The 144179-nt window shown below is 45.5% G+C and overlaps 3 protein-coding genes across 7 annotated transcripts in view; 2 read left to right on the forward strand and 1 right to left on the reverse strand.

Annotated features, from left to right (window-relative positions):
• The window catches only part of LOC132830409 (homeobox protein SEBOX-like), an 11929-nt gene extending 8502 nt beyond the window's left edge, over positions 1-3427 (forward strand). Inside the window, exons 2-3 of the mRNA XM_060848082.1 lie at positions 984-1147; positions 2295-3427. Of these exons, the coding sequence (XP_060704065.1) occupies positions 984-1147; positions 2295-2807 (677 nt within the window). The 3' untranslated portion in view covers positions 2808-3427. The remainder of the gene's footprint in view (positions 1-983; positions 1148-2294) is intronic.
• Positions 3428-7036: 3609 nt separating this feature from the next.
• On the reverse strand, positions 7037-31193 carry tmem199 (transmembrane protein 199). 2 transcript variants are annotated; one of them, XM_060848072.1, is made up of 7 exons: positions 30585-31193; positions 29959-30192; positions 18743-18816; positions 17518-17607; positions 10863-10905; positions 9856-9968; positions 7037-7904 (listed from the first exon to the last, which is right to left on the reverse strand). In XM_060848072.1, exons 1-7 carry the CDS (start codon positions 30787-30789, stop codon positions 7809-7811), a joined length of 855 nt encoding a protein of 284 aa, XP_060704055.1. In that variant the 5' UTR covers positions 30790-31193; the 3' UTR covers positions 7037-7808. The 2 variants fall into 2 exon arrangements, with proteins under 2 accessions (XP_060704055.1, XP_060704056.1); XM_060848073.1 differs by lacking the exon at positions 30585-31193 and adding an exon at positions 30467-30541.
• poldip2 (polymerase (DNA-directed), delta interacting protein 2) lies at positions 30655-95425 on the forward strand. 4 transcript variants are annotated; one of them, XM_060848067.1, is made up of 11 exons: positions 30655-30993; positions 42818-42899; positions 44434-44531; positions 45896-45995; positions 47448-47523; positions 48496-48603; positions 50871-51010; positions 52765-52791; positions 53569-53694; positions 70714-70793; positions 82128-82498. In XM_060848067.1, the coding sequence occupies exons 1-11, from the start codon at positions 30857-30859 to the stop codon at positions 82255-82257; spliced, it is 1104 nt and encodes a 367-aa protein (XP_060704050.1). In that variant the 5' UTR covers positions 30655-30856; the 3' UTR covers positions 82258-82498. The 4 variants fall into 4 exon arrangements, with proteins under 4 accessions (XP_060704050.1, XP_060704051.1, XP_060704052.1 ...); XM_060848068.1 differs by having other exon boundaries at positions 50874-51010; XM_060848069.1 differs by lacking the exon at positions 82128-82498 and adding an exon at positions 94681-95425 and having other exon boundaries at positions 30656-30993.
• Positions 95426-144179: the final 48754 nt, after the last annotated feature.

The raw sequence follows: 144179 nt of genomic DNA on the forward strand, positions 1-144179 counted from the left end.
GGATTATAACTCGGTGTTGCGTGATTTTTAACTTTGTCCATCCCAATCCAACACCGGCATCTCCAAACCATCCCGAAATATGCACAGTAACTGCTATTTTACACTGTTCCCCACTGCACACGGTGAGTATAATTCCTTGCGGAACACGGACAGACTGTCACTCCCTGTGATATACAAAAGGGCTGTTATTTTGTCTCGTACACACGGGCAATCTCACTCCCTGGAATATACATTAGGATTGCTTTATGTATATTACACACAGGGAGAGCTATTCTCCTGAATACACACAGGATTACCGTTCTCTAAAATCCACTGAGAGCTGTCAGTGGCAGTAACGAGCAGTTTGGATCAGGGACATTAGTTGCTCTATGTCCCGGGCTGAAAGCGAGCACGACCCTGGAGCCCCGCTGCCCCGTGGAGGGAGACCCGAGCACGGCTTGGTCCGGCCGGCGGGGTGTCAGGGTGAGGACGGATCAGCACCTTGTGGGAGCCGGATATTTTGGGAGAGGGGATATTTTGGGGTCTGGTATTTTAGGAGGGGGATGTTTTGAGGGGTGGGTATTTTGGGAGGGGGATTTTAGGGGTTGGTATTTTGAGGATGGGGTATTTTGGGAGCGAGAGTATTTTGAGGAGGGGGTATTTTGGAGAAGGCGTATTTTGGGGAGGGGGTATTTTGGGAGTGGGGGTATTTTGGGGAGTGTGCATTTTGGGAGAGGGTATCTTGGGGAATGGGTATTTTCAGAGGGGGGTATTTTGGGGAGTGTGCATTTTGGGAGAGGGTATCTTGGGGAATGGGTATTTTCAGAGGGGGGTATTTTGGGGGGGGAGGGGGTATTTTGGGAGGGGGTATTTTGGGGAGGGGGTATTTTGAGAGCGGAGGTATTTTGGGGAGTGGGTATTTTGGGAGGGGGGTATTTTGGGAGAGGGGGAGTATGCTGGGGGCAGTTGAATTTGCGGGTGTCGCTGATGTGTGCCCTTGGCAGGTGTCCGCTCCCTGACCGAGGGACAGCGCAGGAGGAAGAGGACAGTGTTTACCAGGCAGCAGCTTGCAGAGCTGGAACAGGCATTTGTGCTGAGCCCTTACCCTGACATCCACAGGAGGGAAACTTTAGCTGCAATCACTGGGCTCCCAGAACCTAAGATCCAGGTCAGTGCTTGTCCAACACACCCCCTGGCAGCTTCTAGTAAACTATCTTTACTTCTGTTCTGGAATATAGTTCCAGCATAAAAATAATTCTAATAACAAACCTTGGCCCTGCATTTGTTTCAAGGATGGTTAGGTGTGTGACAAAGTCAGACATCACCAGGTTATATCCAACAGGTTTATTTGAAATCACAAGCTTTCAGAGTGTTGCCCCTTGGTCAGATGATGATGAGGCAGTAATCCCACATCTTGTGATTTCAAATAAAGCCTTTGGTCAATAATCTAGTGATGCCTGGTTTCTGACCTTGTTAACCCCCGGGCACCTCCTCATCAGTGTAAGAAAGAGACAGAGTGCTGAGCGATTCACTCCAGACTGAAGGGTCAGACAGAGAGCGGTGGACAATGTCAGAATTACACCCTGGTCCTCTCAGATTCCTCATCAGTGCTTTTCTTATTCCAAAATTATCCCAACACATTCCTGGTGAAGTGCCCACTCTCTACAAACCTCAGGGTCTCCCAGACTCTCCGGCTGAAGCCAAATGCTGGCAATGGGAAACGGGGAATGCTGCAGGAACTCAGTTAGCCTGTCAGCGTCTGGGGACAGGTTCAGACCAGAACTGAACCGGTCAGTGTTTTCTCTCTGTCCAGACCACACTGTGCTCCTCCCGCTCCCTCCCTGGACTGCCTCCTAGTGAAGCTTTCTCAGGATGTTTAAATTCTCCCCCTGGTTACCCCCAGCCTCAAGCCTGCTATCTCTCAGCCATTCCTGACTTTAATTGCTGTTTGCAGCTGCTGAGTCCGGACTCAGGGTGGGACAGACACCCTCTGGGCGACGGGGGAAATAAATCACTCAACATGGAGCTGGGGGACTGGGGAGGGAAGGGGAGGGTGGAGAAGGGGAGAGTAGGGGGAGAGAAGGATAAAGGGAGGGGAAGAACGGGTAGGGGAGAAAGGGAAGGGGGAGGGAGTGGAAGTGGGGACGGGAGAGTGGGAAAGGGTTGGGAATAGGAGAGCGCGGTGTGGAGGGTGGGCAGGGAGGGTGAGCAGGATGGAGGAAGGGGTGAGAGAGGAGGAAGTACAGTGTGCCTGAATTAAACCTTGCCCAAACATGTACAAATGGTTTGCTAACATTTTGCTGCTTTTTCTCCAGGTCTGGTTTCAGAACCGTCGAGCTCGATGCACCAAACAGTGGAAGGTGGTGAGGAACTGCCAACAGTCAGACCCTTGTCTGCAGACAGACGGTCAGTTTAGAGTTGCTGTCCCTGCTAGAGGAGCTCCCCCAAATCTAACTGCCCTTTGCACCAACCCCACTCTGGGGAGATCCAGCAGACAAAGCTCCCCAGCCACAGTCTCCCCCAGCTCCTTGGATCAGTGTCTGTGGGCGACTAGCTCAGATTTCACTGCTCTGCATCAGCCACCAGGCTGCCACATCTCCAGAAACAATGCCAGTCAGTTCCCCAGCAGTCTTAGTTTTTGGGTTGAAGGGGACACTGTAACTCCTTCTCGAAACTACACTGCTGATTTCACCCAGTTCTCAGTATCTGACCAAGTGATGCCGATGCTAACGCCAGGGCCTGGACAGCAAGGGGATGCAGAGATACACACCTCCCTCCACTTGACTTCTGACCTCATCTACAATGCTGCAATCATCACCAACGTGTAACCTCCATCAGCCAAACCCGAGGGAACCAGACAGCAACTTTCAATAGCCCAAGAACTGCATATTACACACTGCAACACACCCAAACTCTTGAGGCAGACACGCTGTGATGGAACAAGACCACAGGCTTGAAGAATCCCTCACTGCCTTTCCAGACATCCTGACCAATGTCCTGGAAGAGGGACTCTGGCTTATTTCTCATCAGCATGTTCCTAACTCAACTCCCTCCATTGCACATCAGCAGCTCAGGGGGTCATGTGTGTAGTTCTCCAGCCCCAGAATGTCTGACAGTGCACTCAACACGAGGTCCTGTAACTCCTTCACTGTCACCGTGCTCACAGTTGTGCTCTGGAAATGAATGGGTTAGGAAACCATTCACCAGTTGAAGTGGGGAAACTGGTCCTGATCCTATCCACATCTGGCACTCACTTTCAACAGGGGTCCGTGGAGGGTGGTCCGAGAGTGAGGCGAGGGATAGTGAGTGGGGGAACCATGGAAGGACTGAGAGACAATGGTCAATGGGCAAGCAGCTGATTCCCAAAGTTGTAATGAGCCTTCATGGATGGGCTTTTCTGATTCCTCATGTGAACAGTGATGGGATAATTATTGTAATTTTTCTGCTGCACATACGAGCTAGCCATCGTAACCCAATAAAAACGGGAACCATTATTAAGGGTTTATAAGAGACAGAGTTATTTATATACAGAAATATCCTGAGTGTTGTTACATGGAATGTTTCTGTGGAGATTAAGCACAATGTATTATTCTGCTGCTGATGAAGAAACACTGGTTCCTTGCCAGTGAGGACAGTGTGGATTACTCTGGGATAAGTCATACATTCCAGTTGAGATACCGGTTAAATATCTGAATACCTTCTGAACTCAGTTGTACAATAAAGTGTGACACCTGCTGGATGGAGATTGCCCAGTTATACAGATCATCACTTAAAGCCAGCAGCTCAGTTAGCCTCAATCCCAAAAATGGCGAAGAGGCAGTCCTGGGAGTGGGGGTGGGGTGGGGCTGGGTGTGGGGGTGGGGGGGTGTGGGGGTGGGGTGGGTGTGGGGGTGGGGGTGGGTGTGGGTGTGGGGGTGGGGGTGGGTGTGGGGTGGGGGGTGTGGGTGTGTGTCTGGGGTGGGGGTTGGGTGTGGGGGTGGGTGGGTGGGGGGGGGGGGGTGTGTGTGTGGGGGGGGGGGTGTGTGGGGGGTTGGGTGTGGGGGTGGGGGTGGGGGGGGGGGGGGGGGGTGGGGCTGGGTGTGGAGTGGGGGTGGGGCTGGGCGTGGGGCTGGGTGTGGAGTTGGGGGTGGGGGTGGGGCTGGGGGTGGGTGTGGGGGTGGGGCTGGGTGTGGAGTTGGGGGTGGGGGTGGGGCTGGGTGTGGGGGTGGGTGTGGGGCTGGGGGTGGGTGTGGGGGTTGGGTGTGGGGGGTGGGGGTGGGGCTGGGTGTGGGGCTGGGGGTGGGGGTGAGGGTGGGGTGGGGGTGGGTGTGGGGCTGGGTGTGGGTGTGGGGTGAGTGTGGGTGTGGGGCTGGGGGTGGGGCTGGGGGTGGGTGTGGGGCTGGGGGTGGGGGTGAGGGTGGGTGTGGGGCTGGGTGTGGGTGTGGGGGTGAGTGTGGGTGTGGGGCTGGGTGTGGAGTGGGGGTGGGGGTGGGGCTGGGGGTGGGGCTGGGTGTGGGGGTGGGTGTGGGCTGGGGGTGGGGCTGGGTGTGGGGGTGGGGCTGGATGTGGGTGTGGGGGTGGGTGTGGGGCTGGGGCTGGGGGTGGGGGTGAGGGTGGGGCTGGGTGTGGGTGTGGGGCTGGGTGTGGGTGTGGGGGTGAGTGTGGGTGTGGGGGTGGGGCTGGGTGGGGTGTGGGGGTGAGTGTGGGTGTGGGGCTGGGTGTACAAGGAGCAGGTTCCATCCTTCACTGGTCAAACTGTTAATGTTTACGGTCTCGCCTGAAGATTAACCCCTTGGGCTTGTGGAATAGTAAAAGCACTCGCCATCAGCACAGAACAGGAAAAAATTGGAAGATTTTAAAGGAATTTCTTATTCCAATCTTATCCTCATGTTATCCTAATATTTAAAAAATATAGACACCGTTTTCTGTGTTGTGATTGTGTTTGATTCCATCGTACCAGATGTGTGCAAAGTTTCCCTTTCTCTCTCCCACTCTGCAGCTGTTAAATCTGTAAATGAAATGAAGATTCCCCTAATCTTTGGCTTATGAACATTGATTACAAACAATTCTGATCATATTTCTAATCCAGACTGAACCAGCCTCATTTAAAGACAATGTAATTATAACTTGTTTAATTTCATACCAAAAACCTTTTTAGTTTATAACAATCAGATCAGACTTTAGTGGTGGAGATCACAGCCAATCCTTCTAATTACAGTGGGATTTTTCAATATCCAACTATCATAAGCTATTGTTCTGCAGCAAAGACTGTTCATCCTTATCATCCTGGTCTCCAACGGACTCCCCACTCGAGAGCAGTGACAGGTTATTGGGGGCCTGAGTAACTCAAATAATCTCAAGCAATCCCTTAATCCTGCTCAGAATCAAACTGAGTGCTAAGAGAAGCACAGTGACTAGACGGAGTCCCACACTCGGGTCAGTTATGAAACCATGTACTTATTGATGAGAATTATTTTTTTCGTATTAATATGGGAATTTAGACGGTTTAATAGACATTGTAGTTTAATCAATGTGTCCGATGGGAATGGGCTGGAGTGCGGTTTGGCTGCACTTTAAACTAATCGCTCTCTTCCTGCAGCCAAACCATAGGCAGCTGTGGAGGACTCAACACAACTCAGAGCAGACAGCTACTGCCATCGCCACACACATTCCACATCCTCTACCCGATGGAATTTCTTAAATTAAGAGAACATAATCAAAAGGAGGTGACATTAAAGCTTCATAGTTTGGGAGAAGATTTGTAGCTCGGGTGCTCGTTGTTGTGGTTCTGTTCGCCGAGCTGGGAATTTGTGTTGCAAACGTTTTGTCCCCTGTCTAGGTGACATCCTCAGCGCTTGGGAGCCTCCTGTGAAGTGCTTCTGTGATGTTTCCTCCGGCATTTGTAGTGGTTTGAATCTGCCGCTTCCAGTTGTCAGTTCCAGCTGTCTGTTGCAGTGGTCGGTATATTGGGTCCAGGTCGATGTGCTTATTGATTGAATCTGTGGATGAGTGCCATGCCTCTAGGAATTCCCTGGCTGTTCTCTGTTTGGCTTGTCCTATAATAGTAGTGTTGTCCCAGTCGAATTCATGTTGCTTGTCATCTGAGTGTATGGCTACTAAGGATAGCTGGTTGTGTCGTTTCATTGCTAGTTGGTGTTCATGGATGCGGATCGTTAGCTGTCTTCCTGTTTGTCCTATGTAGTGTTTTGTGCAGTCCTTGCATGGGATTTTATACACTACATTGGTTTTGCTCATGCTGGGTATCAGGTCCTTCGTCCTGGTGTTGTTGTTGTCTGAGAGTGGTTGTTGGACCAGCCTCAGTAAACATTTAGATCCTAGTTAAGAGTATTGTGTCCACTTCTGAACACCACAGGCATCAGGGTCTCAGAGAAGGTGACAGTGCAGAGGACATTCGGCCATGCTGTCTGCACCAGTTCTATCCCCTAGGGAAAATATCCTGCCTTTTCCCCATATCCCTGCTCACATTTCTGTCCAAATAATCATCCAATGTTTCAATGGAACCTGCTTTATCACATTTCCAGACCTTCACTACCCGCTGTGAGAGAAAGTTTTCTCACTCCATCCTTGCTGTGTGTGTGCACCGGGTGCAGGGGGATTGGCTGGCACTGTATTTCAAACAAAGGCTGCCATAGTCCCATACTGAGAAACGTGGGCGCGGGGCTGGTGGAACTGTTTTGGGCTCAGCAACACATTGAAGAACGTCGGTACACGTTGTGCTTCAATTCTGTACTACTTTCTGTAAACTCATAGGGAGGGAACAGTAGCCTCATCTCGCAAAGATACAGATTTGAAACAGAGTAAAACTATTTCTACTCTTTTAAACTGACAGCAAAGCTCCTTCGACACTGTCCCCATCAAATACTTCAATACAGGAACAGCATGGGATTAGATATGGAGCAAAGTTCCCTTGACTCTGACCCATCAAACACTCCTGAGGGCAGTTCATGCTGGATAACTGGAAACAATTGTAGGGGTGTTTTTCAGCTTTTTGTTGAATGGTTGATTTAGTTTTGGATTTCCATATTTCACACGCTCAGGTCATCATGAGACACATCAGAAAATTGCAAAATGGACTTTAATAAACACTGGTCATTTGGTTTACATTGTTTAAAATTTCCAGACACTAACAGCAGACCTGGTACACAGGGAGATTGGAGGTGTCCTTGGAAAAGTGAGGGTTGGGTTTGTTTAAGGTTTTCACATTTACCACAAATCATGGACAAAGTAGGCAGAAGGAATGGGAACCAGAGGAGAGAGGTAATTATAAGGTAGTTGGCAAAAGAACCAACGCAACATTTGGAGAAACATCAAACATAGCAAGGCAGTAGGACCTGGAATCTCCTGCAGCAGAGTGTGGAGGAGGCAGCTTCAGTCATGGCTCCAATAGACACCTTAACCACGAATGAAGAGAAACCCTTTTTTCAGAGAAGGCCAGGTGACTGCAAGAACCAGGTAAAGGGTCTCACAGTGACCGAGTGGGAGCTCGAATCAGGTATGGGCGGAACTCACCTTTTCTCTCTCATCTCCTTTGGCTGCCAACTCTGACATCTTGATGGTCATCCCGTTCTGGCCTCGGGAGCCTCCATGGTTTCGACTGTTCCCACATGGGGGCTGTGCTTTCAGCTGCTTCCTTTCAGCCACCCCATAGAATCTACTTCTTTGTCTAAGTGTTTGGTCACCTGTCCTACTCTCCTACATCCAGTGTTAAACATTTACTTTGATAATGCTACTGTGAAATGTCTTGAGATGTTTTACCATGATGAAGGTGCTATATAAATGTAAGTTACAAGAGCCTCTGATTGGTTTTAATAAAGTGTTCCGGCAGTGTGCTACATCTCTCCCAGCTCTCCTTCCATTGTCCGGACCAGTACGTACAGCTCTGCCAGACCCACGACAGATGATACAATCAAAGCAGAAAGCACCCGCTGAAAGAGAGAGACAGAGAGGTTACACAGCAAATAGAGGTGTCGCTCAATCCCATTCAATGCTGCTTCTCAGGACAAGGTTCACCTTATTGTGTACATCAGAGTTCTACTTGATAGAATAGAGGACTGGGCCCATAACGAACCAATCACATTCTGTATAGTTATCAACAAATAAACAGGGTAACTCGAGGCTGATGAGCCAAGCGCCTATTGTTGGAAATGTACTGAAATTAATTATTAAGGAAATAACAACAGTACATATGAAAGATCATAATCTGATCAAGCAGAGATCCCAACCCACTGAGACCCCACCCCACTGAAACCTCACCCCCGAGATTGCACCCCCACCTCTAAGACCTCCCAGAGACCTGCCCCACTCTTAGACCACTGAGACCCCTTCCATTACCACTAAACCCCGAGACCTCTGCTCCATTAACATGCCAGTGAGCCCCATCTCTGTGGTGCATTAACCCTCCCACCACAGCATTTAGAACATGGCACACAGAACAGTAAAGCACAGCCGACCAGGTCAGTGCCAACCATGGTGCGATACTGAACCAACCCCACCTGCCTGCACACGGCTCTCTATTCCCTGCCTGCATGTGTCTGTCTAAATGCCTCTGTAATATTGTAATATTAAATATTGTACCTGCCTCCACCACCTTCCCTGGCAGCACGTTCCAGGCACCTCCCATTATCTGCACAAAAGCTTTCCCTCACACCTTTTAGCTATGCCCCCTGTATTTGACATTTCCACCCTGGGAAAAGACTATCTATTCACCCAACCATGCCTCTCGTAATTTTATGTTCTTCAGCCCCACCACCATTTCACAAAAACAATCCAAGTTTGTCTAACCATCCTGGAGACTTGCTTGGGGCCAGAGAAATGCCTATCTGTGCCCCTGACTGAAGTATCCTGAATCACCACCACTTACCTACACTCTGACCCCTCCCACCCCGCTCCGTTCCCCCCCCCCAAACCGATCCCCCCCCCCCCCGGCTCCGACCCCCCCCCCCCCCCCCGGCTCCGATTCCCCTAACCCCAACTGGCACCACCCCCCCCACTGCCCTGATTGATACTTCCTACCCCCCCCCCCCCTCAGGTATTTATCCAGGAGCTGCTGCTGCTGCTGCTGTGTGTTGTGCTGCCACTGTCTGACTCACTCTGTGGTATTTACACAAGTCCACACATACACACAGCACGGTCAGCTTCCCCTTGACCAGGTGTGTCAGCACCAGCTTTTTGAAAGAATTATTCAGTTTAATCCAACAGCCCAGATCCCACTCCCCTGCAAATGAGCTCTTTGATTGTCCAACTGAGTTTTGAACGTTCCTTGGGGATCTAGCTTTACTTCAGGTACGGAGTTCCACATTAGAACAATATTCAGTATGGAAGCTACTTGTATTTCCCAGAAATGTTTCACCAATTATTTTGAATCCATGAATTCTGTATATTGACCTACACACTAAACAAAACAGCTTTTGTTTATCTGATTTATGACAGTACTTTCTTAACTTTCTCCAATTTACTAATTAGATTACTTACAGTGTGGAAACAGGCCCTTCGGCCCATCAAGTCCACACCGACCCGCCGAAGTGTAACCCACCCAGACCCATTCCCCTACATTTACCCCTTACCTAATACTATGGGACAATTTAGCATGGCCAATTCACCTGACCCGCACATCTTTGGACTGTGGGAGGAAACCGGAGCACCCGGAGGAAACCCACGCAGACACGGGGAGAACGTGCAAACTCCACACAGAGAGTCACCTGAGGCGGGAACTGAACCCAGGTCTCTGGCGCTGTGAGGCAGCAGTGCTAACCACTGTGCCACCCCCCAATGTTCCTCCTTAACCTTTTCCCAGAGCTTATCCCCTTGACACTATGATTAGTAGTGCTCCTCTCTCCTTTACCTATATGAGGTATAATAACTGCTGTCAACACTTACCGCTGCTGTGTCCGTGAAGATGTACTGACTGCCAAGGTATGTGCAGGCAAATGCAGCTCCCACTGTCACTAGGAAGTTAAAGATGGTAACCACCACAGCCTTCACCGATCGCACTGCACCAAAAACAGCAGTTTAGGAGAATTGAGGGACAATTGGCAGCGCAGCTCCACTTCAGTAACCATGGCAACAGTGTCATTAGAGCACAATTCAACACAGCAAACAGTTCCTCACAACAAAGACCTCTCCAACTGGCAGCAGAGGGTTTTAAGACCCCACAGACAGATTCTTTAAACAGAAGCATCTCCAAGCAAACCTTCCCATGTCATCACAAGCTGAAGGGTTGTGTCCCAACCAGACACAATGCGAGGTTACCTTCAATTCAATCCTCAATAATAATGCATGAAGCAAATGTGACACCTGATCAGCACTTGCCCTACTCCACCATGATCCAAGGTAGAGGTTGCATTGATAGTCCATTTCATTTGATTCAATTTTGACATTTCCACCCTGGGAAAAGACTATTCATTCACCCAACCATGCCTCTCATAATTTTATATTCTTCTTTCAGCTCCCCCTTCAGCCCTATCACAACTTAACAAAAACAATCCAAGTTTATTCAACCATCTAGAGTCTTGCTTGGGGCCATGGAAATGCCTATCTGTGCCCCTGACTCAAGTATTTATCCAAACGAAGAATGTTAGAGTCTAGGAGATAGAACACTTCCATTTTCACCACATGGTATCAGTAAAAAGCCCTCAGAACAAGCACAGCATAGGATAAACATCGAGTAAAATGCCTTTTTTTCTGTCCATGCAATACTGCAGGCTGAAGTATAGAGAATGTCGGAGCATTAGCAAAGGTCCCATCACTGTCCTCTGTGTGAGTTTTATCTATTCTGCAGTGTGAAATCTAGAGAGTATAATGGTCTGTTTGGTGCTGAGTTACAGGTTCACAGTTAAAAGTGACAAATCTGGAATCAGTGTTTTTAATGAGAGTCAGTCACTCACCTTGTCTTCCCAAATCTCCCAGAGTGCCGTACCGGTTAATCCGCTGCAAAAACAGCAAGAAAGGGAGGTTAGGAGAAGAATGGAACTCCAGTCCCAGGTGGGATGGTCCTTTTGCTACAGGTTAGCTTTGGGAACGGAACGGTGGTAAAGTCATGGGACTAATCATTTCTGAGTTCCAGACTAATGTTCTGGAAGCAGGAGTTGAATCCTGCTCTGGCAGATTTCCATCTAGAATTCTGGTCAATTCAAATTTCAATTTGAATTGACCAGAATTCTAGATGGAAATCTTCTCTCGTGATGATCACATCATTAACAATAGGGACAGAGCAGTAAATAGTGTCTCCATGAAGTTTAGCAAAGCCTTTGACAAAGTTCTGCGTACTAGACTAATTGGTAAAGTTAGATCACATGGGATTCAGGTAGAACTTGCCAATTGGATACAAAATTGGCTTAACGGTAAGAGACAGAGTGTAATGGTGGGGGTTAGTTCTTGGACTGGAGGCCAGTGACCAGCAGTATTCCACAGGGATCGATGCTGGGTGCACTTTTATTTGTAAATTATGGAAATGATTTGAATGAGAATTTAGGAGGCATGGTTAGTAAGTTTGTGGACCGTACGGTGGTATGGTTGATGTGAAGGTTATTGAAGAATATAAAGTGATTTTGATCAATTGGGCCAATGAGCTGAGGAGTGGCACTAGGAGTATATTTTGGATAAATGTGAGGTATTGTATTTTGGTAAAACATACAAGGACAGGACTCATACTGTTAATGGTAGGAACCTGGATGTTGTTGTCAAACTGAAAGACCAAGGGGGTTCAGGGACATAGATGTTTGAAAGTTGCATCCAGGCAGACAGGCATTTCGCATGTTTCCCTTTATCACTCAGGCCATTGAGAATAGGAGCCAGGATGTCATGTTAAGGTTGTATTGGACCTTTGTGAGGTGAGTTTTGGAGTATTGTGTTGCAGTGATGCTGCTCCTTTAATAAGGTTATGCTGTCCTTGGCTTTCTTTTCAGAGAGGTCATAAAAGCGGCGAATCCTTAACGTCCGGCCTGGATCGGGTTTAAGGCCAGTTTGATTATAGCTAACAGATACTGCCTTGAAGCAAAAGGCTTCCAAGTAAAAAATGCTTGTACAATGAAAGGGGAGTGCCCAGGTCTCCCAGCTCAGCTTTTCTTTGGTTTGGTTTGGGTTTTACTTTTGCAGTCTGGCTGTTTATTGAAAGAAATCAGACCGTGTGAGGCTGCTGGTCCAAGATACAGCTCCATGGAAGAAGGTGTTTGACGCTGATCCCCTCTGCCATCTCTCTCTCCTGTAAGACCCTGTATTTGATTTTACCATTTGTGCCAAGGGGTATTTATGGGAATTGTTGCAAGTATGTGGAACAGCATCATTACATTGGGATAATCTGTTGGGTTTTCGGGTAGGTTATGTTATTTGGTATTCGTTTGTGTTTCATTCGGTAATCTTGTAAATGAATTCTGTTTTGTTTACAACTAAGTGGGTTGGCCAGCTGCATCTCTCCTGGAATATCCACTTTACACCTGCTTAAAACAACCTGCACAGTTAGGCTCTGGGCTACTTTCTTGAAATGTTTTTTTCTGTCCGGGAGCAGCGAGAGACAGGGGTGACGTTGGAGACCAGAAGGTTGCCAGGAAGGTAAGGACTTAGTATACGTTTGGGCAGTGGCTAAACCCAAGATACGACATGCATAGTATCTCCCTCCTGGCCCTCCTTCCTCTAACCAGAAGAAAAGGACTCGATAAGGTAAGGCTTTTATTTAAGTGCATTGTTTGGTTTTAGTTAGTTGATGTAAAGCTAAGGCTTACAATGCAGGGAACCTCAGACCCCGTGGCATGTGCCTCTTGCTTGATGTGGGAGCTCAGGGATGTGGCTGATGTCCCTGACTCTTATATTTGCAGGAAGTGTTACCAGCTCCAGCTCTTGTTAGACCGCATGACGGCTCTGGAGCTGTGGATGGACTCACTGTGGAGCATCTGCGATGCTGAGGAGGTCATGGATAGCATGTTTAGTGTATCAGTCACACCGCAGGTTAGAATTGCTGAGGGAGACAGTGAATGGGTGACCAAAAGGCAGAGAAAGAGTAGGAAGGCAGTGCAGGTGTCCCCTGTGGTCATCTCCCTCCAAAACAGACGATCGACTTGACACTGACATTTTTTTACAAACCCACCGACTCCCACAGCTACCTGGATTACACCTCTTCCCACCCTACCTCTTGCAAAAATGCCATCCCGTATTCCCAATTCCTCCGCCTCTGCCATATCTGCTCCCAGGAGGACCAGTTCCACCACAGAACACACCAGATGGCCTCCTTCTTTAGAGACCGCAATTTCCGTTCTAAAGATGCCCTCAAACACATCTCGTCCACATCCTGCACCATCGCCCTAAGAACCCACCCCTCCAACAAGGACAGAAGCCCCCTGGTGCTCACCTTCCACCCTACCAACCTGCGCATAAACCACATCATCTGCCACATTTCCGCCACCTCCAAACGGACCCCACCACCAGGGATATATTTCCCTTCCCACCCATTTCCACTTTCTGCAAAGACCATTCCCTCAGTGACTACCTGGTCAGGTCCACGCTCCCCAACAACCCACCCTCCTGTCCTGGCACTTTCCCCTGCCACCGCAGGAACTGTAAAACCTGTGCCCACACCTCCTCCCTCACCTCTATCCAAGGCCCCAAAGGAGCCTTCCACATCCATTAAAATTTTACCTGCACATCCACTAATATCATTTATTGTATCCGTTGCTCCCGATGCGGTCTCCTCTACATTGGGGAGATTGGACTCGCAGAGCGCTTTAGGGAACATCTCCAGGACACCCGCATCAATCAACCACACCGCCCCGTGGCCCAACATTTCAACTCCCCCTCCCACTCTGCCGAGGACATGGAGGTCCTGGGCCTCCTCCACCGTCGCTCCCTCACCACCCGACACCTTGAGGAAGAATACCTCATCTTCCGCCTTGGAACACTTCAACCCCAGGGCATCAATGTGGATTTCACCAGTTTCCTCGTTTCCCCTTCCCCCACCTCACCCCAGCTCCAACCTTCCAGCTCAGCACTGTCCCCATGACCTGTCCTACCTGCCTATCTTCCTTTCCACCTATCCACTCCACCCTCCTCTCTGACCTAGCACCTCCATCCCCACCCCCATTCACCCATTGTACTCTTTGCTACTTTCTCATTTATCTCTCCACTCTGCAGGCACTCTGCCTGTATTCCTGATGAAGGGCTTTTGCCCGAAACGTCGAATTTGCTGCTCCTCAGATGCTGCCTGATCTGCTGTGCTTTTCCAGCACCACTCTGATCCATACTGTTTTGGATACTGTTAGGGGAGATGGCTCACCAGGGGAGGGTAGCAGTTGCCAAGATCATGGCACCATGGGCAGGCACTGATGTTCAGAAGGGTGGGAAAAAGAACTCGTAGGGTCATAGTCATCGGGGATTCTATTGTAAGGGGAGTAGATAGGTGGTTCTGTGGCCGAAAACGAGACTCCTGGATGGTATGTTGCCTCCCAGGTGCTCGGGTCAGGGATGTCACTGATCGGCTGCACAGCATTCTGAAAGGGGAGGGTGAACAGCCAGTTATCGTGGTGCATATAGACACCAATGATATAAGTAAAACATGAGATGAGGTGCTGAAAGCAGAATTCAGGGAGCTAGGAGAGAAGTTAAAGAAGAGAACCTCAAAGGTATTGATCTTAGGATTGCTCCCAGTGCCACGTGCTCACCTGGGTACAAATGAAAGAAAAGGCAGGATGAAAGTATGGCTTGAGGGACGGTGTAGGAGGGAGAGGTTCCGATGTGTGGGACATTGGGACCGGTTCGAGGGAATGTGGGACTATTACTAATTGGATGGTCTGCACCTGAACCAGATTGGAACAAATGTCTTTGGGGGAGTTTTCCTTCTGCTGTTGGGGAGGTTTTAAACTGATGTCGCAGGGGGCTGGGAACCAGAAGAGAAGACTAGTAGACAGTGAGGTGGAAACTAGACTGTAAGGATCATGAAATTAGAATTACCAAGAGAAGAGTAGGCAGAGAGCAGATGAACGCAAGAGAACTGGTGGCCTAAAGTGAATATACTTTAATGCAAAGAGTATAGTGGGTAAGGCAGATAAACTTAGGGCTTGGATTGATGCCTGGGAGAATGACGTTATTGCGATCACAGAGACCTGGTTGAAGGAAAGGCATGGTTGATGTTCCAAGATATAGACACTTCAGACAGGACAGGGAGGGAAGAACAAGGGGGGAGGAGTTCCATTGCTGGTCAGGGATGATATCATGGTTGTGCTAATGGGGGACACAATGGAGGGCTTGAACAGTTGAGGCATTATGGGTAGAGCTGAGAAATAAGAAGGATGAGTTACATTGGGGCTGTGGTGGGAAAGTTGCTGGAGAAGGTACTGAGGGATAAAATCTATTTATATTTGGAAAAGAATGGGTTTATCAGGGATAGGCAACATGGTTCTGTTAAAATCGTACAAGACATTGGTTCGGACACATTTAGAATACTGTGTACAGTTCTGGTCACCACATTACCAAAAGGATGTGGGCGCTTTGGAGAGGGTGCAGAGAAGGTCTACGATGATGTTGCCTGGTATGGAAGGTGCTAGCTATGAAGGGAGGTTGAGTAGATTAGGTTTGTTTTCATTAGATAAAAGGAGATTGAGGAGGGACCTGATTGAGGTCTACAAAATCATGAAGGATATAGAAAAGATGGATAGAGACAAGCTTTTTCCCAGGGTGAGGTAATGTGTTCAAGGTGAGAGGCGAAAAGTTTAAGGGGGATACATGTGGAAAGTGGTGGGTGCCTGGAACGCATTGCCAGCAGAGGTGGTAGAGGCAGGTCCGGTAAATTCATTTAAGGTGCATCTGGACAGATGCATGAGTAGGTGGGGAGGAGAGGGATACAGATCCTTAGGAATTGGGCGATAGATTTAGAAAGAGTGGATTTGGATCAGGTCAGGCTTGGAGGGCTGAAGGGCCTGTTCCTGGGCTGTAAATGTTCTTTGTTTTGAGGGGTCCAGTTCTGGTCACCCTGCTATAGGAAGGATGGTATTAAATTGGAGAGAGTTCAGAAAAGATTTACCAGAATGTTGCCGGGACTGCAGAGTTCAAGGATAGGCTGAGACTTTTTTTCACTGCAGCACAGGAGATTAAGGGGTGACCATATAGAGCTTTATAAAATCATGAGGGGTTTAGATAGAGTCAGAGTTCTACAGCACAGGGACAGGCCCTTCGACTCAAACTGGTCCATGCTGACCAAGCTGGCCATCCACACTCACCCCATTTCCCTGCACTTGGCCCATATCTTTCCAAACCTTTCCTATCCATGTATTTGTCCAAATGCTTTGTAACTGTTGTTAATGTACCTGCCTCAACCACTTCCACTGGCAGCTTATTTCATATGAATACCTCCTCTGTGTAGAAATGTTGCCCCTCAGGTTCCCAATTATTCTTTTTCCTCTAACCTTAAACTGTTGCCCTCTAGTCCTCGATTCCCCAACCCGGGGAAAATGACTGAATACATTCACCCTATCCATGCCTCTCATGACCTTATACACTTTTATAAAGATCCCCCGTTAGTCTCCTATATGCAACAGAAGAACATCCTAGTTTGTCCAATCTCCTAGTATAACTCAGTGCTGGCAGCATCCTTGTAAATTACTTCTGCACTCTTTCCAGTTTAATAACATCCTTCCGAAAGGGTAAAGTGAAGACTGGAGGTCAGAGTCGAGAGTGTGGTGCTGGAAAAGCACAGCTGGTCAGGCATCCGAGGAGCAGGACAGTCAACATTTCAGGCCTAAGCCCTTCATCAGGAATCCTTCTGAAAGCCAGGTGACCAAAACTGAATACAATACTCCATGTGTGGCCTCACTAACATCCTGTACAAACACAACATAACTCCCCAACCTCTATACTCAATGCTTTGACAGAAGACGGCCAGTGTGCCAAAGCCTTCTTCATTGCTCTGTCTACCTGTGACTCCACTTTCAGAGAACAGTGAACCTGAACTCCAAGATCTCTCTGTTCCACTACACTCCTGAAGGCCCTACCATTCAACAGGAAACTTCTACAGGGATTTGACTTTCCAAAATGCAACTTCTCCCACTTATCTATATTAAGGTCCATTTGCCATTTCTTGGCCCACTTCCTCAGCTGATCAAGGTCCTGCTGCAATTTCTGATAAACTTTCTCATTATCCATGATACCATCTATTTTAGTGTCATCTGCAAACTTACTAATCATGCCTTGTACATTCTCATCCAACTCATTGGTAAAGATAACAAACAGTCGAAGGGTCAGTTTCTGTGCTGTATGACTCTATGACATCACAATTACCAATTTTCATTCATATCCACCCACTAATGTCCTTAAGCGAAGGGATCTCCCATCCATACTCAATCAGGCCTACATGTGACTCCTGCCTCTCAGCAACATGGCTGACTTTTAACTGCCCCCTGAAATGGTCAAGCCATCACTCAGTTCAGAAGCAAGTATGAATGGGGAATAAATGTTGTCTTAGCCAGCGATATCCACATCCACGAAGGAATAAAACCAAGAATAAAAAGATCCGGTAAATGTGAAAGAGAAAATTAGAAATATTGAAGTAAGTGGTAACACCTGGCAGTTGACATTTTTGGTAATGCGTCTATACTCTTCGTTTGCAAGGTTAGCTCTGATCTTTTCCAATCGGGCTATCAACTCTGGGTTCTGAAAGAGACAACCATGTGACATGAGAAGAGGATATTTTAACATTTCAGAACTTGCTTAATATTCAAAAAGATAAGACTCCCCATCCAGCTTCCCCACCTGCCCACTCCTCATTGGTCAAGGTTCCCAGAGTGTTGCCATTCACTCACACCTCAGCCAAGTAAGTGTTCTGTGGATGCCACTGGAGTCAGCAGGATGCAGACACAAGCATGCCTACTCTTGACCTCAGCATCCAGACACATGAACGTAGCAGTATGAAGTAATGGATAGTGGTCAGCACTTGGAGCATTGCAGGCATTTTGTTCAGGAATGTTCAGGTTGACATCCGTTAATTCAGCACAGACTGGGAAGAGATTTGGGGACTTTCTCATCAATAAGACAATGAGATATTGGGAATTGGATATCAGTTAAAAGCAACCTGACACCCTCGCTGCACTCTTGGAGTGGCCAAGAATTGATCAGTGATTGGAAGAGAGAATTTTTAAAAATCACAATTTTATGGCCACCATTGACACCCTTGCATTAAACCCCCAATGTCGACCCCAAGTCAGCTTCAGCCTAAAATTAAATTTTATATTCCTATCTTCACTCAGAACACATACCAGTCATACAGTGGGTTCTACTGAGGACTTTAGGGGCTCAATACTTTTAGTTCAGGGAATTTCAAATTATTTTTAAATGATTGAGAAATCCAGATGAAAATCCAAAGGCCAAAGGACAGGACTGCACAGATGAACCACAGTTGAATAAGGATAAAGTAAATTTAACACATGACACCAAACCTAGGTTTTAAAGGACAGAAACGTGAGGAATTCTACTCCTGGGCAAGAGTTATGAACTTGATAAGAGAGATGATCATGCATAGAGATCTAGAATTGCAGAAATTACCAAAGCAGCAACTGATTATAACAGCATTCCTCAAAGAAACATCCTATGACCCATATGACGACATCAGCTTATACAACTGATCAATACAACATGCTGCAGGTTAACAGTGTTGAGATTTCTGTTATATCTCAAAAACAAACCAACACAATGATTTTAGATGGGAGGAGGAGGAGGGGGGAGGGTATTTTGCTGCCCCTAAGGATAGCATCAGTCACATCCCTTTCAGTATTTAAGTGAGTATACCCACCCTCTCTGGCAGTTTTACTTCTGGTGTGAATATTTCTGCTCCTTCCACAAGTTCATGCAGATACACAGGGAACCCTGCAAGCAAAACAACATCTTGTATTTATATAGCATCCTAAATATGCTAAAAGTGCTTTAGTTTCATCTTTATCTATGGTTGAGATAATCCAAGGTGCTGCATGAGAGAACAGTATAACACAAACAATAACACTGAGCTACACGAGCAGGAATGATGAAAAATGACCAATTGCTTTGGTAAAGAGGTAAGTGCTAAAAGAGAAAAGCAAGGTAGTGAGGTAGAGAGTTTAAGATAGGAAGTCCAATGACTAGGGTTAAGCAACTGACAGCATAGCCACCAATGGGAGAGTAATTAAAAACAGGTATAGTCAAGGGGAGAGTATTAGATGAGTGCTAAGACCTCAGGAGGTTGTGGGGCTGATGTGATTACAGACATACAGAGGGAGGAGACCATGAAAGATTAAACAACAAGAGTGAGAATTTTAAAATCAAGATCTTTTAGCTGAGAATCAGGATAAGTTATTGATCAGAGACAATAAGAGAATGGAGCATGCTGAAAATTAAGACATGGGAAGTTAAGGAATGGAGTTCATGACTGGGAGTGAAGACAATGGCTTCTATCCTCCCAATACTTAATTGGAGGAAATGTTTCTCATCCTGTACTAGATGCCAATTAAGGAATCTAGTAATATTAAGACAGTAGATGGTTTAAACAGTATATCATATAGTACAAGTTATAGAACATAGGACATAGAACAATACAGCGCAGAATAGCTCCTTCAGCCCTCGATGTTGCGCTGACCTGTGAACTATTCTCAGCTCGTCCCCCCTACACTATCCCATCATCATCCATGTGCTTATCTAAGGATTGTTTAAATCTCCCTAATGTGGCTGAGATGACAACATTAGCAGGTAGGGCATTCCACGCCCTTACCACTCTCTGGGTAAAGAACCTGCCTCTGACATCGGTCTTAAATCTATCACCCCTCAGTTTGTAGTTATGTCCCCTCGTACAAGTTGACGTCATCATCCCAGGAAAAAGACTTTCACTGTCTACCCAATCTAATCCTCTGATCATCTGGGATGTCTCTGTCAAATCCCCTCTCAGCCTTCTTCTTTCCATTGAGAACAGACCCAAGTCTCTCAGCCTTTCCTCATAAGACCTTCCCTCCAGACCAAGCAACATCCTGGTAAAATATAGATGGATAAACAACACAGACATAAGGAGGCAGAACGGGTAGCGCAGTAGAGCCAAGTAATGTCGGGTTGCCTGTGAAGATTATCCATTGGTCGGTTGATTATTGTCTGGGATTTTTTTTGTTGTCCTTTTCTGGATTGGGGTGGCTATATCTGCAATTAAGATGCAAGGAGAAGCGGTGTGTGTGTGTGTGTGTGTGTGTGCGTCCGTCCGTCCGTGTGTGTGTCCATTGTTAACTCAGAATGTAAATAACATGTTTTCTTTATCAGTGAATTGCCTGGGACTGGGGCATGGCCTCAGCTGGAAGGTGCCAGGATGGTAGCGAGGATTGGGAGGATTGCCCCCTATGGGTAAGGGGTGGGTGCTCTCTAGTGAATTGGGGTTTATTTGGGTGTTTAAGTTAAATATAGTGGTTAGTTTTATAGTTATAGTAGTTTTCATATGAGTAGAATTTAGACTTTATAGAGTTAATGTTTTCCTCGTTTGCTGCACTTCAGATAAGCTTCCTCCTCTTGGGGAACCAAAGGCTGCCCTGGATGACCATGGCTAGTGCTTGGTTCAGGTGGTGAACCTAGAATGTAAAAGGGAGCCAATCCCCCCTTAAAAGAAAGAAGGTGCTGTCAAGCCTTAGGAAAGGGTGGACATTGCCCTGCTGCAGGAGACACATCTAACCAATAAGGAACATCTGAAACTGCCACGGCGGGGGGGTTATGAAGGGTATTAGTCTCCTCCTTTACCTCTAAATGTAGAGTGTTTATGCTGGTAAGAAGGAACCTCCCAATCCAGGTAACTGAGCAAATTAAGGACAAACATTGATGTTCATTCTTCTTAAAGCTCTAATACACGGAGAAGAATATGGCGTCCTGAATGCTTATTGTCCCCTGGTGCACCCTCTTAAATTACTAATTTAAGCAGTTGCTAAACTGATGAAACTTGGGGTGCGCTGTACGATCATAGGAGGGGATTTTAACCCCCTAATGGATCCCGGGTAGACAGGATGTCTAGGGGCCTGGCAGGTTCACCCGCGTAATCGAGACAGTTGGTGAACGTGTGAGGATTTGGGATTGGTGGATGTGTGGAGGCATCTCTACCCGAATGGAAGAGACTTTACTTTTATTGCAACCCACACGCAAATTCACATGTTCCTTATGTCGTTGGTCTGTTTGGACAGAACATTGCTTTGCAAAATTGGGAATATAACTACCTCGGACATTGCGTCAGTGTTTTTACCATGTTAAACCTAAGTGTGGTAGAATAGATGTACAGCACTGAAGCATGGCCCCATTCCTGTTAAGGGATAGCAAATTTGTTGAGTACATTACAAGGGAGCTCAGGGCCTTCTGGGATATCATCTCGGGTACAGCCAGTAATCCGGCAATACTTTGGGAGGCCACTAAGGCACATTTATGAGACGTGATAATTTCATTTTCAACAATGAGAAGGAGGCGGGAGGCAGGGGGCGGGTGGGAGGAGAGGCGGGGGGGGGGCGCAGCTGCGGATGTTGGAGGCCTGGCTGAAGGTAGCTGAAGAAGCATATTATAATGGGCCTTCATTGGTCAAGCTGCAGTGGGTCATGGCTCTCCGAGCTGCTGTCGACACACAGGTACCAAAACAAAAAGGGGTCTCCTTTGCTAAGCCAAGGTTGTTTGAATTTGGAGATAAGCCAGGTATATATCTAGCATATCCGGCTAGAAAGAACAATCCGTTATATCTATCAGAGAGAGGGCTAGAACAGTTACCTGTGAGTTTAAAAAGATCAGTGCTAGATTTAGGGAATAGTTTGCAGAGGTATACCGGTCAGAGGGCAGTGAAGACAGTGCAGTGAGAATGCAGTCCTTTTTTGAGAACCTGGACCTCCCCGGTACAAACGTGAAACAGTCCTCCCTGTTAAATGTGCCCAGGACCTGATCAGGTGTACCTGAGAACTCTGTAGGAAGCTAGAGAAGTGATTGCCGGGCCTCTTGTTGAGATATTTGTATCATCGATAGTCTCAGGTGAGGTGCCGGAAGACTGGAGGTTGGCAAACATGGTGCCATTGTTTAAGAAGGGTGGTAAAGACAAGCCAGGGAACTATAGACCAGTGAGCCTGACCTCAGTGGTGGGCAAGTTGTTGGAGGGAATCCTGAGGGACAGGATGTACATGTATTTGGAAAGGCAAGGACTGCTTAGGGATAGTCAACATGGCTTTGTGCGTGGGAAATCATGTCTCACAAGCTTGATTGAGTTTTTTGAAGAAGTAACAAAGAAGATTGATGAGGGCAGAGCAGTAGATGTGATCTATATGGACTTCAGTAAGGCGTTCGACAAGGTTCCCCATAGGAGACTGATTAGCAAGGTTAGATCTCATGGAATACAGGGAGAACTAGCCATTTGGATACAGAACTGCCTCAAAGGTAGAAGACAGAGGGTGGTGGTGAAGGGTTGTTTTTCAGACTGGAGGCCTGTGACCAGTGGAGTGCCATTAGGATCAGTGCTGGGCTCTCTACTTTTTGTCATTTGCATAAATGATTTGGATGCGAGCATAAGAGGTACAGTTAGTAAGTTTGCAGATGACACCAAAATTGGAGGTGTAGTGGACAGCGAAGAGGGTTACCTCAGATTACAACAGGATCTGGACCAGATGGGCCAATGGGCTGAGAAGTGGCAGATGGAGTTTAATTCAGATAAATGTGAGGTGCTGCATTTTGGGAAAGCAAATCTTAGCAGGACTTATACACTTAATGGTAAAGTCCTAGGGAGTGTTGCTGAACAAAGAGACCTTGGAGTGCAGGTTCATAACTCCTTGAAAGTGGAGTCGCAGGTAGATAGGATAGTGAAGAAGGCCACAGTGTTGAGTACAGGAGTTGGGAGGTCATGTTGCGGCTGTACAGGACATTGCTTAGGCCACTGTTGGAATATTGCATGCAATTCTGGTCTCCTTCCTATTGGAAAGATGTTGTGAAACTTGAAAGGGTTGAGAAAAGATTTACAAAGATGTTGCCAGGGTTGGAGGATCTGAGCTACAGGGAGGGGCTGAACAGGCTAGGGCTGTTTTCCCTGGAACATCGGAGGCTGAGGGGTGACCTTATAGAGGTTTACAAAATTATGAGGGGCATGGATAGGGTAAATAGGCAAAGTCTTTTCCCTGGGGTTGGGGAGTCCAGAACTAGAGGGCATAGGTTTAGGGATGAGAGGAAAAAGATATAAAAGAGACCTAAGGGGCAACTTTTTCATACAGAGGGTGATGCGTGTATGGAATGAACTGCCAGAGGATGTGGTGGAGGCTGGTACAATTGCAACATTTAAGAGGCATTTGGATGGGTATATGAATAGGAAGGGTTTGGAGGGATATGGGCCGGGTGCTGGCAGGTGGGACTAGATTGGGTTGGGATTTCTGGTCGGCATGGACGGGTTGGACCGAAGGGTCTGTTTCCGTGCTGTACATCTCTCTGACGATTCAAGACGTGCAGGAAGCAATAAAACATCTCCAGGGTGGCAAAGTACTGGGGCCAGATGGATTCCAGAGTGAGTTTTATAAGGAATTCATATGTGTGTTGGTAAAGCCACTATTGGGGATGTATAGCTATTCACACACAGAGGATTGTCTTCTGCCCTCTCAGGAAGGCTAACATCGCCCTTACATTCAAGCAGGGGAAAGACCCCAAGGATGTGCTTCATACAGACCAACTTTGTTGTTGAATATGGACTTTAAACTTTCGTCAAAGGTGCTGGCCCTGAGGTTGGAAAAGGTATTGGCCTATTGTGTAAAAGAAGAGCAGACGGGTTTTACCAAGGGCCGTAGCTCCTCCAACAATATCAGGAAGGTACTCTACATAGTGCAGGTATGCCGGCAAAAATTGATCCCAGGTTTGGTGATCTCCCTAGACACAGAAAAGGTGTTTATCTGGGGAGAATGGCCGTCCCTGTTTGGGGTGCTAGAAGCTTTGGTCTGGGAGGAGCCTTTGCTAGGTGGGTGGCGGTGTTGTATAATGATTCTAAGGCAGCAGTCATTACAAACGGTACAAGTTAGTATTGGGAGAGACAGCTGGCAGGGATGTCCTCTTTCACCACTGTTATTTATCTTGGCAATTGAGAAGTGGGGGGGGGGGGGTTAGGTGGTGGTGGTCGACCTTCTGGGCTTGAAGAGATATCAAACGAGCACCCTGTGAACATATGTGGGTACAGGGGGATTTGGGGTCAATTTAGCTTGAAGTTGAAGCCTTGCAGCCAAGATGTCCCCTAGTTAATCTATTATTCATTGATAAGATGAAATCTGTGACTGAGAAGTGTGAGAGCCCAATCATTTTGAATACGGTGAAAGCTTGGAGGATAATGAGGCAAGACCTCGCCATTTACCCCATTGGCGGGAGCTCCAGGATTTAAACCTGGGGCAATGGACTCCAGCTTTAGGAGAATAAAGGAATCTCTTGTTTGGGAGATTTATTCAAGGGGGCGGACTTGATGTCATTTAGCCAACTGGGTTAGAAATATGGATGCCTCCTCGCAGAGCACTTCAGGGAACATCTCCGGGACACCCGCACCAATCAACCTCGTCACCCCATGGCCCAACATTTCAACTCCCCCTCCCACTCTGCAGAGGACATGCAGGTCCTGGGCCTCCTTCACCGCCACTCCCTTACCACTCGACACCTAGAGGAAAACGCCTCATCTTCCGCTTCGGAACACTTCAACCCCAGGGAATCAATGTGGACTTCAACGGTTTCCTCATTTCCCCTTCCCCCACCTCACCCCAGTTCCAACCTTCCAGCTCAGCACTGTACTCATGACCTGTCCGACCTGCCCATCTCCCTTCCCACCTATCTACTTCACCCTCCCCTCTGACCTATCACCTCCATCCCCACCCCCATTCACCTATTGTACTCTTTGCTACCTTCTCCCCAACCCCACCACCCCCCATTTCTCTCTCCACCTTGGAGGCTTCCTGCTTTTATTCCTGATGAAGGGCTTTTGCCCGAAACATCGATTTTCCTGCTCCTCGGATGCTACCTGACCTGTTGTGCTTTTCCAGCGCCACTTTGATCTAAACTCTGGTTTCCAGCAGCTGCAGTCCTCACTTTTGCCTGGGAAAGCAGCAATAGCCAAATTTGTTGCATCACGATTGACTCAGCTGCAAAGGGGCCATTAAAAAGTGTGGGAATGCAACAGTGAAAGGGAATTTGATTGTAAGGGGAATATAAAGGTGTTTCTGTGTTCACAAACAAGAATAGTATGTTGCCTCGCTCATGCTAGGTGAAGGAAATCTAAGAGGAGCTACAGGCCATTCTGGAGGGGGAAGGTGAACAGCCAGTGGTGATGGCACACATTGGTACAAATGACATAGATTTTAAAAAGGAGGTACTAAAAGCAAACCTTAGAGAGTTAGGAAGTAAGTTTAAAGTAGAACCTCAAAGACAGCAATCTTAGGATTGGGATCCTTGGGGCTTTGGGACCGGATCTGAGGAAGGTTAAATAGTACAAATTGGACAGGTTACTCCTGAGCAGGGCTATCCCAGGGCAGCATTCAGTTGAGTGGTTGGGCTGGGTAATGGGAACCTATACTGGGAGTCAGAGGAAATGGAATCAAGGACAAGAACAAAAGACAGGAAAGGGAACAAGAAAAGTGATTGATAGACAGAGGAAGCAAGGGCCAGGATCAACAGGGACACAGTGAAAAATGAGAATGGGACAAGTAACATTAAAAAGATGAGGTGCAAGGCTTTGCTTCTTCATCCACAGAGCATTCACAATAACATGAATGAATGAATTACACAAATAGATAAAAACAGATATAATGTAGTTGGGTCTTGGAGACATAGCTGTTGGGTGACCAGGGATGGGAAGTGAATATCTGTCAGGAGGGAGTTACTCTGGGAGTCATACCTCGTGAAGCCTTGTGATTTCAGGTTAAACATAAGGAAACTTCCTGCTAATTACCACTTAACAACCTCTCCCCGCTGATGAATCAGTACTCCTCCATGTAGAACAACACTTAGAGGAAGCACTGAAGGTAGCAAGGATTCAAAATGTACTCTGGGTGGGGGATGTCAAAGTCCACCGCCAACAGTGGCTTGGCAGCAGTGCTACTGATCAAGCTGGTCAGGTCTAAAGGACAGAGCTACTCGGCTGGGTCTGCGGCTGGAATTGAGGGAACCAACAAGAGGGAAAAATATACTTGACCTCATTCTCATCGGTCTGCCAGCTGCAGATGCATTGGTTCATGACAGTATTGGTAAGAGCAACCACCACACAGTCCTTCACATTGAGAATAACCTCCATCGTATCATGTAGCACTATCACTGCGCTAAATGGGATAGACTTCAGACAGATCTAGCAACTTAACACTGGGCATCCATGTACTCCAACATAACCTGCAAACTCATGGCCTAACATATTCTCCACTCAACTATTAGCAACAAGCCAGGGGACCAACCCTGGTCCAATGGAGAATGCGGGAGGGCATGCCAGGAGCAACAGCAGGTATACCTAAAAATGAGGTGTCAACCTGATGAAGCTAAACAGAACAACTTATATATCAAACAGCATAGACAGCAAGTGATAAAAATGAGCTAAGCAATCCCACAACCAACAGTCAGGTCCAAGCTCTTCAATCCTGTCATATGCAATCTTGAATGGTGGTGGACAATTAAACAACTCACTACAGGAAGAGGCTCCACAAACATCCCCAACTCAATGATGGAAGGGACCAACAGATCAGTGCAATAGGTAAGGCTAAAGTATTCACAATAATCTTCAGCCAAAATGCCAAGTGGATGATTATCTTGGCCTCCCGGGGTCCCCAACATCATAGACACCAGTCTTTAGCCAAATCAATTCACTCTACATGATATCAAGAAACAGTTGGAGGCACTGGATGATGCAAAGGCTATGGGCCCTGACAACATTCCAGCAATAGTACTGAAGACTTGTGCTCCAGAACTTGTCACTGCCCGAGCCAAGCTGTTCCAGTACAGTTACAACACTGGCATCTACCTGTTAATGTGGAAAATGGCCCAGGTATCTCCTGCATGTAAAAAATGCATGGCCAAGTGCAATCCCATCAGTCTACTTTGCAATTTTCGAGAAGGTTTGTAGCTCAGGTTGAGGTTCTGGATGTAAGTTTGCTCGGTGAGCTGGAAGGTTTGTTTTCAGACATTTCGTTACCATACTAAGCAATATCATCTTCACCAGAGGCTCACTGATGATGTTACCTAGTATGGTGACAAAAGGTCTGAAAACAAACCTTCCAGCTCAGCAAGCAAACTTATAACCACCAGTCTACTCTTGATCAAGGGGTCCTCAACAGTGCTATCAAGCTGCATCTGCTCAGCTTGGGTTCCACCAGGGCCACTCAGGTCCAGACCTCATTACAGCCTTGGGTCAAACATGGACAAAAGAGCTGAATTCCAGAGGGAAGGGGAGAATGACAGCCCTTGATATCAAGGCTGCATTTGACAGAGTGTGGCGTCGAGGAGCTCTTGCAAAACTGGAATTAATGGACATCAGGGACATCTCCTTATTGGATGGGAGTCATATGTGGCACATAGGATGATGATTGTGGTTGTTCGGGGTTAGTCATCTCAGCTCCTGGACATCTCTGCACAGGTTCCTCAGGCTAGTGTCCAGGCCCAACCATCTTCAGCTGCTTCATTAATCACCTTCCCTCCATCATAAGGTCAGAAATGGAGATGTTCGCTGATGATTGCACAATGATCAGGACCATTTGTGACTCCTCAGATACTGGAGCAGGCTATGTTTAAATGCAATAAGATCTGGACAATATCCAGGTTCAGGCTAAAAAATGGAAAGTAACATTCATGCCACATAATTGCCTGGCAAATACCTGTTCCATTAAGAGATGATCTAACCACCATCGCAGTGGTAACACCATTGAATGGTGTTACCATCACTGAATCCACCCATATACAACATCCTGTGGTTTACTATTGACCAGAAACTCAACTAGACTTGCTACATAAACACAGTAGCTACAAGAGCAGGTCAGAGGCTAGAAATACATTGGTGAGTAACTCACACTCCTGACTCCCAAAGGCACCATCTACAAGGCACAAGTCAGGAGTGTGATGGAATACTCCCCATTGTCTGGACACCATTGGCACCACATCCACAAGCACCCACCCCTCCACCACTGATGCTCAGGAGCAGCAGTGTGTACTATCTGCAAGATGTACTGCAGAAATTCGCCCACAATCCTTAGCTCCTTCCAAATCTACTGACTAGAAGGACAAGGGCAGCAGATACACCATTACCTTCAAGTTCCCTTCCATGCATTCACTATTCTGACTTAAAAATAAATCACACTGAATCAACACCCAGGATTTCCCTCCCAAAGGCATTGTGGGTCAACCTGCAGTACATAACTGCACTGCTTCAGGAAGTATGGTCACTCCACCTTGTCAAGGGCAGTTAGGGACCAGCACAAATGCTGGCCAGCCAGTGACATCCATGTCCTGTGAGCAAACATTGCTTAAAGAGATGACAGTAGAAAAGCACACTAAGGGCACAAGTGAACTCCAAAAATTGTTCATTCCTGTCTCTTGCAAAATTGAAATGGGAAAGGATGCAAATCAAGAGTTGTTGGAGGGGAGCCAAAGGATATGGTTCATTAGAACTTTCAGAAGGCTTTCAACAAAGTCCCAGGTAAGAGATTAGTGTGTAAAATTCAAGTAACATGGGATTGGAGGTAGTGTGTTGAAATGGAAAGAAAACTGGTTGGCAGATAGGATACAAAGAGTAGGAATAAATGGGTCCTTTTTCCAAATTGCAGGCAGTGACTAGTGGGCTACCACATGGATTGATGCTTAGACCCCAGCTATTCACATACAGAAATGATTCAGGTGAGGGAACAAAATGTAATATCTCCAGATTTGCGGATGACATAAACGGGGGGCGGGGGGGGGGAGAAGAGTTGTAAGAAGATACGGAGATGCTTCTATGTGATTTGGACAAGCTGAGCGAGTGGGCAACTGCATGGCAGATGCAGTATATTGTGGATAAATGGGAGGTTGTCCACTTTGGGATTAAAAACAGGAAGGCAGATTATTATCAGAAACAAACAAAACAAAACATATTGGAGAAACTCAGCATCTGTGAGAGTTAAAACAGAGTTAATGTTTTGAGTCCAGTGACTCTTCTTCTGGCCTCTTACTTGCTGTTGCAACCACAGTATTTATATGACCCGTCCAATTCAGTTTCTGTTTAATGGTTACCGCCATGATGTTGACAGTGGGGGATTCAGTGATGGTTATGCAATTGAATATGAATGGCAATGGTTACATTCTCTCAGTGCCAGGCATCTGTGTGGTTTGAATGCTACTGGCCATGTATCAGCCCAAGCCCGGATATTGTCCAGGTCCTTTTGCACTGAACACAGACTGCTTCATTATCTGAGTTGTCACAAATGGTGCTGAACATTATGCAATCATCAATGAACGTCCCCACTTCTAACCTTAAGTGGCCCTAAGATTTGAGTGATATCATCATTCCTTCACTGTCACTAGTTCCAAATCCTACAATACCTTCGCTAATAGAACTGTGGGTGTTCCTACAACCAAAGGACTGCAACAGTTCAAGACAGTGGCTCACAGCTACCTTCTGTATGGCAATTTGGCATAGACAATAAATATTGGCCCAGCCAGGGCACCCACTGATTGTGAATGAACAAAACAAAAGACACAATAATTTAAACAGCTCTGGAAAACATGACTTTTATTGTAAGTAAAATCAAAATACTGGAAATACTCAGTAGGCCTTGCAGTATCTATAAATAAAGAGAAAGCTTTGGCAAAGTCAAAAACCTAAGTTTGAAAAGAGATCAAGCCTGAAAAAAGAGATAGTGCAATTAATAATACTGGCTAAAGGTTGATGAACTTCATCAGAACTGTGCAAGCCCTGGTTCAGCAGAACCATACCAAATTTGGACAGATAATAATGTTCTAGCTAAGATCTAATAAACAGCAGCCATTCTATTAACACAAAGATAACTATTCCAGAACTAGATTACTCACCTTTCTCTTGTAAGAATTTATGAAGTTTTCTCAGCAAGTCGAAGGAGACTGTGCAGGGGGAATGGGTACTGTTGAGGCAGGAGTGGAGTTCAGAATATAGATCCTCAGGGATAGAATGATCCTCTTTCAGGACAAGGTCGAGTTGCTGCTTGAAGCAATCTCTGACTCTCAGAGCACATGCCATTGTCCCCTGATCAACCAAGACTGGAACGGACAGGGTAGCAAGGAGACAACCTGTCAACAAGTTACACACAGACATTAAAAAGAAACAGGACAATTATTTGAAAAGAAAATTCAATGACAAGTAGTTTAAATGTCACACCTCCTAGAAATGTAACAATTTCATTTCAGCCACAGAAACTATTCTAAATAATTAATAATTATGAATATTTTATGTGGATTTGAAGAATGAGAACTTTATTTAGCACAATCGTTTACAAACAACGGTGAAGCTTACAACAAATAATAATTACTTAAATACAGGCTAATTGTACAAAGTCACGTTTACCGCTCAGTTTGTACATCTGAGTATTGAATTTTACAATATATTTCCAGCTAATGAATCAAACTACTCCCCCACCCCCCGCATTATTTTATCGGACACAAGCTGCACTGACGGCTCTGACCTTGACTCAGCGGCGCAGGCTTCAGGCCGCGATAGGCCCCGTCCCCATGGCAACCTGCCAGACCGCCGCCGCCATCTTTGTTCGGGGCAGACTCCCGGGATCGGGGCAGGAGAGACAGAGAGGCCGCCCGCAGCCCGGGGAGACACACACAGAGGGAGTGCGGTCCTAGCCTGCAGTGACGCCACAGGAGAGCGGACTCGGGCATTGCCGAACCCCAGGGCTAGGCCGGGCCGTGTGTCCGGGACTCGCTGACCGTCGGGCCCTCAGCATCAATGGCGGCCCCGGTTCTGAGCCGCTGCCTCTCGGCTTTGGCCGTAAACCCCGCGCTCCGGCTCCGGGCCCTGACCGCTTGCTCGGCCTGCGGTGTGGGCCAGCGCCAGCAGCAGCATGCCCGGCTCCTGTCGTCCAGGTAAGCGGGAGGCCAGGGGGACAGGCCCCGGGCCTGAGCCGGGGGTTGGGGTGTGGGGTTCCCCCTTAATCTAGATCCTCAATCCCTGTATCTCTCGGGAATTCCCTGGCAGATTCATCTGCCCCAACAATTAGTAGTTTATATAATCCACTGTGAACGATTCCGTGTTAAAAACTGGAACTTTAGCAAAGGGCACCTGTAATGTTGGCAGGTGACCCCCAAACATTGGAAATACCAGGCACGTGTGGGTGGGTTGAGGAGACAAGTGACGGGTTCAGTTTAATTCCATGAGTTGTTAGATGTTTGTTTGGGAGAACGTGGAGAGCCACTATAAACCAAAGCAAACAATTCTATAGGAAAGCAGGAACTGAGGGGCCTGGGGTATGGATCATTGAAGTTGACAAGACAGGTTGAGAAAGTGGGTAATGAAGCTTCTGGAATCTTGCCCCCAGGAACAATACACAGTAAACTGTGCTGGGAGAAGATCATAGAGTGGTGATTTTGGAGTGCGGGGAGGTGTAGGGGCACGAGGTAAGGCACCACACTCTGGTTAATGGATACGAAGCAAAGCTTGAAACTGGAGAGGGGATATGGATGGATCAGGACATGGGAGTGACTCTATACAAAAAGCAGTCCCAATTCCAAAACATGCTTCCATCCAAAAACTTTATAGCCATTAATAACATTTTGCAACAGGAAAGATGAGTAGGAAGTTTGGTCTCATACAAAGGATTACTTGGACCACATCTGGAATATTGTGATGAGTTTTGGATCCCTTATCTAAAGTATAGAGGGATTTTCTTAGTGGAGAGATTTGGTGGGCTTGTACTCATTGGAGTTTAGAAGAATGAGAGGCAACCTTATTGAAACATACCCTGTCAAATCCTCAAAGAATATTGTAATTGTGAAAAGGTTATTTCCATGTTTAGTAAAATCTAGGACAAGAGGACGCAGTCACAGAGAAAGGGTTCCATCTTTAAGTCACAATTGTGGACTTTTTTTTACCTTTGAGGATAACACCTACTGCAGAGGCTGAATTGTTAATTATATTCAAGGCTGAGTCAAATTTTTAATCCATAAGTGAATTAAGAGTTATGGGAAAGGCAACAAAATGGATTTAAGAATTATCAAATCAGCCATGATCTCATTGATTGGTGGAACAGACTTGATGAACGGAAGGGCCTACTTTAGCTCCTATACTTTATGATCTCAATATCCCTCAACCAACATCACAATTCGCTTCCTGAACCGTTCTCACATTGCTGATTGTAGGATCTTGCAGTATGTAAATTGGTTGTCATGTTTCTCCACATTACAGCAATGACTTCACTGTGAAAGTACTTCACTGAAGTTGTGTGTTTTGGGATGTCTCAAAGATGTAACAGGCACTGCAGAGTTGCAAGTATGCTTTTTCTTTTAAACCAAAACCAGCAGAAAAGCACGTAGGCCCTTGGATTAACTGCCCTGCTTAATTTAAATCAGCAACACAGAAAAAATTTATTCTGTGCAGTAATCTGTGAAAATTCAAGAGGCCAATAACTATTTAAAATAAAACTTAACAGCTTCATTTCTTAAAGTATAACAATTATTTACAACTCCTTCCTCTAACCTATCTTTTACTTTCCCTTCTATAATATTAGACCAATAAACTCCCGATTAAGATTTACCAAAAATTAAAATTTCAATTCCAGCTAGCTGTCGAATCTTCCCTGTGTATCTTCCTCTGTAGATTTGCTCTCCAGGTCGTTGTTGATGTTTTTTCTCTATGCAAACTCCTTCTCTAGACAGGTACCTCTCAGAGAGGTCTGACTAGTAGCCTATATCTGTTGGTCTTTGGCAATTCTTCCCCCAACTGTTCAATTCTGTTTTGGTTTTATACCCCAATTGCTTTTTATATAATATATTTTTATTAAGAAAAAATAGACTTTTAAATATTACAACAAATACAAAACAATGCAATTCAAAACAGTACAAAAATAGTACAAAACTAAACCCAAATAATAAAAAAAACTCCCCAACCCACCCTCCTGTACAATTGTATGAATATATATAGAAAAGTATAAAATTAAAAAAGAAATTTAAACTAGCTATTTAACTAACTAAATAAATACCTAACAACAAACAAATAAATAGTAATAACTCAGCCCAGCCAAACAAAACACTCATACATTCACAGTTCTTCCTCCCTGGATATTGGACTCATGAAACACAATCGTTACAACCATATAAAAGCTCTTGTTAGTGTGGCAGATAAATCTGTGTCCAGGTATTTCAAAAAGGGTTGCCATGTCTTGTAAAAATTCTCAGTTTTGTGGTGTACCATATTTGTGAGAAAATCCAGGGGAATATGCTCCATAACAATCCTCCGCCAACCCGACAGGCCTGGGGGGGTTTTCTGATATCCAAACTGGCAAGATATTCTTCCTTGCACAGAATGTAAGAATATTGAAAAGTTTTTTTTCTTATGCGTGTCTGCAGGAAATACAATGGGTAGGCCCAAAAGGAGCGAAATAGGGTCGTTCTCCATCCCTACACCTAAAATCCTCTCCATTGCACTCACCACAGCGCTCCAATATGTTTGAAGCCTGTCACAAGACCAAAGACAATGGGTAAGAGTACCCGTGCAGACCTTGCACTTGAGGCATGCTGAAGATACCCCTGGTTTAAATTTTGACAAACGGCCTGGGGCTAAGTGGACCCTGTGGAGAATCTTCAACTGTAAAGCATGGGTCCTATTGCAAATTGATATCTTCCTTGCATTCTCCCAAATATCCTCTCATGTCTCTGAAGAAACTTCAACACCCAGCTCTCTTTCCCACATCTTGCAGAGTGATCAGACTCATCTGAGGTGGCACCCCTCAATTGGTGATATAGAGTACTGCCAGAGAGTGTACTCTTAGCCCTTAGTACTCCTCTTTCTATGTCAGATTTGTAGAGATCAGTCAAAAGTGTGGTCCTTTTTTGAATAAAATCCCTAACTTGAAAAAAACGAAAGAGGTCTCTATGAGGTAACTCGTACTTCCGTACTAACTGATCGAAGGACACCATTACATCTCCCTCAAATAAATCACCCATGCAAGATATACCCCCAGCTGCCCAACGTTTAAATCCTGAATCTATCATAGCCGGTTGAAAACTCAGCATACCCACTAAAGTGTAAACAAAGATGTTTTGCCAATATTACCTTTCCTCTGCCGAATTGCCCTCCATGCTGTAACAGTATTGATGACTATTGGGTTATGGCAATATTCCCTAACTGTCCGCACCTTATCCAAAAACAGCAAACCTGTAAGGGGGCACCTTGCCTGGGAGACTTCGATATCTAGCCATATTGAAAGAGGGTCCCCACAAACCCAATCACTCACGTAGGTCAAAAGTGAGCTTAATTGGTCATTTTTAATGTCCAGAAGGTCTACTCCCACCAATCTGAGAGGCAACTGCAGTTTGGCTAATTTAACGAGGGGCCGTTTACAGTGCCAGATAAAGGAGCTGAACCAACCGTTCAGTCTCCTGAGTGTTTGTTTATTGAAAATCAGGGGGAGCATCCTTTTGGGTATAGCAAACGAGGGAGAATATTCATCTTAAATTGCACTATCCGACCCAACCATGAGGCTGGAAGTGCCTCCCATCTTTGGAGATCTTGTTTAATTTTTTCAAATAATTGAGTAAAATTGGCTTTGAACAGCCAATCCAGAACTGGAGTAATGAATATGCCCAAATACACAAAACCCCCCTGTGACCACCTAAATGGGAATCTATAGTCACTATCAAGAGCCAACTCTTTCGTAAGACCATCCATAGGCATAGCCTCTGATTTAGCAAAATTAATCTTATACCCTGAAAAAGCACCAAACGCATGAATGCATTGTATCAGGCAAGGCACTGAAACTGCTGGATTTGTCAAGAAAATTAGAACATCACCTGCATAAGCGAGATCTTATGTAATTTTGACCCCACTTCTGGAGCTGATATATTGAGATCCCCACGAATGGCCTCTGCCAACGGTTCAATCACCAACGTAAAAAGTAACGGTGAAAGGGGACAGCCCTGCCGGCTGCCCCTAGAAATATTAAAATTGCTTGATCGTACCCCATTGGTAATGACCGCAGCGAGAGGTACACTGTAGAGAACCTTTACCCATCTTATGAAAACTTCGCTCAGACCAAACCGGTCTAGAGTATAGAAAAGGTACGGTCACTCAACTCGGTCAAGTGCCTACGCCACATCTAAAGAAATCACCAATCCCTGTACTGACTGCTGTTGGCATGCTTGAATTACGTTAAGCAGCCTCCTAACGTTATTGGAGGATCTGCGACCCTTTATGAAGCCCGTCTGATCCTCTTTAATATTAGAGGGTAATACAATCTCAGTCTTAATGCAAGAGCCTTAGAGAGGATCTTAAAGTCCACATTTAAGAGTGAGATAGGCCTGTATGAAGCACAGTCTTTCGGATCGTTCCCTTTTTTAAGGATAAGTGAAATATTGGCCTCTCTCAGAGATGATGGGAGACAACCATGACTGTATGAATCATTAAACATATTCAGCATCGGGCCTGACAGTATACTTATAAATTCCTTGTAGAATTCACTGGGAAGTCCATCAGGACCGGGCGCCTTTCCACTCTGAAGTTGCCTCACAGCTTCCTGCACTTCTTGCTCTGATAATGGGGCATTGAGAAAGGACTGTTGTTCGGGAGTCACACCCGGGAGCTTCAGATCTCTAAAAAAGGATTCCATTTTGGCCTGCCCCTCCTCACAATTCTCGGACTGATGTAACTTAGAGTAGAATCTCTGGAATGCCACATTAATCTTTTTAGAATCACGTTAGGTTCCCAGACCCTTCCCTAATTGCTGTAATGGTGTGTGGGGCACTTCTCTTTCTGGCAAGGTATGCTCAGTATTTGCCTGGCTTGTCACCATGCTCATATAACCTTTGCTTTGCAAAATCCAGCTCCTTCTTTGCCGTCTGCGTGAGCACGGAATTTAGTGCAGACTGCAGTACCGTAATCCTCTGTAGTTTGACCAACGAGGGTCTGTCAAAATAGGCCTTCTCGGCTGCCTTCAACCATGCTTCAAGGAGACGTTGCTGCTCACCCTTCTGCCACTTCCTACTTGTGGAATATGAAATAACTAACCCTCTGGCATAAGCTTTGGCAGTTTCCCAGAGAACAGATGAGCTATCAACCGAGCCTATGTTGATGTCTAGGAATGCTCGAAATTCCCTAGAGAAATACTCCACAAACTTGCCGTCCATGAGAATAAAGGGGTCCATTCGCCAGTACCTTGAATCCACTGTAACATCCTTAATTTTAACCATGAGGTACACTGGAGCATGATCAGAGATGGCAATATTACCAATCGTACAGGATGCCACCAGATCCAGGGTTACCGCAGGGGTCAGAAAAAAAATCAATCCTCGTGTGACATCTGTGCGAATTGGAGAAAAACGTGAAATCCCTACCTGTAGGGTGGAGGCACCTCCAGATGTTCACCAACCCTAACCCCCACATAAACCCAATAACTGTTTAGTTTGTGTAGAGGGTGTTGAGGGACCTTTAGGCAACCTGTCTATTGTGGGGTCCATGAGGCAATTTAAATTTTCCCCCTATAATGATGTGCCGAGGCTTGAGACTTATCAGTTTAGAAGAGGATGAGCTGGGGGCAATAAACTTTTAAAATGCTATATTCTTCCCCATTTATCTAGGCTTTAAGAATTACAAACCTCCCGTATGTGTCTTTAACACATTCCAACAATTTAAATGAGAGATTTTTCCTAATCAGTATAGCTACTCCCCTACTTCTGGTATTAAATGATGAAAAATAAACTCGGTCAAAGCCATTCTGCTGTAATTTCAGATGCTCCTTGTCATCCAAATGTGTCTCCTATAACAAAGCATTATCTACCTTCTCCTTTCTAAGACTCAAGAGTACCTTCTTCCTCTTAATTGGTGAGTGACTTCCCTTGATATTCCAGGTATACCATTTAATCAAATCATTAGCCATAATCTTCTGCAATTATGTTTAAATTCCAGAGAGGAGGAACCGGAACCACAAATTGCTGAGCCTTACTGTCACATGATCCACCAAATATAAAAACTTCATAAACTAAAACCACTACATTTAACAAACATATAAAATTATTAAAAATAAAAACAACAAAAAACAGAAAATAAATCAACATATACAGCGCCAATAGCGCTCAGTAGGGGAACTCACCTCCTGCCCGGAGGGGACAACTACCCATCCCGAACTGCCCATAAATAGGTATCTAACCATCTCAACCATCTTCACTTCACCCAGCTAGAGCCGGATCGCAAGCACAAGCTAAAAAGAATAAACACCCCATAGAATATCAATATGAATAAAAAAACATTCTTTTATAAGAAAAAGGGAGAATAAATACCCCTCCCATCCTTTGGTATGTCCTAACTTAGAAATTTGAAATGTACATCTTAACCACCGCCAGACATCGTTTGAACCAAATTATTATCAATAGAAGAAAAAAAAGGATAAAAACAAAGCTCCAACTGGATTTCCTCCATTTCTTTTACAGAATGATAAACGCATACCCAAGCAACAATATTTATACATACTACAATTGTTTAAATTAGGTTAGTTTGTCCACAAAGTCTCTTGCCTTCTCTGATGTGTCAAAGAGATGCGTGGATCCATCTAAAGTTATCCGAAGCACTGCCGGATATCTCGGGGAGTACTGAATCCCAAGCTCCTTCAGTCTTCTCTTGACACCATCATACGATTTTCGTTTCTGGATCACCGCCGCTGAAAAGTCCTGAAAAAACATGATCTTAGACCCCTCATAAATTAGGCCTTTGGATCCTTCCCCAGGAGTCTGGAAGCCTCCATGACTCTCTCCTTAACCCGGAAATGACGGAACAGCACCAGGAAAGGATGAGGGCATTGGCCCAGCCCCGACCTCCGCGCTGCGACCCAGTGAGCCCTCTCTATCTTCAATCCTCACATGCCAGTCTCCAAATCAAGGAAGTTTGGAAGACAATCTTCAACAAATTCCGCAGGCCGCTCACCTTCCTTACCCTCAGGCAGACCGATGATCTGAATGTTTTTTCTCCTGCCCCTGTTTTCAAGATCACCCACTTGGTCACGCAAATTACGAACCTGCGTCTTCGGGGCTTTGATCTCTTCCTTGAATGAACTGGCTTCAGCTTCCACCACTGTGACCCTGTGCTCCACCTCATCCGTCCTCTTCTCCAGGTCTCCCAGCTGCTGCTCATGCTTCTGCAGCATGAGAGAGACTGGAGCCAGCTTCTCTTCAATCTGTTTCCCCAACATCTCGCGAGATTTCGAGAGCTGGTTCCCCAGGTCCTGGAGAGTAATCTGCTCTGAGGCTGCTGCAGGCTGAGCTGCAGATCCGGCCTCAGATGCTCCTCCTCCCTTTTTAGGCATTTCTGGACAGCTGAAAATACAGGTAAGCCAATTGTTAAATGTTTCTTGGGGCTCCACAATCTTTCCAACGCCCCAAGAAATCCTGATGGCCTGGGTTGGGTGGGTTAAAGGACCGTCCTGCTCCTGCTGTGATGCGAAGCTCTGCAGTGTGATCTTCTCAGATCACCGCCATCTTAGATCCCCCCACAATCGTTTTTTAATATTGTCATTATACTAAATTCAAACTTGATTGGAGTTTGAATTTTTTTGGTTATAATTTAAACTGATTGGCCTAATTCAAATTTGTTTTTGTCTCCAGGCAACCAGCTACATTAGCTGCTGGACCATAAGGTTAAATTGTATCTTGTAGAACACTTGGTGCTGTCAGGTAGTTCTGCTAGCTTTCAATTCTCTTAAAGGTACAGTGCACTTCTACACCTTTGTAACAGCAGCGAGACCACATGACCCACCTTGGAAGGAACAGTGTACCTTCTCTTTCAGTAGATCTTAAGTATTGATTCTATGTCTGGAATGAAGCTGGTTTGGTAAAAGTGTTATTGCTGACCCAGTGAGCTGATCGTACCTGACCAGGAGATCTGATACAGCTGGTCTGTGATTTTGTTGCAAAATCGGGATCTGACAAAGTCAACAAATTTCACTTTCTACCTATGAGAGTGGAGGAGGGCATACCTGGAGTAGCACCAGGCATACCTGAAAATGAGGTGTCAACCTGGTGAAGCTACAAATGGGACTGCTTGCATGCCAAACAGTATAAACAGTTGGTCCAACCCACCTCCTATACTTCAGCCCTCAACCCCTTTTTTTCCCTCCCACGAGTGACATGGTCCCCCTTGTCCTCACCCACCCACATCCACATTCAGAGGATTATTAGCCACAATTTCTGCCACCTCCAACAGGATACTACCAGCAGACATACATTTCCCTACCCTCTCTTATCAGCTTTCCACAAGGCCCGTTCCTTCCGGGTCACTGTGATTCATTCCCAATACCCCCAAACACAGCTACATGACACCTTCCCCCGCAATCACAGAAGGTGTAAGATCTGCCCATTTACTATTTCCCTCTTCAGTATCCAAGCGCCCAACCACACCATCCAGGTGAAACACCATTTTACCTACACTTCATTCAATCTAATCTATTGCACTCACTGCTCACAATGTGGCCTCCTCAGCACTGGAGAAGTGAAGTGTAGACTCCGTGACTGGTTCACAGAACACCTGTGTTCTGTCTGCAAAAAGACCCTGAACTCCCAGTTGCCCCTGCCACCTGAACATACCACGCTGTGCCCTAGCTAACATCTCTGTCTGGGCAAGCTGCAGTGCACCAGAGAAGCTCAGCACAAGCTGCAAAAACAGCACCTTGTTTTCCACTTGGGGAGTCTACAACCTGGGCTTGAGGCAGCTTTTCTCATGTCCTTAACCCAACTCCCACACACCAGGCCTTGTTACCACACAGTCTACTATTATACAGTACTATTGTTAGCTACCAATAATCCCCATTAATAGCCATTCACTCTCCTAGGCTGACCATTATCCACTCCTTTGTCTGTCCATTTGTTCTTCTCTCTCTCTTTGGGCCCAATCTCCACCTATCATTTACTCCTTGCTCTCTTTTCCCCAATCTTATCTTTTCATAAAAATCAACCTCTTCCAATTACCATCAGTTCCGAGGAGTGGTCACCGGATCTGAAATGTTAACTCTGGTTTCTCTCCACAGGTGCTGCCAGACTTGCTGAGATTTTCTATCAATTTGTGTTTTTACTTCTGATTTCCAGTGCCTGCAGTTCTTTTGTTTTTTTTATTTAGTATAAGCAGCAAGTGATCAATAGAGCTAAACGATTGCACAATTAACTCATCAGTTCTAAGTTATGCATTTTTGCCACATCAGTCATGGACGGTTGTGGACAACTCAACAACTCACTGAAGGATAGTCTACAGATATCCCCATCCTCAATGATGGAAAAGCCCAGCAAAAGATAAGGCTGAAACTTTCACAGCAATCCTCAGCCAGAAATGCTGAATGGATGATCCATCACGGCCTCCTCCAGTGGTCCCCAGCATTACAGATACTAGTCTTCAGCCTATTTGATTCATTCCACATTATATCAAGTAACAGTTGGAGACACTGGATACTGCAAAGGCTATGGGCCCTGACAACATTCCAACTATAGTAGTGAAGACTTGTGCTCCAGAACCTGCTGCTCACCTAGCCAAGCCTTTTCAGTACAGTTACAACACTGGCAGCTACCTGACAATGTGGAAAATTGTCCAGGTATGTCCCATACACAAAAAGCAGGACAAATCCAACACAACCAATTACTGCCCCATCAGTTCACTCTCAATCATCAGTAAAGTGATGGAAGGTGCTGTAAACAGTGCTATCCAGTAGCACCTACTCAGCAATAATGGGTCAGTGACACTCAGTTTGGGTTCTGCCAGGGCTCAGACGCTGACTTCAATACAGACTTGGTTCAAACATGGGACAGAAGAGCTGAATTTCAGAGGGAGGTGAGCGTGATGGCCCTTGACATCAAGGCTGCACGTGCCATCAAGGAGCCTTAGGAAACCTGAAATTAATGTTGGGGACAATTTCTCTGGATGGCACAAAGGAAAATGATTGTGGTTATTGGAGACCAGTCATCTCAACACCAGGATATTTCTGCAGGGGTTCCTCAAGGTAGTATCTTAGGTCAAACCAATGACCTTCTCTCCATCAGAATGCCAGAATTGAGGATTTTACTGATGATGGTGCAGTGTTTAACACCATTCACAACTCCTCAGATACTAAAGCAGTCAATGTTTAAATGCAATACGATCTGGACAATATCCAGGCTTAGACTGAAAAGTGGAAAGTAACACGATTGCCACACAATGACCTGCTGCAATAAGTATGTGAATAGGAAGGGTTTAGAGGGATTTGGGCCAAGTGCTGGCAAATGGGACGAGATTACGGTAGGATATCTGGTTGGAATTGACAAGTTGAATTGAAGGGTCTCTTTCCATGCTGTACCTCTCTATGGCTGTAAGAGACAATCTAACTACTGTCCCTTGACATTAAATAGTGTTACAATCACAGAATTCCCCACTATCAACATCCTAGAGGTTACTATTGACAAGAATCTCAATTGGACTAGCCAAATAAATACTGTAGTTACTAGGTTAGGAATACTGCAGCGAGGATCTCGCCTTCTAACTCCACAAAGCCCGTCTATCATCCACAAGGCACAAGTAAGGGGTGTGATGGCAGCCACACCAACAACTCTCAAGAAGTTTGACACCGCCCAGGAAAAAGCAATCCACTTAATTTACACCATATCCACAAATAGGCTAGGTGAAAGTAAGTACTGCAGATACTGGAGATTTGAGTCCAGAGTGTGGTGCTGGAAAAGCACAGCAGGTCAGGCAGCATTGGAGGAGCAGGAAAATTGACGTTTCGAGTAAAAGCCCTTCATCAGGAATGAAGCAGGGAGCCTCCAGGGTGGAGAGATAACTGGGAGGGGGATGGAGCTGGGGGGAGGTAGCTGCTTCAGGGCAGAGGAGACAACCTGGGGGTTGCAGTGAGAGAGACGCAGATCTTTGTAGAGAGAGGAGGAGAACTTCTTAGCACCACATTCTGGACCACATTTACAAATGTCCACTCTGTTCACCACAACACTCAGTAGCAGCAGTGTGTACCATCTACAAAATGCACTGCAGAAATTCATCAAAGATTCTCAGGTAGCACCTTCCAAATCCACAACCACTTCCACCTCAAAGGACAAGGGCCGCAGATACATGGGAACCTCTTCAACTGCAAGTTCCCCTGCAAGCCAATCACCATCCTGAGTTGGAAATATATCGCTGTTCCTTTACTGTCGCTGAGTCAAGATCTTTGGACTAGCTCTCTAATGGTATTGCCAATGTACCTACACTCCAAGGACTGCAAAGGTTCAGGAGAGTAGATCTGCACTACCATCTCCAGGGCAACTAGGGATGGGGACAATAAATGCTGACCAAGCCAGCAACTGCCATTTCACATGGCTGAATTTCCCTGAATTCCCAGCGTCTGACTTGCTGTGTAGCCCCAATATTTAGATGGCTAGTCTGGTTCAATTTCTGGTCAACAGTAAGGACTATGATGTTGATGGTGAGGATTCAGTGATGAGCGTGCCATTGAATGTTAAAGGGTGATGGTTAAACCCTCTATTGTTAAAGATAGTCATTACCTATCACTTAAATAGCACAAATGTCACTTGCCATTGAATAGCTGTAAATTGTACTAAACTTTCTTATATTTTGGGAATGGCAGTATCCTGTGCTGTGCAAAAATGTGGCTTGTAACTGTGAGTACATAGGCAGCCTACAGGTTGTCAGTATTGTCATTGAGGTCTCTTCTGAAATCCGGCTTTTTTTTTGTTATCCCAGGAATCGGCCTGAAGGCAAAGTTTTGGAGCCAGTTGGAGTATTTGAGGCTCTCAAGCAACAGGGAAAATATGAAACTGGGCAGGTAAGTGTTTGAGTGGGATTTTAAAGTGACTCTGACCCTGGGGGTGGAAGCTGGAAACAGACCTCTGGTGTTGGCTGGGCAGGGATAGGCGGGTGGTGGGTCGGAAGATCCACACCAAGCCCCAGTCCCTAGATGGAAGGGTGGGCATGGACTCTCTAAGACCAGAAGACATTGGGGTTGAAGTAAGGCCATTCAGCCCATCGAGTCCACTCTACCATTTAATCATGACTGATGGGCATTTCAACTCTACTTACCCAAACTCTCCCAGTAGTCCTGAATTCCTTGTGAGATCAAGAATTTGTCAATCTCTGTCTTGAAGCCATTTAACGTCCCGGCCTCCACTGTACTCCGTGACATTGAATTCCATAGGCCCACCACTTTGGCCTGAAGAAATGTCTCCTCACTTCTGTTTTAAATTGACCCCCTGTAATTCTAAGGTTGTGTCCATGGGTCCTACAGTCCCCGCCTAACGGAAACAATTTCCCAGCATCCACCCTTTCTAAGCCATAAAATGCAGCTTGGCTTGGCCGAGGCTGGAATTGAACCAGGGTCTCTGGCGCTGTAAGGCAGCAGTGCGAACTACTGAGCCACTGTCCCACCCTAAGACCCAGTCCCTTAGATGGTGAGTCCAACCCCCTCTCTGCTTCACTTTCTGGCAGACATTGGCTGCTTGTGTGGCTTTGTACTGAACGAGCTGTTCATGCTCTTTGCTTGATGTTTCGGAGAATGCGAGAAGAGTTTGTTCAAACAAAGCAGATTCTGAGAGTATTTGACAGCATGAATATTGGGATGGGTCTAGAATTACAGCTCACTGACCCAGGTTATGAAGTTCAGCCATTTTGGACTAAGATGAAAAATGTCTTGATTGTGAGAGTTGGGAACTTCTGGAATTCTGTTTGCTCAGAGCGCTAGAAATGTCCAGCCAGAGTATATTCAAGATTGATGTAGTTAGACACAGATGTTTGGAGGAAGTAAGAGTGTAATGTTCATGTTACTGAACCAGTCATCTACAATCCTGGGCTAATATTCAGGGGACAAGAATTAGAATCCTAGCAGAGCAGTTGTTGAAAATTAAATTCAAATTAAAAAATTGAGATTATAAAAGCTTTTCAAATGGCAACTGTGTAACCATTGTAGATAGTTGTAAATATCTATCTGGTTTACTAAAGTTAGGGAATCCTTATCCAGTCTGGCTTGTTTGTGACTCCAGACCCACTGCAATATGGTTGCCTCTTAACTGCCCTATGAAAAGGCCTGTTCAAGGGCAGTTGAGGATGAACAGTAAATGCTGGTCCAGCCAGCAGCACTGACATCCCCTCACACCTGGCAGGAGAGTTGAATTATAAGATTAACTTTGATCATATTGTACAGTAGAGCAGAGCAGAGTAGATTTGAGACCAAAATAGACTCGTCTTTTCATTTGCATTATTGTTGCTCTGGCCTGGATTGTGGCTCTCAGCACTGGCTGTAATGGTGTAGCTTTATTCTGAATTACTGCAGCAGCCTCTGACCTTTTTGTGTCCTCTTCCTATAGCTATTTCTGCACAGTGTGTTTGGTTACCGAGGGATAGTCCTGTTCCCCTGGCATGCCAGGTTATATGACCGAGATGTCGCATCTTGCAGCTCTGACAGGTAAGAGGCTAGGGTCCTCAAAACAGCTTGTTGATGGCAAATATTTTATCTTGCTGATCAATCTTGAGCATTAAAGCTAGTGAGTGGTTTGTCAAGATTCCAATATGATTTTGTGGCTTTCACTGATTCTATTTCTCAGATAAGTTGCCTTTAGTTTAATGTGCAAGAGTTTGGGGAGGGCAGAAAAGCAAGGGATTGGCAGTAGATAATGATGCTCTTTGATGAGCTGGTGTAGACATGATGGGCTGAATTGCCTCCTGCACCATTACATCTGTGATTTGACATTTTAATCATGTACAAAGAGCTAACTTAACTGCCAGGGTTACATTTTTGCGATTATTCAGTGTTTTGAGGAATAGCTCAGTGAGTTTATTTAATTGGCTCGTGCATTCTGGGTTTCAGTTCTGATCTGTATTTGCACAGCTGTTGTGAGCCCTGTTGATGGTAGGTACATCCTAAACAACTATGACATCCCAGATGGTGACTAGCTGTATCAGACCAGGAATATCCCATGTCTAACCATCTTCTGTGCTCAGTTAGTGGCAGGTGCATTGAATAATGCCTGTGTAGTTTCATCATTGCAATGAATATACACTTTCAGCAGGGAGGGAGATAGACAGTGGGGAGTGCATGCTTAAGAAGCTGAGTTAGCAGACAGGGTCCAGTCCACAACCTGTTGGGAAGGGCATGGTGGAGCCCAGTGTGCCCAGCACAAAGTCCAAATGCTGGGTTTGGGAACGGGACTGCCAAGGACTCTATTGAAGGTATGTCCAGTTTGATTGACAGAATAGGGCAGAGTTACTACAACCATTTACAAAGTGGAAACTGAAAGAAAAACCAAAGGTTCTGAGGAAGGGTCACTCGATCAGAAATGTTAACTCTGATTTCTTTTTCACAGATGCTGCCAGACCTGCTGAGCTTTTCCAGCAATTTCTGTTTTTGTTTCTCATTTACATAATGTGAATGGAATGAAGCGGAGTAATTTGTTTTAAAGTTCAAGCTAAATGTTTGCACCAGAAATTTCTCCAATTTGATCATAGTGACTTTCACACAAATCTGGTGAATCCCAAGTGGGATACATAAACAGGATTACTGTTGTTTGAGAGAGTCTATTAGTGATGTCCGAAATCCTGTAAATGAAATTGCATGAATTCTTATCTAAGTTACTTTCATGATGCTTCTCGTTCTTTTGTAATGTTTTCCAATGTTACCCTGACAATTTTCTGCCCTGTTTGCTCAAATCAGTGCTTTAAAGGTATATCCAGGTAACCCCTTGCTGTTTGAAGTGGGAACATGCCGTGTTTTATGCTTATTATTCTCCAGCTTCATGCTGCAAATTAACCTATTGTGTGTCTCTCTCGCAGCAAAACAGAAAACTCAGGAACTCAAGGTTCCAAAGAGGTCAAGGGCAAAACGCACACCTACTACCAGGTGTTGATCGATACCAGGGACTGTCCTCATATAGTAAGTGTGAGCATTGCACACCAGCAATCAGGGAGTGGATGGCTTCATCAGGACGATGCAGTCAGAGATTTTTGTGTGGGAACGTATGCTCTAAAAATGCTGTCAAGCAGGTTTGTGACTCTTTGGGGAACCCCTGAAGGATGGAGAGTTTCCAGAATGTTTTCAGCTGTTTAAAAAAAAATGTCATGATGTGTGGGCTCTAAGTGGAAATGTAGTGTGAGACAGAAGGAAAGGAACAGTTATGAGTATTTTCCTGACATGGTATGTTGTATTTATGTACAAATTACTCCATCATTCTTGAAGTCTCAGCACAGGGAAAGCTACTGATCAGTGGTGCTGAGCCTTACAGAATAGAGTCCGGATTAGTTTACTATCAGCCAATGCTCTGAATGTTTTACACTGTTCTGTATGTCCTCACAAGGACTAGCATAGACCAGTTAAGACTTGAGCCTAGCTCTCTATCTACATGGACTATCTGTTCATGTACCCACTCTGTCTTTAAACAGAGAGACTGATGGTTTGAACAAAATACTGGAAAACAACCAGCATCTCAGGAACTGTAACCTGGGCTGCTTTACAGAAGAGTTTGGGTTGGAGTAGAAGGTCCATATGACTAAGGAGCAGAACTGGACCACTCAGTCCATTGAGGCTACCATTTAGTGAGATCATGATCTTATAATCCTCGACTCTACCTTCCAGCCTTTTCCCATAACCCTTACTGATTAAAAATATGTCACCCTCAGCCTTGTGTATATTTCACAACAGCTCAACAGCCCTCTTTGGAAATGAATTCCACAGCTTCACTACTCTCTGAAAGAAGAAATTCCTCTGCATCTTTGTGTTAAATGAGCGAACCCTTTATTCTGAGATTGTGCTGTCAGGTCTCCACATTGTGCTCTCCACATCTACCCTGCTGAGTCCCCTAAGAATCTTCTAGGTTTCACAAAGGTTGCTTCTCATTCCTCTATACTCTAAAGAACACAGGCCCAACCTACTTAACCTCTCTCCATTAGACGGTCCGTCCAGAGCTGCTATCAGTCTGGTAAACCTTCTCTGGTCTTCATGCTTTGGCAGGAGACCTTATCTTAAGTAAGTCACCCTAAAACTATTCATTATTCCAGTTTGGCCTGACTAATACCTTGTATAGTTTTAACAAAATTGATGGTAGATAAAAATCAGGGTGAGAATTATTGCTTCCAGAGATTTGTAGGAGCTATGGGAATGTGTGAATTGGGGATGAGGAATGCAGCTGGGTGGAAATTAGTTCTTTTTTGAATCCTTTTGCAACATCATACATGAATCAACAAATCAGCAATTCTTGTTTTTCTGTTGTAGCATTCAGCTAATGTTGTACTGGTGTTCATTACCTTTGTGATGCAAACAGCCATAAACCCAGCCACTGTTAACCTCTGTTTAGCACCCCGTGATTGAATGTGTGCTTTTCTGTTGTAGTCTCAAAGGTCACAGACGGAAGCAGTAACCTTTCTCGCTAACCATGATGACAGCAGAGCGCTTTATGCTATTCCAGGTAAATTGCTGTTGTCTTATTTGTGGTGCAAAAGCAGGAAAGCTCTGGGTTTGATCATGGATCTTCTATTGTTGCTATGAAGTTAGTTGAAATCAAGTAGATTGCTTTGGCATCCCTGGAAGGATGAAGGAAAATTGATCAGGCTTTCCATTCCTGTTTGTGCTTTGGGCCCTTGCTAAACATTGAGACAGAATAGCATCCAATTCTAGTGTGACTGACCTCCCAAGCTAAACAAGCTGCAGACCCACATTATTTACTGTCTTGTTTGAGGAGTGGTCACAGAAGAGGCTTCGGAGACCATCTGCTCCTTTGGTGCTGTGAGCCAGTATAGAATCATACCTACATGTCATCTGAAGTTGTTGCCTGTGCCCTGACTTGCATCAAGTCCATTTCATCCATCGCCCCTGTATTGTTTACATTTGTTCGAAGTCCAGCAGTACCTTGATTTTCAAGCTGTTGTATTTTTGTTCTCATATCCTGTCATGACTTTGTTCCTCCCTGGCTCGAGAACTTTCTCCAGCCCAATAATCCTCAGGATACCTGTGCTTATTTCATTCTGGCTGTTGACTTCCCCATTTTAATCACTCCACCATAAGCAATGGTCTGTTCAGCTTCCCAAAATATCCAGATCCTTCCCTAAACCCCTCATTTTTTAAAACTCTTCAAACGCCCTCTTTGGCCAAGCTTTTGGATGTACCTCTTCATTAGGCTCAGTCTAAAATTTTTGTTTGATAATGTTCGTGTGAAGCAGTGTGAGATGTTTTCCTGCATGAACAGCATTGTATCAGTAAGGGTCTTTATGGAGGAAAGAAAGCTGCAAGCACAAGGGATTCTGGTTTGGGAGTAAGATGGAGGTGCTGCTGGAGAGGCTGCACACAGCTTATGAAACCATTACTTGTGTGTAATGCAGTTCCTTAACAAAAGCTTGTAAATGTGTTTGAAAGGTATGAGTGAACATTTCTCTTGTATTAGGTTTAGACTATGTGAGCCATGAAGACATCCTGCCTTACAGCTCCTCAGATAGAAGCCCCATCCAGCATGAGTTATTTGAAAGATTTCTCTCCTATGACCCTTCAAAAGGTATGTCAGAATTCAGTCTCTAAACAAGCTTCTCTCTGCTTTGCTTCTGTGAAGTATTTTGTGTAATTTTACAAGAACCTGCAGTTGTTTGATTTTGTAGACTGTTATTTGTGGGCATCAGACTGAAGATCAGGATGCAGAGCTGAGTATAATTAAGGCCAGAAATGAACTTGAACTGAAAGAGGGGTTTCAGCTTGGCACTGTTTGTAGCAATGCCTGCTATTCTCAGTCCCCACTGAAATGTTGTGGATACAAATCCCACTCTGGAAGTGGAGCAAACATTCTGGTAAGGCCACACTGACAAAGGTTCACTACTGAGGGAGGGCCAGACGGTCCAATGGACAATGCTGTGGGAGCGCCGCACTGTCGGACGGTCAGGGCTGCGGGAGCCCCGCACCATCAGAGGTGCTGTCCTTCAGTGGAGGCTTAAACAATGTCACCGTTGGCCTGCTGTGTAGATCATACAAACCCATGGATTACAACAACCTTGATTTCGAAAAGCTAAAAGTTCACCAGGGTTTCTCTCGAGTGTTGTCTGCAATGGGTCATCAGCATGTTCCCTGGTCCCATCCCAGGAACTCTGGCAGGCTCCTGCTGATGCCGATTGTATACACCCCACCATGGCCCACTCGAGAAATATGGCGTCAGGATTTACTGCAGTGCTTCACACCTAAAGACATCGGCTTAATCAAATTGGAGATGAATTACAAATGGAGCAAGATGGCAGCCTAATGCATTGCGAAATAGAAATATTCAGCATATTGAAGAACTTCTACTGTCTTCAGCTCAAACAAGCAAGTTTTTGTGATGTTTCATTTTTGTAAATAAAACTCATTTGTCAAAAAAATGACCCACTCTCCAAGCATTTTCCTTTCTCGATGAATGTCACTGTCAGCAGACTTATTGGCTGTTTAGTAATCTGTCAGAATGATTCTAGTTAACTGCTAATTAATGGACTCCTGTCATGATTATTTCAATGCTAAGTGCATTGAAGTATTTCTGGGACAATGTTAAGGTAAATATACATTATGAATATAATTTTCCTGCTACTCAAGATGAGGAGCTGTGGTGCTGAACTCTTCCAATTTTAGGTCCCCTTTGTTGTCAGGAAGAGCCCTCTGGGTAGATATAACCACATGCATAGAGGATATCCCTTTATCTTGCTGTAATGTTGTACCTCACCTGCAGTACAGCATTTCTTCAAGAAACTCCAGTAACGTGATATTTTTCCACATGCCACATCAACGATCCTATGAAATAAAAAAAATCCTGGAGCATCTGAGTGGTATCTGTGCAGAAAGTTCACATTTCATTCCCCAATATGATTCAACATTGATTGAGGGAGAAATGCTGACTTTGACCCCTACTGAATTCTTTTGGTCTTTGCAATCCACAGGATTTTTCTGATATACAAAACAGTTAGCACACCGGGGAAATTACATTAGCAGCAGAAGCAGCTTTGGGCTAGGGGAAGAAAATTGGTCCGATCCCATCTCTTGGTCACTAAGAATTGTACAATAGTGCAGCAGAAAGGATTTGCAGGGTATTACAGATATTGATTGTGATCAACTATAATCTTCTCTCTGATCTAATAGCCAACTCACTCATTGAGGAATAGGTACTAGACTGAGGTAAAGAGGCCTCTAGCCTCAGTGAAAATACTCCAGAATTCTGTGCTGCATTATTTCAGCGTTCCCTTTGGCATTGTTGTGGAATTGTTGCTTAACAGACTGACTTACCAGTACTTTATCCAGGGCAATTGAAGGGTAATAAATGGGCTGCTGAACGGTTAGCACTGCTGCCTCACAGCACCAGAGACCCGGGTTCAATTTCAGCCCGGGCGCCTAATAGTGGAGTTTGCATGTTCTCAACATGTCTGTGTGGGTTTCCTCTGGATGATCCCATTTCCTCCCACAGTCCAAAGATGCGCAAGTTAGGTGGATTGGCCATGCTGAATTGCACCTAGTGTCCAGAGATGTACCGGGTCAGTGGTTTAGCCATGGGACATCAGGGACAGCATAGGGGGTGGTGGGTGAGTCTGGATGGGATGCTCCTCGGAGGGTCGGTGTGGACTCAATGGACCAAATGGCCTGCTGCAGAACTGAAAGGATACTATGAAATGCTAGCATTACTAGTAACTCTCAAATTCCACCGAAAAATAAAACATAGTGGGAAAACTTTCTATTGTCCAGTTGGTTTTCAGCATCTGTGTTGGTTTGTCCAAGTGACGTGGATCTGGATTTAAAATGTTGCACTGTTTCACCCAGCAGCCTTGCCATTTGTAGCCAGAGATACGCTCCGTGCTTGGCAGGAGAAGAACCATCCCTGGCTGGAGCTCTCTGATGTACATCGAGAAACAACAGAGAACATCCGGGTTACCGTTATACCCTTCTACATGGGCATGCGGGTAAGAATCTCCAGTTGGCTTGTACCACACGCCAGGATTTCTTTCATGTTGGTGCTAACAATGCTTGATAAAACTTGCTAATGAATTTCAGCTTTCTCCATTTTGCAGTTGTTAATTTTACACAATGCCTCTAAATGGGTTTTGCTGGTAAAAGGTCATGCTAATACAGCTTTTCATTTGGATTCATCCGGACAGAAGTACAATAACACTAACTCTCAAAGAGAACAGAAATGTGTATTGCTTAAGTTTGAGGGTACTGATTGGTTGGTTGAGAAGTGGATGAAATGGATTTTACAAGTGGGAGCAGTGCCCACGCCCCCACCCCCCCCAATTCAGCTCCCTCATGAAATCTTCAATCAGATCTCCCAACTTTTTCAATCTACTGTCATAATGAGGTGCTTCCTCCTTAGAGCTATTCTTGGAAATCATTTCTGCACTTGCTGCAGTATGTTCCCACCCTTCCTATAGTGTGACTCCCAGGACTCTATACACTACTCCAGGTGAGGACTAACAAATGTCTTGTACAAGTTTATGCTGTGTTCCTGTTAATAAAGCTGTGGGCACTGTTTGCTCATTAATTGCTCTCTGTGTCTGCCACGTTCAATGTTCTGTGAACACTGTTTATACTCAAGTCCCTCTTCTGCACTCCTTTAGAATTGCCTGTCCACGTTGTTCTTATTTAAATGTATCACCTCACACTTATGTGTATTGAACATCATCTGCCACCTGCCTGCCTCTTCCACTAACTTGTTTATGTCCTGTTCAAGTTCTATACTTTCCATTTCACTGTTTAGATATTTTCTAATCAATCTTCAGTGATGTTATGACACACCTCTAGAACAGGTGGGACTTGAACCTTGACTTCCTGGATCAGAAATAGGGACACTGCCACTGTGTCATAGTTTACTCACCAACATTTTGTTGTAATTATCCATGTAGCTTAGTATGTGCTGTGGGCATAGTCCAACCTATCCAACAATTGAAATGTTCACTTAAATATTCATGTCTCAGGCCTGTGCTCATTTCTGAAGCGCTGACCCTCCTGCATGGAGGTGACTATTGGGGTTGAAAAATGTGTTGCTGGAAAAGTGCAGCAGGTCAGGCAGCATCTAAGGAGCAGAAGAATCGACGGTTCAGGCATAAGCCCTTCTTCAGGACAACTGGAGTTGCCTTAGAATCATAGACAGGTACAGCACTGAAGGAGACTAGTGTTGACCTTGTTTAGACAGGAAGAGCTTCCGTTGCTAGCATTGCTCAAGTTCCAGATAGCAAAGTAAACAAGGCTGTCCTGCAGGAGCTGGAGGAAGGTGGGTGAGGTATGAACTCTCTCATGTTCGAGGGTGGATGAGGTGCATTAATTAATCGCTGCCACAGAAAGTGCTGGCCTTAGCTCGAGGTCACTCACATGAATAATGCTGTGTTGTTTGGAGGGATAGTGAGTGGAAGCCTGGCTTATTCTTTGGACAACAATGTCTCTAAATTGTGTTGATGTTGCAGTTTGTTTCAGAGTGTATGTTTAGCTGCCTGTCCCTGAGGCTGTAAGGCCTGTGGCTGTTTAACTATTCTATGGATACTTTCACTGTATGTGCAAGTTAACTTTCTAAAGCACCACTGTAACTGGTTTGTACAAATGAATGCTTTCAGTTCAGAGAAAATGCCATTTGCTGCGATGCAGTGAGGGCTCTACGTAACTGTTTCAAACTGTTTTCAAAGATATTGACCTCAAATTCTTACAATATTTAATTTAATTACAGGAAGCACAGAATTCCCATGTGTATTGGGTAAGTATTGCTCACTTTGAACATGATTGACTTTGTTCATATTGCTCGATTAGTTTATTACTGAATGCTGATCAGCTAAGTTAGGAATTGCAGCTGTCCTGTTAGAGGGTTGATGCTGGATGATCACGGGCTTCTCTCCATTTTCTTCTGACCACGTAGTAGAAAGTTGGTATGCAAGGGAGGAATTCCTCTGATTGGGAAGGGATATAGTTTGGAGGAAGAGGAATCTAACTGGGAGTATTGGGTCATCATCCTAAAGCAGGATTCTGCCCCTAATCCTTCATGAAGAGCCCCGGGTAGTGGCTAATGGGTAAGGGAAAATGAGCCCAAGACTCCTGTGTGGAATGGTCCAGTTGCATTTTTGAAGCAGAACAATTATCTATAAATGGTTTCATTATCCCTTTTCCTTTTCCTTGAGGCAACAATGACAAAAGTAGTAAGCACTGCTTCATCTCTCAAATGTGGCAATGTACACACTCCAATCCGAGATCAAACCCTGACTGCTCTATGTGGAGTATACAGCATGGAACCAGACCTTTGGTCCAACTAGTCCACGCTAACCATAATCCCAACATAAACTAGATGCACTTGTCTGTGCTTGACCCATATCCCTCCAAACTGTATGCAGTAACCGAGTGTACCGTGTATTTATAAAGGTATAAGAGTAGCTGGCACAGGTAATTATACTGAAATAACATTTATCCGTGTAGAGGGTTCTGTCTCAATGACCTGGTCTTTGAATCTGATTTTGGTCCATTTTACTGTCTCTCTCCTCAGTGGAGGTACTGTATCCGGTTGGAGAATCTTGGGACAGAAGTTGTTCAGCTTCGGGAAAGGCATTGGAGAATCTTTAGCCTGTCTGGAACCTTGGAGACTGTACGAGGGAGAGGAGTAGTGGGCAGAGTAAGTACCAGTGCAGTGTCACTATATTCACACCACTGTCTTACACTCATTACCTGGCTCCACACTCTGTACAGAGTAGCACACAATCAGAGCTCCAGTTTGAGAATATTTAGGAGTGTTCATCGCAGCAACATCCAAAACCTGGAAAATAGTTTGATGTGACTCCCTAAGCTAACTTGGACTTTAATGTAAAAACAGCAAATGCTGGAGAAACTCAGGTCTAGCAGCATCTATGGAAAGATAAATAGAGTTAACGTTTTGAGTCCAAAGACTGTTTGGAATAGAAAAGTCTTCAGACTCCACATTAACTCTGTTTTTCTCTCTCCACAGATGCTGCCTGCCAGACTTACTCAGTTTTTCTGGCAATTTCTGTTTTATTTTAGATTTCCAGCATTTGTGGCTTTTTGCTTTTATTGAGCTTTAATATAAATGTTGATAAGGAATGGGTATGGAAGGCTTGAGTTGTAAAGCAAGGCTGGGACTCCTTTCACTGGAGCATAGGAGGGAGAGAGGTGATTCGATAGAAGTTTATAAAATAATGAGTGATATAGATAGAGTTGATGGTAGTTGCCTTTTCCCTAAGATGGGGAATTTCGAGATTATGCGGCACATTCTTAAGGTGAGAGGAGAGAGATTTTAAAAAAGACATGAGGCAATTTTTTCCACACAGTGTGGTTCGTGTGGGGCCTGAACTTCCTGAGGAAGTGGTGGATGCAGGTACAGTTAGGACATTTAAAAGACATTTGGGTAAGTTCATGAATAGAAGCAGTTTGGAGGGATATTGTCCAGGAGCAGGCAGGTGGGACTAGTTTAGTTTGGGATTATGTTCAGCATGGTCTGGTTAGACCAGAAGGTCTGTTTCTGTGCTGGATGACTCTATGATTCTAAGTGTAAGGAATCAGGCACTGAACAAGAAACAATCCTCCAATGATAGGATCTACGAACAAATCAACAGGACCCCTATGGGATCACCAATATCAGGACTTATGGCTGAAGTAGTTATGCAGAGGTTAGGACAAACAGCCCTTCCCACAATCCAACCCAAGCTCTGGGTCCACTTTGTGGATGAAACCTTGATCATAACAAAACGCGACAAACTAGAAGAAATCCACGAACACATAAACAACATTCAGACCAGTGTAAAGTTCACCAAAGAGGAAGAGAACAATTACAAAAACAGACTCCTCTTCTTGGACCTCATGGTAGAATGGAAAGCTAACGGAGAGCTCAGACCAGCGTTTCCAGGAGAGCCCAACGCACAGACCAGATACTCGACTACACAAGCAAGCATCCCCACACACCCAAACGGACTGCATCAGGACACTATTCAAATGAGCCCCAACACACTTCAGCACCACGGAGCTATGCAAAACCAAGGAGAAACACCTATACAACGTCTTCAGGAACAATGGCTACCCAATAAGCGCAGTCCGCCGATTCCTGCATAAAGGACCTAAACAGGAAGACACAACATGCCCAGAGACTCGAGCCACCCTACCGTACATCAAAGACATTTCAGAGATGACCACCAGACCACTCCGGCCCCCATGCATCATGGCAGCCCACTAACCTATTACCACACTAAAAACAACCACTCAGGAATTTCGGTTATCCGAACGAGATGAGTGAGCACTATTTTGTTTGGATAATTGATTATTCGGATAATCGATTTTAGCTCAAACAGGGGAAGCCATACTGGTCTAACGCTGCATTCTACCGGAGAATTTATTTAAATCCATAATTTTAATGAATCTGCCATTTAAACCAACTCATCTTTGCAGTCTGCAAATTACAGGTTAAAATGAGAAGAACTAAACCCTTACCAAGAAACCCTTACTCATTCCTGAAGAAGGGCTCATGCCCAAAATGTCAATTCTCCTGCTCCTTGGATGCTGCCTGACCTGCTGCGCTTTTCCAGCAACACAGTTTCAGCTCTGACCCCCAGCATCTGCAGTCCTCACTTTCTCCTTACCAAGAAAACCCAGCTCTAAACAAGGTCCCGAACAGCTTCTACGATCATAAGACCATTTACAGTATCAGTTTCCAGGAACTCCTCTTGTGATAGAAAGATGGAAGCCCCGCCTCGCGCATTAGTTTACATTCTCGGCCTTTTTTTTAAATGAACGCCCTGTAACGTGCCGGGAATACTGTAAAACAGTTACTTTTGCAAAGGGCTGTGTAACAAGCCTTATTTTTAAAAATCCAGTCGCTGAATAGACCATAAGACCTAGGAGTGGAAGTAAGGCCATTCGGCCCATCGAGTCCACTCCGCCATTTAATCATGGCTGATGGGCATTTCAACTCCACTTATCCGCATTCTCCCGGTAGCCCTTAATTCCTTGTGACATCAAGAATCTATCAATCTCTGCCTTGAAGACATTTAGCGTCCCGGCCTCCGCTGCACTCTGCGGCAATGAATTCCACAGGCCCACCACTCTCTGGCTAAAGAAATGTCTCCGCATTTCTGTTCTGAATTGACCCCCTCTAATTCTAAGGCTGTGCCCATGGGTCCTAGTTTCCTCGCCTAACGGAAACAATTTCTTAGCGTCCACCCTTTCCAAGCCATGTATTATCTTGTAAGTTTCTATTAGATCTCTCTTTAATCTTCTAAACTCCAATGAATACAATCCCAGGATCCTCAGCCGTTCCTCGTATGTTAGACCTACCATTCCAGGGATCATCCGTGTGAATCTCCGCTGGACACGTTCCAGTGCCAGTATGTCCTTCCTGAGGTGTGGGGACCAAAACTGGACACAGTACTCCAAATGGGGCCTAACCAGAGCTTTATAAAGTCTCAGTAGCACAACGGTGCTTTTATATTCAAACCCTCTTGAGATAAGTGACAACATTGCATTCACTTTCTTAATCACGGACTCAACCTGCATGTTTACCTTTAGAGAATCCTCGACTAGCACTCCCAGATCCCTTTGTACTTTGGCTTTACAAATTTTCTCACCGTTTAGAAAGTAGTCCATGCTTGTATTCTTTTTTCCAAAGTGCAAGACCTCACATTTGTTTACGTTGAATTCCATCAGCCATTTCCTGGACCACTCTCCCCAACTGTCTAGATCCTTCTGCAGCCTCCCCACTTCCTCAGTACTACCTGCCTGTCCACCTAACTTCGTATCATCGGCAAACTTCACCAGTCTCTTCATCCAAATCATTAATATATAAAGTGAACAGCTGCGACCCAACACTCAACCCTGTGGGACATCGCTTGTCACCGGTTGCCATTCCGAAAAAGAACCTCTTATCCCAACTCTCTGCCTTCTGTCAGACAGCCAATCCTCAATCCATGCCAGTAGTTCACCTCGAAAACCATGGGCCCTCACCTTACTCAGCAGCCTCCCATGTGACACCTTATCAAAGGCCTTTTGAAAGTCTAGATAGACCACATCCACTGGGTTTCCCTGGTCTAACCTACTTGTCATTCTTGTCACCTCTTCAAAGAATTCTAACAGGTTTGTCAGGCACGACCTCCCCTTACTAAAACCATGTTGACTTGTTCTAATCCGACCCTGCTCTTCCAAGAATTTAGAAACCTCATCCTTAACGATGGATTCTAGAATTTTACCAACAACCGAGGTTAGGCTAATTGGCCTATAATTTTCCATCTTTTGTTTTGATCCTTTCTTGAACAAGAGGGTTACAACAGCGATCTTCCAATCATCCGGGACTTTCCCTGACTCCAGTGACTTTTGAAAGATCTCAACCAACGCCTCTGCTATTTCCTCAGCCACCTCCCTCGGAACTCTAGGATGTAGCCCATCGGGGCCAGGAGATTTATCAATCTTAAGACCTTTTAGCTTTTCTAGCACCATCTCTTTTGTAATGGCAGCCATACTCAACTCAGCCCCCTGACTCCCTTTAATTGTTGGGATATTACTCATCTCTTCCACTGTGAAGACTGACGCAAAGTACTTGTTAAGTTCTCCAGCCATTTCCTTATCTCCCATCACTAGGCTTCCAGCATCAGTTTGAAGTGGCTCAATGTCTACTTTTGCCTGTCGTTTGTTTCTTATGTATTGAAAGAAACTTTTACTATCATTTCTAATATTACTGGCTAACCTATCTTCATATTTGATCCTCTCCTTCCTTATTACTCTCTTTGTTATCCTTTGTTTGTTTTTGTAGCCTTCCCAATCTTCTGATTTCCCACTGCTCTTGGCCACTTTATAGGATCTCTCTTTTTCTTTGATACATTTCCTGACTTCCTTTGTCAGCCATGGCTGTCTAATCCCTCCCCGGATAATCTTTCTTTTCTTGGAGATGAACCTCTGTACTGTGTCCTCAATTATACCCACAAACTCCTGCCATTTTTGCTCTACTGTCTTCCCCGCTAGGCTCTGCTTCCAGTCTATTTTCATCAGTTCCTCTCTCATGCCCTCATAATTACCTTTATTTAACTGTAACACCATTACGTCTGATTTTACCTTCTCTCTTTCAAACTGCAGACTGAACTCTACCATATTATAATCGCTGCTTCTTAAGTGTTCCCTTACTTTAAGATCTTTTATAAAGTCTGGTCCATTACATAGCACTAGGTCCAGAATAGCCTGCTCCCTGTGGCTCCATGACATGCTGTTCCAAAAAGCAATCCTGTAAGCATTCCATGAATTCCTTTTCTTTGGATCCACTGGCAACATTATTTACCCAGTCCACCTGTGTATTGAAGTCTCCCATGATCACTGTGACCTTGCCTTTCTGACATGCCTTCTCTATTTCCCGGTACATGTTGCGTCCCTGGTCCTGACCACTGTTAGGAGGTCTATACACAACTCCCATTATGGTTTTTTTGCCTTTGTGGTTCCTCAATTCCACCCACACAGACTCCACATCATCCGACGCTATGTCATTCAATACCATTGATTTAATTTTGTTCTTAACTAACAAGGCCACCCTGCCCCCTCTTCCCACCTCCCTGTCTTTTCGATGAGTTGTAAATCCTTGGATGTTTAACTGCCAGCCCTGATCCCCCTGTAACCACGTCTCTGTGATGCCTACCACATCATAATCATTCACTATGAGCTGTGCCGTTAGTTCATGTATTTTGTTACGAATGCTATGAGCGTTCAGGTAGAGTGCCTTAATGCTAACATTCTTATTATTAGAGATATTGGAAGTTAAGATGTCCTAAGTTATCCTTCCTTTTTGCTGCATTCCCAGTCTGCCTCAAGGTTAAACCCACCTGCACACATGCTATCCTGCTGCTTATCTTTCCATTTAACTCCATACTCCCTGTCACTTTCACTTTCCCTGCCCCCCAACTCAGAAGCTTGAGCTTCTTTGCTTTTGTGAGTGTTTTCACATCTTCTTCAGTACAAGTTAATCGAATACACTTATCTCTTTTGATATAACGTTTTTGTGGGACCTTGAAATCTTTGGATAATCCAAAATTCAGATAATCCGAAATTCGGATAATTGAGGTTCCTCTATACTGACTCATTTAAAGGACCCTGTACCTGCAGCCAACAGAACGAATGTAATATACAAAATACCCTGCGTGGACTGCAACAAACATTATGTTGGACAAACTGGCAGGAAACTAGCCACCAAGGATACATGAGCACCAACTAGCCATGAAAAGACATGACCAACTATCACTGATATCCATACACACCGACGAAGAGGGCCACCAGTTCGACTGGGACAATACATCCATCCTGAGACAGGCTAAACATAGACACGCATGGGAATTCCTGGAGGCCTGACATTCAAACCAGAACTCCACTAACAAACATATAGATTTGGACTCCATTTACCAACCTCTGAGAAACAGAACCAGAAATGATATCACCCACCACAACAAACTGAGAGAGATAAATAGCAAGTGGGTCAGAACACCAGTGCTTCACCAGAGGCTCACTGATGATGTTACCAAGCAAGGTGACGAAGATCTGAGAACAAATCTACCAACTCAGCGAGAAAACCGACAACACAATCCTGTGGTGTGTTTAACCTCCTGTTGTTGCAAGCAGTGAGAATGTGAATGGCTGGTTTAGTGGTCTGATGCAGCCAGAAAGTGGATTGAAATGTTACTGGCTAACACTGAACCAGGCTGTCAGAATGGTGCGGAGGTACTCCCTGTCGTTTGGCTGCAACATGACTATCACATTGTGCTAAATTCACAATCAGCAGTCAGGCGTCTACAGCCCACTGCTGTCCTCCTCTAAACAAGCTGTTGTTACTTTCTACGGGGATACCCTTTTATCAGATACACATTGCGAATCGCGCTGTGTCTGTCTTTAGAAGGTCAGCTGTTTAGAAGCTTTTCTAAAATGCTTTTAGAAAAGCAAAGACTGAGGGGGTGACCTGATCGAGTCCTTTAAAGTGATGAAGTGATTTGATAAGGTAGATGTAGGGATGATGTTTCACTTGTGAGGAATGCTAAAGTAGAGGCTATGTATATATAATAGTCACCAATAAATCCAGTAGGAAATCAGACAAGTGGCGAGACACTGGTTGAGGTGAATAACTTTATTTAGCACTTTACTTTATTATGTCGTATTGTGGATGTGTTGCTTGCTAAAACATATTTGTGAACTTTTGTTAAAAATACAAGTGCCAGAAAATGTTTTTCAAAGAACTTAATTCAATTCATATGCATCATATAACAGTGGAAAGAAAGTGAATCCAGAGCCGTTCTCTCAGACTGAGTCAGCAGGACAAGAAAGGACAGGACTAGGTGTGAACAACGATGGTAGACCAAATGCTGGAAATTGTTTAATTTGTTCCCGGGACGCAGACGTTACTGGCTGCCCAGCATTTGTTGCCCATCCATATCACCCTTGAGAGGATGGTGGTGAATCACTTCTTATCCACTGCAGTCCATGGAGCGAGACTACAAAACCATAAGAATGGAACAGGAGTAGGCCGTTCAGCCCCTTGAGTCTATTCCATAATTCAGTAGGGTCGTGGCTGATCTGACACTCCTCATAGCCACTTTCCTAACCTTTCCCCATAACTTTTTGTTCCCCAAATGATCACAAATCCATCTGGCTTCGCCTTAAATATACACAGGGACTCTGTCCCCACAGCTCTCTGTGGCCAGGAGCTCCAAACAACTCACAACACTTTGCAAGAAGAAATTCTTCCAAATTTCAGTCTCAGACTTGCGACCTTTTTTCTGGGACTATATCCTCTGATCTTAGCCACTCCCATGTGGAGAAACAGCCTCTCAGCATTTATCCTGAATCCTATATGTTTCAATGACATCACCATTGAGTGGAGTCCCAACCTATGAACCTTTGCTCATAAGACAATCCCTCCGTACTGGGATCATCCCAGTGAAGAGCAAATTACTGCAGATGTTGGAATCTGTACCTAAAACAACAAACGCTGAAGATCACCCTGGGTCAGGCGGCATCCTTGGAGAGACAAATAGCTAATGTTTCAATTCTAGATAACTCTTCAAGAGTAATTTAGACTCGAAACATTACCTTGCTCTCTCCATGGGTGCTACTGAAGATCTATGACCCCTCAAGAGGGGCCTCTTGGTTCGAGATTGGTCAAAAGAATCAATGAATGTGGTCTGTTCAAAAAACAAGGGTCATTAGTTTATTGAATTAAAGTACCTTGATGCAATTCTGTCCAGCAACACAGAGGTTAGAGCTTCTGTATTCCGTGGGGAAGTTGTGCAATTACATTTGAAGATTATGCATTATTTATATGTTTTTTAAGAGAGAGTACAGCCTTAAATACAAGAAAGACCAATCATGTATAATAACGTGACATGATTTATAGCCGGTTAATCCAATGGTATTCCCTGGGAAAAGGTTCCTAATTACAAGAAAAGTCCAATCAACTGTAATATGGTGACATGATTGACAACAGGCTAATCCAGTTGTATTTCTTGGAAAAGAAATCTTATTTACATAAATTATCATGCCATGGTAGCAGTTCAAGGTTTGAATGGTCAATTAATGTGTTAGCATTCATTTTATGAAAACTCTATTGTCCTCTTATCTTTGAATTTCAGCTTAATTCTGCAAAGAAGCAGTACACGTTCACAGGGTACAATTACTATTCTCACCTATTTTTTAGTGTTTTAAATTGAAAAACCATTTTGTGGTTAATAAAAATCAATATATACTTGTTGCCATAATCTAAATTTTAGATCCTTACTCCCTGACCTGCTGTGATCTCCAGCATTTGTTGGTTTCATCTGAGTGAACCCTTGCCTCATAAATGAAATAATCTTGCTGTAACTAAGGGACCAAAGGTGCCCACAGTACTCCAGATGTGGTCTCAACAGCACCTTGTACAGTTGAAGTAAAACTTCCCTACTCTTTTAGTAACCCTGTTGAAATAAGGGCCATCATTCCACCTGTGTGCTAACTTTGTGTTTTGTGCACAGGTATCCGCCAAGGTTCGTTGTGTTGCAGCTTTCTGCAGATATTCTGTTCATTTGTTCTCCTTACCAAAACGAACCGCTTCACATTTTTCTCCACATCATACTCCATTTCCAACCCTTAGTCTACTTAATTGATAAATATCTAAGCTGTTTGTATTCCCCTCGCAACTGCCAATCCGCCTATTTTTATGTTGTCTGCAAATTTGGCTACACTGCATTTGCTCCCTTTCTCCAAGTCATTAATATTTATTGTAAACAGTTGCAATCCCAGCACCGATCTCTGTGGAACTCCACTGTTCACAGGTTGCCAACCTGAAAAAGGATCTTTTATCCCAGGGATGTATCTGTCCTGGGCTGGGACTGATCCTATCGAGCCATACAGCATGGAAACAGACTGGTTCAACCAGTCCATGCTGACCATGTTCCCACCTTAAACTAGTCCTGCCTACCTGTGCTTGGCCTATAATTCCTCCAAACGGTTCCTATTCATGTACTTCTCCAAATGTCTTCTAAACTTTGTAACTGTATCCGCATTCACCACTTCCTCTGGAAGTTCATTCCACACATGAACCACTCTCTGTGTAAAAAAACAGGTGCCCCTCATATCCTTTAGAAATCTTTCTCCTCTCACCTTAAAAATATGTCCCCTAGTTTTGAACTGCTCCTCCTTGGGGAAAACCCCATTGGCATTCACCTTATCTATGCATTTCATGATTTTATAAATCTTTGTATGGTCACTCCTTAACATCTTCCGCTCCAGTAAAAGCTTTTCCATTCTATTTTTCTATCACAAACTCTCCATTCCTGGCAACATCCTCGTAAACCTTTTCTGAACCCTCTCCAGTTTAATGTTAACTTTTCTATAAAGATGACCAGAACTACACACAGTATTCCAGAGAAGGCTTCGCCAATGTCCAGTACAACTTGAATAGGATGTCCCATGTCCTATACCTAAAAGGTCTGAGCAATGAAGGCAAGCGTGCTAGACGTCTTCTTAACACCCTGTCTCCTTGTGATACAAACTTCAGAGAATTATGTACCTGAACCCCTAGGTCTCTCTGTTCTTCAACACTACCCAGGGCCCTGCTATTGATTGTATAAGTCCTGTGCTTGTTTGTGTTACTAAAATGCAATACCTCACATTTCTCCAAATTAAACTCAATCTGTCACTCCAACCCATTGACCCAATTGATCAAAGTTCTCTTTGTAAACTTAGATAACCTTCTTCACTGTTGATATAGCACCAATTTTGGTGTCATCTGCAAACCTACTAACCATGTCACTGAAATTCTCATCTAAATTGTTTATATAAATGACAAACAAAAGTAGACCCAGTACCAATCCCTATGATCATAGGCCTCCAGTCCGAAAAAAAACTCTCCACCAACAATTTTGTATCCAGTTGGCAAGTTCACCTTGAATTAGTCGACAGTGTTGAACCTTACTAAAGTCCAAGTCAATAACATTTACCACTCTGGTCTCATCAACCTTTATGTTATTTCATTAAAAAACTCAATCATGTTTTGAGACACAATTTTCCTCACCAATGTACATCACAAGTAACGGCTCTATTTTGGTGTTCTAGAATAAATTATGTTCATTTCCAGTCAGGTTCCCTGAGTTATTACATCCCCACTCATTGTTTCTTGCCCATGAGCTAATTCTCTTTCCATGCCCATATACTAGTTCCAACAACGTGGGCTTTAATGACTTAACCTTTTATGAGGTGCTTAGTCGAACGCCTTCTCGAAGAGTCATAGAAGTGTGTAGTATGGAAACAGACCCTTCAGTCCAACTCACCCATGCTGACCAGATATCCTAAATTAATCTAGTCCCACTTGCAAATAGTTGGCCCATATCCCTCCACACCTTTCCTATTCGTATGCCCATCCAGGTGCCTTTTAAATATTGTAACTGTACCAGTCTCCACCACTTCCTTTGGCAGCTAGTTCCACACATGCACCACTCTCTACATGAGAAAGGTGCCCTTCAGGTCCCTTTTAAATCTTTCCCCCCTCACCCTAAACCTATGCCCTCTAGTTGTAGGGGGAAAAGACCTTGTCTATTTACCCTATCCATGCCCCTCTTGATTTTATAAAACTACAAGGTCACCCATCAACCTTTGACTCTCCAAGGAAAGGTCCAAATACAACAAATTTACTGGTTCCCCTTTATCCTCTCTGATTGAGACTTCCTCAAAAAACTCTAATGAATTAGTCAGGCGTGATTTCCCTTTCATGAAGTTATGCTGATTCTGCTTGATTAGATTATGATTTTTTAAATGTTCAGTCCTTCTTTAATAATTGATTCCAAAATTTCCAACAATAGAAGTTAGGCGAATCTGCCTGCAGGTACCGGCTGCTTACCTTCCCCCTCCTTTTGAGTAAGGGTGTTACATTAGTAGTGTTCCAATAGTTGAGAGTACCCAAGATGATGTTAGGGTGACAGTATTGACAGAATGACAATGAAGGGTTGTGATCGAGGTATGCCTTGGAGGTGAACTTTCAGGTGGCCATGTTCTCATATCCCATTTTTTAAAAATATATTCACTTGTGAGAGGTGGGTGTCACTTCCTGGGCCAGCATTTATTGCCTGTCTCTAGTTGCCTCTTTAACCAGAGAGTGGTGGGGGCATGGAATGCGCTGCCTGTGGGAGTGGCAGAGTCAGAATCATTGGTGACCTTTAAGCGGCAATTGGATAGGTGCTTAAGCTAGGACAAATGTTCGGCACAACATTGTGGGCCGAAGGGCCTGTTCTGTGCTGTATTGTTCTATGTTTTATGAAAAGGTGGTGGTGAGCTACCTCCTTGAACAGCTGCAGTCCATGTGCTGTCATTGGCCACCACTGTAGCCGTAGCAACAACGTGTACTATCTACAAGATGCACTGCAGAAATTTACCAAAGATCCTCCGACAGCATCTTCCAAACCCATGAGAGTTTGAGTGATAGGGAGAAGCTGAATAGGCTGGGGCTGTTTTTCCTGAAGTTTCAGAGGTTGAGGGGGACATTATAGAAGTTTATAAAATCACAAGGGGCATGAATAGGTTGAATAACCAAGGCCTTTACCCATGTTAGAGGAGTCTTAAACTGGAGGGCATAGGTTTAAGATGAGATGGGAAAGATATAAAAGGGACTTGAGGGACAGTGTTTTCATGCAGAGGGTGGTGGGTGTGTAGATTGAGCTGCCAGAGGAAGTGGAGGCTGATACATTTACAGCATCTGGATGGGTATATGAATAGGAAGGGTTTGGAGGGATACGGCCCAAATGTTGGCAAATGGGACAAGATTAATTTAGGATATGTGGTTGGCATGGGTCTATTTCTGTGCTGTGCAACTCTAAAACCACTACATGGAAGGACAAGGACAGCAGTTACAGGGGACCACCATCACCTGCAAGCTCCAAGCCATTCACCATCCTGACTTGGAACTATGTCACAGTTCCTTTACTGTCACGGGGTCAAAATCCTGGAAATCCTCCTCAATGACACTGGCTAACCACCATCTTCTCAATCTACAAAGGGTAATAATGCTGATAAAGTGTGGAGTTGAAAAGGCACAACAAGTCAGGCAGAATCAGACGACCAGGAAAGTCAACATTTCGTTCAGGACCCTTCATCAGGACTGGGGTGGGGGAAGGGAGCTGAGAAATAAATAGAGGGTGGGTGAGGCTGAAGGAAAGGTAGGTGGGATGGAGATGGGTGGACGCAGGTGGGGTGTTATTGTGATTACAATAACATATGTTATAATGACAATCATAATAACCCCTGATCTGCATCCACCTATCACCATCCCACCTATCTTTTCTCCAGGCCCACGCTCCTGGATTTATTTCTCAGCTTCTTTGCCCCCTCCCCAGCCTTGATGAAGGGTCACGACTTCCTGCTCCTCCGATGCTGCCTGACCTGCTGTGCCTTTTAACGACTGACTTCCAGCATCTGCAGTTCTTACTATCTCAAGGGCAATAAATGCTGTCCAGGCAGCCATGTCCACATCCCATGAATGAATGAAATTAAATTATTTAACCTCTTGCGATTTTTAATACCTCTTTCAAATATGAGGAGAATAATTTTAACCTCTTAAATGATAGCATGTAACTGAAGACAATCTTCCCTGCAACCATGCTCATCAATTTTTTTTGCACTCCTTCCAAAGTTTTCACATTTTTTTCATGAGCTTGTTGCACCAGCTGAGAACAAACGAGTGTTTTATAAGGATATATCTTCTTTCTCGGTACTTATCTGTTTCCTTTGGCCCATTTTGAAGCAAGGATGATGGATTTTGAGCCACAGGTTACTTCTGCCCCTGCCTCCCCACTTTGGCTAATTGACCCGAGTGGTGTTTTTGATAAGGTATAGCATTACAGCTGTACTTTGGGAGGATATTCCTGGAAATACATCCAGGGAAGTTATTTGGGTGGAACTAAGAAATAAGAAAGTGATGATTACCATATAGGGATTGTATTATAGACCACTACAACCCCAACCAATAGTAGGCAAGAAATTGAGAAACAAATTTGTAAGGAGATCTCAGCTATCTGTAAGAATAATAGGGTGTTATGTTGGGGATTTTAACTTTGCAAACATAGACTGGGCCTGCCATAGTGTTCAGGGTTTAGGTGGAGAGGAATTTGTTAAGCGTGTACAAGAAAATTTTCTGATTCAGTATGTGGATGTACCTACTAGAGAAGGTGCAAAACTTGACCTACTCTTGGGAAATAAGGCAGGGCAGGTGACTGAGGTGTCAGTGGGGGAGCACTTTGGGACCAGCGACCATAATTCTATTCGTTTTAAAATAGTGATGGAAAAGGATAGACCAGATCTAAAAGCTGAAGTTCTAAATTGGAGAAAGGCCAATTTTCATGGTATGTGGCAAGAACATTTGAAATCTGATTGGGGGCAGATGTTCGCAGGTAAAGGGATGGCTGGAAAATGGGAAGCCTTCAGAAATGAGATAACTAGAATCCAGAGAAAGTATTTTCCTGTTAGGGTGAAAGGAAAGGCTGGTACGTGCAGGGAATCCTGCATGACTAGAAAAATTGAGGTTTTAGTTCAGAAAAAGAAGGAAGTATATGTCAGGTATAGACAGCAGAGATTGAGTGAATCCTTAGAAGCATATAATGGCAGTAGGAGTATATTTAAGAGCGAAATCAGGAGGGTGAAAAGGGCACATGAGATAGCTTTTGCAAATAGGGTTAAGGAGAACCCATAGGGACTTTATAAGTGTATTAAGGACAAAGGGTAACTGGGGAGAAAATATGGCCCCTCCAAGATCAGCAAGGCAGCCTTTGTGTGGAACCACAAGAGATGAGGGAGATATTAAACAAGTATTTTGCATCAGTGTTTACTGTGGAGAAGGACATGGAAGATATAGAATGTGGGGAATAGATGGTGACATCTTGAAAAATGTCCCCATTACAGAAGAGGAGGTGCTGAATGTCATAAAACGGAAACAAGTGGATAAATCCCCAGGACCTGATCAGGTGTACCCCTTGAACTCTGTAGGAAGGTAGGGAAGGGATTGCTGGGCCTCTTGCTGAGATATTTGTATCATTGATGGTCACAGATAAAATGCCGGAAGACTGGAGGTTGGCTAACGTGGTGCTACTCTTTAAGAAAAGTGGTAAGGAAAAGTCAGGGAACTATAGACAGGTGAGCCTGACATCGGTGGAGGGCACGTTGTTGAAGGGAATCCTGAGGGACAGGATTTACATGTATTTGGAAAGGCAAGGACTGATTAGGGATAGTAAACATGGCTTTGTGCGTGGGAAATCATGTCTCACTAACTTGATTAAATATTTTGAAGTAACGAAGTAGGGTTGATGAGGCAGAGTGGTAGATGTGATCTATATGGACTTCAGTAAGACGTTCGATAAGGTTTCTCATGGTAGACTAGTTAGCAAGACTAGATCTCATGGAATACAGGGAGAACTAGCCATTTGGATACAGAGCTGGCTTGAATGTAGGAGACACAGAGGGTTGCTTTTCAGACTGGAGGCCTGTGACCAGGGGAGTGCCACAAGGATCAGTGCTGGGTCCACTGCTTCCCTTTATCCTGATGAAGAGCTTTTGCCTGAAATGTCGATTTTCCTGCTCCTCAGATGCTGCCCGACCTGCCATACTTACAGATACTCTGGCCACTCCTCCACAGTCACATGCCACTTAAGACAATCTCTAGTTACTTACAGTCACGTTACCCCAGGTACAATGGTAGGATGAGATCATCCTAGGAGATGATGCAAATTCTAATGCCCTAATCCTGGGGAATTGTTATACAGATGGTTTTCTGACTCAGTGATTCCTCAGGACAATGCAGGTGTGACATACCTCTGGTCTGAAAGCATTTCTGAATGGAAGAGATTGAATGATAGTTTAACTTGACAATAGCAGGAGAGTAGTAGCAAATGACAGTCTAGATGAAGTGTGAATTACAATGGACGGTCATCCGCATTACATAGAACATTACAGCGCAGTACAGGCCCTTCGGCCCTCGATGTTGCGCCGACCTGTCATACCAATCTGAAGCCCATCTAAACTACACTACTCCATGTACGTCCATTTGCCTGTCCAATGACAACTTAAATGTACCTAAAGTTGGCTAAGCATTCCATACCCTTACTACTCTCTGAGTAATGAACCTACCTCTGACATCTGTCTTATACCTATCTCCCCTCAATTTAAAGCTATGCTGCCTCGTGTTTGCCGTCACCATTCTTGGAAAAAGGCTCTCTCTGTCTACACTATCTAACCCTCTGATTATCTTATATGTGTCTATTAAGTCACCACTCAACCACCTTCTCTCTAACGAAAACAGCCTCAAGTCCTTCAGCCTGTCCTCGTAAGACCTTCCCTCCATACCAGGCAACATCCTAGTAAATCTCCTCTGCACCCTTTCCAAAGCTTCCACATCCTTCTTATAATGCGGTGACCAGAACTGTACACAATACTCCAAGTGCGGCCACACTAGAGTTTTGTACAGCTGTAGCATAACCTCATGGTTCCGGAACTCGATCCCTCGATTAATAAAAGCTAAAACACTGTATGCCTTCTTAACAACCCTGTCAACCTGGGTGGCAACTTTCAAGGATCTGTGTACCTGGACACAGATCTCTCTGTTCATCTACACTACCAAGAATCTTACCATTGGCCCAGTACTTTGCTTTCCGGTTACTCCGACCAAAGTGAATCACCTCACAATTGTCCACATTAAACTCCATTTGCCACCTCTCAGCCCAGCTCTGCAGCTTATCTATTCTTACATGATTGTTGCCTCCACCCAAAGACAGTGCAGTTTAACCCTTTAATATTACATTAATGTCCAGAGAGATATTCCCATTTAGTCTTTTAACATTGCAACCTTATAGAGTTTTTATAAAATCATGAGGGGCATTGAAAGGGTATTTTCTCTGGGGTGGGGAGTCCAGAACTAGAGGGCATAGGTTTATGGTGAGAGGGGAAAGATATAAAAGGGACCTAAGAGGCAACTTTTTCACATAGAAAGTGGTGCATGTATGGAATAAGCTGCCAGAGGAAGTGGTGGAGGCTGGTACAATTACAACATTTAAAATACACTTGGATGTGTATATGAATAGGAGGGGTTGAGAGGGATATAGGAAATGTGCTGGCGATAGGGATTCGATTAATTTGGGATATCTGGTCGACATGGATGAGTTGGATGGAAGGGTCTGTTTCCGTGCTGTACATCTCTATGACTCTATGACTGCTCTTCTCCTGTCCACTTGCTGTCATATAGCATGGAATCCTTTTGTTAGGCTAATACTCCACTTCAGCACTGAAGGAGCACTGCTCTGTTGGAGATGCTGCCTTTTCAATGAGAATTTAAACCAAGGTCCCATGCCGTAGTTTTGGAGAAGCGCAGGGTAGAGTTATCACTAGCACTCTGGCCAATATTTGCCCCTGAATCAATATACTAAACACATTATCTAGTCGTTAACACATTGTTACGTGCAAGGCACAGTGGCACAGTGGTTAGCACTGCTGCCTCACAGCGCCAAAGACCCGGGTTCAATTCCCACCTCAGGCAACTGTCTGTGTGGAGTTTGCACATTCTCCCCGTGTCTGTGTGGGTTTGCTCTGGGTACTCCGGTTTCCTCCCACAATCCAAAGATGTGCAGGTTGGGTGAGTTGGCCATGCTAAATTGCCTGTAGTGTTAGGTGAAGGGGTAAATGATGGGGATTAAGTCTGGGTGGGTTACTCTTCGGCGGGTCGGTGTGGATTTGTTGGGCCAAAGGGCCTGTTTCCACACTGTAAGTAATCTAATCTAATGTAATCTAATTTATATTGCTGCAAACTACTTAGATCCAGCCATTGGTCATGAGAAGCATTATTTGAATATGTGCTGCCTTTAAGCAGAAGGCAAGAAAATGTCTTTCAAAAGTGCAGGGTTATTTTGCCTACTGAAGATTATTCCCACCCATGTCTATTCATGATTTGGAGATGCCAGTGTTGGACTGGGGTGTACAAAGTTAAAAATCACACACCAGGTTATGGTCCAACAGGAAGCACACTAGCTTTCGGAGCGACGCTCCGAAATCAGATGTTTGTGGTTTCATGTCTATTCATGTTGCTTCCCAAAGCCTATTATCCACAAATATCACCTCCTGCCATATTCTTGACTTAAAAAACTAATGGATATTTGTCTCTGTTCAGGAGCCAGTTTTGTCAAAGGAGCAGCCTGCATTTCAGTACAGCAGCCACGTCTCACTGCAGGCTCCCAGCGGTCACATGTGGTAAGTACTCTCTTAACTTTAGTATTAAGATTGGTTCCGCAATCATGACTTTGCTTCGCTCAGTATCTGCTACATTATGCAGACTTCCTGAAATGTGGATGTGATTCAGCACAAGCATATACTGGAGAGGTGGCCTGTCAAGGTGGTGTCATCATATTCCAGAAGTCCAGGCTAATGTCCTGGGGTCACTGGTGTAAATCCCACCACGGTTGTTGAAAATTAAATTAATAAAATTAATTTTAAACGTTTGGACTATGAAACTAGTCTCATTAATAGTACCACATATATCAATCAATATAATTATTAATTATTGTGTAAACCTAAGACCCTAAGACATAGGAGTGGAAGTAAGGCCATTCGGCCCATCGAGTCCACTCCGCCATTCAATCATGGCTGATGGGCATTTCACCTCCACTTACCAGCATTCTCCCCGTAGTTCAGGGAAGGGAATCTGTCATCCTTAACTTGTTCTGGTCTTCATGTGACTCCAGACCCACATGGTGAGGCATCAGATGCTGCTATGGTCATCAATACTGACACCCAATCAAATATCCAGAGAAAGATGAGAATGGCCTGCTCCTATGATAGATCATTAGTAATTAAGCAGTGAGAAGCTGAGCTGTACAGAGCAGGAGGGTCCCAGTTAGTGTTTGCTGAGTTGGTTCAGATGAGATGGGAGAATTGGATCAAAGTGGCCACAGTGGCTTCATGGATCAAGAAGAGAAATATCAATTTCCAACTGCTGAATACTAACTGACTGCCACTGTTGTTTGGGGTGTGCACGTATGTATATCCAGGATTCATGAAATTGAAGTGAGAATTGGGGCCCTCCCCGTTATTGCATTTATCCCTGCATGTGTGCAGTTTTAGCATAAGGGAGTAAAGATACCAAAATGTTTTTTTCTGGCTATTTGCATCAATGGATGATTGCAAAACTTACATTTATTACCTCCTTGTTAAGCCACTGTGTTGCTTTTCAGTAAGGACCTTGAATCACCACATCAGGTCATTCTTTCAGTATACAGTACTGTGCTGCTTTAATTGTACACCACTTACTTATTGACAATTCATATTGCCTTTTTGTTACAACATGCCTGAAATATTGTTAAATCACTGTGTTACTACAACAGCTGACTTCTGTGCTACTGTTGACATTATAAAATACCCCAAAGAACTTCCACAGATTGTTATAAAACAAATGAGATGTTTTTAAATTAGGTTAGCTTCCCTACAGAATGGAAACGGGCCCTTCAGCCCAACAAGACCACACCAACCCTCCGAAGAGTAACCCACCCAGACCCATTCCCCTACCCTATATTTACCTCTGACTGACTATGGGCAATTTAGCATGGCCAATTCACCTAACCTGCACATCTTTGGATTGTGGGAGGACACTGGAGCACCCAGAGGAATGTATAATTACGCAAAATGATTTGAAAATAACAATGAGAATTTGAAAGTCAAAACATTGTTTGTCAAGGAACCGGTGTGGGTCAGAGAGCACAGGGCTGATAATTGAATGGGGCATACACAATATAATACAGCAAAGGAACAAGCCCTTCGGCCCACCAAGCCTGCACCAAGCCCTAATCCTTATTTAGACCCACAACTTGAACTCCTTTCCATATTCTTCAAGGACTTTGTTGTTATTTGCCTAGACCTTCGGTATGCTTCTTCTTTTGACTAAGCTGATAAGTTCCCCTGTCATCCAAGGTTCCCATTTCCCCTGTCGTCCAAGATTCCCAAATCCTGCCATTCCTGTCAATTTTCACAAGAACGTGCCTGACCTGCACTCTAATCAATTGGTCCTTTAAAGCATCCCACATGTCAAATGTGGATTTACCTTCATATACAGCTGCTCCCAATCCACATTCTCCAACTCTTGTCTAATTCAAGTATAGTTGGCCTTTCCCAATTTAACACCTTCATCCGATTGGTGTAAGCAGAATTTTAATTATCTCAGATTTATGGAGGCTGGACCAGCCAGCAATCTATTGAAATTAAACCAAAAAAACTGTGGATACTGGAAATCAGAACCAAAAATAGAAATTACTGGATAAGCTCAGCAGGTCTGGCAGCACCAATGGAGAGAAAGCAGAGTTTTGAGTCTGGTGACCCTTCTTCAAAACTATTCCAATATACTGTAGGTTTAATTTATGTCGGTAATTAGAGGTCCAAATTTCAAGATTATCAGCAAGACAGCTGGAGTAAGATGAGGAGAAACTTTGTTACCCAGAGTTGTTAGGATCTGGAATGCAGTGCCTGGGAGAGTGGTGGAGGTAGATCCTTAGGAGCTCTCAAAGAGACCAGGTGTGTATTTGAAAGGGCTGAAGTTAGAGGGCAGAGACAGGGCTGGGATATGGGACTAGCTGGATGGTTCTTTCGGGAGGTGGTACACATGTGATGGGTCAAATGACCTTCTGTACTGTAAAATTCTATGATTTTAAGTCCAAGGTAATTATGTTTTCTGCAGCAGCTAGGGTTAGAGTTAGGTTTTAGCAGACATGGAGGTAGTTGGTCAATTTACAGTGTGTTGTTGCTGATGACCTGAATATCTCAGTCAGGTATCACATCAAGGTTGTGAACAGACTGGTTTCAGAGAAAGTTGGAGTTGGTTGCTAAAGGAAAGAGTTTGGCATAAGGACTGAAAACACTGACTTCAGTCTTCCCCCAAAACATAATCAGAAGAAAGTATATCTCATCGAGAACTGGATACTGGATAAGTGGAGGAGGTGAGAGGGGTGATATTGCAGTGGAGCTCAGTGTCTTTAATGCATTGGTGAAAACGAACACTCTGCTTTTTGGATGGTGACTGCAAAAGGGCCTTGTATAGGGATATCAAAAGATCGTATGGTTTGTGAGCCAGAAGGGAAGCCAACACTTGCTATATTTACAGAAAGTGCTGCAGAAACTCAGCAAGTTTGACAGCATCTGTGTAGAGAGAAATAGAGTTAATGTGTCACATCCTGTGTCTTTGTTTTCTCTGTACAGATACTGTCAGACACTCTGAGTATTTCCAGCACCTTCTGTTTTTGTTTCAGATTTGGAACATCGACAATTTTTCATTTTTATTATCCTCACTACAGTTAGATTGTTGAGAATGACACCAGCAATTCCGATCTTTCATTTGTGCTGCCAAACGTCTCACATTATCGCTTGTCTTCTCACAATGCTTGAAAAAGTCTCATCCAGTACTTCACTTCAGCTGCCAGACATGACGACTGAACCAAAGATGTGTTGCTGGAAAAGTGCAGCAGGTCAGGCAGCATCCGAGGAGCAGGAGAATTGACGTTTCGGGCATAAGCCCTTCTTCAGGAATGAGGAGGGTGTGCCTAGCAGGCTGAGATCAAAGGTAGGGAGGAGGGACTTGGGGGAGGGGCGTTGGAAATGCGATAGGTGGAAGGAGGTCAAGGTGAGGGTGATAGGCCGGAGTGGAGGTGAGGGTGGAGAGGTCAGAAAGAAGATTGCAGGTTAGGAAGGTGGTGCTGAGTTCGAGGGTTGGGATTGAGACACCGTGGGCGGCACGGTGGCACAGTGGTTAGCACTGCTGTCTCACAGCGCCTGAGACCCGGGTTCAATTCCCGACTGACTGTGTGGAGTTTGCACGTTCTCCCCGTGTCTGCGTGGGTTTCCTCCGGGTGCTCCGGTTTTCTCCCACAGTCCAAAGATGTGCGGGTTAGGTGAATTGGCCGCGCTAAATTGCCCGTAGTGTTAGGTTAGGGGTATGGGTGGGTTGTGCTTCGGCGGGTCGGTGTGGACTTGTTGGGCCGAAGGGCCTGTTTCCACACTGTAAGTAATCTAATCTCCACAAGGTGGGGGGAGGGGAAATGAGGAAACTGGAGAAATCTGAGTTCATCTCTTGTGGTTGGAGGGTTCCTTGGCGGAAGATGAGGCGCCTACTACCCCACCAACCTCCATATGCATTGTACCAGGACAGAACCCCACTTGTCCTCACCTACCACCCCACCAACCTCCATATACATCGTATCATCCGTCGTCATTTCCGCCACCTCCAAATGGACCCCACCGTCAGGGATATATTTCCCTCCCCACCCCTATCAGCGTTCCGGAAAGACCACTCCCTCCGTGACTCCCTCGTCAGGTCCACACACCCCACCAACCCAACCTCCACTCCCAGCACCTTCCCCTGCAACCGCAAGAAATGCAAAACATGCGCCCACACCTCCCCCCTTACTTCTCTCCAAGGCCCCAAAGGATCCTTCCATATCCACCACAAATTCACCTGCACCTCCACACACATCATCTATTGCATCGCTGCACACGATGTGGCTTCCTCTATATTGGGGAGACAGGCCGCCTACTTGAGGGACGTTTCAGAGAACGCCTCTGGGACACCCGGACCACCAACCCAACACCCCGTGGCTCAACACTTCAACTCCCCCTCCCACTGCATCAAGGACATGCAGGTCCTTGGACTCCTCCATCGCCAGACCATAGCAACACGATGGTTGGAGGAAGAGTGCCTCATCTTCCGCCTAAGAACCCTCCAACCACAAGGGATGAACTTAGATTTCTCCAGTTTCCTCAATTCCCCTCTCCCCACTTTGTCTCAGTCCCAACCCTCAAACTCAGCACCGCCCTCCTAACCTGCAATCTTCTTCCTGACCTCTCCGTCCCCACACCCACTCCGGCCTATCACCCTCACCTTGACCTCCTTCCACCTATCGCATTTCCAATGCCCCTCCCCCAAGTCCCTCCTCCCTACCTTTTGTCTTAGCCTGCTGGACACACTCTCCTCATTCCTGAAGAAGGGCTCATGCCTGAAATATCGATTCTCCTGCTCCTTTGATGCTGCCTGACCTGCTGCGCTTTTCCAGCAACACATTTTCAGCTCGGATCTCCAGCATCTGCAGTCCTCACTTTCTCCCATAACTACTGAACCTCCGTGCCCCTGATCCTGACCTCTTATATATTGATGATTTTAATCCTTCTGCCAATGGTGGCCATGCCTTCAAATGCCAAGGCCCTAACTTTGGAATTCCCTCCCTAAACCTCTGTAGGCTCTTTCTCCAACCTCTTATAAGATCCTTCTTTAAAACCAATATTGTTGACCAAGTTTTTGGTCTGCTTAAATCTCGTGATTGATAATGTTCCTGTGAAGTATTTGGGATCTATGTAAAGGCACTGCATCAAGACAAAATGTTGTTTATTTGTTTCCTTTTGTTGTTGACAGCAACATTAAACTTCCTCAATGATCCTACCATTGGGTCACAGATCCCAGTGCTTTAAGGTTTATAATTCTGCTGTTAGCTAAAACTGGCCCAGACACGGAGTCCTATTACTGCCAGTGTGTAACAGCATTGTGTCCCAATAGACAACTAATTTATATAATTTACAGACAAGTAAGACAATTGTTGAATAAGTGCTAATCATTCAGTAACATGCTTCAGTGTGAGAGTCTGCCTTGGGATACGTTGTGATGCTTAGTCATTCTGTGTTGGGAATCGGGCAGTTGGTGACAGTGGGATGAGGGGAGGAAAGAATGATTTGGTACAGCTGCTTCCAGGCATTTGTATTGATCAGTAAACATGTCCAAAACTAGCACTCGGGTGACATGACTTGATTATACAGGAGCACAGAAGATGTGATGACACAGGTGGATTCCATACAAGGTTTCAAAAGAGAGCTGGATATATATTTGAAAATGAATTTAGAGGGCTAGAGAATGGTTCTTCCTGGGTAGCCCTTTTGGGAGTCAATACAGACACAATGAGTCAAGTGGCTACCTTCTGTACTGTAAGTTCTGTGAATCTATCACTTAATTTGAGAATGTAATTGGTAAGTTGATTGAGGTGATTAAGGTGAGGTGCTTGTCCTCCTCCTAATGTTTGAAATGTATGAAATAATGTTACCATACCATTGGTTCCTAATCAAAGCTGCTGACTGTAGGTTCACTTCAAAAGCCCACATTGCTGGCTGGTTCCTCCCCGGTAGCTGCTGAATGGCACCTACTCACCGGGCAATGTGTGTCAACCTCTAAACTTCATTTATTCCATCCTCCATCGTTTGATTCATCCGAATCTGTCTTTTAACATCTGTTCACCATTTTAGTTGATGTTTTTCTATTCAATCCATGCGTACAACTTGTATAAGATATTAACTGTGCACTGACCATTCCATGATTTCTTAATCCTCAATGTGCAAATTTATGTTTTCTTTGTAATCCAGCCCATTTACTCCTCCCCGGTGCTGTTTAGTGGGTTTATTCCCAGCTGTTCATGTATATTCAGTAACTTGCTGAGATTTAATCTGCTGGTGGGTAGAGACAAGGATTAAGATCAGGGAGAGGATTGGAAAATAAATTGGAGATAGGAATAGAAAGGATGAGGGTGCCTTAAGTTGCAGTCTGCCAGTGTGGGCTACTTCTTGCCTGAATAGCATGAGGAGGCCATTCAACCTCTTGAATCTATTCTGCCATTTAATTGATTCAATTCGAGCCTTCTTTAGCACGGGAGGGAAAAGGAAAGGTGAGTCCCGCATGTTCGATTTGAATGAAGAAAGGTGAGAGGGAGAGAGTTACAAATTGCTACCACCTTTCATGAAGAAGGGTTTCCAAACCCCTTCTTTGAATGGCCTGGCTCATTTCTGTCTATACTATCAATTCCTTTCAAACTTCTAAAAACATTAGATCACTGCTTTATCTCTCATATTCCAGGAATATAAGCCTGTTTTATTTAGTTTATCCATGTTTTCCAACCCTTGGAGCTTTGTTACAATTCTGACGTTAAATGCCACCCCACAGCTGAGGGATGTTAATGTTTCATTGAAGGGAGTCCTCGATATGGCATTATCACCCTATCCTCACCTGCAGATGAGGCCCCACATACGCATATCCCTTCTTTCATTGCTTTCCAATATAAACAGAACATATAAAGGTAGAAACAGGTGATTCAATGCAACAGGTACGTGCTGGCCCATGCTCTCTACAAGTTTCTCCTATCCTCCTCAGCATATCTGTTTAAAGTCCTCATACCTATCATGTTGCTATTGAAATGCATCTGTTTAATCCAGCTTGACTGTCCCTTGTTCCACATGCTACAAGAAACTAGCAGTTAAAGGATCATGTTTATGTTTTTTAAGCAAGGCAGGCTGCTCCAAGGTTCCATCAATGCTGTGAATCTGTTCCTGCCTGCACAGGCAGTGATGGATTGACAGAAATATCCCGGAAGTACAGAATGCTGCACGTTCTTCCTTTTTAAATAACAATCATAAGACCCATTAAATGTAGAAACAGAAATTGGCCAGTCAGCCCATTGACGCTGTGCAGCCATCATTAAAAAGTCATGCCTGATCTGCTCATCCTCAACTTATTTTTCTGTCTTTTCCATATCACTCTTGACTTCCCTTATTGATTAAAAATCTGTCCTTCTTGGCCATGAATAAAATATTGAAGACATTGAAAGTATTTCAAGTACTCGGTGTGAACAGTATGTATATGCCTGGTCTAGTTCAGTTTCTGGTCCAGAGTAACCTGCCAGGAGGATGATAGTGGAGAATTCAGCGGTAGTGATGTCATTGATCATCAAGGAGTGGTGCTCAGATTCTTTCTAGTCAGCGCAAAATTTTCTTTTAGGATGCTCCTGTGAAGTACCTTTGGGATGATTTGCCATCGGTAAAGAACAGTAAGAAGACAACATATGTCAGTAATAGACAGCAGGGATCATGTGAATTCCTAGAAGAATATAAAGACAGTAAGAGTATACTTAAGCGGGAAATGAGGAGGGCAAAAGGGGTTATGAGGTTGCTTTGGCAAATAGGGTTAAGGTGAATCCAAAGGAATTCTACAAATACATCAGGGATAAAAGAGTAACAAGGGAGAGTATAGGGCCCCTTAAAGATCAACAAAATTCCTTCCATGTGGAACCATGGGATATGGGTGAGATAGTAAACTAGTATTTCACATCAATGTTTACTGTAGAGAAGGATATGGAAGATATAGAATGTGAGGAAATAAATAGTGACAATTTGAAAAATGTCCATATTACAGAGGAGGAGGTGCTGGATGTCTAAAAATGCATAACAGTGAATAAGTCTGGTTGAAGATTTGTAGCTCGGGTATCCGTTGTTGTGGTTCTGTTCGCCGAGCTGGAAGTTTTTACTGCAAACGTTTCGTTCCCTGGCTAGGGAACATCATCAGTGCTATTGGAGCCTCCTGTGAAGCGCTGCTTTAATGTTTCTTCCGGTATTTATAGTGGTTTGTTCTTGCTGCTTCCGGGTGTCAGTTTCAGCTGTAGTAGTTTGTATGTGGGGTCCAGGTCGATGTGTCTCCCATTCCTAGACGTGTTAGAGAGAACACCCAACGGAGAATTCACCACAAGGGTACACAGGAAACCAACACACACAGACCAAGTCCTAAACTATGAAAGTAACCACCCCAACACACACAAACGAAGCTGCATCAGGACACTATTCAAAAGAGCCACAACACACTGCAGTACACCAGAACTGCGAAAAGAGGAAGAGGAACACCTATACAAGGTATTCGCCAAAAACGGATACCCACGCAACTTTATCACCAGATGCCTAAGAGATAGACCACGGAACGAGGACATGCCACAACCAAAAGGACTAGCCACACTACCATACGTCAGGAGCGTCTCAGAACTGACAGCCAGACTACTGCGACCCTTAGGACTCATAACAGCACACAAGCCAACTTCCACACTCAGACAACAACTCACTAGAACAAAGGACCCAATAGCCAGCACGAGCCAAACTAACGTAGTTTACAAAATACCATGCAAGGACTGCACAAAACACTATATAGGACAAACAGGAAGACAGCTAACAATCCGCATCCATGAACATCAGCTAGCCACAAAACGACACGACCAGCTATCCCTAGTAGCCATACACTCAGACAACCAGGAACATGAATTTGACTGGGAAAACACTACCATCATAGGACAAGCCAGACAGAGAACAGCCAGGGAATTTCTAGAGGCATGGCATTCATCCACAAACTCCATTAACAGACACATGGACCTGGACCCCATATACAAACCACTACAGCTGAAACTGACACCCGGAAGCGGCAAGAACATCCATCAACAGGCACATCGACCTGGACCCCACATACAAACTACTACAGCTGAAACTGACACCCGGAAGCGGCAAGAACAAACCACTATAAATACCGGAAGAAACATCAAAGCAGCGCTTCACAGGAGGCTCCAATAGCACTGATGATGTTCCCTAGCCAGGGAACGAAACGTTTCCAGCAAAAACTTCCAGCTCAGCGAACAGAACCACAACAGTGAATAAATCCCTGGGATCTGATCAGGTGTACCCTACAACTATGGGAAGCTAGGAAAGTGATTGCTGAGCCCCTTGCTGTGATATTAGTATCATCGATAGCCACAGTTGAGCTGCTGGAAGACTGGAGGTTGGCGAATGTGGTGTCACTGTTTAAGAAAGGTGGTAAGGAAAAGGCAGAGAACGATAGACCAGTGAGCCTGACGTCGGTGGTGGGAATGTTGTTGGAGCTAATCCTGAGGGACTGGATTTACATGTATTTGGAAAAGTAATGCCTGATTAGGGATAGTCTGCCTAACTTTATGCATGGGAAACTGTGGAGAAAGTGAGGACTGCAGGTGCTGGAGATCAGAGCTGGAAATGAGTTGCTGGATAAGCGCAGCTGGTCAGGCAGCATCCAAGGAGCAGGAGAATCGACGTTTCGGGCATGAGCCCTTCTTCAGGAATCATGGGAAACTGTGTCTCAGTAACTGAATTGAGATTTTTGAAGAAGTAACAAAGTGGATTGATGAGGGCAGAGCAGTAGATGTGACGTACATAAATATCAGTAAGGTGTTCAACAAGGTTCCCCATGGGAGACTGGCTTGCAAAGTATGATCACGTGGAATACAGGGAGAACTAGCCATTTGGATACAGAAATGGCTCGAAGGTAGAAGACAGAGGGTTGCTTTTTAGACTGGAGGCCTGTGACCAGTGGAGTGCCACATGAATGGGGCTGGGTCTACTGCTTTTTGTTATTAATATAAATAATTTGGATGTGAACATAGGAGATATAGTTAGAAAGTTTGCAGATGACATGAAAATTGGAGGTGTAGTGCATAGCGAAGAAGGTTACCTCAGATTACAACAGGACCTTAATTAGATGGGCCAATGGGTCGAGGAGTGGCAGGTGGAGTTTAATTTAGATAAATGTGAGGGGCTGCATTTTGGAAAAGCAAATCAGGGAAGGACTTATATACTTAATGGTAAGGTCCTAGAGAGTGTTGCTGAACAAAGAGACCTTGGAGTGCTGGTTCATAGCTCCTTGAAAGTGGAGTCGCAGGTAGATAGGATAGTGAAGAAGGCGTTTGGTATGCTTTCCTTCATTAGTCAAAATATTGAGTGTAGGAGTTGGGAGGTCATGTTGCGGCTGTACAGGACATTGGTTAGGCCACTGTTGGAATACAGTAGTCCCCCCGTTCCAATATCTACCGCTGATAGTCCCGAACCTATTGATTGAAATGGGACACTAACCTTCCTGGCAGCCCCGGTCCCTGGTTTGGGAACGTTCCTTGTAAAATGTTTGGGCCATGGTAAACCATAGGTAACTGAAACTGCGGAAGCCAGATCTGCGGATATGGCAGTCAGCCTGTACTGCATTCAGTTCTGGTCTCCTTCCTATCGGAAAGATGTTGTGAAACTCGAAAGGGTTCAGAAAAGATTTAAAAGGATGTTGCCAGGGTTGGAGGATCTGAGCTACAGGGAGAGGCTGAACAGGCTGGGGCTGTTTTCCTGGAGCTTTGGAGGCTGAGGGGTGACCTTATAGAGGTTTATAAAATCATGAGGGGCATGGATAGGGTGAACAGATAGGGTGGGGCAACTAGAGGGCATAGGTTTACGGTAAGAGGAGAAAGATTTAAAAGGGACCTTCGGGGCAACTTTTTCACACACACAGTGGTGCGTGTATGGAATGAGCTGCCAGAGGAAATGGTGAAGGCTGGTACAATTACAGCACTTAAAAGGCATCTGGATGGGTATTTGAATAGGAAGGGTTTAGGGCCAAATGGTGGCAAATAGGACTAGACTTATTTAGGATAGCTGGTCGGCACGGTTTAATTGTTCCAAGGGGTTTCTATGTGGTATGACTTTATGTTCCTATGCTAGATATATTATTTGGAAGATGTTTGATTCACAGAGAATTTTTCATTCCCTGAAGCTGTCTAGGAAGCTAATGTTATCAGAAGGAGTTAAGAATAGATCCCAGTCAATCCCCTTCCTCCTCCCTTCACACTGTTGCTGATCAGCTGTCGGTAGCCAGGAGCCATGTCCAGAGGCTGACTTTGTCTCTGCATTCCACAGGGGTTCCTATTGCTTTGAGAGAGCCAATCAGAGTCCTTTTGATGTTCGTATTCCACCATTCTCCCTTGAAAGCAAGGCCGAAGACTCTCCCAATGGGTTCTTGCCTGGTCCGTTCACTACATTAACATGAGTATGCAGTAGCTACACTGTAGAGATAGAAGGACATCTGGTGTGTGGGAAATGCATCACTACCTCGATCAGATATGAGGAGAGACCAGGAACCAGAGAGCAGTCTTCCTTCAGTTAAAATAGTGCTCAGCTTTAGAGTTATGGTGTATGGATGTCAAAAGAGAGCTTTGTTTAGAATCTGTGATAATTAAAATCCTCTGTCCACAAAACGTTCATGCATTTTTGTCAGCTTCCCATTTTAAAGCCCTGTGTTCATATTTATAATGTGTAAAGCTATGCTATCAATGTCTTGATTCCCCAATAATCTTGCTGTTGACTTAATTTTATTCCTTCCAGAACTCAGTCCAGACTGCCAAAAACAAATTACTTCTGTTTCCCAAAGTGCTGTATTTGTTGCTGTTTATCAAAGAATAATAAAATTTCTGAACTAAATGTGAAAAGTCTGACATCCCTGATTTTAGAGTTTCATGCTCGGGTTGATTCCCACCTTCTTGCCCTGCTCTACTTGAACAGTGTACAGTGTATTGAGTCTTTGGATGTTATGCAGCGCTGTAACTTGTCTCAAACCTATCATCATGAATTATAAACTTGCCTTAAGAGCATGGGAAAAGGCTGGAGGAGTTTGGGGGGTGTGGGAGTCTGTTGGGGAATGCACAAGGAAATTATGGTGGTGTGGCAGGAAATGAATTTTGAAAGAAAGAAACTAAGATCAAGGTTGGCTTATAGACCAAGAAGAATACCTGGACTAGGAGCAGCAGTAGGTCAGTCAGTCCCTCCAATCTGCTTATTTAGGAAAGACTATGGCTAATCTAATTGAAAGAAAATCTCCTCATCTACATTTTAATTATTTGTTCTTTATTTATTTTTAAACCATGTCCCCTCATTCTTGTTCTATCTGCAAGAGAAAACCTTTTCTCTGAGAAGCAGCTGATTGATGAGCAAGAAGCAGATGATTTATTTCCATTTTTTGAAGGAGTTGGGTGGTAATGAAAGAATAAAACTGTGACCCCTGGTTCTGGACACCCAGTCCCCTGTATCTATGCTGTTAGAATATTACAGGTTTCTCTGAGATCCCTCTAATTCTTCTAAACTCCAGTGAACCTAGTCACAATTGATCCAGTCTCTCACCGTATATCAGTCCCACCATCTCAAAGATCAGTTCAGAAAATGTTTGTTGCACTCCCTCCATAGCTAGAACAGCTTTCCTCAGATAGAGAGACCAAAACTGTATTTGATATGTTTCACCAAGGCCCTGTATAATTGCAGCAAGAGATCCCTGCTTCTGTACTCAAATCCTCTTATTGTGAAGGCCAGCATACCATTTGCCTTTTTATAGTTTGCAGTCCCTGCAATCTTACATTCAGTGAATGGTGTATAAAATCACTCAGGGCTCATTGCACTCCCCCTTTCCCAATCTATTGCCAATCAAATAATAATCCACCTTCTTGATTTTGTTCCCAAAGTGGATGATCTCGAATTTATTTACATCATATTGTATCTGCCATGTAAATTTTCCCACTTACTTAATTCATCCATTTCACACTGAAGCTTCTCTGCTTCCTTCTAGCATTGTTTCATCTCCAAACCTGGAGCGATGACACCTCGTTTCCTCATCCATGTCGTTGATATACATTGTGAATAGCTAGGTTGCGAGCACTGATCCCTGTGGAATCCCACTTGTCACTACCTGCCACGTGGAAAAAGACCCGTTTATTCCTACTCTTTATTTCCTGTCTGCTATAACCGGTTCTCAATCCATTTCTGTCGATGACCTTCATCCAATGTGCTTTAATTTTCCGTGCTAACCTTTTATTGAAAGCCTTCTGAAAATCCAAGTATCCAAAATCCATAGGCTCCCCTTATCCACACCACTAGTTACATCCTCAAAAAATTCCAGCAGATTTGTCAAGCACAGCTTTCCTCTTGTAAATCCATGCTGACTGGATCTGATCCTGTCACATCTTCCAAGTGTTTAGTTAATTCCATCTTTTATAACGGATTGTAGTATTTTTCCCATTGCTGTTTGCTGTTTTCACTCTCCCTCCAGTTTTAAATAGTGGAGTTACATTAGCCACCCACCAATCCATGGGAACTGATCAAGAGTCGGTAGAAATTTGAAGGTAACACTAGCTGCTGTTTTCCAGGCTCCATCCTGAAGTATCTTGGGATGAAATTTAACAGACCTTGGGAATTATCTTCCTTTAATCCAGTTTAGTTTCCCCAATATCATTTACTGACTAATATTAATTTCTTCCAATAACTCCTCGTCCCACATTTTTGGGTGTTATTTGTATTTCTTTGTGAAGATAGAACCCAAGTATGTATTTAATTGGCTGCCATGACTTTGTTCCTGATTATAAATTCTCCTGTTTCTGATTGTAGGGGATTGATATTTGTCGTCACTAATCTTTTTCTCTTCACATTCCTATAGAAGCTTCTACTATTGATTTGTATGTTCCCTGCAAGCCGACTGTCATATTTCAGTTTTCCCCCTCAGTCTCTTTGTCTCCATTAGCTGGAACATAAACCGTTCCCAAGCCTGTTGGGTTTTGTTTTTGGCCAGGTGACTTGATTCAAACATAAAGATCATGCAGTTCCTTGTCAAGATAGATGGGGACAAAATGTTTCCTCTTGAGGGATAATCTAAACTAAGAGTCACTGTGTAAAAATCTGTGGTCACCCTTTTAAAACAGAAATGATGCAAACTGTTTTAGCTGAGGCTCATGAGTCTTTGCAAATCTCTTCCTGAAATGATCATGAAAGCAGAGTCTTCAAATAGTTTTATGGTGAAGTAGATAGATTCATGCTCTGTAGGTGAAAGGTTAAGTAAGAAGATGAGTTGATGGTTACAATCAGATCAGCTGTGATATTATCAAATACTGAAGCAGGATCAAGTGGTCCCTGCATTACAGATACTAGGCTTCAGCCAATTCAATTCACTTCAAATGATATCAAGAACCGGTTGGAGACCCTAGCTATTGCAAAGGCGATAGGCCCTGACAACATTCCAGCGATTAGATGAGATTCCTTACAGTGTGGAAACAGGCCCTTCGGTCCCACAAGTCCACATTGACCCTCCGAAGAGTAACCCACCCAGACCCATTTCCCTCTGATGAACACATCTAACACTATGGGCAATTTAACATGGCCAATTCACCTAACCTGCACATCTTTGGACTGTGGGAGAAAACAGGAGCACACCGACACGGGGAGAACATGCAAACTCCACACAGTCAGTCACCTGAGGCTGGAATCGAACCTGGGTCCCTGGCGCTGTGAGGCAGCAGTGCTAACCACTAGTAGTGAAGACTTGTGCTCCAGAACTTGCTGCTCTCCTAGCCAAGCTCTTCTAGTCCAGTCGTAAGACTGGCATTTGCCCTTTATTGTGGAAAATTGCCCAGGACAAAGCACTTGGCTTGTTTGGCGCTGCATTCACTCTCTCCACCATCAACACTCAGTAATATCTACAAGATGCACTGCAGAAATTCGCCAAAGATCCTCATACTGCACTTTCCAAACCCACGACCACTTCCGTCTAAAAGGACAAGGGAAGCAGGTGCATGGAAACACCACACCCTGCAAGTTCCCCTCCAAGCCACTTACCATCCTGACTTAGGAAATATATTGCCATTCCTCCACTGTCGCTGGGTCAATATCCAGAAACTCCCTCCCTGACAGCATTTGTGGGACAACCCACAGTCGGTAAACTGCAGCAGTTCAAATAGGCAGCACACCCCCACTTCCTTCAGAGCAACTAGGGGCAGGCAATAACTGCTAGCCAGCCAGAGATACCCACCTCCCACAAATGGATTCATTAAGATGGGTTTAATGGCCAATTCCTGTTCCTTGTTGATATGTTTGGAATATATAACACTGATGTTCAGGGTACATGGGATCAGACCTGTGTCTGTATCATAGCGGGATAAAATACTAGTGAGTTCGGGTCTGTCACTGTTTAACAGTGGGGGGACAGTGTTGATGGGATGGCTCTGTCACTAATAGACTATGGAACAGTATCTTTAGACCCAGGTCCAACACTTTAAAGACCGTGGCTTTTAATCTTTCTGTACTTTTGATTATGGACCGAAATAGATAAAGGATGAGTTTAAAAGTCATGGATTTTTGAAGGATGACAGCGGTTTTGGAAGCAGCTAACCTGACTTGGTGTAATAACTGCATACATAGCTGCTCCTTGAAGCAGGAGTTAAAGTGCAGTTTGCAGGTGAGCTGGGTCTGTGGGGTGTACACAAACGGAGATTGCGCTGGTTGGTTTGTGCATGAGGGAATAGTTATCATTGACATCGTCCTTCTGCCAACTAACAACAATGTGATTAGTTGCAAGGTAGCTGAACAGCTTGGAGATGAGGAGAAACCATCAAATCTTCATCAGTTATTTCTGTTCTCTTCAGTAGAAGATACTTTAAGCCTGAGGAAAAGCTTGGTTGCCATAGGCTGAGCCTTTGCTTAATGGATCGGAGACCTTTATAGATATGGATCAGCTACCTGCTGCTTCCTGAAACGGGTGAAAGGGTCTGGAGAAGGAAGAATCAGAGTTACATTCTGATCAGCACAAGCTTCAGCTCAGCAGATCCTGTGAACAGTGACTGCTTTTCTCCCCTATCCATAACAGTGCCCATATTTCTTTCCCTGCCTGTGTAAGGTGGAACTTACAAAGGGTTTAGAATTATGACTAGTAGAGTTATGCACCGATGGTACATAGTTGTTTACCTGTACCTAGAGTCTGTCTACTTGCCAGATGTAGTAATTCTTAAGTACTGAAACTGTACAATACTGGGGTATGCAGTTGTGGGGACAGGTCTGTCACTGTATAACACTGGGGTACAGTACTGGTGGGGACAGGTCTGTCACTGTATAACACTGGGGTACGGTACTGAGGTGTGGTTGGGTCTGTCACTGTATAACATTGGTACAGTATTGGTGGGGACAGTTCTGTCATTGTATAACACTGGGGTACAGTACTGGTGGGGACAGGTCTGTCACTGTATAACACTGGGGTACAGTACTGGTGGGGACAGGTCTGTCACTGTATAACACTGGGGTACAGTACTGGTGGGGATGGGTCTGTCACAGTATAACATTGGGGCACTGTACTGGTGGGGATGGGTCTGTCACAGTATAACACTGGGGTACAGTACTGGTGGGGACATTTCTGTCATTGTATACCACTGGGGTACAGTACTGGTGGGGATGGGTCTGTCAGTGAATAACACTGGGGTACAGTATTGGTGGGGACATTTCTGTCATTGTATAACACTGGGGTACAATACTGGTGGGGACAGGTCTGTCATTGTATAATACTGGGGTACAGTACTGGTGGGGACAGGTCTGTTACTGTATACCACTGGGGTACAGTACTGGTGGGGATGGGTCTGTCACAGTATAACACTGGGGTACAGTACGGGTGGGGACATTTCTGTCATTGTATAACACTGGGGTACAGTACTGGTGGGGACATTTCTGTCATTGTATAACACTGGGGTACAGTACTGGTGGGGACAGGTCTGTCACTATATAACACTGGGGTAGAGTACTGGTGGGGACATTTCTGTCATTGTATAATACTGAGGTACAGTGCTGGTGGGGACAGGTCTGTCACTGTATAACATGGGTACTGTACTGGTGGGGATGCGTCTGTCATTGTATAACACTGGGGGACAGTACTGGTGGGGACAGGGCAGTCATTGTACACCACTGGGGTACAGTACCGGTGGGGACAGGTCTGTCACTGTATAAGTCTGAGATACAGTACCGGTGGGGACAGGTCTGTCACTGTATAACTCTAGGGGGATAGTACTGGTGGGGACAGGTCTGTCACTGTATAACACTGGGGTACAGTACTGGTGGGGACAGGTCTGTCCCTGTATAACACTGGGGGACAGTACTGGTGGGGATGGGTCTGTCACTGTATGACACTGGGGTACAGTACTGGTGGGGATGGGTCTGTCACTGTATAACACTGGGGTACAGTACTGGTGGGGACAGGTCTATCCCTGTATAACACTGGGGGACAGTACTGGTGGGGATGGGTCTGTCACTGTATGACACTGGGGTACAGTACTGGTGGGGACGGGTCAGTCACTGTGTAACACTGGGGTACGGTACTGGTGGGGACGGGTCTGTCTCTGTATAACACTGGGGTACGGTACTGGTGGGGATGGGTCTGTCACTGTATAACACTGGGGTACAGTACTGGTGGGGACGGGTCTGTCACTGTATAACACTGGGGTACAGTACTGGTGGGGACAGGTCTGTCATTGTATAACACTGGGGTACAGTACTGGTGGGGACAGGTCTGTCACTGTATAACACTGGGGTACAGTACTGGTGGGGACAGGTCTGTCATTGTATAACACTGGGGTAGAGTACTAGTGGGGACAGGTCTGTCATTGTATAACACTGGGGTACGGTACTGGTGGGGACAGGCCTGTCACTGTATAACACTGGGGTAGAGTACTGGTGGGGACAGGTCTGTCACTGTATACTACTATTGGGGTAAGTCTGGTGCGTTGTACACACTGGGATACACAAATGCATGCGCGCTCAGATTACGCAATAGTATTGAGATGGCTGCCCCCATCCTTTTAAGTAATGCGTTCATGATTGTAACTGTGCAAAATGATTGATTGCCTTATCTCCTTTCTAGGGTTTTTTAAAATCAGTTACCTTAGAACGTTGAACATTACAGCGCAGTACAGGCCCTTCGGCCCTCGATGTTGCGCCGACGTGTCATACCAATCTGAAGCCCATCTAACCGACACTATTCCATGTACGTCCATATGCTTGTCCAATGATGACTTAAATACACTTAAAATTGGCGAATCTACTACCGTTGCAGGCAAAACATTCCATACCCTTACTACTCTCTGAATAAAGAAACTACCTCTGACATCTGTCCTATATCTATCACCCCTCAATTTAAAGCTATGCCCCCTCGTGTTTGCCGTCCCCACACTTGGATAAAGGCTCTCCCTGTCCACCCTATCTAACCCTCTGATTATCTTATATGTCTCTATTAAGTCACCTCGCAACCTTCTTCTCTCCAGTGAAAACAGCCTCAAGTCCCTCAGCCTTTCCTCATAAGACCTTCCCTCCGTACCAGGTAACATCCTAGTAAATCTCCTCTGCACCCTTTTCAAAGCTTCCACATCCTTCTTATAATGCGGTGACCAGACCTGTACACAATACTCCAAGTGCGGCTGCACCAGAGTTTTGTACAGCTGTAGCATAACCTCATGGTTCCGGAACTTGATCCCTCTATTAATAAAAGCTAAAACACTGTGTGCCTTTTTAACAACCCTGTCAACCTGGGTGGCAATTTTCAGGGATCTGTGTACCTGGAAACCGAGACCTCTCTGCTCATCTGCACTACCAAGAATCCTACCATTAGCCCATTACTTTGCATTCCGGTTATTCTGACCAAAGTGAATCACCTCACACTTGTTCGCATTAAACTCCATTTGCCACCTCTCAGCCCAGCTCTGCAGCTTATCTATGTCTCTCTGTAATCTACAACATCCTTCGTCACTATCCACAACTCCACCGATCTTAGTGTCTTCTGCAAATTTCCTAACCCACCCTTCTACGCCCTCATCCAGGTCGTTTATAAAAATGACGAGCAGCAGTGGACCCAAAACCGACCTTTGCGGTATACCACTAGTAACTGGACTCCAGGATGAACATTTCCCATCAACCATCACCCTCTGTTTTCTTTCAGCAAGCTAATTACTGATCCAAACTGCTATATCTCCCACAATCCCATTCCTCTGCATTTTGTACAATAGCCTACTGTGGGGAACCTTATCGAATGCCTTGCTGAAATCCACATACACCACATCAACCGGTTTACTCTCATCTACCTGTTTGGTCACCTTCTCAAAGAACTCAGTAAGATTTGTGAGGCATGACCTACCCTTCACAAAACCGTGCTGACTATCCCTAATCAAATTATTCTTTTCTAGATGATTATAAATCCTATCTCTTCTAACCTTTTCCAACAATTTACCAACAACTGAAGTAAGGCTCACTGGTCTATAATTACCAGGATTGTGTCTACTCCCCTTCTTGAACAGGGGAACCACATTTGCTATCCTCCAGTCTTCTGGCACTATTCCTGTGGACAATGACGATTTAAAGATCAATGCCCAAGACTCGGCAATCTCCTCCCAGGCTTCCCAGAGGATCCTAGGATAAATCCCATCCTGCCCAGGGGACTTATCTATTTTCCCACTCTGCAGGATTTCTAATACCTCTTCCTTGTGAACCTCAATCCCACCTAGTCTAGTAGCCTGTATCTCAGGATTCTCCTCGACAACATTGTCGTTTTCTAGAGTGAATACTGTCGAAAAATATTCATTTAGTGCTTCCCCTATCACCTCTGACTCCACACACAACCTCCCACTACTATCTTTAATTGGCTCTAATTTTACTCTCATCATTCTTTCCTTAAATCCCTATAGAAAGCCTTAGGGTTTACCCTGATCCTATCCACCAAGAACTTCTCATGTCTCCTTCTGAGCTCTCTCTTTAGGTCTTTCCTGGCTACCCTGTAACCCTCAAGCGCCCTAACTGAGCCTTCACATCTCATCCTAACATAAGCCTTCTTCCTCTTGACCAGAGATTCCACTTCCTTCGTAAACCACGACTCCTGCGCTCTACAGCTTCCTCCCTGCCTGACAGGTACATACTTATCTAGGACACACAGGAGCTTTTCCTTGAATAAGCTCCACATTTCTAATGTGCCCATCCCCTGCAGTTTCCTTCCCCATCCTATGCTTCCTAAATCTTGCCTAATCGCATCGTAATTGCCTTTCCCCCAGCTGTAACTCTTGCCCAGTGGTATACACCTATCCCTTTCTATCACTAAAGTAAACATAACAGAACCTTAAATCTATGTCCCTCTCATAACTGACACTCTTGCCACTGGAAACAGATTTCTTATTTGTTTGAGTAGAATTTTCAATTTTGAATTCATCTATGAAATCTTGCCTGAAACCTCTGCTTTTAGAGAAGTAATCCTAGCATCTCCAATCTCCTCATGTAACTGAAGCCCCAATTTCTTTCTCCCACTCTGATCATTGGCTGCCTCTTTTCACTGGCTTTGACAAGCTCCTCACAGCCAGGACTATGAGTGACATCCTGGACTCAGAGCCATGTGGCATACTCTTGTTCTTTGTTCATGTGTATGTTTGTAGGATGGTGGGTATATCACAATCCACATTCCTCCCTCTTACTCCCATTCGGTATAGGGACACGAAGCTCAGGCATCTGCTACTATCAGTGAAGACATAGGAGTAAAAGGAGAAAGATTGAACAAGGTGCAGGGGTAAGTCATTTGGTCCTTTCAGCCTGCACCATCATTCAGTACAATCACAGCTGACCATGCACACTCAGTCTCCCATTCCCATCCTCTCCCCATATCCCTTGGCCCTTTTAGCCACACGGACCATGTCCAGCTCCCTCTTGAATATATCTCATGAACTAGCCCCAACAGCTTCCTGTGGGTAAGAGTTCCACAGGTTCATGGCTCTCTGAGTGAAGACATTCTTCTTCATCTCAGTACTAGGTGACTTATCCTTTATTCTTAGACTGTGCCCCCGAGTTCTGGACTTTCCCAACATCGGGAACATTTTTCCCGTATTTAGCCTGTCCAATCCATCAGGATTTTATGTTTGTATGAGATTCCCCCCTTCTCATTCTTCTAAATTCCAGTGAATACAAACTCAATCGATCCAGTCCTCCTTCATATGTCAGTCCTGCATTCCGGGGAATCCGTCTGGTGAACCTTCACTGGACTCCCTCAGCAGTAAGGATGTCCTTCCTCAAACCAGGAGATCAAACCTGCACACAATGTGGCCTCACCAAGGCCCTGTGTAACTGCAGAAATGCAGCCCTACTCTGATACTCAAATCCTCTCGCTATGAAGGCCAGCATGCCATTAGCTTTCCTCACTGCCCCCTACACCTGCATGCTAACCCTCATGGACTGTTCCACCATGGCACCCAGGTCTCGTTGCACCTCACCTTTTTCTAGACTGCCACCATTCAGATAATAATCTGACTTCCTGTTTTTGTCACCAAATTGGATAACCTCACATATATTCACCTATATTGCAGTTGCCAAATATTTGCCCACTCAGCCAGTCTGTCCAAGTCACTCTGCAGCCTCTTAGCATCATCCTCACAGCACAGACTGGTGCACTGTTATAGAGGCACAAAATAAGCTGGTTTTGAAAAGGCCTAAGGTGCCTGCGCTGTTTTGGGTGATGTTCTGGGACGACGATGAAATAGAGTAGATGATATTGCTGCTACTTATTAATGTTTCCACCTTCTGTCAGGACTTGAACACTTGTCAAAAGGCAGACACCAGCACTTTTGATGTTTCCATCCCATCCTTTTCTCTCAAGAGAATTACTGAGGACGATGGGCCTTTTGTTTCCCTGGTTCGAATATTTGGCACTAGCATGTGATTAAATGACTAAACCCAGTATGCAGGCAAGATCTGGCCTGAACACCAATCCTGTCATCAAAAGGCAATGTTGACAATGTGAAATAATACTGAGGCACACACGTCACTGTCCCACAACCAACAGCACACTCCAACTAGTGCCACCTGGAAGCATAGGCTTGCTCACATTGTCAAGGTTTATGTTTGTTAAAGTGAGTTCCAGTTCTGTCCATTCTCATTACGAAGCAATTCTTAGCTGAGCAGTGCTAACCAGAAGCCTGCAAACTAATTTGGTCATGTTCTTCCCTTGCTCTGAGTGGCTGTGTTTACTGTTTGGGGTTAGAGATGGGAGGTACTGACTGAATCTCAATATCTGGGACTCCATATTTCACCAAGTCTGTAACTATACTGCTCGGGTTGCTGGATTCTAAATGTGAATTCTTGAGGTTTTGGGAGGGAATGGTATGTCCTGACTCCTCTGTACAGCTGGAATAAAGCCGAATAGTGTGTGTGGAGCAATTTTATACAAAACAGTGACTACATTCGGGCCTTGTAACTGGCATTTAATAATGTTCAACAGTCTGACATCGATTATTAATTCACAGTAATTCTAGATTCTGAACTTCAAGCATGGTACATTACAAGTGATTTTGAGTTTAATAATATAGCTTTGCCTCTGGTCATTATAGACAGTCGTACTCATAGCCATATTCCAATGTGCTGGTGTTTGTTTTTAAATAAACTCCGAGTCAGCTGTGTATTACTATGATTTGGAGATGCCAGTGTTGGACTGGGGTGGACAAAGTTCAAAATCACACCAGGTTATAGTCTAACAGGTTTAATTGGAAACACCAGCTTTCGGAGCGACGCTCCTTCATCAGGTGGTTGTGGAACAGAGCACAAGACACAGAGTTTACATCTTCTCATCCTGCTCCCTAACTCCCTGATGAAGGAGCAGTGCTGCGAAGCTGGTGTTTCCAAATACACCTGTTGGACTATAACCTGGTGCTGTGTGATTTTGAACTGAGTACAACTGTGACAGCAAGCATTGGCTGCTGCTGGGGTTAACAACAATGATGCTACACCCGGTTGAATATGCTGCCTGTAATCTGTGTTAGAGCGTTCACTGATCAGTAATCACTTGGGTGTGATCATTTGAATGTTGAACTCTGAGTTCTGGCCCTGTATTAAGTTATGCCTCTTAGTAACTGAGTCTTAACTCCCCGCCCCTGTTATTGGTTCTTTTGTGCATGTTAAGATTTCAGTATATGTTATACCCACCAGCAAGTGTCAAACTGCTCCTGCTGCTCAGTGATGGCCTTAAATAAAGCTATTTAGTTGACAGTGTTTCACTTATTTTATTCCTGTATTTAATGCCCAGAATCATTAGCACAACCTGTAGAATGACCAAGCAGTTATTGAACTAAAACAATGATACAATGCTGCAGACACTAGAAACCTGAAATCTAAAAGAGCAAATGCTGGAAACAGCAGATTGCTTGGAATCTGTGGGGAGAAAAACTGAGCTAAAACCTGCACCTGGCAGCTCTCCTCCGTTCACCTTTCATCAAAACTGCAAAGAGTTAGAGAAGTGACAGGTTTCAAAGAAATGCAGAGGCAGGGTAGAAGATTGGAGTGGAGTGGGGAAGAATGTGCCTAGCCTCAATGATACCTGATTGGCTGAGTATTTCCAGCATCTTCTGTCGTTATCACTAGTTTGTCAATTGAGAGTTTCCATGAAGGTGGGAGTCAGACAAGGCATCACTCTGGACAGCTGGGGTGGCACACTGTGACAGGTGTCTTGCTCAAAGCTGTAGAGAATGCAGACAGTCACAGTCCAATTGAATTCTGAAGTCTCTGTTAGATTTCCTGAGCTCAGAGGCTGCTCCTAGATGCCTGGATCTGAGCCCAGCAGGGTCACATTGCTCAGCTTGACATCATTTTGTTTCCTTGTCTGCAGGGGTACGTTCCGCTTCGAGAAGCCAGAAGGTTCTCAGCTCGATGTCCGCATCCCGCCATTCTCCCTGGAGAGCAATAAAGATGACAAGGCCCCTCCTGCTGGCTACAGCTGGTAAAGTTCCATCGGCCAGGACCCTGGACTGGCTGTCAGCGGGAAGATTCTGCCTGCAACTTTACTGTAGAGGGGATAAAATGAAGGAGAAAGTCTTCCATTGCCAGTCCTTTACTGATCTCCCTGGCTTGCTGTATAAACTCCAATCACATTTTGTCTGTTTTTGCTGCAGAAATTATTTTGGGAAGTGCAACGTTGGGATTGTATAAAGTCTGTATCATTGAAGAAGAAAATGGAAGGATTTTGGGTGGGAGCTGGTGCGGTGTGGTGCTTGTGGTCAGACTGTGGGAGTGGGCTGGGATTTCTGGTCAGCAGTGCTCAAATTAGCAAACTTAAAGGGGAAAAAAGTAAGATTTATCACAGAGGTGACACAACTTACAGACTAGCTCCCACGTGTATTAAGGAAATTGTTTGAACATATTGCTGAGGAACTCACTTCTGTCAGTAAAATCCATTTACATAGCAGCTTGGACCAGCTTCACATCAACTGTCTAGGGCTGTCTGGACTTCAACTGACTAGTCGAAGTTAGTGGCATCTATTATACTGTCCTCCCTCCTTGAGAGGGCCTGAGTGTCAGCAATGTCTGCCGCTATGTTACAATAATGGGAAGATTAAAGGAAATGAAAGGGTTAAGGTTTTATTTCTGTTTTTAGTAGTGCTAGGCTGTACACTAGGATGAAATGTGTCTCGATGTCCAGCTGCTGGTTTGAAAAGCCAGTTCAGGTGTGCTGGACCGAATGGCCTATGACTCCAGCATCGCAACAGTTCTGTGATCCTGTGAGATTGACAGATTCACGTCCGATCATCTGCAGTTCTCTCTGGACTTGTACTCACATTCTGCACTGAAGCAGCTGACACTGTCTACACAACTGTTTCAGAGCAAACAGGCCTTGCTGCCAGTATTCAGACCAGGCAAACAAGGCGAACCTGTGAATGTTTCTTTTGATTCTGATGTTGATATCTTTCTCTCTTTATTTCTCACCCCCTATATATCATATATAACATATACACACGGACACACACTTTTGCCTGACTTGCTATTTCTAGCATTTTCTGTGACTTTTTCTTTCCTTTATCTTTCCCTGGGCTATGTCACTGGGAAGAGCAGCATTTCCCTGGGCTATGTCACTGGGAAGAGCAGCATTTCCCTGGGCTATGTCACTGGGAAGAGCAGCATTTCCCTGGGCTATGTCACTGGGAAGAGCAGCATTTCCCTGGGCTATGTCACTGGGAAGAGCAGCATTTCCCTGGGCTATGTCACTGGGAAGAGCAGCATTTGTTACCCGTCACTAATTGCCCTCGAGCTGAGGGACATGCTGGGCCATTTCCCAGGGCAGTGTAACAACTGCATTGCTGTGGGTCTAGAGTCATTTGTGGGCCAGAGCAGGGGCAGATTGGCAGATTGCCGTGTCTGAAGTGAACCAAATGGTTAACAATGGTCAGTCCTAGTCTCATGGCACCAATACTGAGACTAACCTTTGATTTCAGATTCAGTGATTGTATTTAAAGCCCACCAGGTGCTGTGGTGGGATTTGTTCTAGATCATTAGTCTTGGACGTAAGGATTACTAATCAGTGACATTACCCATCATCCTACTATCTCATCTTTAGAAGTTAGGAAAGAAATTTTGGTTTCGGACAGTTGGAAGAAATCCTCTTCCCCAGTATCTTTAACACTGACTTAAACAACTGACAGACAGGTGGCACAATGGGAGCAACTTTGCTGATCTCAACCCTTTTCAGGCTGGAGACTGATGTCACTGTGAGTCAAAGGCTGTTTTGCACAGTTGTATAGTATGTGGGAATTGTGTTGTCCTGCAATCCAGCTCCACCATGGAAGTGGTTGGCATATGATGCTCTGACGTGAGATTATCTCTGTATCCTCTTCCCTCCTTTAGGGTTCTCTCGGAACTCTGCAATTGCTGCACCATCGATGTCCGTGTCTTCGCTACTTGGGTCCAAGCACTGAAATTCCTTCCTTAAACCTGAACACTTCTCTCCTCTTTAAAGGTCACTCTTTTGGTGAAAGCTTTTTATGTTCTGCCCAAATATTTCCTTATCTGGCTGTACATCAAGTTTAATTTGATCATTCTTCTGTGGAGCACCTTGTGAAGCTGAACTCTGAGAGACACTGCATAACTGCAAATTGTTTATCTCCTCGTCACTGCAGAAAGAATAGTAATATTTAAATTGCTCCCCTCTGGGAATATTTGCTGATATTCCACTTCAAATGATGTAGAAACCCGTGGTGGTGACGAAGAATTAACTCAGCACTGAGTCACAGTTGTAGCATCCATCCTCCCATGGTGGTTCTTTACAGGCAGAGATTGGTAGTGGGGGAGTGAGATCAGCTCTCAGAATGGTTACCTCACAGTGATGAAAGCTGAGATGGTTGAGTGCCTATTGTATCACTGAGCGATAGGAGTCCAAACTGGTGGGGACTGTGTGTATCACCTCTATGATCCCTGGGATAATGATTGATTACTCAGAGTTGGAGGAGAGGCCGTTGTTGGTTTTTCATTGGTGTCAGTCTTCCGTAGAGTCCTTAAGAGCATCTCCCAACCGTTCCTCTCTGATCTGGGCTGTGGGCAGTGTTTACTGAATAAACTCCAGAACATGCATGCTTGAAATAAGGATAAAAAACACGGCTTGGAGAGTGAGGGAGGAGCTATGAGGTTGGTACTTAGTAAATGAGAATTAAATGGTTGGGTTTAACGTTGAGGGTTTGTAATAGTTTGATGGTCGGTCCCTTAACATAGACTAGTTCTAAACACCTTCAGATTCAGCAATATAATCTGGGCAGAATTTGTGATTATTAAGGGGATCAGTGGTTACGGGGAGAAGGCAGGACATCAGCCATGATCAGATGGCAGAGCAGGCTTGATGGGCTGGATGGCCTCATTATATATATCTTATGGAAAAAGAGGGCTGATTCAAATTAGCACCACACAAAGGATTCCTTTACTCATTGAGAACATTGTTCTAGTGCATCTTCCCTTCTCTCAGAAAGTGCAGCACTCACTAATAGAACAACACATCACAAAAGAGGCCTTTTATCATGCAAGGGCCAGCATTTTGAAAGTTATCAAATTAGTCTCGCTCTCTTCCCAGCTCCCTATTCTCATGGCCCAGAAAATCCTTTCTTCTCAAGTATTTATCCAAGCTACTATTGAAATTGGTCAGTTCCTCTTGAAGAAGAATGAGAGAACATAAATTTAAGATGATGTGCCAAAGCTGCGAGGATGAAATGAGGAGAAACGTTTTCACTCAGTGAATCGTGATGTTATGGAATGCACTGCCTGGATTTGCAGTGAAGGCAGCTTCATGAGAGGCATTCTGTTTGGATAGAAATAGCTGCAGGGGGACGGAAGGGTATGGAGACTAAACAGGAAATTGACATGACATGGTGACACTGGTTTGTGGAGCTGGTACAGACTCGATGGGCCAAATGGCTCCTGTTGAGATGTAACAATTCTGTGAAGCTGCTTCCACAACTTGCCCTCTCAGTCAGTGCTATCTGCATCAAAAACAACTCACTCTGTAAACACAAATGTTGGTGATGGTAATGTACCTTTGCATTGGCACTAACTGAACCAACTCTGAGCAAGGAGTGAATCTGGCCTGAATGTTGAGTGACTGCAGGAAGCTGCCCTCCTCATGGCAGAGATTCCAGGAATGGGCCGTGCAGAGACAGGAATGTGCTGCTTACCCAGGAGTGGCTGGTTATCAGTCAGAGTCCACGTTAACCAAGACTAAATCCTGCAAAAAAATGATTGCATTCCATTCTCCCACCTTCACGTTGACCTGTTGTTCTTTAAATATTAATCTGGTTAATAATTGTTTTCAGATGGTACAGGGTGAGGCTTGTCCCTAAAATTGTAAATTCCAAAATGTTTTGGCAGTTTATAACAGAATTCAGTTTGCCTTCGATTTGACTTTCTAGGTGCTGGATGAGCTGCCAGGCTGCTCAGAGAAACTGGGCACACCGATTATGGGAATCATCACAAACACATCTGCGGTTCTCCATCTTGGAGACTCTCCTTCCATCAGGGTCACTGGACGGGCATCACAAGCAGAAACTTGCATTTTGCCCAAACTCTCTGGTTGTAGTATCCGCATCAGCTGCTGTGACTGAGCTAATGCAGAGACAGGGCTAAGTACATAGAACATAGAACAGAACAGGCCCTTCAGCCCACGACGTTATGCCGACCACTGATTCTCATGTATGCACCCTCAAATTTCTGTGACCATATGCACAGAACAAAGAAAAATACAGCGCAGTACAGGCCCTTTGGCCCTCGATGTTGCGCTGATCCAAGCCCACCTAACCTACACTAGCCCACTATCCTCCATATGTCTATCCAATGCCCGTTTAAATGCCCATAAAGAGGGAGAGTCCACCACTGTTACTGGCAGGGCATTCCATGAACTCACGACTCGCTGAGTAAAGAATCTACCCCTAACATCTGTCCTATACCTACCACCCCTTAATTTAAAGCTATGCCTCTTGTAATAGCAGACTCCATGCGTGGAAAAAGGTTCTCATGGTCAACCCTATCTAAACCCTGAATCATCTTGTACACCTCTATCAAGTCACCCCTAAACCATATTTTCTCCAATGAAAACAGCCCCAAGTGCCTCAGCCTTTCCTCATACGATCTTCCTACCATACCAGGCAACATCCTGGTAAACCTCCTCTGCACCTGTTCCAGTGCCTCCACATCCTTCCTATAGTATGGCGACCATGTCCAGGAGTCTTAAATGTCCCCAGTGACCTCGCCTCCACAACTGCTGCTGACAATGCATTCCATGCTCTCACAACTCTCTGTGTAAAAAACCCGCCTCTGACATCCCCTCTATACTTTCCACCAACCAGCTTAAAACTATGACCCCTCGTGTTAGTCATTTCTGCCCTGGGAAATAGTCTCTGGCTATCGACTCTATCTATGCCTCTCATTATCTTGTATACCTCAATTAGATCCCCTCTTCTCCTCCTTTTCTCCAATGAAAACAGTCCGAGCTCAGTCAACCTCTCCTCATAAGATAAGCCCTCCAGTCCAGGCAGCATCCTGGTAAACCTCCTCTGAACCCTCTCCAAAGCATCTCATTTTTCCTATAATAGGGCGACCAGAACTGGATGCGGTATTCCAAGTGCAGTCTAACCAAAGTTTTATAGAGCTGCAACAAGATCTCACGACTCTTAAACTCAATAGTTTAAGTAGCTCTTGAATATTTCCTCAGATTAAAATCATCATTGAGCATTTGATGTGTGTGGAAGAATCGGAAGGTGCAAGATGGCAGGTGCCTAACTACCGATAGCCAGCACCTTCAAATGGTTTCAAATTGTTTCTCCATCTCCAACCTCCCATTCCTCTCCAAAATCCTAGAATGTGCTATCCCCTCCCAGATTCATTCCCAAATTTCCCACGTTTGGAGCTCCACGTTTAGATCAAATAATGCCACACAGAAATAGGCCCTTCAGCCCACCAAACTTGTGACGACACATTTTGCCCTTCCTTACTAATGATGTGCAGGAGCCTGTTGGATTATAACCTGGTGTTGTGTGATTTTAACTTTCATACTAAGGCCTTCACTTACAGGATCCTTATCCCTCTATTCCCTTCCTGTTCATGTATTCGTCCAGATGTTTCTTGAATTCTGCTATTGTGTCTACTTCCATCACCTCCTCTTGAAGAAAGTGAGGACTGGTGATGCTGGAGAGTCAGAGTCAAAAAGGATGGCGCTGGAAAAGCGCAGCAGGTCAGGCAGCATCCGAGGAGCAGGAGAATCGACGTTTCAAGCATGAGCCCTTCATCAGGAATGAGGCTGTGTTTTTCCAGCACCACACTCTTCAACTCCATCACCTCCTCTAGCAACACGTTCCAGGCACTCACCACCCTTTGTGTGAAAAAAGATGCCCTGCATCTCTCTTAAACTACCTCCCTCTTACCTTGAACCTGTGTCCCCTAGTAATTGACTATTCTATCCTATCCATGCCATTCACAATCTTATTTTGCACCCACAACCGGTGGTTCCACACTGCTCAGGAGCTTAAGGTAATGATGGGACGTAGAGACAGCGTAGAGACAGATGGATGTCAGCTGAACACTTCAACTAAGAACCAAGTTCAAGACAGGATACTGCTACATGTGGTGAAGACAACAATACTGATAGAAAGTGAGAGAGAAAGACAATGGCAATCACCTTAAAGATTGCATTTGGCATCTTTGCTTGCAGGTCTCTCCCCCACCCCTTACTCCACCCTCAGTGCCCCCTACATCCTATTGCAGCTTCCTGGCCCACTTGCCCCACATCCCCTTCATTATGTCCTCTCTCCCCATTGGCAGTTACAGGATTTGATCTTGCAACACAGTGGCATGGTGGCTCAGTGGTTAGCACTGCTGCCTTAATGCACCAAGGTTCCAGGTCCAATTCCAGCCTCGGGTGACTGTGTGGAGTTTGCACGTTCTCCCCGTGTCTGCGTGAGTTTCCTCCGGGTGCTCTGGTTTCCTCCCACAGTCCAAAGATGTGCGGGTCAGGTGAATTGGCCATGCTGAATTACCTATAGTGTTAGGTGCATTAGTCACGGGTAAATATAAAGGAATGGGTCTGGGTGGGTTGCTCTTCGGAGGGTCGGTGTGGACTTGTTGGGCCGAAGGGCCTGTTTCCACACTGTAAGTAATCTGATTTAAACACTGAGGAATGGTGGTATTTTTCCCGGTCAGGATGCTGATGCTGTACCACTTGGAGGGGTTCCAGCTTGTATCTGCTGCTCTTTTGGTGCAATTCCACAGGGTCCTAATGAGACCCTGAGGACTGTGTGCAGTTTTTATCTCCGCCTCTGAGGGAAGATGTTCCGGAGATAGAAGGAGTGAAACAAAGGTTTATCAGACTGATTCATGGGATGGCAGGCATGATTTGTGAAGAACAACTTATCAGTTAGAACAATATAGACCAGAGTTTGCAAGAATGAGGAGGATCTCATAGGAACCTGTAAAATTCTAACAGGACTAGACAGGATAAACACAAGGAGGCTGTTCCTGAGGATGGAGCAAGTCCAGAACCAGGCGTCACAGTTTACAAATACAGAGTAAGCCATTTAGGCCTACTGTGAGGAGAAATATCTTCACCCAGAGAGTGGGGAACCTGTGGAATTCTCTGCCACAGCAGTTGAGACCAAAACATTGCATGTTTTCTAGAAGGATATAGTTATTAGGGCTAAAGGGATAAAATGTTAAGGGGTAGAAGTGGGAACAGGGTACTCAGTTGGATGATCATATTGACTGGGGGAACCAGCTGTAGGGGCCAAATGGCCTACTCTTGCTGGAAACTATAAATGCTGGCGATCACAGCGGGACAGGCAGCATCCATGGAGACGGAGAGAGCTAACGGTTTAAGTTCAGATGACTTTTCATCAGAGCTGAAGAATGCTGAAGATTATTCCTACTTCTATTGTCAATGTTTTTATGTTTCTATGTCCATTGAACATCCAGCACCAGATGAGCAGAAATTCCCTCTCATCATTAGGAAGCCACTATCTCCAGTCACTTCCACTTAACTCCATTCCCTCCTGATCCCCAACCCATTCCCTCACAACTGACTGAGATTAAACCAAACTGCTTACAACTTAGTGTCATATTGAACTGAGTTAAGCTTCTAGCCTCATATCCGTACTATCTTGAAGATAATTCCACCCATTTGTTCTCTCACTGTTCCAGCACATTCCAGACTCATCTCCCATTCGTTACCTTCCGCAAACTTGAGGTTGATCCAAATTCTAACTTACACCAGATGCTTTTAGTCTGTCACTACTGTGTTTAGAACAAATAGAACATAGAACAGTACAGGCCCATCGGCCCTTGTTCTGCTGGCCTTCTATCCCACTCTTAAGATTGGACTAACCTACATATCCTTCATTGTACTGTCATCCAAGTGCCTATCCAAGAGCCGTTCAAATGTCCCTAATGTCTCTGAGTATTACCACCGCTGGCAGTGCATTCCATGCACCTACCACACTGTGTAAGAACCTACATAGACCAGTACAGCACAGAACAGGCCCTTCAGCCCACAATGTTGTGCCGACCACTGATCCTCATGTAACGTAAACCTAATGTAGAAACCCTCAAATTTCTGTGACCGTATGCATGTCCAGTAGTCTCTTAAATGTCTCCAATGACCTTGCTTCCACAACTGCTGCTGGCAACGCATTCCATGCTCTCACAACTGTGTGTAAAGAACCCGCCTCTGACATCCCCCCTATACTATCCTCCAACCAGCTTAAAACTATGACCCCTCGTGTTAGCCATTTCTGCCCTGGGAAATAGTCTCTGGTTATCGACTCTATCTATGGCTCTTATTATCTTGTATACCTCAATTAGGTCCCCTCTTCTCCTCCTTTTCTCCAATGAAAAAAGTCCGAGCTCAGTCAACCTCTCTTCATAAGATAAGCCCTCCAGTCCAGGCAGCATCCTGGTAAACCTCCTCTGAACCCTCTTCAAAGCATCCACATAATAGGGCGACCAGAACTGGACACAGTATTCCAAGTGCAGTCTAACCAAAGTTTTATAGAGCTGCAACAAGATCTCACGGCTCTTAAACTCAATCCCCCTGTTAATGAAAGCCAAAACACCATATGCTTTCTTAACAACCCTGTCCACTTGGGTGGCCTATTTAAGGGATCTATGTATCTGCACCCCAAGATCCCTCTGTTCCTCCACACTGCCAAGAATCCTATCCTTAATCCTGTACTCAGCTTTCAAATTTGACCTTCCAAAATGCATCACCTCGCATTTATCTAGGTTGAACTCCATCTGTCACCTCTCAGCCCATCTCTGCATCCTGTCAATGTCCCGCTGCAGCCTACAACAGCCCTCTATACTGTCAACAACACCTCCAACCTTTGTGTCGTCTGCAAACTTGCTGACCCATCCTTCAATCTCCTCATCCAAGTCATTAATAAAAATTACAAACAGTAGAGGCCCAAGGACAGAGCCCTGTGGAACACCACTTACCACTGACTTCCAGGCAGAATATTTTCCTTCTACTACCACTCGCTGTCTTCTGTTGGCCAGCCAATTCTGTATCCAGACAGCTATGTTCCCCGAATCCCATTCCTCCTGACCTTCTGAATGAGCCTACCATGGGGAACCTTATCAAATGCCTTGCTGAAGTCCATATACACCACATCCACCACTCAACCCTCATCAGCGTTTCTAGTCACATCCTCAAAGATCTCGATAAGGTTTGTGAGGCATGACCTGCCCCTCACAAAGCCGTGCTGACTGCATTCAATCCGGCCATGCTCTTCCAGATGGTCATAAATCCTATCCCTCAGAATCCTTTCTAACACCTTACAGACGACAGACGTGACTGACTGGTCTGTAATTGCCGGGGATTTCCCTATTTCCTTTCTTGAAGAGAGGAATTACATTTGCCTCTCTCCAGTCCTCAGGTATGACTCCGGTGGAGAGCAAGGATGCAAAGATCTTCGCAAGTGGCGAAACAATCGCATTTCTCGTTTCCCAAAGCAGCCGAAGACAAATCTAGTCTGGCCCTGGCGACTTATCAATCTTAATGTTTGACAAAATTTTCAGCACATCAGCTTCCTCAATCTCTATCCATTCCAGCATGCACACCTGCTCTTCAAAGGTTTCATTCACTACAAGGTCCTTTTCTTCAGTAAAGACAGAAGCAAAAAACTCATTTAGGGCTTCCCCTACCTTCTCAGTCTCCACACACAAATTCCCTATGCTGTCCCTGATCGGCCCTACTCTTTCTTTGGCCATTCTCTTATTCCTCACATACGTGTAAAATGCCTTTGGATTCTCCCTAATCCTTCCTGCCAAGCCTTTCTCGTGTCCCTTCCTGGCTCTCCTCAGACCATTTTTGAGCTCCTTCCTCGCCTGCCTGTATTCCTCTAGAGCTGAGCTTGACCCGAGCTTCCTCTACCTTATGTAAGCTGCCTTCTTTCTTTTGACAGGAAGCTCCTCCGCTCTCATCATCCAAGGTTCCTTTATCTTACCCCTTCTTGCCTGTCTCAGAGGGACATATTTATTCATCACTTGCAACAACTGTTCCTTAAACAGTCTTCACATGTCTATAGTGCCTTTACCATGGAACAATTACTCCCAGTCCATGCTTCCCAACTCACATCTGATAGCATCACAGTTTCCTTTTCCTCAATTAAATATCCTCCCATTGTGCCTGCTTCTCTCCTTCTCCATAGCTATGTAGAATGTGAGGCAGTTGTGGTCACTATCACCAAAATGCTCTCCCACCACAAGATCTGATACCTGTCCCGGCTCATTGCTGAGTACCAAATCCAAACTGGCCTCTCCCCTCATCGGCCTGTCAATGTACTGAGTTAGGAAACCCTCCTGAACACACCTTACAAAAACAGCTCCTTCCAAACCATCTGCTCGAAGGAGGTTCCAATCAATATTGGGAAAGTTAAAGTCTCCCATTACAACAACCCTACTACATTCACACTTTTCCAAAATCTGCCAACCTATGCTTTCTTCCATCTCCCTGCTGCTACTGGGGGCCTGTAGTAAACCCCTAAAGAGGTGACTGCTCCCTTGCTGTTCCTAATTCCCACCCATACTGACTCGGTAGGCAGATCTTCCTCGACAATGGAAGCTTGTGTAGCTGTGATACCCTCTCTGCTTAGTAGTGCTCGTCTTCCCCCCCCCCCACCACCATTCTTTTTAAATGCTCTAAACCCTGGAACATCCAGCAACCATTCCTGCCCCTGAGAAACCCATGTCTCTGTTATGGCCACAACATCATAGCACCAGGTACTGATCCATGCTCTAAGCTCATCACTTTTATTCCTGATACTCCTTGCGTTAAAGCAAACACACTTTAACTGATCCCTTGGTTCCTTCCCAGGAAAATCCTTCCCACTAGCTGGTCTACCTCTTGCTATTGCCTCATCTGCATCAACTCTCACCTCCGGTATACAGCTCAGGTTCCCACCCCCCGCCACACTAGTTTAAACCCTCTCAAACTACTCGAGCAAACCTTCCACCCAGGACATTGGTCCCCTTCCAGTTCAGATGCAACCCGTCCTTCTTGTACAGGTCCCACCTTCCCCAGAAGGCATCCCAATTATCTACATGTCTGAAGCCCTCCTTGATAATGTATATGGTCACTTACTTTCCTTCCCGGAAGCCCCTCTGGTCTGCGTCACTTCCGCAGCTGCTCCTACTGTGGAGAAAAAACACCGCTTGCCACTACCGGTAAGTAATGTTAAAAATCTCCCTTACCTTGGCTGTAGCCTTCCTGGTTCACCTTACCTCCGCTGCTGCTCCCACTCAAAAAGAGACATCTACCTCTGACGTCTCCCCTAAACCATCCTCTAATTACCTTAAAATTATGTCCCCTCATGATGGACATTTCCACCATGGGAAAAAGTCTGTGGCTATCCACTCTATCGATGCCTCTCAATATCTTGTACACCTCTATCAAGTCACCTTTCATCCTTCTTCACTCTAATGAGAAAAGCCCTAACTCCCTTAATCTTTCTTCATAAGACGTGCCCTCCAGTCTAGGCAGCCTCCTGGTAAATCTCCTCTGCATCCTCTCTGAAGCTTCCACATCTTCCCTGTAATGAGGCAACCAGAACTGCAGTCAATATTCCAAGCGTGGTCTAACCAGGGCTCTATAGAGCTGCAGCATAACCTCGCATTTCTTCAACTCAAATCACCCAGCTCAAGAAAGTTAACACACCATTTGCCTTCTTAACAACCCGACAATGTGGATCTAGATTTGATTGATCTATGGAAATAGATCCCAAAATCCCGCAGTTCCTCCACACTGCTAAGAATCCTGCCTTTATCCCTGTAATTTGCATTCAAATTTGATCTTCCAAAGTGAATGACTTCACACTTTTCCATCTGCCACTTATCTCACTTCCGCATCTTGTCAATGTCTCGTTGCAAACTTCAGTAGCCCTCCATATCATCCACAACTCCACCAGCCCTCAGGTCATTGGAAAACTTACTAATCCACCCTTCCACTTCCTCATCCAAGTCATTTATAAAAGTCACAAAGAGCAGCAGTCCCAGAACCAATCCCTGCGGAACACTACTGGTCACCGAGCTCCAGGCTGAATACTTTCCATCTGCTACCACCCTCTGTCTTCTATGGGCCAGCCAATTCTGTATCCAGACAGCCGGGTTTCCCTGTATCCCATTGCTTCTTTACTTTCTGAATGAGCCTATCATGGGGAACCGTGACAAATGCTAAAATCCATGTACACCACATCCACTCCTCTACTTTCATCAATGTGTTTTTGTCACATCCTCAAAGAATTCAATAAGGTTTGTGAGGCATGACCCACCCCTCACAAAGCTATGCTGAGTATCGCTAATCAACTATGGTTTTCCAAGTAATTATAAATCCTGTCCCTCAGAATCATCTCCAATACTTTCCCCACCACAAAAATGAGACTGACTGGACTGTAATTCCCAGGATTATCCCTACTCCCTTTCTTGAACAAGGGAATAACATCTGCCACCCTCCAATCATCTAGCACTACTCCGGTGGACAGTGAAGATGCAAAGATCACCGTCAAAAATGCAGCAATCTCTTCCCTTGCTTGCTGTAGCAACCCAGGGTATATCCCGTCTGGACCAGGGGCTTTATCCAGCCTTATGCTTTTTGAAATTTTCAGCACATCCTCCTTCCTAACATCAACCTGTTTGAGCAGATTGGTCTGTTTCACACTGTCCTCAGAACATCAAGGTCCTCCCAGTAGTGAATACAACATAGAACACTACAGCGCAGTACAGGCCCTTCGGCACTCGATGTTGCACCAACCTGTGGAACCAATCTGAAGCCCATCTTACCTACACTATTCTATATATGTTTATCCAATAATCTTTTAAATGCCCTTAAAGTTGGCGAGTCTACTACTGTTGCAGGCAGTGCGTTCCACACCCCTACTACTCTCTGAGTAAAGAAACTACCTCTGACATCTGTCCTATATCTATCATCCCTCAATTTAAAGCTATGCCCCCTTGTGCTAGCCATCACCATGCGAGGAAAAAGGCTCTCCCTGTCCAACCTATCGAACCCTCTGATTATCTTGTATGTCTCAATTAAGTCATCTCCCAACCTTCTTCTCTCTAACAAAAACAGCCTCAAGTCCCTCAGCCTTTCCTCATAAGACCTTCCCTCCATACCAGGCAACATCCTGGTAAATCTCCTCTGCACCCTTTCCAAAGCTTCCACATTCTTCCTAAAATGCGGTGACCAGAACTGTACACAAAACTCCAAGTGCAGCCGCACCAGAGTTTTATACAGCTATAGCATGACCTCATGGTTCCAGAACTCAATCCCTCGACCAATAAAATCTTACGCACCGTATAACAACCCTATCAACCTGGGTGGAAACTTTTCAGGGATCTATGCACATGGACCCCGAGATCTCTCTGTTCATCTACATTACCAAGAATCTTACCATTAGCCCAGTACTCTTGATTCCTGTTACTCCTTCCAAAGTGAATCACCTCATGCTTTTCTGCATTAAACTCCATTTGCCACCTCTCAGCCCAGCTCTGCAGCTTATTCATGTCCCTCTGTAAATTGCAACATCCTTCAGCACTATCCACAATTCCACTGACCTTAGTGTCATCCACAAATTTACTAACCCATGCTTCTACGCCCTCATCTAAGTCATTTATAAAAATGAGAAACAGCAGTGGCAACAAAACAGATCGTTGTGGGACATCACTAGTAACTGAACTCCAGGTTCCCATCAACCATCACCCTGTCTTTCAGCTAGCCACTTTCTGACTCAAACCAGTAAATCACCCTCAATCCCATGCCTGTGTATTTTCAGCAATAGCTTACTGTGGAGAATGTTATCAAATCCCTTAATGAAATCCATATACACCACATCAACTAATTTACCCTCATCCACTGCTTTGGTCGGCACCTCAAAGAACTGTTTAAGATTTGTGAGGCATGACCTATCCTTCACAAAACCATGTTGACTATCTCTAATCAACGTATTCCTTTCTAGATGATTATAAATCCTATGTCATATAACCTTTTCCAACACTTTACCCACAAATGAGGTAAGGCTCACTGATCTATAATTTCCAGGGTTGGCTCTACACCCCTTCGTAAACAAGTCGGCAACATTTGGTATCCTCTCATCTTTCTTCACTCCAATGAGAAAAGCCCTAGCTCCCTCAACTTTTCTTCATAAGACATGCCCTCTAGCCCAGGCAGCATCCTGGTGAATCTTCTCTGCATCCTCTCAAAAGCTTCCACATCTTCTGGCCCTATTCCTGTAGACAATGATGATATAACAATCAAAGCCAAAGGCTCTGCAATCTCCTGCCTGACTTTCCAGAGAATCTTAGGATGAATCCCATCCAGCCCAGGGGACTTATCTACTTTCACATTTTCCAGTATTGCTTCCACCTCCTTGTGAACCTCAATCCCATCTAGTCTAGTAGCCTATCTCAGTGTTCTCAATGACAACATTGTCTTTTTTCACTGTGAATTCTGAGGAAAAATATTCATTTAGCACTTCCTCTGTCTCCTCAGATTCCACGCACAACTTCCTAATACTATCTTTGATTGGCCCTAACCTTTCTCTAGTCATTCTTTTATTCCTCACATACCTATAGAAAGCCTTAGGTGTTTCCTTGATCCCATCTACCAACGACTTCTCATGTTTCCTCCTGGCTCTTCTCAGCTTTCTCTTTGGTTCTTTCCTGGCTAACGTGTAACCCTCAAACACACTAACTGAGCCATCACATCTCATCCTAACTTAAACTGCCTTCTTCCTCTTGACAAGAGATTCAAACCACAGCTCCCTCGCTCGACTACTTCCTCCCTCCCTGATAGTACATACTTATCAAGGTCACACAGTAGCTGTTCCTTGAGTAAGCTCCACATTTCAGTTGTGCCCATCCCCTGCACTTTTCTTCCCCATCCTACGCATCCTAAATCTTGCCTAATTGCATCATAATTGTGTTTCCCACTACAATAACTCTTGCCCTGCGTTATATAGGGCTCATGCCCGAAATGTCAATTCTCCTGCTCCTCAGATGCTGCCTGACCTGCTGTGCTTTTCCACATTTACAGCTCTGATCTCCAGCATCTGCAGTCCTCACTTTCTCCTGCGTTATATACCTATCCCTTTCCATCGCTAAAGTAAACATAACCGAATTGTGGTCACTATCACCGAAGTGCTCCCCTACCTCCTGATCCACCTCCTGATTCATTCCCCAGTACTGAATCCAATGTGGCCTTGACTGTCGTTGGCCTGTCTACATCCGGTGTCAGGAAACCATCCTGCACACACTGGACAAAAACTGACCCATCTAAAGTACTCGAACTATAGCATTTCCAGTCAATATTTGGAAAGTTAAAGTCCCTCATGACAGCTATCTTGTTGCAAAGAATCATCTTTGTTATCCTTTCTTCTGCATCTCCTGAACTATTCAGAGGCCTGTGGACACTCCCACCAGGGTGACCTCTCCTTTCCTGTTTCTAACCTCAGCAGACGGGTCTTCATCAAATATCCCTTCTGCCAGTGTAATACTGTCCTTGACTAACAATGCCACACCTCCCCCTCTTTTACCATCTTCTGTGTTCTTACTGAAACATCTCAACCCCAGAACTTGTAACAGTCATTCCTGTCCCTGCTCTATCTGTGTCTCTGAAATGACCACAACATCGAAGTCCCAGGTACCAACCCATGCTGTAAGTTCACCCACCTGATTCCGGATGCTCCTGGCGTTGAAGTAGACACACTTCAAACCACCTTCCTGCTTGCCGGTGAACTCTTGCAACCTTGAAACCTCATTTCCGACCTCACTACTCTCAACCTCCTGAACACTAGAACAATAATTTAGGTTCACATTCCCTTGCTGAATTAGCTTAAACCCTCCCAAAGAGCATTAGCAAACACCCCCCCGCCCCCAAGAATATTGATACCCCTGTGGTTCAGGTAAAGACCATCCTGTTTGTAAAGGTCCCACCTGCCCCAGAATGAGTCCCATTAATCCAGGTATCCAGAACCCTCCCTCCTGCCACGTGTTCACTTCCTCTCTCTCCCCATTTCTTGCCTCAGTAGCACATGGCATGGGCAACAAACCAGAGATAACAACTCTGTTTGTTCTAACTCTAAGCTTCACCTCCTTGAATTTCTACCTTAAATCCCTATCCCTTTTCCTACCTATGTCATTAGTACCTATGTGGACTATGACTTGGGGCTGCTCCCCCTCCCCGCCAAGCATCCCAAAAACACGATCTGAGACATCGTGAACCCTGGCACCTGGGAGGCAAAACACCAACCGTGAGTCTCTCTCGTTCCCACAAAACCTCCTGTCTGTCCCCCTAACTATGGAGTCCCCAATGACTAATGGCTCTGCTCATCTCCCCCTTCCCTTCTGAGCAACAGATACATTCTGTGCGCCAGAGACCTGCATCCCATTGCTTACCCCGGTAAGTCATCTCCCCCCTAATGAGGTGACCAGAACAGGACACAATGTTCCAAGTGTGGTCTAATTCTCCAAGTTTTATAAAGCTGCAACAAAACCTCGCGGCCCTTAAACTCAATCCCCCCGTTAATGGAAGCCAAAACGTCATACGCATTCTTAACAACCTGATCAACTTGGGTGGCAACTTTGAGGGATCTATGTATGTGTACCCCAAGATCCTGCTGTTCCTCCACACTGCCAAGAATCCTGATTTTAACCCTGTATCCAGCATTCAGATTCGACCTTCCAAAATGAATCACTTTGCATTTATCCAGGTTAAACTCCATCTGCCACTTCTCAGCCCAGCTCTGCACCTGTCAATGTCTTGTTGTAGCCTGTAACAGCCCTCGACACTATCTATAACACCACTGACATTTGTGTCATCGGCAAACCTACTAATCCACCTTTACACTTCTTTATCCAAGTCATTTATAAAAACTACAGAGAGCAGAGGCCCAAGAACAGATCCCTGTGGGACACCACTGGTCAGCGATCTCCAGGCTGAATACTTTCCATCCACTACAACTCGCTGTCTTCATTCAGCCAGTTCCTTCCTGGTCACCTTGTAACCCTCTAAAGCCCTGTCGATCCTTGCTGCCTCAACTTTAAGTCAGCTTCCTTTTTCCTCTTGACTAAATGTTCCACATCCCTTCACCCTACCATCCCTTCCTTGCCTTAGTGGGACAAACCTGTCCAGCACAACCAGCAGGTGATTCCGAAACAACCTTCCCAGTTAGATCATGCTTTTCCCTGATAACATCTGTTCCCAATTTCGGCACTCTGGTTCCAGCCTAATAATTCTTCAGGAGGATTTAAACTAATTCAGCAGGGGGATGGGAACCAGCTCCAGGGAGGTCACAAATAAGGTTTCAAGATCGCAAGAATGCACTGGCAGGCAGGAAAATGGTTTGAAATGGGTCTACTTCAACACCAGGAACATCCGGAATAACGTGGGAGAACTTGCAGCATGGGTTGGTACCTGGGACTTCGATGTTGTGGCCATTTCAGAGACATGGATAGAGCAGGAACAGGAATGGTTGTTACAGGTTCCAGGGTTTAAATGTTTCAGTAAGAACAGGGAAGGTAGTAAAAGAGGGGGAGGTGTGCATTGGTAGTCAAGGACAATATTACGGTGGCAGAAAGAACGTTTGATGAGGACTCATCTACTGAAGTAGTGTGGGCTGAGGTTAGAAACAGGAAAGGAGAGGTCACGCTGCTGGGAGTTTTCTATAGGTCTCCGAAAAGTTCCAGAGATGTAGAGTAAGGTGTTGCAAAGATGATTCTAGATAGGAGTGAAAGTAATAGGGTAATTGTTATGGGGGACCATCATTTACCAAATATTGACTGGGAATACTGTAGTTCATGTACCTTAGATGGGTCAGCTTTTGCCCAGTGTGTGCAGGAGGGTTTCCTGACACAGTATGTAGACAGGCCAACAAGGGGCGAGGCCACATTGGATTTGGTGCTGGGAAATGAACCCGGCCTGGTGTTAGATTTGGAAGTAGGTGAGCACTTTGATGATAGTGGTTGTGTTTACTTTAGCGATGGAAAGAGACAGGTATATAATGTAGGGCAAGAGTTACAGCTGGGGGAAAGGCAATTATGATGCGATTAGGCAAGATTTAGGATGCATAGGATGGGGAAGGAAACTGCAAGGGATGGGCACGTTAGAAATGTGGAGCTTATTCAAGGAACAGCTACTGCATGTCCTTGATAAGTCTATATCTATCAGGCAGGGAGGAAGTGGTCGTGAGTGGGAGCCGTGGTTTACTAAAAAATTTGAATGTCTTGTCAAGAGGAAGAAGGAGGCTTATGTTGGGATGAGACATGAAGGCTCAGTTAGGGCACTTGGATGTGACAAGTTAGCCAGGAAGGATCTAAAGAGAGAGCTAAGAAGAGTTAGGGGGGTACATGAGAAGCCATTGGCTAATAGGATCAAGGAAAACCCTAAAGCTTTCTCTGGGTATATCAGGAATAAAAGAATGATTGGAATAAGAGTAGGGCCTGTCAAGAACAGGACGTGGAAGTTGTGTGTGGAGTCCGAAGAGATAGGAGAGACGCGAAATAAATATTTTAGTCAGTATTCACACAGGAAGAAGACAATGGGAGAGTACTGAGATACCAGCTATTACACTAGACAGGATTGAGGCTCATAAGGAGGAGGTGTTAGCAATTCTGGAAAGTGTGAAAATAGATCAGTCCCCTGGGCCGGATGGGATTTATCCTCGGATTCTCTGGGAAGCCAGGGAGGAGATTGCCGAGCCTTTGACATTGTTCTTTAAATCGTCATTGTCTACAGGAATAGTGCCAGAAGACTGGAGGATAGCAAATGTGGTTCCCCTGTTCAAGAAGGGGAGTAGAGACAACCCTGGTAATTACAGACCACCGAGCCTTACTCAGTTGTGAGTAAGGTGTTGGAAAGGGTTATAAGTGATAGGATTTATAATCATATAGAAAGAATAATCTGATTAGGGATAGTCAGGGAGGTCTGGCCTCGCAAACCTTATTGAGTTCTTTGAGAAGGTGAGCAAACAGGTGGATAAGGGTAAAATAGTTGATATGGTGTATCCGGATTTCAGTAAGGTGTTTAATAAAGTTCCCCATGGTAGGCTATTGCACAAAATATGGAGGCATGGGATTGAGGATGATTTAGAGGTTTGGATCAGATATTGGCGAGCTGAAAGAAGACAGAGGGTGGTGGTTGATGGGAAATGTTCATCCTGGAGTTCAGTTACCAGTGGTGTACCTCAAGGGTCGGTGTTGGGTCCACTGCTGTTCATCATTTTTATAAATGACCTGGATGAGGGCGTAGAAGGATGGGTTAGTAAATTTGTGGATGACACTAAGGTTGGTGGAGTTGTGGATAGTGCCAAAGTATGTTGCAGGTTACAGAGGGGCATAGATCCCTGAAAGTTGCCACCCAGGTTGATAGGGTTGTTAAGAAGGTATATGGTGTGTTAGCTTTTATTGTTTGGGGGAATTGAGTTTCAGAGCCATGAGGTTATGCTGCAGCTGTACAAGATACTAGTGTGGCCGCACTTGGAGTATTGCATACAGTTCTGGTCAACCCGCGTTATAGGATGGATGTGGAAGCTTTGGAAAGGGTGCAGAGGAGATTTACTGGGATGTTGCCTGTTTCAGAGGGGAGGTCTTATGAGGAAAGGCTGAAGGACTTGAGGCTGTTTTGGTTGGAGAGAAGAGGTTAAGAGGTGACTTAATTGAAACATATAAGATAATCAGAGGGTTAGATAGGGTGGGCAGGGAGAGCCTTTTTCCTCGGATGGTGATGGCTAGTTTTAAACTGAGGGGTGATAGATACAGGACAGCTGTCAGAGGTAGTTTCTTTACTCAGGGAGTGGTAGGGGCATGGAACGCACTGCCTGTAACACTCGTATATTCGCCAACTTTAAGGGCATTTAAATACTCATTGGATAGGCATATGGGTGATAATAGATTGGTGTAGGTTGGATGGGCATCAGATTGGTTTCACAGGTCAGCACAACATCGAGGGCTGAAGGGCCTGTACTGTGCTGTAGTGTTCTATGTTCCCATACCGTCTGCTTCTATCCCTCTCCACGAGTATAGTAATGGTCAGGGAGTTGTGATCACTGTCACCCACTGAGAGATCTGACACCTGGCCTGGTTCGTTGCCAAGCACCAAATCCAATATGGCCTCCCATCTATTTGGCCTATCAACAGATTGCATCTAAAGGATAATGAAGGAAGGTTCTGTGGCGAACCTGAGAGAATGGGTGAGATTCTGAATGATTACTTTGCATCAGTGTTCACTGAGGAGAGGAACATGATGAATGTTGAGATTAGAGAGACGTTTGATTAGTCTGGATCACGTTGACATAAATAGGGAGGATGTGTTGGGTAGGCTAGAGGTTATTAAAGTGGACAAACCCCCAGGACTGATGGGATCTATCCCAGGTTGCTGAGGGAGGTGAGAGGGGAAATAACTGGGGCCCTGACAGATATCTTTGTAGCATCCTTAAACACAGGTGAGGTGCTGGAGGACTGGAGGGTTGCTCATGTTGTCCCCCTGTACAAGAAGGGTAGTAGGGATATTCCAGTAACTACAGACCAGGTGAGCCTGACGTCAGTGGTGGGAAAGTTGCTGGGGAAGGTTCTGAGGGATAGGATCTATTTATATTTAGAAAAGAATGGGCTTATCAGTGATAGGCAACATAGTTTTGCGTGGGGAGATCATGCCTTACCAACTTAATAGAGTTCTTCGAGGAAGTGACCAAGTTGTTAGATGAAGGAAGGGCTGTTGATGTCATATACATGGACTTTAATAAGGTGTTTGATAAGGTTCCCCATGGTAAACTAATGGAGAACGTGAAGTCACATGGTGTGTAGGATGTTCTAGCTAGGTGGATAAAGAGCTGGTTGAGCAACAGGACAGAGTAGTAGCTGAAGGGAGTTTCTCGAAATGGAGAAAGGTGACCCAGTGGTGTCCCATGGGGTCAGTGCTGGGACCACTGTTGTTTGTGATATACATAAATGATCTGGAAGAGATCACTGTTGGTATGATCAGCAACTTTGCAGGTGACACGAAGATTGGTGGAGTAGCAGAAAGCATAAGGGACTGTCAGAGATTACAGGAGGGTATAGATAGACTGGAGAGTTTGGCGGAGAAGTTGCAGATGGAGTTCAATCCAGGCAAATGTGAGGTGATGCATTTAGGCAAGACTAATTCTAGAGCGAATTATACAATGAATGGAGAGCCTTGGGAAAAGTTGATGGGTAGAGAGATCTGGGAGTTCAGGTCCATTGTACCCTGAAGGTTGCTGCCTAGGTGGATAGAGTGGTCAAGAAGGCATATAGTACGCTTGCCTTCATCGGACGGGGTATTGAGTATAAGAGCTGGCAAGTCATGTTAACATTGTACAAGACATTGGTTCGGCCGCATTTAGAATATTGTGTCCAGTTCTGGGCGCCACATTACCAAAAGGATGTGGACGCTTTGGAGAGGGTGCAGAGAAGGTTTACGAGGATGTTGCCTGGTCTGGAAGGTGCTGGCTATGAAGACAGGTTGAGTAGGTTAGGTTTATTTTCACTAGAAAAAAGGAGATTGAGGGGGGACCTGATTGAGGTTTACAAAATCATGAAGGGTATAGACAGGGTGGATAGAGACAAGCTTTTTCCCAGGGTGAAGGATTCAATAATGAGAGGTCATACTTTCAAGGTGAGAGGTGGAAAGTTTAAGGGGGATACACGTGGGAAGTACTTCACACAGAGGGTGGTGGGTGTCTGGAACGCGTTGCCAGCAGAGGTGGTAGAGGCAGGCACGGCAGATTCATTTAAGATGGGTCTGGACAGATGCATGAGTAGGTGGGGAGCAGAGGGATACAGATGCTTAGGAACTGACCAACAGGTTTAGATGGTGGATTTGGATCAGCTCAGGCTTGGAGGGCCGAAGGGCCTGTTCCTGGGCTGTAAATGTACTTTGTTCTTTGTTCTAATCCTTCCTGAACCTGATGTTTGTTGATCAGCATTGATTTGCTAGTAAACAAAAGCCTTGATTTTAAAAATCTCACCTTTGTCTTCAAATCTGTCCATGACCTTGCCTCTTCCTATCTTTGTGAGAACTCTTTGGCAGATAGGATCAAGGAATAGCCTATAACCCTCTAAGATATCTGCATTCCCTCAGTTCTAGCCTCCTGGCCAGCTCCAGTTGTAACCGTGACTGTGCTTCATGCAACTCTGTCACTCGGTGGAACAGAGCACATGGATTTGCAGAATGAGGGCGTCGCAGGCTAATGTTGTGGGAGATTAGAAATGTTGGTTTTGCAGGTGGGGGGAAGGGAAGGGGAACATTATACAGTCGCAGAATTCTTGTAGCATGTAGCATACTTAAGGCTAAGACTTTAATGAATAGAGGGTCTTTTAAAGAAAATAGTTTTAAGTTAGGAAATAACTATGAAGGGTTGTAGCTGACCACAAAGAGAAGCGGTAAGGGCATTTCACAATAAAGGTTATAGTATGGTAAGAGGAACTGGATAAAAGAACAAGCTGTAACAACCAAGGATCAAAGCATGCAGACAAGGACAGCAGGATGGCCAGGTTAGAAAATAACTAACAAGTGAGGTAATCGGCTTCTGATAGGATGGGAAAAGGGAGGCGAGATTCCGCAACTTGTAAACTGAATAAGAAAGCTTTAATGTATTGTTTTCGCGCGCATTTCTGCTTGATTACAGAAGCGTCCAGTTCTTGTAAGCCTGTAATAAATTGTTCCTGTTTCCAAGGCTTTGTCACAGGCTGATTGATTTGTGAGGGAGTTCTGTTTCTCACAATGTCACCACAGGAAATTCCCTTTTCAAATCCTGCCGTTTCTAGCACGATGGACTGTGGCACATTCAATTCTGTCATTGTGCCAATATAAAAAGTTCATTTAATTATGGTCAAGCCAGAAATGACTCCTGTCAAGTGGACACCAGTGGGCAGGGCAGGTTAGTCTGACAATGAGGCCTGAATCTAGATTTGAGGCTGATTTCTTTGAAATTCTGATAGATGCCCCATTTCCTGTGTGATAGTGGACATGAGTTTCAGATTGTTTTGATGAGGTATGATATCTGCACACGTGCAGGGCTACACTGGCAGCTCGTCGTACAGGAGACACTGTCCTCCCCATACAGAGTGAGTGCCTGTAACAATACCATTTTTAACAATGGTGTTGACTGACGAAGCAGTGGAATTCCCTCCCTCCCTTCACCTTCTGTCTGTGTATCTCTGTTCCCCCCTCCCCTTACAACCCCCCTGTTTAACTTGGCTTTTGATCAATTGTTTTTATGATTTGTTGAAAGGTCATTGGCCTGAAATCGCACGGTTTTTTTCTCTCAAGAACGTGATCCTGAAAGATTGCTCAATATTTGAAGTAGTTCCAAAATTTCTGCAAAACATTTTCCTTTTGCCAAATAATTATGGCTTGATGTGATGTTTTGCTTTGTGATACATTTGTAAAGCAGCTCGGATGTTTTCTGAATTACAGTTAAGTTGCTATATCAATGTGTGTTGTTGCTGTACAATGCATTTGTAAACTATATCATCCCTCCGTCTCTGCCAGCACATCTTCATTCACACTAATACCAGCCGTCTCTCCTCACCCTGGGATCACTTTGTTTATTTAAGGTTATCCCAACCTCCACCCTGCATTTCTCCTGATCGAACCACCTGCCAACTGCTGTCCCAGCCTGGAGGGGCCGAGTGTCCTACCCCCCCGACTGTGGGGAGGGGCTGCTGGGACCTGACAGTGACACTGGACCCTCTGGGAGACTGAGGGCAGTGGCTGGAACCAGACCCTGTCACAACAAACTCCCGGCACAACTTCACCCCAAACCTCAGGAACGGACACAGGGTCAGGTAATGACCCTAACAATGACTCTGACTGTGACCCCGACCCTGACTGTGACCCTGACCCCCGACCCCGACTGTGACCCTGACCGTAACCTTGACCCTGACTGTGACCCTGAGGAAGATGGTGTTTGAGAGTGAGACTGAGGCTGACACACCCTCACTCCCCCCACACTCACCCTCACTCCCCCCACACTCACCCTCACTCCCCCCACTCACCCTCATTCACCTTCACTCACCCTCACTCCCCTCACTCCTCCCACACTCACCATCACTTCCCCACACTCACCCTCACTCCCCCACTCATCCTTATTCACCCTCACTCACTCTCACTCCCTTCACTCACCCTCACTCCCCTCACTCACCCTCACTCCCCCCACACTCCCCCTCACTTCCCCCACAATCACCCTCACTCCCCCCACACTCACCCTCACTCCCCCCACTCACCCTCACACACCCTCACTCCCCCCACTCACCCTCATTCACCCTCACTCACGCTCATTCCTCCCACTCACCCTCACTCCCTTCACTCACCCTCACTACCCTCACACTTACCCTCACTCCCCCTCATTCACCCTCACCCTCATTCCTCCCACTCACCCTCACTCTCCTCAATCCCCTCACTCACATTCACTACCCTCACTCTCTCCCTCCCCTCAACATCACTCCCTTCACTCACCCTCACTCCCCTCACTCCCCCCACACTCCCCCTCACTCCCCCACATTCACCCTCATTCCCCCCCACATTCACCCATACTCCCCCCACACTCACCCTCACTTCCCCCACACTCACCCTCACTCCTCACACACCCTTACCTTCACTCCCTCACACTATCGCTCCCCCCACACTCACTGTCACACCCCCTCACTCCCTCCCCACCCCTCATTCACATCCTGCAAAACTCCCCCTCACTTCCCCAGTCTATTCCTTGTGCATCCCACCTTGACCCTCCAAAACCTCCCTCACTTTCATCCTCCTACCCACCGGTCAACTTTTACCAAGCTCATCCTCACTCCAAATCCACACGCTCCCTGTGCCCGTTGTCTCATTTTCACCCCCAACAATCCTCTTGCCCAGACTGTACTGTGTTTACAATATCCCAACCTCCTATACATTGGAATCTCCCAAACCCCCAGGCGTTGGAATGTCCCAAACTCTTGTATACTGGAATGTCCCAAAACCCTACCGATTGGAATTCTGGGCAGGGGAAAAAAAATCATCATCTTTCTGCATTTGCGGGAATAGTTGAGATTTTGAATTGGGACATGGGCGAGTTGGGTTGGTTTGGGTGGGGTTGGTTTGGGTTGGGTTGGGTGGGGTTGGTTTGGGTTGCGTTGGGTTGGGTTGGGTTGGGTTGGTTTGGGTGGGGTTGGTTTGGGTGGGGTTGGTTTGGGTTGGGTTGGGTGGGGTTGGGTTGGTTTGGGTTGGGTTGGGTTGGGTTGGGTGGTGATGGTGGTTAATGTTCCTCCCACGCACCAAGTCAAACAGCCCATTCTTACCCTGCACTGAGATTAGGTTACAGTCCAACAGGTTTATTTGAAATCACAAGTTTTCAAAGCTCTGTTTCTTCATCCAGTGAAGGGAAACACACAGACACAGAGTTTATAGGACGAGGGACCAATGGGCAGACGCATCAAAATAATCACACACACGGTGTGAGCAGTATGTGGACAGACTGAATAATAAGTCTCTGCATGTGATCAAGAGTGTCAGATGGTGTGAGTAAAGTGTCAACAGCTGAATAACAAGCGAAGGGATGACCTACATTCTGAGTAATTGAGGCAGCGAGATAATTACAAAAAAAATCAAAATAAGATGATGCTGGAGACAAACCAAACGGCTGACACCATGTGTGTGATTTTTTTGGTCTCTCTGCCTATAAATTCTGTGCCTGAATGCTTCTCATGACTCTAGCTGATGAAGGATCAGCGTTTTGAAAGCTTCTGATTTCAAATAAACCTGTTGGACTGTAACCTGGTGTCATGTGACTTCTGACCTTGTGCACCCCAGTCCAACACCTGGCACCTCCACATCATACCCACTGAGATTAACAAACAAAACCGGCCAAGAGGCACAATGTGCAAAAGGAGAATGCTGAAAGATTCCGATGAAGCCTCCTTATTGATGTGGAGTGTTAGCTCGGTCTCTCAGGGTAAAGGCAGCTTGACCCCATGAGTATTTCCAGCACTTCCTGCAATAAGGCATGGCTGAAAGTACAGCAATATCATTTCCAGTTTGTGGGGCACAGGCCCCAGGACATGGGAACGTGGGGTCCATCCAATGGGAGGGTGTCCCCCTGAAATGTGCTGGGGCTGGTATTGTTGCTGACTGCGTGACTAAACGTTTGATGTTTGATTTATGCATTATCACCTGTACCTTGTCACAAAATACGGTGAAAAGTGTTGTATAGTGTCGCCACTCTCCAAATAAACCAAAACAAAAAATATCAAGGCAGAAAAATGAAGAAATAAAGAGAATGTCCAAAGTTACAGACCTTGTTGTTAAGTTCTCTGTTATGGGCTATGGGCTGGTGACTAGGTACACGTTCCCTTCACCATTACTACTGACATAAACGTCACTCTGTTCAGCACCAACTCACCTCTACCACTGTAACCAACACCATCCCAGTTACACACTCACTACAAAACCAGAACTTTAAAAAACAGCACAAATAAATGAAACAAAGCCAGAAGGAATACAAAAGTCCAGAAATTAAAGTCTTGTTTAAGACCAAGGAAGTAAAGAGGATTCAAAACTGAATAGTGCGGCAGAGATCAAATATGAGAAAATATGTTAAATAAAATCGTACAGTCAAGGCCAAAGAGAGAGACATTAATATAGGACACATTAACCAGACTGTCACTGCAGGGATTGAGAAAATGTACCCAAGAATCGATCAACAGATAAGACTGGAACTTATCAAGAGGGTGAAAGGATACGATTAAAGGATCTGTATCTGAATGCATGTAGCATTTGAAACTAAATGGATGAACTGGGAGTGCAAATAGAAATGGATAAATACGGTCCATTAGCCGTTACAGAAACATAGCTGCAGGATGACATGGTTTGGGAGCTAAATCCTGAAGATAACAGGATGTAAACATTGATTCTCCTGCTCCTCGGATGCTGCCTGACTGGCTGCACCCTTCCAACACCTCACATTTTCAACTCATGGTCGAACCACAGTAAAGCTGGAAAAGATGGATGGTTCGCTCTGGTCATTACTGTTGTATTTAGGCAATAACAAGGGATGACCTAAGGTCAGGAAATCAGGAAATGGAAACAGTTTGGATGGAGATGAGAATTAAAAAAGGCACAAAGTTACCTGTGGGATTGGTGTAAAGGGTCCCAACAATGACCACATGGTGAGGTGGGGCATAAAGGAATAAATAATGAAGGCAAAAATAGACAGAATAGATACATTTCAGTGAGTAGGAAAATTCCAGTGGTCAACTAGAAATATTTAAGATAAGATCTAACTAAACAAAGTGGTATTTAATTGTACAAAAACTGGGGCAGGTCAGAAGATTCACAGAATGAAAAAAAAGGAAAGGATATCCAAAACTAATAAAAGGAAATATTAGAGTAGAAGAAGAAGCTAGCTGACAATATGCAAACAGACAATAAGAGTTTCTATATAGTTTAGAAAAAAGTTAACAACGTGAGCATTTGCCTTACAGAAAGAGAGACTGGATAATTCATCATGGAAGGTCTGGGTTTGCAGATGAACTGAAAGATCATCAGGCTTCACAGGAAATGATACAAGTACCACCCGGAAATGGAAGGGAGGGAGGGAGGACCTCAAGAAAATAACAATCATCAGAGATGTGGTACTGAGTAAATCTTCGGAGCGTGGACCAAGAAGCACCCAGATCCTGACGGACTCCATCCCAGAGTTTGAAAAGAACTAGCTAGAAAGATAGTTTATGCATTGGTTATAATTTTCCAAAACTCCTTTGATTCGGAGAACGTCCCATTGGATTGGAAATGGATGCGTGGACCTCCTCTGTTACATGGAAAATGTTGGAAGTTTTTATTGAAGATGTTAGAGTTGGGCACTTGGCAAGTTCTAGGTAATACAATTGTATATGAAAATATAGAGAAATGATTTTGTGTTTTGAATAAAGAGATGAACTTGATGAGCATCTTGCCTCTCTGTCAATCAGCTGGCTTTGTTTTTGAAAACACATTTGAGATCCAGCTGTTAGAACTGGCCCAGAGTCTGGCTCTGGGGCTGGCTCTTATTCCTGGCTGGAGAGATATTCTCCACATGTGGCTCTGATCACAGCTCAGGCCATTTGCCTGCAAGGTTTTAAACTGGGACTTGACTCAGTAAGTGTCCAAATTCGAATCAGATGCTGATGATTTCTGGACCAGTTCCCAGTGGGAGGAGGGACCAGATAAACTTAAACAGGCAGTGAGCTATTTATAGCAGGTTTAAAATCACTCATTCTTGTTGTTAAAGGGTGGCTCCACAACAGGACGGTGTGAGAATGAATCTCTCCTGGGATCAACAAAGGGAAGCCTGAAGTGGATCCTGATCCAGACAAACTCAGGTGGGTGTGCACTGACCTGCGCTAGCTGCTCCTTCCCTTGCTTATTCCTGGTCTGTCTGTCAAAATCCTGGTGTCTCCCTTGGAATCCCAGTGTCTTCTTCTCATTCCCTACCTCTCTCTCCCTGATTCCCTGTCTGTCGGTGATACATTGTGGGAGTTCACCTTGTCTGAACAAGTATTGAACTCTGTGAGTGAGCAGCCTCCCTGAGGGTCCCTCTTGTTTGGAGTATGGTATCAAGGAGTGATATTTGACCAGGTTCCACTTTATATAACTGCACTGATCTCTGAAGAATGTGACCACACCGGCTGGCATCCAACTCATGGGAAATTTCTCAACAACTTGGCCAAGATTGAAGGGGAACGATATCAATGGAACTTGCAACAGGGTAATCCATGGAGCCACGGGCAAATAGGGAAACGCTGGGGTGAGAGGGGGGGTGAGGCTGTGGAGGGGGTGAGGGATGGGTAAGGGTTTGAGAAGCAGGGGAGCAGAGTCAAGGAGACTGAGGTGATATTGGACATGTGGAAAGAGGTGGTCTCTGTGACCAAGAGAACCTGGAACAGACCAGGCTGAGAGGATAGAGTCAGAGGGCAGAAACCGAGATTATGGTCCGAACGATAGCAGTATTTTTGGTCTTCTTAAAACTTAATTTGTGGAATTTTCAGTGAAACAGAATTGGAGATCAGAGATGAATGTGGTGCTGCAAGAGCACAGCAGGTCGGACAGGATTCGAGGAGCAGGAGGGGCTTATGCCCGAAACATCAATTCTCCTGCTCCCCGGATGCTGCCTGACCTGCTGCGCTTTTCCAGCAACACACTCGACTCTGATCTCCAGCATTTGCAGTCCTCACTTTCTCCCAGAACTGGACATCCGTCAAGCACGATGGTAATTCAGACCCAAAGGCATCATCTGCAGAGTTAAGCACCTATTCAAAGAACATTTACAACCCAGCCCTTCGGCCCTCCAGGCCTGAACTGATCCAAATCCACTGTCTAAATCTGTCGCCCAATTCCTAAGCATCTGTATCCCTCTGCTCCCCACCTACTGATACATCTGTCCAGACACATCTTAAATTAATCTACCGTGCCTGCCTCTACCACCTCTGCTGGCAACGCATTCCAGACACCCACGACTCTCTGTGTGAAGTACTTCCCGCGTGTATCCCCCTTAAACTTTCCACCTCTCACCTTGAAAGTATGACCTCTCATTATTGAATCCTACACCCTGGGAAAAAGCTTGTCTCTATCCACCCTGTCTATACCCTTCATGGTTTTGTAAACCTCAATCAGGCCCCCCCTCAATCTCCTTTTTTCTAATGAAAACAAACCTAACCTACTCAACCTGTCTTCATAGCTAGCACCTTCCATACCAGGCAACATCCTCGTAAACCTTCTCTGCACCCTCTCCAAAGCGTCCACATCCTTTTGGTAATGTGGTGACCAGAATTGTACACCGTATTCTAAATGCGGCCGAACCAACATTGTGTACTATCTTAACATCACCTGCCAACTCTCATACTCAATACCCCGTCCAATGAAGGCAAGCGTACTATATGCCTTCTTGACCACTCTATCCACCTGGGCAGCAACCTTCAGGGTACAATGGACCTGAACTCCCAGATCTTTCTACCCATCAACTTTTCCCAAGGCTCTCCATTCATTGTATAATTCGCTCTAGAATTAGTCTTGCCTAAATGCATCACCTCACATTTGTCTGGATTGAACTCCATCTGCAACTTCTCCGCCAAACTCACCAGTCTATCTATATCCTCCTGTATTCTGACAGTCCCTTATGCTTTCTGCTACTCCACCAATCTTTGTGTCACCTGCAAACTTGCTGATCATACCAACAGTGATCTCTTCCAGATCATTTATGTATATCACAAACAACAGTGGCCCCAGCACTGACCCCTGTGGGACACCACTGGGTCACCTTTCTCCATTTCGAGAAACTCCCTTCAACTACTACTCTCTGTCTCCTGTTGCTCAACCAGTTCTTTATCCCCCTAGCTAGAACATCCTACACACCATGTGACTTCACGTTCTCCATTAGTCTACCATGGGGAACCTTATCAAACACCTTACTCAAGTCCATGTATATGACATCAACAGCCCTTCCTTCATCTATCAACTCGGTCACTTCCTCAAAGAATTCTATTAAGTTGGTAAGGCACGATCTCCCCCACACAAAACCATGTTGCCAATCATTGAGAAGCTCATTCTTTTCTAAAAATAAATAGATCCTATCTCTCAGTATCCTCTCCAGCAACTTCCCCACCACTGACGTCAGGCTCACTGGTCTGTAGTTACCCAGAATATCCCTATTACCCTTCTTGGACAGGGGGACAACATGAGCAACCCTCCAGTCCTCCAGCACCTCACCTGTATTTAAGGATGCCACAAAGATATCTGTTAGGGCCCCAGCTATTTCCCCTCTCACCTCCCTCAGTAACCTGGGATAGATCCCATCTGGCCCTGGGGATTTGTCCACCATAATATCCTTTACCCTACCCAACACATCTTCCCTCCTTATCTCTGTGATTCAGAGTAAACAAACTTCTATCTCTAACCTCAACATTCATCATGTCCCTCTCAGTGAACACTGATACACGGTAATCATTGAGAATCTCACCCATTCTCTCTGGTTCAAAACACAACCTTCCTTCCTTATCCTTTAGTGGACCAACCCTTTCTCTAGTTACCCTATTGCTTCTTATATAAGAATAAAAGGCCATGGGATTCTCCTTAATTCTGCTCACTAAAGTTATTCCATGACCCCTTTTAGCCTGCCTGGTTCCTCATTTGAGACTGGTCCTACTCTCCCGATATTCCTCCAAGGCCTGTTCTGATCTAGCTGCCTGGACCTTATGTAGACTTCCCTTGTCCTCTTGGCTAGTTGCTCCTCTCATCCACGGTTCACAAATCTTGCCTTTCCTATCCCTTGTTTTCAAAGGGACGTGCCTATCCTGCACTATCTTTAACCTATCTGTGAAAACCTCCCACATCTCAAATGTGGACTTCCCTTCAAAAGCTGTGTCCATTCCACATTTCCCAGCTCCTGCCGAATTGTGATACAATTGGCCTTGGCCCAGTTTAGAACTCGGCTGGACATTACACAGTGAGTGACCCTTACCCTGAATAAACACTGACTCTGTACCGTTACACAGTGAGTAAAAAATGAGGTCTGCAGATGCTAGAGATCACAGCTGCAAATGTGTTGCTGGTCAAAGCACAGCAGGCCAGGCAGCATCTCAGGAATAGAGAAACACTGACTCTGGAAACACTCAGGAAACACTGACTCTGTACAGTTACACAGTGAGTGACCCTTACCCTGCTGAATAAACACTGACTCTGTACAGTTACACAGTGAGTGACCCTTACCCTGCTGTATAAACATTGACTCTGTACGGTTACACAGTGAGTGACCCTTACCCTGCTGAATTGTGGGAGAAGACATTGATGAATTTGACTTCTTTTTGTATCTGACCATGATTGATATCAGATATAGGTGAGAGTGCTATGTTATTTTCTGGGTGTCCTGATCTTGCGCGTGCCTGTTCATTGTCTGGATGGCAGACAGTGTAAGCTGCCTTACCGTGCTCACATGGTCTAATCCTTAACCAGCTGAATTCACAACAGGTTGCAGCCTGAACCAAAGGCCCCAGCCTCTTGCTGGGAGCCAGGGAGCTCTGAGCTGAATCATCCTGCTCACACTGAGATCAATCTCAGCAGGTCCGTCAGCATCTGTAAGGAGAGAAAAGAGATGATGTTTCGAGGCTAACTGACCCTTTATCAAAGCTGCTTTGACAAAGGGTCAGTTAGACCTTAAATGTCAGCGCTTTTCTCTCCTTACAGATGCTGCCGGACCTGCTGAGATTGTCCCAGCATTTTCTCTTTTGGTTTCAAATCAAACAGAGACTGGAACTCCCAGTGACATCTCTGCTCCATTGCTTACCCTACACTGTGACCAGATGTCCAGACATCTCTCTGTTCCAGACAGTGTGTTTTCTTTCTGAATGGAAAGATATCTATCTCCCTATCACTGGTGTTGGACTGGGGTGGACAAAGTTAAAAATCACACAACACCAGGTTATAGTCCAACAGGTTTAATTGGAAGCACTAGCTTTCGGAGCGACGCTCCTTCATCAGGTGATTGTGGAGCAGAATCATGGGACACAGAACTCCGAGCAACAGGATTGCAGTGTCACGGAGTGTAATATTGAACACATTTAACGGAAGTCTTTCATCGTTTAGAATGATCATGGTGGTTTCAGTTCCTTCATGTGTAAACCCCAGAACGTTTTTAAAGTTACATTCTCAAGACAGCTTTAACAATAGGTGTCATCTCAGCTCAGATACTGCACTGAGGGTGTGAGGTTAAAGTCTGGGTCCCAGTGTCAGGTCAGACCGATTCTCATTCTCAGTGGGATTTACAGAATCTCACATGGATTCATGCAGTTTTTTTAAGCAAACTGTAATGTAATTCTGCAATTACAAATTCACCCCACAAACATATATTTGTGTCCGTGCAGGGGAGACTGAGTGAGTGTGTGTGTGTGTGAGTGAGTGTAATGGTGTATAGGTTTGTGAGAAGGTGCATGTGAGTGCAGGAGTGTATGTGTGAGCGCAAGAGAGAGAGAGACAGAGCTTGTGTATGGGAGAGGGTCAGCGTGAGAGTGTGTACATGTGTGAATGTGTGCAGCGGGGTCACCTGTAATGTGACATGGACCCAAGGTCCTGGTTGAGGCCCTCCCCCATGGGTACCCAACTTGCCTCTCAGCCTCTGCTCGGCCACTTAGCGTTGTTGCCTGTCCCAAAGGTCGCCTTGGGTGATGATCACTGGGGGTCAGAGGCTGATGTTTTCCCCTGACCGCGAGGGATCACTTCTGAAAGTGATTGCTGTGCTGTGGTCCATTCATCTGTTGCTGTAGCCTCTGCTCGGTTCATGTCACATGACAGGTGACCCCACTGCACTACACACACACATACACACCCCGCACGGACACACATATACGTTTGTGGGGTGAATTCATACTTCCAGAATTACATTACAGTTTGCTCAAAAATTACATGAATCCATGTGAGATTCTGTAAATCCCACTGGGAATGAGAATCGGTCTGACCTGACACTGGGACCCAGACTTTAACCTCACACCCTCAGTGCAGTATCTGAGCTGAGATGACACCTATTGTTAAAGCTGTCTTGAGAATGTAACTTTAAAAACGTTCTGGGATTTACACATGAAGGAACTGAAACCACCATGATCATTCTAAACGATGAAAGACTTCTGTTAAATGTGTTCAATATTACACTCTGTGACACTGCGATCCTATTGGCTGGTGTCAGCCTGCTCGGGTCTGTCTCGGAGTTAAGTGCAGACGGGGTTTGGAGTTGCTTGTCAGAGTTCCCCAAAGGGATTCCTGAGCGGTGGGACTACAGGATACTGGACCTACAGCCCTTAGGGAGGGAGTTGGTGGCAGAATTTGATAAATATCCTCGCGTCTTTCTGTGATCTTGGAGACTCTGTTCTTTTTCAGCTGGAGATTCACTGCCAGGATCTGACTTCAGTCAAACTCCACACCAAAAAAACTAGTCCAGTTCAGCAACTTTGGAACTTTGAAAACAATATGAGCAGTCACTGTACCAGCTCTTGTTCACAGGAGATTATAGATATCAATCATTTTATGGAATTGAGTCAGAGTCCTACAGCACGGAAACAAACCTCTCGCTCCAACCCACCCCAGCCAACCGCATTTCCCAAACTAAACCAGTCCCACCTGCCTGCGCTGGGCCCATATCTCTCCAAACCTGTTCCTACTCACATACCTGTCCAAATGGCTTTTAAATGTTGTAACTGTACGTACACCTACCACTTCCTCTGGCAATCCATTCCACATATGAATCACCCTTTGTGTGAAAACGTTGCCCATCAGGTCACTTTTAAATCTTTCTGCTCTCACCTTAAATGTATGCCCTCTAGTTTTGAGCTGCAAATGTGTTGCTGGTCAAAGCACAGCAGGTTAGGCTGAGCTCTAGTTTTGAGCTGCCCTACCCTGGGGAGAGGACCTTGGCTAATCACCCTATCTATGGCCCACATGATGTTATAAACCTCTATAAGGTCACCATCAATCTGTGACCGCTCCAGTGAAAATAGCCACAGCCTATTCAGCCTCTCCTTATAAAACCAACATTCCAGACCTGGCAACATTCTGGGAAATCTTTTCTGAATCCTCTCCAATTTAATACTTTGGTGACAAATACTAAGGTTGTCTGTTTAAGATTTCCAACCCTGCAATCTCCCTGAGCTCCATCCATGGAACCTGAGGCAATAGTGAGACCGGTTCCAGGGACAAAAGTGGGCCCTGCAGGTGCTGAAGATCAGAGTCAAGATTAGAGTGGTGCTGGAAAAGCACAGCAGGTCAGGCAGCATCCGAAGAGCAGGAAAATTGTCGTTTCAGGCTGATGAAGGCTCCTGCCCGGAACATCGATTTTCCTGCTTCTCGGATGCTGTGCTTTTCCAGCATCACTCTAATCCTGAGGTTCCAGTGGGACCTGTAGGATCATGGTGCTCTCTCTGGGAAAATGGAGACCCGACCTGAAAGTATCTCGGCCTGGCAAATAACCTGACAATGAACCTGGCCCATGCCCTCTGACCCATTTTCCCCCAGCTGTTGACCAACTGACCAATGTCAATGGCCTTTCTCCATTTGATACCGGGCAGTGAGTTTCATGATCAATTCAATGAATTTGTAGCCCGGGTAGAGAGAGTCCTGTCCTAACTCGCCACAGTAAGCAGCAGGACTGTCCCTCAGTTAGTCAGATCAGTGCAGTGACCTCAGCACTGGGCAGCAGGCCTGAGCTCAGAGCTGTACAGGGAGGAGTGGGCCCACACACACACACACACACACACACACACGGACCCATAGAAACAAACACAGACCCACAGACATAAACCCATAGACACAGATCCACGCACAGGCATTCAGACCCATAGACACAAACCCACACACAGGGATGGCACAGTTGCTCAGTGGGTTAGCACTGCTGCCTCATAGCACGAGGGACCTGGGTTCAATCCCAGCCATGGTGACTGTGTGGAGTTTGCATGTTCTCCCTGGGTCTGCGTGGGGTTTCCTCTGGGTGCTCTGGTTTCCTCCCACAGTCCAAAGATATGCAGGTCAGGTGAATTAGCCATGCTAAATTGCCCGTAGTGTTCATGGATGTGCAGAGTAGGTGCATTAGTCAGGGGTAAATATAGGGGAATAAGTCTGGATGGGTTACTGTTCAGAGGGTTGGCATGGACTTGTTGGGCTGAAGGGTATATATCCACACTGTAGGGATTCTCTGATTCTACACTCAGACCCACACAGAAACAGAGCCACCCACACAGACAATACTGTCCTACTGAGGGAATTTCCCTGGAGTACAATATCTCTGGGTCCCGTCATAGTTGCTATGTTTGTGCTTGACTCTGGGAATTTAGTTTTTAAAAGTTTCCTTTTATTATAAAATAAACAGAAAATGTCATCAGTACTCTGAAGAAATAGTGGATGTTTTTGGACAGTGACCTTTCACAGTGGGATGGAGTCAGAAATGGAGAGAGAAAAGGGAATCTCTGTGATAGGGCAGGAGGTAGTGGGCATTCACTGTCAAAGGGCATGATGTCGGAGCTAAAGCAGGTGACAACAACGTAAGAAAAGAAATAAAATGTGAGCAGAACAAGTGTGACCAGGAGAACAAACAGCTACTGTCCAGAGGGAACAATGGGAAACACAACATTAAGACTGGAACATGCAAATAAACAGTTTCTTTCAATTTGTTTTGTTTTACACAGTTGAATAATGGAGACATCAATCCCTGAGAGCAGTTTAAAGGCATCTCTCATTTCCCTGGAGCTGCTGAAACTGCCCAGGAGCTGATCCCAGTTAGAGGGGATTGCTGCAGTATCAGGATGTGCCACTGAGGGGCAGTGCAGGCTCACATTCACTCAATCACTTTCCCCCAAGTCTGAGAATGGCCATCTCCACAGACAGGAATAACTCAGCCCCCTCCCTAAGGCAGCAGCTCTCCATCAGCCCCATGTCTCAACATATTACCCCAGTTCACCCACTCTGACCCACCTCCGAGATCTCTCTGTGAGTCCAGACTTGACCAGGTCTCCTGCAGGTGAAATCTGCCTGATTTTCCCAGATCCCAGGAAATCCTGTTCCTTGTAGCCAGGAAATCCAGTGCATGAGAGAGACCAAGGAGGAAAGTGCGGGGCAGGAAGGACATTGAATGCAAATCTTGGAATATTTAAAAACTGGCTAAAAGTTCACAAATTCCGTGCTTGGGGTTTCTGGAGCGGAGGAAGTTAAAGTCAGGGATTAGTTGAAATGCTACAGTTGCCTGTCACAGATGATGATAATTATTAATTGAATAAGAATTGAACGATGGTTGATCGTTCACTGGTTACCTGTTGAGATGTTTTGTCACTCCATGCCTGAATATTTTGGGTAAGTGCCTGAGTTCACTCGTTAAACTGATGAAGATCACAATCTGCTTTTTGTTTCACTAGAACACAATGGTTCAGAGTTCAAGCTCTTAGTTCACCAATCACCCTGGGATCATCCTGTGCTGAAGAACTGAGCCCCCAGTGGGCAGTACTGGGTGGGGTCTGCATACCTTGGGGCTGGCTGTGGGTGCGCTCCAGTTACCCACTGGCCCGGCCTACAACCTGATCCAGACAGACGGCTTGTTTCACCGAACAGTAAGAGTTTATATGCTGTGGAATCTGTATCAGCATCTAAACTCTTACAGTTAAGAGAGGCGAGTCCCACAGACACAAGGAGCAGCTGAAAACTGAGCTCGATAGATCGGATGGACGAACAATTCAGTATCAGACTGAACCTCACTTCAGACAAACCACAGCAGGACACAATCCCAGCAATTCACTCAAAATCAATAACTCACTCAAAACTAATACAACCTCAACCTGAACCCAGTGAGAGTCAGCCCCTTCAGGAACTGTATCCCAGTGAGAGTCAGCCCCTTCAGGAACTGTATCCCAGTGACAGGCAATATCTTTTGGGGGGTTGGGGGGTGTGGTAGTGAGGGAGAGACAATGTGACTCTCTTTGTTGGTGTTTGAGGATTGGGTAGATGTCCTGTTTGCTTTCATTGCTTTATGACCGGTCCCCATTGGGTTTTGGATCTGGGTAGTGAGGGCAGTGTTTTTCTGACCATGGATGTGTCCCTGACCGCAGCGCTCGGTGTTTGAGTATTTTCAGCATGGCCATTTCTATGTCAACGACAGTCCTGCTGATGCTAGACTTTAGGTGTCAGGACCAGACTTCACAAAATGATCCAGGGCAGTGGCTACTAACCACTGGGTTCCCCCTCACAGCCGGCTAGATTCCAGAGTGGACACTGCCTCTGATCCTGAATGGTCACTCCCAGAGTGGACACTGCCTCTGACTGGTCCTGACTGGTCACTCCCTGAGAGTGGACACTGCCTCTGACTGGTCACTCCATCAGGAGTTCCTCCTCTTCCCGGTTTCCATTTTGGGTTTGGTTGCACTGTCATGAGAAGAGGAATTTGTTTCCTCCAGCTACTGGAGTGAACTGGGGCTATTCACACCTGGAGACCTGACTCCCCCTCACCCCCTCTCCTCCCCCTCACCAGCTCACACTTTATCACCACCCTCACACAGACCTGCCTCACTTTTCCTCACTCCTCTGTCCCTTTGTCTCACTCCCACATTCCCTGACCCTCACCATGTACCCCCTCTCCTGTCATGTGGCTGGAGGAGATGGAGCTGACTGTACTGGAGCTGAACAGAGACTGCAGATGGACCATCTAAATCAACTGTTAGATGCCATTCTGCCCCTTCACCTGATACTATCATCCTCCAAATTCTTCATCAATCCAATGTCTTTATAATGTGATTGTTAACCCACCAGTGAGCAGTCCTATATTATCTGCTGGCTTCTATGTGACTCCCTGCCCCAGCGACCATGGCTGTAGACTGTTACTAAGGTTTCATTCACAGTAACAATCGAAAGCCACGGTCACCGTGGAAACAGGTCAGAGCTGGGATTCCCATGCCCAGAGTCAGTCGCTGGCCTCTGTCCCAGAGGCTGTGCTCAGAACTGTCCCACCTTCCACCCCCCCCCCCCCACTATTCTGCACTGGGTTAGGGGCTGCCCAGTCTCATGTAACTCAGCAACAGACATGGTCAGCCACATGACTTTGGATCTGGAGTCACATGGAGGCCAGGCTAGGGTGAGGATGGCCAATTTCCCTCAGTGAAGGCTGAGGAAGGAAGTGGGATTGTCGGACAGTTTGATGGTTATCCTCACGGACAGCAGCCTGATGTTCCCATTCTGAACCAGCCATGGAGCCATCTCTTCAAAGGATGCTCACTAGGAAGATGTTCTCTGCCTCCCTCAGACGTGCAGTCAGTGAGTCTTGTTATCACTGCTACAACACCATGACCATCCGGCTCCACCACCCCCTTTATCTGCAGCTCCCCCTGCACCCACCCCCACACCTGAAGAAGGATGTATATACCCGAGACGTTGACTTCTCCCCCTCCTGAAGCTGCCTGCCTTGCTGTGTTCCCCCAGCCTCCTGCCTGTCCCTCCTGAAGCTGCCTGCCTTGCTGTGTTCCCCCAGCCTCCTGCCTGTCCCTCCTGAAGCTGCCTGCCTTGCTGTGTTCCCCCAGCCTCCTGCCTGTCCCTCCTGACGCTGCCTGCCTTGCTGTGTTCCCCCAGCCTCCTGCCTATCTGCTTTGGATTCTAGTATCTTCAGTTGTTTTTGTCTCTAACGGGGTAATCCGAGCCTGTGATCCCAGGAAATCCGTATCCTTCACATTGCAGGCTCCACTTTCACGTTGGGCTTTCACTCCCGGGACAAGGTCCTAAGGACACCTCCAGTATATCTCACCCAGGTCAAGAAGCCGTTACTGTCCACCAGCCCCTCCCGCTGTCTCCAAGCTCCTCTCCTGCCTCCACCACAGTCCACCTCCCACCTCCCAAACTCCACCCCAACCCCTCCCCACCCCCAACACAGACTCTGTAATCCCTGAGATCACAGAGCTGATCCAAATCATCCATCTCCCTTTCGACAGACACCTTTCCCCTCCCCCCCCCCCCCCCCCCCCCCCCCACCCAGACACACCCACACAGACCCAGAGCGTCATCATTCACTGCAGTCCCTCACAGATGAGGATGACTCTGGTGCACTCTCAGGGAGAGTCGGTAAGTGCCTGTACAGACCGATGGGGCTACCACAGGCTCTGTTTACACTTGGGACAGAAGGTGCTGATCATGGGAACGGCTGGGTGTGGTGTTGGTCTGGCAGAACACTCCTTTCCCAGTTTTCACCTGGCTGCCAATTTTCCCCAACGCCAAGTCTCGAGGCACTCCATGCCTTCCCAGATAATCCTCCTCCATTTTGGGCAGTCCTGGGTCAGTGATTCCCAGGTGTTGATGGGAATGCCACACTTTACCAGTGAGGCCTTGAGGGTATCCCTGAAGCACTTCCTGTGTCCCCCGGGGCTTACCTGCCGTTTCGGAGCTGGGAGGAGAGCATCTGCTCGGGGAGTCTCATGTCGGTCATGGGGACAGTGGACCCAGCCCCTCGCAGCCAATGGCAGGCAGTGGTGGGATGGGGGTGTCAGTGTCTCGATGCTGAGGATGTTGGCCTGGTTGAGGACACTGGGGTTAGTGCTCCTGTCTTCCCAGTGGAGTCACAGGATCTTGCACAGACAGCATTGGTGGGACCGCTCTAGCACCTTGAGTCCCTGCTGTAGACAGTCCACGTCTCACAGCCATATAGGATGGCGAGAACCATCACAGCTCTGTAAACCATCAGCTTGGTGTCACATCTGATGCTGTTGTCCTCAAACACTCTTTCCCTCAGGTGGCCAAAGACTTTGCTAGCTCACTGGAAGCAGTGCTGGATCTCTTCATCAATTGCTGCTTTCGATGAAAAGACACTTCTGAGGTATTGGGAGTAGTCAACAGTCTCTTAGGGCTCCCCATTGACCTTGATGATCAGGGGTTCACTCTGCATTGTCGGGCCATCTCGGTGGAAGACTTCCATCTCGCGGATGTTCAAGGTTAGACTCATGCTCTCATATCCATCTGTAAAGTTGCTGATGGAGTGGAGTACATCCTCAGAGATTGCACATACACAAGCATCATCTGGGTACTCCGAGTCAAAGACGCTGGTTGGGGTGACTTTGGTTTTAAGCTTGAATGCGGCAGAGGTTGAATAATTTCCTGCTGGTTTTGGAGGTTAGCCCCACTGCAGCGGGGAGCTGGTCAGTGCTGAGGTGAAGCATTCCCGCGAGGTAGATAGGGAACAGTGTTGAGGCAATGACACAGCCCTGCTTGACACCCGCCCAAGTGAGGAATGGGTCAATGGGACATTTGTCATTACCACAACTTCCATGTCATCAGGGAGCAGGTGAAGGACACTCCATAATGTTTCCTGGGTGACGGTGTCAAAGGCCTTTGTAAGATCCAAGGCAGCCACGTACAGGGGAGGTTCTGTTCTCTGCATTTCTCCTCCAGCTGTCACATGGTGACAATCATGTCTGCTCTGTTCCTCTGTGGCTGGAAACCACACTGCATTCTGGGAGGAGTTCCTCAGCCACAGGGAGGAGATGGTTGAGGAGGACTTTGGTATTGACTTTTCCGATGGTCGATAGCAGGGAGATTCCCCTGTAGTTACCACAGTCAGACACGTTCCTTGTTTTGAAAATACACATGATGGTGACATCTCAGAGCTCTCCCAGGATGCTCTCCTCCTTCCAGATAAGGAAGACAAGGGCATGTCGCTGCACAGGGAGCTCTGTGCCTCCGCACTCTGGTGCCTCAATGAGGACACCATCTGCTCCAGTATTGTTCTTGAGTTGGCGGAAGGCCTTCACTACCTCACACAGGGTTGGGGTGTTGCTGAGCTCATGGCATGTACTATGCTGTGGGATATGGCTAAGGACACTTGGATCGACGGCACGGCCCTGGTTCAGGAGGCCACTGAAGTGCTTCCCCAGCATTTTTTAATGGCTTCTCTTTGATAGGAGTCACTCAATCCTTGGCAGCAGTGGGGTGGGGTCTTGGGAGTTTGGTCTGTCGGTGGTCTTGACAGCCCAGAAGAAACCCTGCACACTATGGCTGTCAGCCATTCATTCGGCCTCCCGTGCTTTCCCCATCCACCACCTGTCACAGGTTCGTTGTTGGTCCCTGGCCTTCAGTCACCTGGGGGTCTGCCTTTTCTTTCCCGAATGCAGTTGCTGGGAGACACTCAGAAATGCCGCGTGCTTCTGGTTTATCAGATCTTGGATCTCCGGATCATTCCCATAAAACCAGTCTTGGTGTTTCCTGGTTGAGTAACTGCCCGAGTTTTTGCAGGCATTGATGGTGGCAGCCTTGAGGGCGGACCACAGGCTGTTGGGATCCTGTGACTTGGCGTTGCTGAGGGTTGCTCGGTTTGTGGAGAGGAGCTATTTTTTACATAACCCGGACACTTTCCAACCCAGAGCCCAGACAGCGTGTACGTCACGCCCACACTCTCTGACTAACAGCTTGTCCTGACAAAGCCAGAAGAATTGTCTCCATAAAGCCTGTGAAATAAACCAGTGAGGTGCCTTCCCTCAGCCATAACACCGATGTGTTACTTATCTGTCAGTGGGAGTAACAGTAACAAGGACCATACTTGAATGGTTAAAAAAGTTGCAGTATGCTGCTATACAGAGGGACCTGTGTCCAGAGTGTGGTGCTGGAAAAGCACAGCAGGTCAGGCAGCATCTGAGGAGCAGGGAATGGACCGGGGTGTCCGTGTGCGTGAATCACAGAAGGTTGGTTTGCAGTTGCAGCAGGTAATTAGGAAGGCAAATGGAATGTTGTCCTTCATTGCTAAAGGGATTGAGTTTAAAGATAGAGAGGTTATAGTGTGGCTGTACTGGGTGCTGGTGAGGCCACACCTGGAGCACTGTGTGCAGTTTTGGTCTCCTTACTTGAGAAAGGATGGACTGGCACTGGAGGGGGAGCAGAGGAGGTTGATGCCAGAGTTGAGGGAGTTGGCTTATGAGGAGAGACTGAATAGACTGGGACTATATTCATTGGAATTCACAAGAATGAGGGGGGATCTTACAGAAACATATCAAATTATGAAGGGAATAGATAAGATCGGGATAGAGAGGATGTTTCCACTGGCGGGTGAAACTAGGACAAGAGGGCATAGCCTCAACATTAGAGGGAGCAGATTTAGGACTGAATTGAGAAGGAACATCTTTACCCACAGGGTTGTTAATCTATGGAATTCCTTGCCCAGCGAAGTAATTAACGCTAGTTCAGTGAATCTTTTTCAAGCTAAGTTTTGTTTTGAATGATAAAGGAATTGAGGGATACAGTGAGAGCGCGGGTGAGTGGATCTGAGTCCACGAGATCATGATCTTACTGGATGTCAGAGCAGGCTCAAAGGGCCAGACAGCCGACTCCTGCTCCCTGACAGCCGACTCCTGCTCCCAGTTCTTATCTTATGTGTACAGAGTGCTTTCTAAGAGGATTAAAGGGTTAATGGAAGAGTTGTATGTTCATTGTTCAGAATTGTTACCTGTTGCAAACATTATTTTGTAGTAAATAGTAATCATTGGAATGTACTGGGGCCTGTACTTGATAAACAGCCTGGGAAATTGGAGAATTCAGCATTATTGTAACTTTTATGATGGTTTGGGGAAGAGTGGGGCTTGATTTCCAGGGTCCTACCACAATGAGCCGTGACATAGTTTCGGGGCTTTTGCAGGAGTAACCTAGAATCAACAGCTACAAGGATTTGGGTTTGACAATAGTAAATAATGGCAGTGAAGGCAAACTCCAGCCTGGCACTGGGAACAGAACAGGATCTTCTACAAGTTACAGATTTGTCCCTGACACTCGGAAGGGAACTTTCAAAGCCCAGGTACATTGAACTGACAAGTAAACTTGAGGGAACATTTCCTGACAGAAATATGAAGGCAGATATACCTGAGGTACAAGCACAGCACTTGGGTTTAGTGGAAATAGAAGAGAGCCCAGGTACTCTGGGTAAGGGAAACATTGCAATCAGGTGATATTCAGTTATCATCATTAAAGCAGCTTGAGAATGAGGAAAAACAAAGAAATTAGAGATGGCAGAGAAAATTAAAAAGGGATAAGGATATGAAGGACAGGAAATGGAAATGAGAAAACTAAAATGAGAGGCATAGATAGAGTCGATAGCCAGAGACTATTTCCCAGGGCAGAAATAACTAACCCGAGGGGTCATAGTTTTAAGCTGGTTGGAGGAAAGTATAGAGGGGATGTCAGAGGCGGGATCTTTACACAGAGGGTTGTGAGAGCATGGAATGCGTTGCCAGCAGCAGTTGTGGAAGCAAGGTCATTGGGGACATTTAAGAGACTCCTGGACATGCATATGGTCACAGACATTTGAGGGTGGATACATGAGGATCAGTGGTCGGCACAACATCGTGGGCTGAAGGGCCTGCTCTGTGCTGTACTGTTCTATGTTCAATAATGAGAATTGTAGACAGGAAAAAGTGAGGGAACATAAATATATGTTAAAGATTATGTAGTTGAAACAGATGTCAGATGCTGAGGCAGGTCCTGGTGGGGTGAATCTGAGTCATAATTTGAAGTTCAGTACAGAAGTGTTCAAGTTTGTACAGACCCTACCACGTTTGAAGCAAAATGATGTGAGGTATTTTTCATGTCGTTTGAGAAAATAGCTAGACCAATGAATTGGGCAAAAGAATACCAGACACTGCTCGTGCAGAACAGCCTCACAGTAAGGGAAGGTTTCTCGGGATTAGGACACAGTAAAACAAAACAGTATTGGCTGAAATGTGAGCTCATTCCTGAGGCATGTGGGCAGAGGTTCCAGATCTGAGGAAACATCTGAGACTGTTAATGAATTTGGAAGGGTTAAGTAAAGTAATTGTGACAGGTGGATACAAGCACTGGAAGCTGAAACTACATCTGAATTCTGTAGAGAGATGAACCTCTTTGAGGCATTTAAAAAGACATTACCTTCCATAATGAGAGCCCACGTTGAGGACCAAAAGGTTGCAAAAGCCAGAGAAGCAACAGCAATGGCTGGAGATTGTGAGTTAATCCAAAAAATAAAACCTTTCTTCAATCACCCTCATAAATGTGAAAAGGATAAGAAATGGGGCATGAATGGAAGATGAGGAGCCAGGGTAAGGAACAGAATCTAGTAATGGTCCATGGTCTCCTCATCAGATCATGAAGGAAAGTACTGAGAGTGGAGATGAAAATCTAAAGCCAAGCTGTTTCCATGGTAACGAGGTGGGACACATTCGTTCAGAATGTTAGAGTTTGCAAGGGACACACATGGGACTTATTGGAGTTTGTGAAAAGGAAACTCAAAAGGCAAAGGCCAAGGATGCGACTGTAGCTTTAACAGCAATGAAGGGTCTGGAGGTAGTGAGGGTAGGAGAAATCCAGGGGGCAACTGAGATGGGAAGAGTTTTACCTCATTGTAAAATAGCCCTTTTTCTTCAAATGATGCAGCCAAGACCATCCCATACTAAGAGGGACAAGAGCTACTCAAAATCTTCTGTTGGAGAAGGATTTAGATTTCCCTCCTGTGCATACAATGAAATCCAAGTGTTGGTAAATGGGACAGCTGGAGGGTATATCCCTGATCCATTAAACAAAGTCCTGTTGGAGTGGGACTTGTCTAGTGGTAATCAGGACAGTTAGGAAGTTACCTGTGGGTGGAGTTGATTTACCCGAGGAATGATTTGGCCGGAGTTGAAAGTTGTGATCACAGGAAGTCCAGTTGATGCTAAAGGAATGAAAATCTGTCGGAGAAGATTTGGGATTTATCTTCATTGTGCTTCATGATCAGGGCAATAGCTGACCAAAGCCCACTATCCGAGGTCACTAACTCCTCCAGCAGGTATCAGCCTGAAACTTCATTTGTGAGCAAGGATAATTCACAGGAAGTGAGAGTGGTCAGACCTCGCTAACCGAAGCTCGAGAAACAGATCAGAGTGAAGTTCGTTAGCACAGAGAGCTCACACAGAGACTGATGGAGTTGCCCCAGGTTTTTATGGTATTATGTATTAAAAAGCTTGATACCATCCAGGATAAAAACCTGCAGCTGCTGGAATCCAAAGTAGACAGGCAAGAGGCTGGGGGAACACAGCAAGGCAGGCAGCGTCAGGAGGGACAGGCTGGGGGAACACAGCAAGGCAGGCAGCGTCAGGAGGGACAGGCAGGAGGCTGGGGGAACACAGCAAGGCAGGCAGCGTCAGGAGGGACAGGCAGGAGGCTGGGGGAACACAGCAAGGCAGGCAGCGTCAGGAGGGACAGGCAGGAGGCTGGGGGAACACAGCAAGGCAGGCAGCACCAGGAGGGACAGGCAGGAGGTGGAGAAGTTGATGTGTCGGGTATAATCCTTCTTCAGGACTGGGGGTGGGTGTGGGGGGAGCTGCAGATAAAGGAGGTGGCAGGGGCAAGGTGCTGAAGTGGGGATAGGTGAAGACAGGTAGAGGGTATGACCTGGTTGGTCAATGGGAGGAATGAATCCAATTGGTGGCTGGGAGGGGTGGAAGGGATGGGAAGGGAGGGAAGGAATCCTCATCCCATTGGCTCATCTGATCAAGATCCTGTTGTAATCTGAGGTAACCCTCTTCGCTGTCCACTACACCTCCAATTTTGGTGTCATCTGCAAACTTACTATCTGTACCTCTTGTAATCACATCCGAATAATTAAAGTAAATGATGAAAAGTAGTGGACCCAGCACTGATCCATGTGGCACCCCACTGGTCACAGGCCTCCAGTCTGAAAAACAACCCTTCACCACCACTCTCTGTCTTCTACCTTTGAGCCAGTTCTATATCTAAATGGCTAGTTCTCCCTGTATTCCATGAGATCTAACCTTGCTAATCAGTCTCCCATGGGGAATCTTGTTGAACATCTTACTGAAGTCCATGTAGATTACATCTACCGCTCTGCCCTCATCAATCCTCTTTGTTACTACTTCAAAAAAACTCAAATCAAATTCGTAAGACATGATTTCCCACGCACAAAGCCATGTTGACTATCCCTAATCAGTAGGTGAAAGTGAGGACTGCAGATGCTGGGGATCAGAGCTTAAAAATGTGTTGCTGGAAAAGTGCAGCAGGTCAGGCCGCATCAAAGGAACAGGAGAATCGACATTTTGGGCATAAGCCCTTCCTCAGGAATGAGGAGAGGGTGCCAGGCAGGCTAAGATAAAAGGTAGGGAGGAGGGACTTGGGGGAGGGGCGATGGAGATGTGATAGGTGGAAGGAGGTCAAGGTGAGGGTGATAGGCCGGAGTGGGGTGGGGGCGGAGAGGTCAGGAAGAGGATTGCAGGTTAGGAGGGCGGTGCTGAGTTCAAGGGCATCGACTGAGACAAGGTGGGGGGAGGGGAAATGAGGAAACTGGAGAAATCTGAGTTCATCCCTTGGGGCTGGAGGGTTCCCAGGCGGAAGATGAAGCGCTCTTCCTCCAGCCGTCGTGTTGCCATGGTCTGGTGATGGAGGAGTCCAAGGACCTGCATGTCCTTGGTGGAGTGGGAGGGGGAGTTGAAGTGTTGAGCCACAGGGTGGTTGGGTTGGTTGGTCCGGGCGTCCCAGAGGTGTTCTCTGAAACGTTCCACAAATAGGCGGCCTGTCTCCTCAATATAGAGGAGGCCACATCGGGTGCAGCGGATGCAGTAAATGATGTGTGTGGAGGTGCAGGTGAATTTGTGGTGGATATGGAAGGATCCCTTGGGGCCTTGGAGAGAGGTAAGGGGGGAGGTGTGGACGCAAGTTTTGCATTTCCTGCAGTTGCAGGGGAAGGTGCCGGGAGTGGAGGTTGGGTTGGTGGGGGGTGTGGACCTGACGAGGCAGTCACAAGGGAGTGGTCTTTTCGGAACGCTGATAGGGGAGGGGAGGGAAATATATCCTTGGAGGTGGCGGAAATGACGAAGGATGAAATGATGTATATGGAGGTTGGTGGGGTGGTAGGTGAGGACCAGTAGGGTTCTGTCTTGGTGGCAGTTGGAGGGGCGGGGCTCAAGGGCGGAGGAGCGGGAAGTGGAGGAGATGCGGTGGAGGGCTTCGTCGATCACGTCTGGGGGGAAATTACAGTCTTTGAAGAAGGAGGCCATCTGGGCTGTACGGTATTGGAACCGGTCCTCCTGGGAGCAGATGCGGCGGAGACGAAGGAATTGGGAATATGGGATGGCGTTTTTACAGGGGGCAGGGTGGGAGGAGGTGTAGTCTAGGTAGCTGTGGGAGTCGGTCAGTTTATAGTAAATGTCTGTGTTGAGTCATTGTCCGAGATAGAAATAGATCCCTAATCAGTCCTTGTCTTTCCAAATACCCTTCTTAAACAGTGGCACCACATTTGCCAACTTCGAGTCTTCCATCACTTCACCTGAGACTATCGATGATACAAATATCTCAGCAAGAGGCCCAGCAATCACTTTCCTAGCTTTCCATAGTGTTCTGGGATACAATTGATCAGGTCCTGGGGATTTATCAACTTTTGTGTTTCAAGACATCCAGCACTTCCTCCTCTGTAATATGGACATTTTTCAAGATGTCACCATCTATTTCCCCACATTCTATATCGCCCAGGTCCTTCTCCACAGTAAACCCGTTTGGTATTTCCCCCATCTCAAAACTCACTCACTATCTCCCCCATCTCCTGCGGTTCCACACAAAGGCCGCCTTGCTGATCTTTGAGGGGCCCTATTCTCTCCCTAGTTACTCTTTTGTCCTAATGTATTTACAAAATCTCTTTGGATTCTCCTTTATCTGATTTGCCAAAGCTATCTCATGTCCCCATTTTGCCCTCCTGATTTCCCTCTTAAGTATACTCCTACTGCCTTTATATACTCTTGTAAGGATTCACTCGATCTATCCTGTCAGTACCTGACATATGCTTCCTTCTTTTTCTTAACCAAACCCTCAATTTCTTAAGTCTTGCAGCATTTCCTACACCTACCAGCCTTCCCTTTCACCCTGGCAGGATTCTTGTTCTCTCATTTCTGAAGGCTTCCCATTTTCCTTGCAAACTTTACTTGCAAACATCTGCCTCCAATCAGCTTTCAAAAGTTCTTGCCTAATACTGTCAAATTGGCCTTTCTCCAATTTAGAACTTCAACTTTTAGATCTGGTCTATCCTTTTCCATCACTATTTTAAAACAAATAGAATTATGGTCACTGGCCCCAAAGTGCTCCCCCACTGACACCTCAGTCACCTGCCCTGCCTTATTCCCCAAGAGTAGGTCAAGGTTTGCACCTTCTCTAGTAGGTACATCCACATACTGAATCACACACACTTAACAAATTCCTCTCCATTTAAACCTTTAACACTATGGCAGTCCCAGTCAATGTTTGGAAAGTTAAAATCCCCTACCATAACCACCCTATTATTCTTACAGATAGCTGAGATCTCCTTACAAGTTTGTTTCTCAATCTCCCTCTGACTATTGGGGGATCTATAATACAATCCCAATAAGGTGATTATCCCTTTCTTATTTCTCAGTTCCATCCAAATAACTTCCCTGGATGTATTTCCAGGAATATCCTCCCTCAGCACAGCTGTAATGCTATCCCTTATCAAAAATGCCACTCCCCCTCCCCTCTTGCCTCCCTTTCTATCCTTCCTGTAGCATTTGTATCCTGGAACATTATGCTGCCAGTCCTGCCCATCCCTGAGCCATGTTTCTGTAATTGCTATGATATCCCAGTCCCATGTTCCTAACCATACCCTGAGTGCATCTGCCTTCCCTGTTAGGCCCCTTGCATTGAAATAAATGCAGTTTAATTTATTAGTCCTGCCTTGTCCCTGCCTGCCCTGACTGCCTGACTTGCTCCTTTTCCCAATTGTACCCATCTCAGATTGATCTCTTTCCTCACTATCTCCCTGGGTTCCGCTGCCAACTATTTGC

Source organism: Hemiscyllium ocellatum, chromosome 31 (assembly GCF_020745735.1).
Source record: "Hemiscyllium ocellatum isolate sHemOce1 chromosome 31, sHemOce1.pat.X.cur, whole genome shotgun sequence".
NCBI lineage: Eukaryota > Metazoa > Chordata > Chondrichthyes > Orectolobiformes > Hemiscylliidae > Hemiscyllium > Hemiscyllium ocellatum.

Bases quoted from the DNA above. Each gene is read 5' to 3' on its own strand.
- tmem199 (XM_060848072.1), bottom strand. From the start codon at position 30,789: ATGCCCGAGTCCGCTCTCCTGTGGCGTCACTGCAGGCTAGGACCGCAC. The intron at 10,906-17,517 runs GTGTTACCACTT...CTGTTTTTGCAG, and splicing joins CCAAAAATGTCAACTGCCAG to CGGATTAACCGGTACGGCAC. The intron at 7,905-9,855 runs GTAAGTGTTGAC...TCTCTCTTTCAG, and splicing joins TCTTCACGGACACAGCAGCG to CGGGTGCTTTCTGCTTTGAT.
- poldip2 (XM_060848067.1), top strand. From the start codon at position 30,857: ATGGCGGCCCCGGTTCTGAGCCGCTGCCTCTCGGCTTTGGCCGTAAAC. The intron at 44,532-45,895 runs GTAAGAGGCTAG...TCTCTCTCGCAG, and splicing joins GCATCTTGCAGCTCTGACAG to CAAAACAGAAAACTCAGGAA. The intron at 48,604-50,870 runs GTATGTCAGAAT...TGTTTCACCCAG, and splicing joins CTCCTATGACCCTTCAAAAG to CAGCCTTGCCATTTGTAGCC.